The following is a 143,380-nucleotide window of genomic DNA, read 5'->3' on the forward strand; positions in this document are numbered from 1 at the left end:
CAGACTTCAGACAAATCAGAATTGTAAAGACAGACGGTCCATACTGTTATTTGCAAGTAATCAGATCGATTTGTGTATCCAGACTAGGGCTGTCAAAATTGCTCAAAAATGATGTTCGAATATTCCTTCTAAAAATAACTCATAGGTTCGAACCATTCAGATTTTTTTTTTTTTCGCATTATGTCCACAAGAAGGCAAACTAATACAAGGAAACATACTTGTATATGTATTAATACAAGGAAACATAACCACATAACTACTTGTAGGTATTTTTATTTCAACATAAACGGCTTTGAAAACATTTACATACCTACACATTAAAACACATAAAACAGTTATCTATAACATTACGTTATAAATGACTCTCGCTCGCCACCCCCCCCCCCCCCCCCCCGACCCGTCACGCCAGGGCCACAACGCCCGCGGAAGCGCTGCGAATAGCCTCGGAGCGCCAAGAAGTGAAGCCAGTTTCCTTTCGGCGCCCATAATAACTGATTGTGTCATCCACACCGTGGCTGGCTTGCGCCCTGCAGCGATCGTTTCGGCGTCTGGTCTATTTTCTGTGTGAGCCGCGAGTGAATGTGTCAAGCAGTGCGTTCAGTGCAGCGGCCCAGGCCTACGCCCACTCACAAAGAGGACAGCTGCAGTGGTGTTTTTTTTTCTCCACGATCGAATATCAATTTTCACATTCGAAGGTCCTTTTTTTTTTTCTTTTTTTTTTTTTTTTCAAATTCGAATTTAGAATATTCGTTGACAGCCCTAATCCAGACATCACAAACCCATCTGACATCATTTTGCCCTCCAAACAATTTATTTTGGCGCTTGTCCATGGATTGCTAATCCTCATGTTGTCCTCTTTAGCGCTCTGCAAGTAGCAGCAGGAATCTGCTCAGCACTTCCAATTTGACGTTGTTGTTGTGTGTCAGAGCAGCCGTACTGAGACACATCTGTAGAATATAGTTTGGAATCGCATTTCAGACCACCTCAAATTATGGTTTGGGTTGTTTGTTTTGCTGTCCAGGTTTCCTAGAATCATTATGCATGCAATCTGAATATGCCAAAAAAGCAATTTGGACTGGCAGTCTGAACAAGGCCTTTTTCTTTCTCCTCAAACACACACACCTTGGAAATTGGTGCAGCGCCGCTCGTTTCTGTCCTCAGCCCATGTCTTGTGCTGACAAAGTCCCCAACAGGTCCAGATATTAAGCATGCTAAACATCAAGGGAGCGTCTGCGATGCATGAGTGGGCGTTTGAACAGTTCACACACAGCTCTTGCGCACTCAACAAACACCGATTTGTCTCTGAACTGAGGCTTTACCTGGGGAGCTTCAAAAACTTTCGGTGAGCGGAAAATCTTGGCTGAAGTTGTGTAGTGTGAACTAGACATGAGTAAGGTTTATAACCCACTTCACAATACTGTCGTTCTGGTGGGTTTTCAGTCTAATCAATGTGTGCCGGGCCGTGCAAAACCATATTAACTGGGAGGTTGAGAGCGTTTGGTGGTTCTGCAGTGGAGGGGTCCCCCTCCCCTTCCCCCTCCTGCCTGTGGTTTGGGAAGGCTGCCTGTGTTCCCCCTGGCCGGCTGACAGAACTCCCCTTGGTCAAACTGTACCTTGTCTTCTTATTCCACCTGCCAATAGAATCGCTTTCAGTCAACGATCCCCCGGATGTTCTGGACAGGCAGAAATGCCTAACTGCCTTGGCGTCTCTCCGCCACGCTAAGTGGTTCCAGGTTTGGATCTTGTCTTTATTTGTCTCTAAAACAGAAGTAGCTTTGAGTTTGGTTTTATGCTGTTTGTTCTTTTGTCTTTTATTTGGGCGTTCCATGTGTTTTTTTTCTTTATTTACTCTTTTGAAGTGAACTTCCTGTAGTAATACTTGATGATCTGGATGTTTGTTTCTTAGGAAACCTTTGTCATTACACTGTTGTAGAGTTGCTTTGCTCACTTAACAGGTTCTACTGCAGTGCCATTTAAAAAAAAAAAAAAAAAAAGAAGTTCAATGCTGCTTTTTAGTCCCTGAGTTCTTTAGTCTCCCTCACAGCTTCTTAACTCAATTATCAGAACAAATCTGGGACTAATACACCATCTATCCAGGTGCAATATTTCTATAACGTCAGTGTCGATGTGAGTGAGTTGTTGTTATTTTCACATTTATTCAAGCTACTCGTAGAGCACTGCTGCCCCATTCTGTAGCTCTGAAGAGAAGATGTTTTCTGTAGTGAACCATGTTGATAATAACTCATTATAGTACTGTGGTGTGTGTCATCTTTGGCTTTCACACTTTAACAATCAGTAATCCATCTCTGCAGCTTTTGTAGAGTATGTGGCCTCAATTTTTCCTGCTCTCTGGCTGGTTTCTGTCACTTTGTGTGCCACAAAATCAACAGGAATATTGCACCTCGAGTAGTTTTTTTTCTTTTGACTGTCACTGACTTAACCATCACCCCTTTCAATGACACGTAAGCACACCCTTTTGTAAACAGTCCACTTGGTTCTCACATTAAAGCTGATGTTAAGTTTGAGGTGGCTTTATTCACACTTCCTGAACCTAATTCATAAGCATGTTTTTCAACACAATCGGAAATGTCTCATGTCTGATAACGACACCATCAATCACGTTGGCTATTGACCTACAGCCAGGACTGTGAATGATCACGAGTAGGCTCTTCAAACATTAATCTAATATCCAATATTTTCCATAACGACAAAGCTAAGCTGTTCTAGTCTGTGTGGCTTCATTTTTATTTTATTTATTTGGACGTTTATGTTGCTCTAATCCTCACACAGTCTTCCTGTATGACTAAGGCTGCTTGTGCTCCTCGTGCCCCTCCCTCCCCCCTCCCTGATTGTGTCCCCAGGCCAGAGCTAACGGGCTGCGCTCCTGCGTCATTGTCATCCGGACCCTGAGGGACCTCTGCGCTCGCGTCCCCACATGGGCCCCGCTTCGTGGCTGGGTGAGTGAAAGCCTCCTCTTGACAGCGAAATCATTTTGAAGCTCTGGGGACTGTTAAATATGTAGGAGGTAATTTTCTTAAGACTGATTGTGTCTCAAATGGGATACTTCTTTAATTGCTATATTGAGCGCATGGGTGTGTTTAAACCGAGAAGAATGGGAAGACACAATGTACTCTGAGTACCTGGATGGTGCATAACAGTCATAAAGTTGAGTGTGGACACAGATGTTGGACACTTCTCATCGTCAGTGGCCACAATGTTGCCTTCAAGTGGAAGGCGCGGGTCCACAAACACATTTCAAACCTGATAAAATACCACCGAAGCATAATAATTCTGTAATAATTTAGTACCACAATCAATAATGCAAATGCTAATCTTAGCTTCCGTGCTAGTGAACAGCGACATATTTTATCATCAGGCATTGACGTCACATGTAATGTGGTATAAGGTGTGCGATCTATGGGCGTAAGTTATGTGTGGTGTTTATACACGTCAGTTGTCGTCTTCACTGTAGAACATTTTAGTATTAGATTAGTGATCAGATGCTTGACAAGCTGTAAATATTTGCACAATGTGTTGGTTTTCGTTAACTAGTTGGATCAGCTGGTGACAGAGCCAGCCAGTGTCAGCCACAGACACTGGCTGGCTAACAAGCAGATATAGAGTGCCAGTTGTTAGTCAACCTTCTCACCATGCTGACATTTCACTGGGGCATGCGGTATATGAAGGTATTTGTGTAAAAACGCCATTCCTGATGTGTTTGAGCGGTGAGTTCGCTATGTTTTACAAGTCCTCTTAGCTTTTTTTAGTCTAATAAAGTCACAAAATGTTAAGAAAGGTAATTATTCTTACTTCTCTAAAAAGAAAAATACAACTATAAACCCTCTGAATTTAAGTTCCTCTCTTTAACCAAACAAAGACAAGCTCAATTGCCTTGTTAACTCATACTAAAACACACTTCAAACTCAACAGAAACAAAACCCAAATCACCAAAACCACCCTGGTTAGTCTTACCGCTACTCTACCAATCACCAACTCGGGTTTGGTCAAAAATGAACTCTCAATTCACCTGGCTCTAAGGCTGTTTTTCCCCACTTTCCATTGCTGCTGTTGCTGGCTGTTAACAGTCCTGTAACATTATCCCCATCGCTCACAGTTACCATCTGTATCTGCTTAGTGTCCTGTTCCACCAGTAAAGACTGACTCCTGGTGGTGTATGCTGTGCGCTACAATACAAGCATCTCAATACAGCATCTCTGAAAGAAATGGGAGGTGTTGAAAACCGTACCATTGGGATTCCTAATACCCTGGCATAATGTAATATCTTAATACCCTACAAGCCTGGTACAAAGTGTACTACATGCAAATATACTAACAGAAGTAACTGATTTGAAACACAGCATGAATCTGCTGCTCAAAACCCCGAAACTCTTCACATTGTACAGTTTAAATTTCCTTTGATAGAGCTTTGCCTGCCTGGACACAAAAAGACACCACCATCCCAGTTGTTAAATTGCAGAGATCCTATCTAACGCAGTGACCTAAAATCTCTTCGTGTTAGTGGCCGAGCTTAAAAATAGCATCCTGACACAAAGACTCTCTCCCTCTCTCTCCTGCTTCGCAGCCACTGGAGCTGATCTGTGAGAAAGCCATTGGCACAGGGAACCGGCCCATGGGGGCAGGAGAAGCTCTGCGGAGAGTTTTGGAGTGTTTGGCTTCAGGAATCCTCATGGCTGGTATGCACTGAGGGATCTCTTCCCCAAATCGTATCTAATTGAGTTTTAATTGCACTTATCCATTTTCAGCCATGTCCTTTCCTTGCATTGTAGATGGTGCTGGAATCTCCGATCCTTGTGAGAAGGAGGCCACAGATGCCATCGGTCACTTGGACTTACAGCAGAGAGAAGACATTACAGCGAGTGCACAAGTGAGTGAGATACAATCGTATATGTGCATATTCACAGTTAAGTAAATGTTTTATTCACACGTTGTCTCTTGTATCATCAGCATGCCTTAAGGCTGTCGGCTTTCGGACAGCTTCACAAAGTGCTTGGGATGGATCCCCTTCCCTCAAAGATGCCCAAGAAACCACGTAGTGAGACACCTATTGATTACACAGGTAAACCATTCAGGCACTGAAGAGACTGTGGGTTATTATTTTTAGACTCGTGATGCAGATGCAATATGGTTCCTTATATGTTCTTATAATGTAATTTTGTGTGTGTCTGTGATGCAGTGCAAATCCCACCCAGTACGGCGTATGCCCCACCAATGAAAAGGCCCATTGAGGAAGAGGAGGGAATTGATGACAAGAGTCCAAATAAGAAGAAGAAAAAGCTGCAGAAGAAATGTAAGTGCTGTTATAGCTCCCGAATTTGTTGAGACTTATTGAAAACACAGGTTATAAACCATTCCTACATTAAGATGAACCTTTTAATGGCCTTGTTGGTAAAGAAAAAGATGTGATTAGGGATGTCAGGTTTGGTTAGTCTTGCTTTCGATAGCCTGACAAGTTAACTGGTAACTCACCAGTTCATTTTAAGAAAATGCTAAATGATATCAAGAGAGGGAGCTAGTTAGCAGCTAACCACTCCACTGGTAATGCTGTCCTAGTAGTGGGATGGCATTGCTGTGGAAACATGATGGTCTTCGTGTAGTCTCCCCTCAGGTCGCCCCTGTGAATGACAGGCTTCATTTTGAGCCGCAAAACCCCTTTAGCATTGTTAACTATGTTAGCACCACAAGCTGTGCTGACACTGCTCCCATAGCTAACATAGCTAACAGTGAAGTTAACAATGCAAAAGGGAGTTTGTGGCTAAAAATTGAGGCGCTTACTCACCAGGATGACCCGGGGGATACCTGAGGGCAGAGTGGAGTGCAGTGTTTCTGCAGTGACGCTGTTGCGTCGGGATGGCATTACCAGCGGTAATTGCCGAAAGAGTGGCACCGCTAGGTAGCTCCCACCAGACCTGGGTGGTGCACGGTGCAGTTAACCAAAGAGAAGCAAAATTAAACAAAAGATCGACATGCGCAATTGGTCAAAAATATTGCTAGCAGTTAACCATTGACATCTGTAGTTGTGATATTAAAGGATGTGACAATAAAACCTAACCTAAAATAAAAATACAACAATGATTGTACATTGAATAACTTTTGTTTTTGGACAAAAGTATTTCGAAAATGTCAGCCCTTGGAATTTGTAACTTTTATAATTTTCTGATTAGACTTAACTATTAATCACCTGATTGAAGAAAAATAATCCATAGATTAGATCTGTTTCTGACTGTATGTTGTTCTGTTAAACAGCTCCAGAAGAGAAGGCTGAGCCCCCCCAGGCTATGAACGCTCTGATGAGGCTCAATCAGCTGAAGCCGGGTCTCCAGTACAAACTGGTATCTCAGACCGGCCCAGTTCATGTTCCAGTTTTCACCATGGCTGTAGAAGTGGACGGCAAGTCTTTTGAGGCTTCTGGTCCATCCAAACGCACTGCCAAGCTGCACGTAGCTGTAAAGGTGAGCACAGCACTCATACATAAATGATACGTTTTGATATCACCTCACACTTCACTGCTTTCCCCTTTTTTTATTTGGAAATTGTTTCATTTTTTTAACCACAATGATTCTGTGGGCAATTGCAGGTCCTCCAGGACTTGGGCCTGCCCACAGGAGTGGAACTAAAGACTGCTGAGCCGGTGAAATCAGAGGAGGCGGTCGTAGCTGCCGCTGTGGAAGAATTGAGGCCAGTCGTTACACCCATAGAAACTACCACTACTGCCACAGGAACAGCCAATGCAGACGCCACTGACGCTGCAGAGGTACAGATCTCCTCTGTGTGTGCTCAAGTGACGACTCTGTGCATGACGTTTGGCCTTTTGGGGGCTTTGCACTAATTTTACTAACCACCATCTCTCTTAACTGTCAGACTGCTCGCCAACAGGGACCAATCCTGACTAAACATGGCAAGAACCCCGTAATGGAGCTGAACGAGAAGCGCCGCGGCCTGAAGTACGAGCTCATCTCAGAGACCGGCGGCAGCCACGACAAACGCTTTGTCATGGAGGTGGAGATCGACGGTCAGAAGTTTCAGGGGACAGGATCCAATAAGAAGGTGGCCAAGGCTTACGCTGCCCTGGCTGCATTGGAGCGGCTCTTCCCTGAGGGCTCTATGGCCGAAGCTGCTAAGAAGAAAAAGGGACCACCCATGGTAAGCGCCCAGTAAAACTGAATAAGATCTCTTAATCCAGGCTCAAATCAAAGTTAGGCTGAGTTCGAAATAATTTAGTGTGATCATGTTGAAAAGGTGAGGAGAGGAAAAAGGAACATGCAGTAAATAAAATGTTTGTTTCCTTTTCAGCACGCTCCAGGCTTCGGCATGATGGGAGCCTCCGGAGGTGGAGAAACTGCTTCACCCAGGGGCAGAGGGCGAGGAGGACGAGGTCGTGGAAGAGGCCGAGGCTTCAATAATGGAGGAGGCTACGGCCAAGGAGGTAAAAACACACTTTTACTTTTAAACAGATGTACTTTATATGTACTGGTAACAAATTAGCATACATTGCTAAGATGATTTACAGGGCGTCACATCAGCATATTAAACACGTCTCCTTCTAACAGGTGGTTTCGGCTCATATGGTTACGGGAACAATGCTAACTCTGGATACAGTGAGTATTCATTTCACTCATTATGATCTTGATCTGACTGAATATCTACTTGTTGTGTGGGCTGCAGTTAGGATTTAATTTAGTAGGGGTGGAAATCTTTTGGCACCAAAAAAAAAAAAAAAAAGTCTAAACATGATTTATTTTTCTCACTGTGACTATGTGACTACTTTTAAAACACAATGTATTTGAAATGATCCACAGATATCTGAACAGATGAATTTACTTGCATTCAGTGTGGCTCTTGTACAGGTCTTTTTTCCCGTCAACTTCATAGTCAAAAGGGTCCCATACTCTAGTTTTTAAACCAGAGATTGTCAGTCATATATTGTATCCATCCGCGTTTACTTACACTAACCCACTGTGGGATATTTATGCTGGCATAGTGTCCAGTATTTGCATACTTTAATAACTCACCAGAAATGGTGTCATTCACGTAAGAAGGGTTTTGGACATAATGAAAACCTCACATAGACTAATGTTTTAGCATACTAAATAATATTAAGTAATATATATATATATATATATATATATATATATATACTGTGTGCCATAGTATTCAGTGGTGTCTTAATTACACTGATATACAATCTGAAACATAACCAGCAATTAAGGTAAATGGTCCACAGACTTTTTATTTTAAAAAGTTAACTGCATTGATTAATTTGAAAGCAAGTCCAGTTCAGACCAATGATTTGCTACAAGACGAAACCGTTTTGGAAAGTTGCAGAAACTGGCTGTCTGAGCTCGACTCAAGCCGGCTGATGGTGTCACCTGCTTCTACAGCCAGTCAGCTTTTAGTTAAGTCCACTGGTCAAGTCGAAATGACCGCAGACGATGTGTTCACTTGCCGCTGCAGGTGCCCCTCCATTTCTGTCCTTGCAGTGTGTCTGTGTCGGATATTGAGTCGCTACAGCTGCTCGCTGTATGCGCTTATGCCCCGCCCACACACACACTCTCATTGACTGATTAATGGCCGCTGGTTATTTCTATTATTGTAGCACATTTATTATGAATACAGTCCATCTGATGCTGATTTTGTTGCTGTTTCAGCACTACTACAAATGCTGCTGTAGCCAGTATCTCACTATCACTATCCTCATTCATATTTAAAGAAGCTACAAATTATATTCAGCCACAAAATAAACTTGAAAAGCTGCAAATCAGAACAGAAGCACAAAGAGTTGTTGCATAGAGATGATACACCGTCTCCTCTAGTTGCATTGGTGTGAACCAGCAGCTTTTTAGAACGATGCAGAACAGCGCGTTGCAAGAAGTTGTTTCAACTCGTCTCGTCACAAACCTTTGGTCTGAACTGGGCTTTACAGTCAACTGCCTGTATGAGAATAAAAAATAAGGGGAGGCAGAGTGCAAATTAAAACATCTGCAGTCATGTTTGGAAGTTCCACCTGTGCTATGTTCACCCTGCAAAAACCTCAGAATTTAGAGAGAGGTACACTGAATGATACAAAAGGACACACAGGCAAGAAAAAAACAAAAAGCAACAAGTTACCACCCACGCCATCATCAGCTACCACCACACATAGATTCTAATTCTGTGCAGAGGTGTTTTAAGCTGTGTAATGTTGCAGTGTGTGTTGTTCAGCCAGTCTAATTTTTTAATGTAACAACATACTTAATTTTTACCTCATAAATGTAACTATAAAGATATAAAATTAAAGCATGGTTGCAACCGCTGCCATTATTTAAGAGAAATTACTAGATAGGCTAACTCTAGTGTGTCCGTGCTGTAGTCCGTTGGGGTGCTGCGCTGCCCTTATGGTTGAGTTCCAGATCTTTCATTCTATTGAACTGAGTTTTTTACTGACATTTAGAAAATCATTATGCAACCAACAGTTTGTGAATTGATGCCGAATCATCCACATCCACATTGACATGCATCTAATCCTTGAAGATGTGAGGTCAGACGCTGAGTGCTGCTCTTTTGACTTTTCTGCGCCAGCAATCAAAAGCACGGCGGCAGGTTGTGTCGGAGGTTGCTAAGCAACGCTCTGGCAGCTCTGCACTAACATGATCAACTTCATCTTTGTATTTATCACACGCTGATATCTACAGAAGAAGGGAAAGATATCTGCTGGCTGTGATTGGTTGGTCCTCGTCACATGACATGCGATGCGCGCCGCTGCGTTCCAAGAGTTGAACTCTGTGTAATTCTGCGCGCAGCCGTTGCGTCCTAAAATATGGGCGCTCGAGAATGTGTGCACGCCGCAACAGCATCGCTCAAGCGTTGGAGAAAAATTTAAGTGTACAAAGAACGCGGCGTGGTTACAGCCCCTTAGGCTGCAGTTAGGCTTTATCTACCATGTAAGAGGTAGATGTTGTGGTGTCAGGGCAGGATGGTGCATCTGGTTAGGACTGTAGAACACCTTCTACCATACTTTATATCTGCCTAACAAGGGAAAGTAGTCGTTACAGAAAATGGTTTCACTCCAGAGCAAACGGCAGTCAAGACCACACAATGATAAAACATGTTGGGATGTTCCCACTTCAATGATTTTACATTTCTCTGCTTTAAGCCACAGGTTTGAATCTGTTTTTGACAAGTTCCCCTCTTATGAGAACCCTTTCTTCCCTCTGGCAGCCTGTTCTGAGGACTGACCTACCTGAGCGTGACAGGAGCAGAGAAATCTAAAAAAAAAAAAAAATAGAGTTTGAAGGCAATCTGACCAAATGACTTACTCAGCTGCCTCTTTAAAGGCAGAAAAACCCAAATAAATAAATCTAATTTTGATATTTTTTTTCCCTTCTCTGCCCTGTCTCACTCCTTTAGGTGACTTTGTCTCAGACTGCTATGGCTACCACGAGTTTGCGACATAGATCTTCCCCAGTCTTAGAAAAACAAAAACAGTCCCGTAGAGAGGATAAAAAATGGACAAAATTCTCAGTAGTGTTCCAGCAGCATCATGAACTCCCTTCACCACCAAGTCCGCAACCCTGGGAATAAAGCAACAACAACCCCTCAGCCCTGTCTTGCCAGTCCACTTTGTCATGTCCTGACACCTCGGGAAGACGATCTGCCACTGCATGCATGTAGCCATAAATCACCTTCTGTGGATGTACCCGAACGCCTGGACCTCCCGAAACAGCAGGGCCGATTTATTGATTGCCTCCTTGTGTCGGACCGTGGATGGGACTTTTGTTTCTGTTCACTGGGATTAAGTGATGGCCTGTGTGAGCTGGACAACATACTGCCTTTTGGATTATGTGAAGACAGCGACAGCCTGGTCTCTTCTCTCTCTCTGTCTTCATACTGTTTACTTAGATGAGAATACTAAGAAAATCTTAACATGGATTGTTTTTATTCTAATGCTTTCTGTCTCTCCCGATCATGTTTGAATTGTTTTTTATTTCTGTTTAGCTTTTGAAAAAAATGCCCACGTTGTTTCTGTAGATTTTGCTGTTTCTCTGTCATATCAGCAACACTGTTTAAGTCATGGCTACACTGAATGCATGATGGTCTTAATTTGGCAGTGTGTGGTAGTTGCAGTTTCCCATCCGTAGCAACATGAGGCATTTACGAACTAAGGTCGTTGGCACTAAGTTTGCAAACACAGACTGTTGCTGAAATAGGAAAGCTGATGAGTATTTGGGATGGGAAGACTTCTTGCTCCAGCTGTTTTTATATGTTTTTGTTTTTTAAATAAATGTGACGTCACCATTCATCACTGTGTTCCTCCAGGGTCTGAATTAATGTCTGAGTGCATGACAAGAGCCTTTGTGCAGCATATGATGTTAAAAGACCAGTGTGTAAGATTTAGGGGGATTTAGTGGCATCTAGTGGTGAAGGTTGCAGATTACAACCAGCAGGAGGTTTTTACTGTGAGCTGAATTATCCACAGAGGTCTCCTCCTCTTCGAAAGAAACAGACCAAGTGATGAAAACTGGTAAAAACACTGAATAAAACAGTTTCACACTATAAATCAGTGTTTCTTCAATGATGTTTGGCTCATCACAGATGGCCTGCTTGCCCAGCACCTGCTAATGTGTGCTTACCTTTTTTCACTTATAACTCAAGATTCAAACGTTCAGGAGGTTTTTACTGGGAGCCAAATCATCCGTAGAGGTCTCTTAATCCCTAAAACAAACTGAACCAGTGATTTAAACTGGGAAAAACACTGAGTAAAGCTTTTTCATGTTACAAATCAGTGTTTCTCAAACACCTGCTCGTCTGTTTCACCTTTTTCTCTGATAACTCAAGATCCAGACGTTCAGGAAGTTGTTACTGGAAGCCGAATTATCCATAGAGGTCTCAGGTGCTTTCACGCCTGCCCTGTTTGGTTCAGTTCAATCAAACTCAAGTTTGTTTGCCCCCTCAGTGCGGTTCGTTTGGGCAGGTGTGAACACAGCAATCACACTCAGGTGTGCACCAAAACAACCAGACTGAGACCTTCTTGAAGAGGTGGTCTCGGTCCAGTTACAAACGAACTCTGGTGCGGTGCGTTTGTGGTGAGAACGTGTTCCGACCTGGATGTGAACCAACTGCAGTCACATGACACATTGTTTGGCTCTGCTTGTAAATGCTGCCGTGAGAACATGAACCAACTCTAGGCAATTATACAACTTTGTAACAAAATAAGTCCGTGATTCAGACCAAAGCAAGACAACTCTAGGTCTGAGAGCACTCTAAATCCCTAAAACAAGCAGAACCAGTGATTTACACCAGTAAAAACATGTTTCCGACACTCTTGTCGCTGACAGACTAATTTCAATGGCCGATGCAAAAACATGCTTGGCCCTACCTGGAGCCAGTGTTTTGTCCACTCTGAGCTACAGTTCAAACATGGCAATGCAACATGGCGATCTCCATAGATGAGGACCTGCTCCCTATGTAGATATAAACAGCTCATTCTAAAGTAACGAAAACACAACAGTTCTTATTTTGAGGTGATTACACACTAAAGAAAACATACTTATTATTTTATATTCCATTTCTGCCAGTATATCCCACTAAATCCTACACTGGTCCTTTAAGATCTATCAGGTTCTATCTATTTTAAGATTGTGCCTTGCTGTTGTTCCCCAGATTACTACAACAATGGTGGCACAAACGGAGGAGCCGGGGCGTCCAGCAGCCCGTCAGGTGGCCCTCCAGCCAGCACAGCTCCAGGATCAGCTCAGGGCTCCTATGGTTCATACTACCAGAATGACGGAGCCTACACTGCCACTGCTGCCGCCAAAAACCCCAAAAAGAAACCCCCCATGCACAAGGGAGGGAAGGCACCTTTTCCAGGTCCCCCTGGGGCCAACAGTGGATCTGCAGGAGGGTACCAGTCCAGCAGCCCCCCAGGACAGGGCTCCTATAACCAGTACAGCCAGGGCTACGGGCAGGGGAAGAAGAATTTCAACCAGAACCAGGGGGGGACGGGAGGATACTCGTACAGCACTGCCTATCCAAGCCAAGTGACGGGGGGTGCTGGAGGCAGCCAAGACTACAGTTATGAAGGTGAGGAAACTGTTTTGATACAGAATTTGATTTTACATCTTGTGCAGCAACTTTGGCGGCATATTACATGTTAAGATGAAATCCTTTTCACCTTGTAATAGGAGCTGGTATGTTATAAAAAAACTTCTCTGTTCAGGTCTCTGTTCACCACCTGAAGAAAAGACTGTCTTTGTAAAAACATGGTTTCACTGAGGTTTCTTCCAGTGATTTAAACCTGAAGGGCAGAAATCTTATTGTTTATGTGCTGTTGTTTTTCTTTTCTTCCTCCTTTGTGGAAACCCCGTGAGATGATACATCTTTGACACATCAAATTTTCACCAGTGATTGGAAGCTATGACGAAATGCTGCTCAACAAATATGAGCCCAGTCAGCCTGATGGGGGTGCTATAATTAAGGCCCCAATATACAATTTTGGAAAAGCAATGCCCCTCACACAAGCCCTATTTAGATAGGAACTGTGCAAATTTGCAGAAAAGCCCAATTAGTCTTTTTCCAGCATTGGCAGTATAAACGCAAAATCAGGGGCTGCGGCAAAATGCCGCCTACCTACTTTTGTTTATACAGAATGTGCCTTTTTCGGGGCAATGGGGGGCGTGAGCAAGTAACAAAATGTGTAGCTCAGCATGTGACATGGGAGGGAAGCCGCGGCTGGTCAGTCCTTCAGCAAAACTCTCGTAAGTCGGCCCGTTCTTCACCGTTCCTGTCATCTGACAGCTAATGGCCTCTTCGTTTGCGAGGGCAAGGAGGGCGTGCAATTCCTTGTCTCCACAGTTGCTCATCTTTACAGTGTCTGTCAGGTTTGTGTTTCCTTTTTGCCACTAGCTGCTCGCTAATTCCTGCTATCAGCTGTTTGCGGAAGGCCGCCTCGTCTGTTTAAACTAAAAGCGTTCCGCCAATATGACTACCCTACGAGGTGGAAAATTGGGCAGTGTAAAAGGGGCTACAGTAAGACACTGCAGTCCACCTCAATGTGCTCTACAGCCTCGAAGACCATTTAAGTCCTCCTGACTAGATTTTCCAACATTTTGAATTTCTTGAAAAGCACATTTTTGACACCTCCTCCTGAACAGTAGCTCTGATCTGTACCAGACTTTCTTTCAATAATTATTGGAGCAGTCTTGTCAAAAGTTATCAAAATCTTGTTGATATCTCATTGTAAAGAAATTGATCAGTGAACTTCGAAAGGATGTTGCTCAGCACATAAATAAACCTAACTCCATAACCGTTGGGTCAAGTATCACCAAACGTGCAGGGTGTATCCACGCAAGTGCCTGAAACATACCCTGAAAGTGTCATTAAAATCAACCACTAGGGGGCACTATAAATGCATTTGGGCATAACACCAATCAAATTATAAATCACACATTGTCTGTCCAATCATTAGAAAACTTGCAGGATATGTTTCATAACAATGTTGAATCACATGTGTAGATGGATTTGAAACATTCAATAGGGGGCGCCATTAGTTCTGAACAATTGCACTTGCCTTACACATAATTTGGCTATAAATCAGTGACAGTTTGTCCAAACATCACCAAACTCAGTGGAAATATTCAATTAAGCCATTGAAGCATGTCCCCAAAATGTTTCTGCAGTTGACTTATAGGGGGCGACAGTGTGCCAAAGAAGAGCGTGGCCTTGCACAGTTTTGCCCGATCGTTGTAAAACCTGTTTCTTGATGCGGCTGTCACACACTGTCAGAGGTCTTTATCCTTCACAGCTTTCAGCTTTTGTCAGTCCATGCTGACTTGAACCCTGGAATCACCACTTGCAGCTATATTTTTTATTTTAATGTTTCAGATGCGATGTGGCTGCAACCACCATGACCAAAAAAACACACAAAAAATACTTGTTCAGTTTCTTCTACTAGCGAGGAAATGTTCTTGATCTAACAAGATCCTTTTCAAGTGCTGGGAAACTGGAGCGTGGGCTCTTTTCTTCTGCAATGATGAGCCAAGTCATATTCACTAACATGAGTGCCTGGCTGAACTGTCTACCACAACAAATAACAGAGAAGCTCAGATTACAACACACACACACAGAGGGAGGGTGACTTTACGCTCTGCTCAGGATGCTATTACTCCACTATGTCTTTACATGACAATTGTTGTTTGCTGCTGAATTACTGCACTGGATGTAGGAAAGAAAACTTCAAAGCTTTATACAATGAAATAAGACCTAAGTTTGTTTCTCTAACTGTCAAACACTTTCCCCACAGGTTTCAACAGTCAGTCCAATTACAACTCACAGGGCGGAGGAGGCAACACCCAGGGCTTCGGCTCCAACCACTCTCAGTACCACAACCCAGTGGGCTACGGCAGGGGCGACGGCAGCATGAATTACCAGTACAGATAGACTCTATCTCTGCGTCTGTGAATCGTCGGCACCAAGCACCCTGCGTCAGTGTCTCGAGCCTTCTCCAAAGAAAGTGATTGACGGCTTGCCTGTGCTCTCTGCCTTTTCCATGTTTGCTTCTTATGTGCTTTTGGGTTTATATGTAGCACATGTGGGCACAAACTGAGTTGTCTGGACTTTGTAAGAGTCAGAGCTGAGTTGCGGCTGAATTTAGTGGTCTGTGTCAGTGGTCTGGTCAGTGCTTAGTCTTGTGTTTTTAGGTTATTTTAATTTTTATTTTTTATCTATGCTACCAGTCCTCATCCTCATCACTAAATATGAAGGCTGATTCTACAGATTACTCACTCACTAGCTCTGACTTGGTTTCCTTTCTTATAAAGAGTTGTGTGGCGACAGCCTTGTTTTTTTTTCTCTCATGTGAAACTAGTAAAATCTTGTAGTTTTAAACTGCAAAGGTTGTTGTATGTTCTTTTGTTTGTTTTTTGTAATAACTGAATAGACCTGAATAGCTTGTTCTTTTCAGCATTGCTTGTAATTTCGGCTTATTTTGTAATTTACATAATGTGATGTAGTTATTTTAATAAATGGTTTTGGAGATTACTGGAAAATATACTTTCATGTTAAATCCACATTTCTGCTCAATGTAGCTTTTTTTCATTGGGTGGGATTTGTTCCTGTTAATGTGTAACAAAGTGTGTTTGTATTAATAAATGATTTTTATTTTGAACAGACGTCTTTATTAGAAATTTGACTTTAAGTATCGGGTATTTGTACTATCGACACTGTTTATATAAAGTGAGAAATACGTGATTAAGGGTTCACCAGCGAGAGATTTTTCACAACCTGGCAACCCCAAACTTGTTCTTATTAAAGGGTAACTTTTGTGTTTTCCAACTTGGGCCCTATTTTCCCATGTCTTTGTGTCCAGGTGACTTATTGGAACACTTCCTGAAACGTCTGCTAAAAGTATGCGTTTTGCCACTGACAGGCTCAGATTGTTATTATGAGTCTCTGACAACATAATAGAAAGGATTCTTTCACAGGTCGACTTGTTGGTTAAAGAGTAAGATCTTTTTTGTCTAATCAGAAACAGCCCTGATGTCGCTGTTGCCAAACCCACCAGACTTCATTTGAATAAACAGTAATTTTGTCACTGTAAAACACACTTCATTCAGAGTCGACGGAAGCAAAATTAAACTCACAGAACCTGTCTTGGTTCGTCTCTCCACTGTTGCATCAATTGCCAACTCTGGTTTGGTTCAAATTAACTTTCAATTCACCCAGTTATGCATACAAATATGCTGGTTCTATACACGCTAAAATTATTGTTAATTTAAATGGAGTCTGGTGGGTTTGGTGATGGAGATTTTGCATCTGTTTCTGGTTAAACAAAAAGGATCTTACTCTTAAATCAAAAGGTTTGTCGGTGAAGGGATTCTTTCCATTAGTTATCAGACATTTACCTTCAACAATCTGAGCATGTCAGTGGCAAAAACAGCACCTTTAATGGACATCAATTGGTGGTGCTCATTTGCCCCAAATATTGACATTGCAGTAATTTTTGCTGCTGTTGGCTGCAGTGCTCTCACTCAGTACTTGACCTTTTTCAAAATGTATTATTCTCATGAGTCACTTAGACACAAAAAGATAGAAAATAGGGGCCAGGTTGGAGAATACTGAGGTTACCCTTTAATAACTGATCTATAAAGCTCGGGCAAAGGATTTTTAACCATGAATAAAGACATAGGCTGCAACTTGTATAGATAAGTGATAATGGGTACCTTAATGGGGTAACTTAAAATACAGATTGTAATTATGGTAAAACTAAAAATATATATATTCTTTACCCCTAAGAAAGATGAATTACAAAAATGTTTTTTCTGGATTTCAGGGGCTTTGAATAACTGTGATGTAGTACAGTGAAATTTAATTACATTTCATATAAATACTTGGCACAAAATATAATTTTCACAGCATCTGGATTTATGCAGGTATGGAAGAATTAAGTCAGTGTACTGTTTGACCTTCATTAACACCATTTGCATTTATGATTAAACCATTTTGTTATTTTGTTATTAGAAATATACACCTATGTTTTGTACATACAGCTAAAAACTCAAATTACTAAATTATTATATTCTAAAATAAATACAACAAACAAAATACAACAAATACGCATTTCCAAAATAAAATGAAAATGAAACTAAACTCTAAAAAAATGACTCATGAGATTAGTGGATAAAGCTTAAATAAATAAGTTTTTCAGCATTAAAAAAAAAAAGTAACGTTTGTTTCATTAACTTGTTTTAGTCAAGTGACAACTTATTGTAAAAAGTTGGTAAAAATGAAAAACATTTTTGAGTAGGATCAAATTAAAAAAAAAAAATTAGAATATCTTAATAAAACCATTCAACCACTAAATATTAGGACAACTTTCGGATACTTTTTAAGTTGTTTAACTTAATTAAACTTTTTGAGGTCAAGCAAATCATGTAGGTTGTACTATAATAATTCAGTTGGAGCTACTTAAAAAGATGCATGCAAATTGTTTACTTAGTTTTTTTTAAGTTCAACCTTTGAATTATTTTTTTAGTGCACAAAACAAGTTTACTACAGTATTTACGGTACTCCACGTTCTCATCTTTGATGCCCCGCTACTCTAATACATTCGGCCTACGGGGACCGCAACGTCACATCCGGCCTCTTTCGGGCTTCGCAGGGCACCAGCATGGCGGATACCGGTGTGGTGGAGACGCTTCTGCGGCGGATTGAGAAGGTGGACGACGGCGTCGACAGCCTGGAGGTGGCGAACAGCCTCGGGTTGGACCACCAGGTCATCGTCGGAGCCGTGAAGAGTCTGCAGGCTCTCGGAGACGTGAGTTTCCCGGGCTGAGAGGCGGCGGAAGTCCGACTGTCACCGTCAACAGTGTTCATTGAGTGTGACTGATGCAATAACGACAGTTTTAAAGAGACGAGAGATGTCAGTCAAACCTGTTGGGACAGACGAGACAGGTTTAGTAGACTGAGTAACAAAGTACAGCACGATTCATTTACCCAGTTAGAGTGAATATTAACTCTGTTAAATGAGCTGACAGTAGTGATGGAGTGAAGCGAAGTACATTTACTCTGTGCTGTATTTAAGGACAAGTTTGAGGTGGTTGTACTTTCTGCTTATGCCACTTTCTGCATCTACTCCGCAACATTTCTGACACATATATTTACTTGATACTCAACAGCATTTATCTGACAGCTTTAGTTACTAGTTACGGCTCAAATTAAATGAACAGTGTGTAAGATTGAGGGGGAATTAGTGGCAGCAAGAGGTGAGGATTGCCGATGAAACTTCTCCTGGTTAGAACTCCTTCTGTGTTCAGGAGGTTTTTACTAGTAGCCGAATTATCCGCAGAGGTCTCTTCCTCTCCATAACAAACACGACAGGTGATACAAACCAGTAAAAACACTAAATAAAGCAGATTAACGTTATAAATCAGTGTTTCTTCAATGATGTTTGGCTCATCACAGATCGCCTGTTAGCCCAGCACCTGCTAATATGTGCTCACCTTTTCTCACCCTTTCTTTGGTAACTTAAGATTCAGATGTTCAGGAGGTTTTGACAGGGAGCCAAATAATCCACAGAGGTCTCTTCCTCTCCAAAATAAATAGAGCTGTTGATTTAAACCAGTAAAACATTGAGTAAAGCAGTTTCATATTACAAATCTGTGTTTCTCAAATGCTGTTTGGCACATTGGGAGACAGGTTGCCAGCCGAGCACCTGCTAATCTGTGCTCACCTTTTTTCTCTAATAACTCCAACTCTAAGATCCAAACGTTCAGGAGGTGTTAACTGGGAGCCGAATTATCTGTAGAGGTCTCTTAATCCCTAAAACAAACAGACCCAGTGATTTAAACCAGTAAAAACACATAATAAAGCTTTTTCATGTTACAAATCAATGTTTCTTCAATGCTGTTTGGCATGTCAGAGGGGGGGCCGTTAGCCTAGCACCTATGGGAATTGCAAAGATGGCGATATGTAGTGATGTTTTCACCTGGCGTCAATGGTATTGGATCATTGAACATTGCGTTGATATATCAGTTCATACTGATGTACTGTTACACTCCTTATTATACTACACACTTTCATTTAAGTAACATTTTAAATGTGGTACATTTCCATTTACATGTTTTCTCTCCGCTGTCCGTCCAGTTGATCTCAGCCGAGCTGCGCTCCTCTAAGCACTGGGAGCTGACGGATGAGGGCAGAGAGATAGCCGAGCAGGGCAGCCATGAAGCCCGGGTCTTCAGCTCCATCCCGCTGGAGGGTCTGGCACAGAGTGACCTCATGGTGAGTGATACAGGAGGTTGTGACGCATCACCTGCTGGGCTGACACTGGTGGAAACATTCAGCCTGGTTTGATCAGGTGTGAACACAAAAAGGAAGAGTAGCTGCTCTTAAAAGAACTCCCAAGTATTTATTTAAACAGGCCTCATGTGAAGTGCATATGTTTGGATTTTGTGTTTCACTGAGAGTTCATCTCGGTCTGTAGGACATTAAACAGACTTCTTTCCACTATTTTTACAGGCAAAACAATAAATGAAATGCAAGAATTGTCGAATTAATCAATAATGAAAATTGATATCCAGATTTGCTGGATAAATCTGTGGTCTGTTGCCTTTTAGTGGCGGAGGGATGTAACACAAGCTGTCCACATTTATATGTTTGCTGCATTCTGTTACATTAAAACAAGTGCTCGTTCTTCTCTCCAAATTGGAAGAATATTAATTTGAAACCCAGATTTTTCTCCCCTTTTTTTTTTAAAGATATAACGCAGCATAACTCATAGTTAAAGTAATTAATTTTATGCTACTTATCCTTTATTCATTGTCACTTTCTCCCTCCCGAGTTTGTTAGAAAATACAAGTCTAGCACGGAGTTATGATACTGGATAAGAAATAATGAAGTCAGAGTGGAAACATTTGTTTACAGCCACAAGTTTTATCTTTTAACCTCCTCCACTCTGCGAGCACTACAGTGTCCTTGGCTGACATTGCTGTCTGTCAGAGGCTGTAGCAGACTGAGCTTTAAAGCTGGAGTTAAGATACTGATTAATTTGGGTCCAAAGTTGGGCTAAATTTAGGCAAAGGTAAAACTAGCATTGCCACATTCACAGGGGTCCCTCAACCTCTCACTTCAAGATATCTGAATGACAATGGGTTCTGTGGGTAACCACAAGTCTCAGCTTAACAGACATGCCCACTTTGTGCCATGTGGTTTTTCTCATGCTGTACAAACGTGTTATTTTGGCCTATTGTACATATATATTTCTGCATATTGGGTCCTTAAACAGTCTTGAAATTGCACAAATTGGGTCTGACTGGAAAGCTGAGACTCTTGTGGATTCATTGAGGTCAGATTAATCATGTGTGATGATATTAGTCCCTATAGCATTCATGTCCTCCTAGGGAGACCTTGTATTTTTTTAAACTTGACCTCACTGTATAAAATGACCTATTGTGACCTGAAGGATAATCGCAGTCTCATGAAACTTTACAACCACAAACAAGAGACCTCGGGCATTCTGTGGATGGTTGGCTTTCATAGGCATATCGAAAATAAGGGAGTTTTTTAGAAGCCTCCAGAATCCAGTAGCTGAAAAATGCAGTTCTTACAGAAATCTCCAAATGTCATAATGGTTTTGACGTCAAATCACAGCATTGATTTTGCTACGGTGTTCCGCAAGGTCTTGGTTTCTTATTTGGCACCAAATATGTATAAAGAATGGTAAAATTATGAGACATAATTAAGCATGGAAATGGACAACATTTACTTCTATCTTCGTGATCTAAAACCAGATACACTCTCTTTATTCTGAATCAGCACCTAACCAAAACACAATGTGTATGACATAGCTGTGATTGGAAAAACCTAACGCACATTGCTGAGCTGCATCTTAAATTAATCTTAAATTATTCTTCACCACTTTTGTGTGGCATATACTGTTAACCTGCTGTGTCCCCCTAAACATCCACTGTCCCTCCTAAAAAAGACAAAAATGGGTTCATGGTGAGGAGGAGGGGAGCGGAAGAGGTTTATATCCGGTTTTTAAAATATGAGTGGTTAATAAGAATCTATATCTCTCCTTACAAGGTGCCTTTAATGTCCTTTCACATGTGATTCTAAATGTTTAATGTGTTTATCTCCGTGCAGAAACTGTCCTTCGGGAAGATCGGCTTCAGCAAGGCCATGTCCAACAAGTGGATCAGATTGGACAAAGCATACGAGGGCGGCCCGAGGATATTCAGGACTGTACGTGTTAAGTCAGCTCTGTTATCTTTACTGGTCTTTATCAGTCTGAATGAGGTGTGTGTGACAGTGTGGTTGTGTCGGTCCCCAGGTGGAGAGCATAGAGGACCAGGTCAGAGAGAAGCTGCTGCTGGTGCAGAAAGGAAACACCTCTGAGCTGGAGGAGAAAGAGAAGAATGAGCTGAAGAAGAGGAAGCTGCTGTCTGAAGTGTGAGTGGTTGTCATGTACCTGCGTCTACCAATAGGTGGCAGCAGAAGGTTTGGTGTGGTTTCCTTCAGTCAGCATGAGGTTGGGGTCAAATCTGAAACTGAACTGGAGGAGTGATTGTAATTGTTCCGATATGTCCTGCTCCTGTTGCCAGCGTTCGTTATCAAACTCCTCATGAGACCAGAGTTTGGCAGAAATACGGGATCGGTTCTTGGCGTCTGTGAGAGCTGATGGTGGCCAACATTTCATCAGACGGTGGCAGACGGCGTTTTGTTAATGGGATTAAGACTGGAATATTTCCATTTTCATATAATCAACTCAAACACATAAATTGTCCTAGTAGACATTGTTCCTGTGCAAGATGTAATTTGATTTTAGTAACGTCCAGGTCTGATAAGCCTGGGGAAAAAGGAGCATGGAGAACGCACAAGGATGAATGCACTTTGGGTTTTGGTGTTAACCTACTAAAATAAACTCTGGATTGATACCAGGCTGCATTTCCTTCCAAAATCCTCTTACTCAGAAATCTCTCATAAACTGGCAGCCAGAGTGCAGATGTACCGAGCTGATATAACCGAGCATATTTCTCCTGGGGGAAGATTTGATCAGGAAATAGTGACCACTGAGAATGAAAAACAAGAAACCAAATATGCCACAGAAATACACACATACACACATGGCCTTTATTCACATTCATGTGAGGAGTTACAGAAAAACTGTCAGGAGCAGATTTATTATGTAAAGAACTGTGTCATGCATTAAATTCAGCACCACAAATCTAATTTGATTCTGCAACAAAAAAGGAAAAGTGGCTCTGCTCTCTTGTTTTTTTGTTTTTGGTTTAAAATGAAAAACAAGAACTGGTTTGTTTTGCTTTTAAATTACAAATGAATTATGAATTATCCAGTGATACCCGGACCATCACCTCTAACATGAAGCCACCGTCAATGTCAAGTGATTTTTCTTTCTGTGTTCAGGACGGTGAAGTCGTACTGGATCACTAAGGGCAGCTCCTTCAGCACCACCATCACCAAACAGGAGACGGAGCTCACTCCTGAGATGATCGCCAAGTGAGTACAGCTGCTTCTTAATTAGTCTCATTTGTGTCCCGTCTGCCCTCCTCCGTGCGTTTGTGTGTGACGGTGTGCAGGGCGTCAGACAGAGGACACAGAGAAAACTCCGCCCATTAAAAGGGGACACGTCCAAAGATGTGGACTTTGTCCTAAAGGCAGGGCGGGACAAAATAACCGTGATTAATAAAAACATGACTTAGTGAAAGCAAATGTTTGATTTAGACTGACATGTCGGCCACATAAGGACGAGATATGTGAGTCCTGGAAGATGTTAAGTGTGTCAGAAATTCTGTCGTTGAAATTCAAGGTTCTTAATGGTCTTGTTAAAGATGACCTTCCTCTGTTTTGTGATGCTTTTCTCATTAGAAGTTAAACCAGCTATGCAAACACACAGGTGCTTTTGATTTCTCATTTTACATTTATAATTGTCATCTAAACATATGTTAGCGAAAGTTTTAGGCGATCTGTAGCAGCCACTGTCTCTGTGAGAATTAAAAAACAAGGATAAATACCTCATGCTCATAATACAGCTGAGCATGAGGTATTAAAATGAAAAGGTTCCCATGAACTCATATCACAGAGCGGATTTAGCTAAAAGCAGCAGATGTTCCTTCTTCCCAAATACCTCAAACGTTTGTTCTTGTGTTCATCCTAGATCTGATGCTCTGAATCATCTCCGCTGCAGATTAAAAATGCTCAAATGATTTGGAACAAATAAAATGTATCGTGGAAATCCTGCTGACTGTAAAGAAGCAGGGGTGCTGTAGTTTGCCTGTTTAACTCCTCCTGTAACAACTCTTGTTTTCACCTGCTTGTGTTTCAGTGGCAGCTGGAAAGAGAAGAAGTTCAAGCCCTATAACTTTGAGGCGATGGGCGTGGCGCCGGACTGTGGCCACCTTCACCCACTGCTGAAGGTGCGGACACAGTTCAGGCAGATCTTCCTGGAGATGGGGTGAGTGGATGTAAATGTCAGAGTAAAAAAAAATACACACTTGTGTTGATTTTGCTCGCTACTTTTTTTTTTATTTCGTCTCAGTCCTGAGTCAAATGTCCCTGTTCGTTTTAATCAGCCTCCTCCTGCTTTTCAGTTAGGTGCACCCAAAATTTTTCACCACACCTTTTGGCACTGCAGTAATATTAACACACACACATTAAAAAGAAGAGCCCACACAAACTGAACTGTCTGCCTCCTGTAGCTTCACAGAGATGCCAACCAACAACTTCATCGAGAGCTCCTTCTGGAACTTCGACTCCCTGTTCCAGCCGCAGCAGCACCCGGCCAGAGACGCACATGACACCTTCTTCCTGTCTGGTGAGGCCGTGTGTGTTTCGTACATTCCTCTCTCTGCATCTCGTCATATCCAAGTCACTTATGATCTTTACTCCAAATGTTTTTTATTCTCAGACCCAGCTCTCGCCCATGAGTTCCCACAGGACTATCTGGAGAGAGTGAAGAAGGTCCACTCAGAGGGAGGCTACGGCTCCCAAGGGTGAGACAGAATCACACGTTAAATTAATCTGCTCTGAATGAAGCCTGTGACGATGTGATCTAACATCCTGCCGTCGCCCAGGTACAAATATGACTGGAAGATAGAGGAGGCTCGGAAGAACATCCTCCGCACTCACACTACAGCCGTCAGCGCACGCATGTTGTATAAACTCGCACAACAGGTGAGTCCCACATGCAGAGCACACACTGGAGGAGGAGGTCTGGAGGAGGCATACAACCACGAGGCAGTAATTCTAGTTTTGTAAAATTAATTTAGAATTTAATTCTCAGTGGCATTAAAAAACTTTCTTGAATCTCAGTTGCCTTTAGCTGTATGAACCCTGTTTTACCTCTTTTAGGAAACCAGCACTTGTTTCCTAAATGCATCTTAAGGCTTACCCTGTAAACACACAGCTGTCTTTTTGGATTCACCTTTGGATGAACTACAGCGCGGGCTGCGAGCCAGGACACTTGGCTGACCTCACTAATGCTCTTGTGACTGAAAGGGAGTAAATCCCTGCAGCCGGTTTCCAAACTCTTGTTAAAGTCCTTCCTAGAAGAGCGGAGGCGTCACAGCAGCGGATACTTTTGGACTGAGACGTTGACCAGTAACGTGGGTCTAATGTTCAGGCGTCTACGTACTTTTGACCATATAGGGTATGTGCTAGTGATAGGCGGTTCGACCCACAGCCCACTTGCAGGTCAGGCGGTTCTGGTAAGCTTGTTAGAAAATATCACAGGTTTCGGGCAGGCGGGTCTTAAAGCGATAAAGCAGCATTCTGAGTAAGTTATTAATAACTTTCAGAGACACTGTCCAACAACCCAAATTCCACCTTCTCTTCCCCCTGTCTTCGTCTCTCTGACACAACATGCAGTGTTATCATCAGCTCTGCTGTGCTCAGGCTCTGTTATTCGTCTTTTGACCAGAAAAAACTGTTGAAGTCCGACATAGTGAAATCTCTCCAGTCATAATGTCTTGTAAAAATGTTTCCCTCTGCAAATATGTAGGCCTAACACCATGTCCTGACAGCAAGCGCCTCTCTGTCCACACTGAATCAGTCCTGTAACATCATGGAAACAAACTACTGTAAATGGACCTGCAGTTGTGTAGCACTTTTTTAGTCTTTCAACCACTCAAAGCACGTTTACACTACGAGTCACATTCACACAGCGGTGGCCGAGGCTACCATACAAGGTGCCACCTGCTACTCAGTAACAATTCACACGCACAAACACACCGAAGGAACAGCCATCGGGAGCAATTTGGGGTTCAGTATCTTGCCCAGAGGAGCTTGGGATCACATTGCGCTCTACCTCGGAGCCACAGCTGCCCCAAAAGAAACTCGGACCCAGAATCAGGTCGTCTGCAAGTGATTTAGCACCAGGTTCTCCACAAACATGCTGTGCGAGATAGAAGAGTGGCGACTATCGTCCAGCCGCACCCCAGCTCTCTCACAAATGGCTCTTGTCACTGACCGAGGCCAGTTCTCCAGGGCCAGTCAAAGATCCATGGCGCTATGGTATTGTTAGGTCTAGGTGGGATTCTGACTTAGAGGCGTTCAGTCATAATCCCACAGATGGTAGCTTCGCACCATTGGCTCCTCAGCCAAGCACATACACCAAATGTCTGAAGCTGTGGTTCCTCTCGTACTGAGCAGGATTACTATTTCACCTACACATCATCAGTAGGGTTAAACTAACCTGTCTCACAGCGGTCACTGTACCTATCAGCTGTTCATTCAAGATCACACTTAAGCTGTAACCATTTACAAAATGGGTGTGCACTTGCTGTCTTCGTACATACTTCGTACTTTTTCAACAGAAGACACGTCTTATATTGTGATATTTACTGGAAATGACACAGCAAGTAGGAACCAGAAACTCTCAGCAGTGGGTTGCGGGTTTACAAGTTGGGTTCAAGTCATTGATTAATGCATATGTTCATGGGTCTGGAGGGGTGGACTGGTGCGGGCCTTTAAAACCCCTGACCTGTGCATCACTACAATATACCGTACATGTGTTGTTTATGAATAAAGTTCTCCTCTTTCCATCTCATCACCCTCATGTCAACCCATCCAGGAGAAGTTCACCCCCGTCAAGTATTTCTCCATCGACCGGGTGTTCAGGAACGAGACGTTGGACGCCACCCATCTGGCCGAGTTCCACCAGATAGAGGGGGTGGTAGCCGACTACGGCCTCACACTGGGAGACCTGATGGGAGTCCTGCATCAGTTCTTCACTAAACTAGGTCAGCAGGGCTCCAAGACACTGAAGAAGTCAGCTGAGGGGTTTTATGAGGGCAGTTCAGATGTTTCTGAGGAGTTGTTATGCTTTTAGATGTTTGTGTAAAACAAGCAAATACACACAGTCATAACACATCAGTTAGTGGTTGCATTTATTTTAAACAGGCAGCTACTCTGAGGCTGCGAGCTAGACTGTTTTACCAAAGCCATGAAATACAGGTGGTGATAATATTTTCGGTTGTGTCTGCCTTCACACAAACTTCCCTTTATTGTGTCTTTTTCTAGGAATCACCAAACTACGCTTCAAGCCTGCCTACAACCCGTACACAGAGCCCAGCATGGAAGTGTTCAGCTACCACGAAGGTACAGTACAGACCCTCGAGATGGTCTAATAAATAGTTGGGTGAGATGCCCAAATGTTTTTTTTCTAAAACAGTTAAAGGCTCTCTGCTCTACAAAGGCAAAAATCAGTGACACTATATGAGATTAAACATGAGCTCAGATCTGAATCTTTTTTACATCTGTATCAGGTGAAAGATAGCTGTGAGATAGATTAGATTAGATTAGATTAGATTAGATTAGATTAGATTAGATTAGAAAGCTTGAGGAAACTCACTGGCCACCATGAGCAACTCACCGATACACACCAAGATACACTCACTGGCCACTTTATTAGGTACACCTTGCTAGTGCCATGTTGGACCCCTTTTGTTTCCAGAACTGCCTTAATTCTTGGTGTCATAGATTCAACAAGGTGCTGGAAACATTCCTCAGAGATTTTGGTCCATATTGACATGATGACATCACATAGTTGCTGCAGATTTGTCGGCTGCATATCCATGATGATAATCTCCCGTTCCAGCACATCCCAAAGGTGCTCTATTGGACTGAGATCTGGTGACTGTGGAGGCCATTGGATACAGTGAACTCATTGTCATGTTCAAGAAACCAGTTTGAGATGATGTGAGCTTTGTGACATGGTGCGTTATCCTGCTGGAAGTAGCCATCAGAAGATGGGTACACTGTGGTCATAAAGGGATGGACACGCTCAGCAACAATACTCAGGTAGGCTGTGGTGTTTAAACCATGCTCAGTTGGTACTAAGAACATCTCCCCCACACCATTACACCACCAGCAGCAGCCTGAAGCGTTGATACAAGGCAGGATGGATCCATGACGCTAAATTCTGACCCTACCATCTGAATGTGGCAGCAGAAATCCAGACTCATCAGACCAGGCAACGTTTTTCCAATCTTCTATTGTCCAGTTTTGGTGAGCCTGTGTGAACTGTAGCCTCAGTTTCCTGTTGTTAGCTGACAGGAGCGGCACCTGGTGTGGTCTTCTGCTGCTGTAGCCCATCTGCTTCAAGGTTGGACAAGGTGTTGTTGCTTCAGAGATGGTCTTCTGCAGACCTTGGTTGTAACCAGTGGTTATTTGACTTCCTGTTGCCTTTCTATCATCTTGAACCAGTCTGGCCATTCTCCTCTGACCTCTGGCATCAACAAGACATTTTGGCTCACTGGATATTTTCTCTTTTGGGACCATCCTCTGTAAACCCTAGAGATGGTTGTGCTGAAAATCCCAGTTTCTGGCACCAACAACCATGCCAAGTTCAAAGTCACTTAAATCACCTTTCTTCCCCATTCTGATGCTCAGTTTGAACTTCAGCAGGTCGTCTTCATCATGTCTACATGCCTAGCTGCTGCCATGTGATTGGCTGATTAGCTGTTTGCGTTAACAAGCAGTTGAACAGGTGAACCTAATAAGCGGCTGGTGAGTGTATAATCAACAGATGAGACCTAATCTGAAAGTGTTCATTAAAAATCTGACAGCTGCTGGAACAGAAGACCCTCTGAGTGGTTCAGAAGAACACTGAGGCATCCTGAGTCGCTGACTGAATGCAGACATTTTCAGTTTGGCCCTTGTTGCTTTGCTACAGTGACCTCAAGTGACCTCTGGAGTTAGGCCGATCACTGAGCCAGCCTTTCTGATTATCTTATTGATCCTGTTTTTATCATCTGCAGTGATGCTGCCTTGACTGAGCCTTCTTGAACACAACATCACTGTTCTGTTTCCAGAGCGTTAGCTACAGCTGAATGTCCTCAATCTGTCATATGTAAATGAAAAATATCGACCTGATGAAGGGGCAGCTAGGAAATCCCACCTTGTTATTCTTCAACTAAATCAGGCAGCAGCTAAATCCAGTCACGATGGAGGAAACCTCAGCTAACCTCCTGCTGATGGAGACTAGCTAAGCAGATCACGAGATCACAGAAGCTGCCGTCTCGGCTTTTGACACTGATTAAATTCATGTCATGTGAGGTTATGCTACCTGTAACTCACATATGTAAAGCTGGAGTGCAGGACGTTTACATATAAATAAGTATCCGTTACATTCATACCCTGTCAAACAAGTTCACACAGCAAAATCGATTCTGATTCGAATGGCACAATGGCAAAAGGAGGCACATTTGTCAGCTTCTTGCTCCAGTATACTGTGTGCCAAATAAGGGTGGGCCATATGGCCAAGCAAAGAACCCCAGACATCCCTCTCCCCAGCAACGCTTTCCAGCTCCTCTTGGAGGACCCCAAGGCGTTCCCAGGCCAGACAAGATGTATAATCCCTCCAGTGTGTTCTGGTTCTGCCCCAGGCCTCCTTCCAGTGAGACCTGCCCAGAACACCTCTAACAGGAGGCGCCCAGGAGGATCCTGATCAGATGCCCGAACCACCTCAACTGACCCCTTTAAACAAGGAGCAGTGTCTCCACTCAGAGCTCCCTCCACATGTCCGAGCTCCTTACCCTATCTCTAAAGCTGAGCCCACCCAGACACCCCACAGAGGAAACTCACTTTGGCCACTTGTATCTGCAACCTCATTCTTACGGTCACTACCCAGAGCTCATGACCATAGGTGAGAGTTGGGACGTAGATGGACCAGTAAATCAAAAGCTTTGTCTTCCAGCTCAGCTCCTTCTTCACTATGACAGTCCAGCACAGCAAGTGCGTCACTGCAGATGCTGTGCCAAACTGCAGATCCATCTCACGCTCCATTCTACCCTCACTCGTGAACAAGATCCCGAGATACTTAAACTCCCTCGCTTGGGGCAGTAACTCTCTCCCAACCTGGAGGAGGCAGTCCACTGGTTTCCGCCAGAGAACCATGGCCTCAGATTCAGAGGCACTGACTCTCATCCCAACCACTTCACACTCGGCTGCAAACCACCTCAGTGCCTGCTGGAGGTCATCGTGTAATAAAGCCAACAGAACCACATCATCTGCAAAAAGCAGAGATGCAATTCTGAGGTCCCCAAACCGGACTCCTTCCTCCCCCCAGCAATGCCTTGAGATCCTGTCTATGAATATCACAAACAGGATCGGTGACAAGGGACAACCCTGGTGGAGTAGTATGCAGAGTATGTGGACACAGCTTTCATTTTGGTCATACAGGGATCGGATGGCTTGTATCAGCAAACCCCAGTACCCCACAATCCTGCAGTACTCCCATAAGACTCCCTGGGGGACGCTAATTTTTTTTCCTACTATGGCGAAGGCATGGCTCACCCTACTCTCCCTCTGATTGGCTAGTAGTCATTGCCTTTTTTGGCTGGATTGGTTAGGTTTAGGCATGAGGAATGAGATTGGTTAGGGTTAGTGTAAGAATGTCAGGGAAAGTCAATCAGAGGCAGAGTAAGGCAGAGTCGGGCGGGTCTTGCCTTCGCCATCCTAGGGGGGAAAAAACATGCCTGGGGGACAGGGTCGTAAGCCATCTCCAAGTCCACAAAACACATATAGACTGGATGGGCAAACTCCAATGACCTCTCCAGCAGTCCCACAAGGGTTTAAGAGCTGGTTTACTGTTCCATGGCCAGGATGAAGCCGCATTGCTCCTCCTGAACGTCTTCAACAAAGTAGATCAAATGCACAAAGGAGTTGAAAGAATACATTTGTCCATCAATCCAATTCTGTGAAGATCACCTAAAGGCTGTACGTGCATTTTGAGGATGTTTCTAGGTTCTATGATTTATTTTGGTATCTTTTTATCTGCAGGCCTGAAAACTTTTAATCATCAGCATCTCTCTGCCATTCTGCTATTTTTTGGTGTGTTTTTTCCACCAGCTGTATAATATAATTTGTTTCTGTCCACACTACAGGACTACAGAAGTGGGTTGAAGTGGGAAACTCGGGGGTGTTCAGACCAGAGATGCTGCTGCCGATGGGGCTCCCTGAGGACGTGTCCGTAATCGCCTGGGGACTTTCTCTGGAGAGGTGAGCGCACAACACTCACTGTGAAACCACAAGCTGCGTTCAGGGGCTCAGTAGTTTGGCAGGTTCAGAAGTGACCTGCATTTTGAAAAACAGGAGCACATCTGTGCAAACTTCCCCTTGTTATTAATCTCTTTTCATTCAAGGATTAAAGGTGTGATCTAGTCTGCAGACATCAGCAGTGCTCTCGCTGTGCAGCTGCTGAGCTCACATCTTTCTGACCTACATCTTACATGTTAAAGTTTCTTGTCTGAAGAGGATTAATCCTGTTTATGACTGATTTCAGTTTACTAGTTACATTATTCATTTGAATTATTATATTAGAATTATGTTCGCAGTTACATATAAAAGAGATGGTAATTTTGGAGCTTCCCAAGATTATGGTTGGTAATAATTTAGCGCCGGCAGCCTGTTTATTACTGATGAGATTAACAGGGTTAAAGCTTCACACATCCGTGGGGGAAAAAGCGTATATTGAAGATTGATCTCTGATTTAATGAATCAATAGCAGGTCATTCAAATGAAGATTGATTTGAATCAGATGAATCGATTAGTTTAACCTAATGCCTTTTATCTGGTGTTTCTAGAGTTGTGTTTATTTGCAGACACATAAGGAACTGCTAATATGTGATATTTCTTAAGGGGAGTCTGGTGTAATATTTTCCACCAGGAGCAGGATGGGAAAAAAATCTCAAAAGAAATGTAGTTGTAGCTGTAAGAAGAGGCCCTGCAAGATCCCCAGTCTTTGTTAAATCTTATAGTCCGTGACTTAAAACTCACATTGTGTCAAGATGTGAGGGTGTCAGACTTCAGTCTTTTAAAGTATTTTTAGAATAGTCTCAAACTAAACCTCACCATGAGGGTCTTTGATTGTCACGCTGCTGCTTTTTATGGAGAGTACTTTGTGTTTAAATCTGGTCATATCTGAGTTTTAACTGAGGACAACTGTCATGGTTAATAACTTCAGAGCGAGTGAGTTGTGAAAGGCTCATAATCCACAGAGAGTAATCCTCCTCTCCCACCAAAGACCTGGAATAGACACAGCACAAACCCTTCAGTCTCTCACTGAGCCTTCTCCTCTGACCCGCAGGCCCACCATGATTAAGTACGGCATCAACAACATCAGAGAGCTGGTGGGACACAAGGTGAATCTACAGATGGTCTACGACAGCCCCGTATGTCGACTTGAGTCCTGAGGTCCCTCCAACATTTTTATGAATGGACCCATCTTGCCTTCCCCTGGGATACCTCTTTTCTACGTCTCACTCTAGTTATTCTCTCCAGTCCGAGCTCGGCCAGTAAAACCAGTTGGTCTGAAGCAGCAGACAGATTTTCTTCTTCAGAGGGCCGTAACACACAGGAGGACGTCATACTCCGCTGCTGAACAAAACATCAGCACGAGTCTCAACTTTGTTACATACTAAGAACAGATTTCTTCTTTACATCACCCTGCCCCAGTTACTACAGCAGATGACCCACCTGTACAGGGAAAATACGACTTTTGGATTGTGACAAATGTTCAATAAAAAGTTTTTTCCAAATATCATCACTCTGTGACTCCTGTGTTTGTTGATAGATAGGTTTTTTGAAATGGGGTTGTTTGACGTACTTATCCAGAGTCAGTTCATCAGCTCTATCCAGTCACCAGAAAAAATGCTGGTATTGTACCTTTCTGCAAACCACAGATATGTTACAGTTGTACGTTTCATATGTATCATGTTAACATTTCTAAAGTGACATAGTGCACGAGCTGACTTTGTCATCAGGAGGTGGAGAGTTTGTAAAAATGTGCCGCCTAGACATCAAATTAAAACACGTTTTAACGTTCCATCAACTAAAATGTGCATCGTATGTCGACGACCTGGTGCTTTTTCCTCTAAATTTTGTTGGACTAAAGTAGCGGTGGCCTCGAGGTTTCTCCAGCAAGGCTAGCTATGGTTTCTATATTGTAAAAAGAAAGTCTTGGAGGATTTAATGGTGTGTGGACAGATTAATTTGCTTTCACCACCAACGCTGCAGAGTTAGGTGAAATCTGGGGAATCAGCACCGCTACAACTAAAAGTGATGATTTAATTATAGGTTTCCTGCTGCTAGTTGAGAAACATTTTCACGATCTGACAACAGCAAACTGTAGAAACGAGAGAGAGGAAGCATAATCAGTAGGGGAACAGGAAGATTTTTGAATGTGACTAATTTTACAAAGTGATTACTGGACATTTTATATCTAGTTGTAGGTTTGTTGTGTCTGTGAGGGAAACGAAGCTGTGGCTCCGTTTGTAAATCCTGGGACGTGGGATTACAGCTGACCTTCTTTAACGACCTCCTGTCCTTAAATGTTTACAGTTGTATATCTGGCACTGTGTTAACATGTTAATGCTGTTTTATAGACATTTTAAAGATGTGTGAACAAATCTAGGAGTGGAAACATGTTGAAATACTTATTTCTTTACTTACATCTAATCCCCTGTAATCCTTCATCATGTTATCACTTTTTTTTTATTTACAATTTTATTTTATAGAACGTTTAATACAGTTGATGTCTTATGAAGTTTTCTTCATTTCACTGCTTTAGACTCCAGTTCAGAGACAGTTCAGTGATCATATTAACAAAGTAAGCTCTTGCTGCAAGAACTGACCACATGATATTAGCTGGACATGGTTCAGTCTGCAGAGGAACAGAACATCCCAGAATCATTTCACTTCTGACCAAAGAAGGTTTGGATAAAGAAAAATCTCCTGTTTTGCATTTTAAATGTGTTTTTAGGCCGATCAGCAGCATTAAAATTTAGTTCAGTATTTTTTAAAATAGTGATGCACTGATTTATCGGCCAAACATCAGTATCATTTGAAATTCACCCTGTTAACTGCTGCGATTAGTCTATCAGCAAATAAGATGATATTCACCAATGGTAGTGGCAGATGTGTTTCTGTTGTGTCACAATACTGTTCAGGCTAAAAAGCAGGGACCAGTTGCACAAAACACCCAAAGCTTTCTCCTTAAGTAGGGCACTTTAGCTGAGGGACTTAAACAGTTGCACAGAATCCCTTTAAGGTTTCCTTCATTAGGGAAAAACTCACAGAAAACTCTTCTCTGGCTGTGTTAGTTTTTTTAATTTATCACCATATCACCATGTTGCAGTTAAGACAGAGTCAGAGGTACCTTAAGGTTTTGTTTTTTTACCTTGCTTTAGTTGATAAGGTCTTTTGTGTAATGGTCTAGGGATTCCTTAAGTGTAAGGATAAACAAATACTTAGGTGAACAGGAAACCTTAGGGAGAAGACTTACGAGTGTTTTGTGCAACCGATTTTACTTTGAGGAAACCTCAACCAGGACCTGGAGCAAAATCTTAACTTAAGGTGTTTTGTGCAAGCGGCCCCTTGAGACTAATGCTGTCCTGTCGTCCCGGAGACAACAGAAAACATGTTTGGGATGAACAGAGATATTCTCTGGGAACTTACAATCAACACGACAGGGAACACACTCTATCATTGTCCTGATAATGCTACATCATAAACAACAAAGCCACATTGACACCAGCAGGAGAGCGGCTAATTAACGTTAGCTGTTAGCAGCCAGTGGCTAAAACTAACCGCTAACAAAGGTTGCATTAAGTTTCATTATTTTTATAATGTGAAATCTGTTTTCTACAACTTATAAAACGGAAAAAAATGATGTATTCAATAAAGTTGAATTGATAAAAAAAAATTCTACTTAGAAATATCCATGCATTATAAATGTCAGTACACATGAAATTACTCAGAAAAATGCAATTTAAAATATGAGACACTAAAGTATTCATGTGCGAAATGTGATTCAAATGTGATCTTGTAAAATGTAGGTTTTGGTTAGAAACTCAAATAAACAGCTGTTTAAATAAAAAAATTATGTTTGTTTTCACAGCAATTTAAAATAGAAATTAGAGAGGGAATTATGGCATTTTATATATGGTGAAAAGGCTTTTGAAACTTTTATAATGTTTATTATGTAAAAGGTTATATAAAAGGTTGTTTTCAAAATTTGTGTGATTGAATTTGTCATTCATAAATAGTGTAATAAAAGACTGCATAACTTTAAAACAGGTATTTTTTTATCCTCAAGATTTCTTTGTTTCCATGGAACAAAAGGGGGAATAAATAACAACATAAGAGTCAGCGGCTATCAGCCAAATTATTAATTTAAATATCAGTATCAGCCCAGAATTTCAGAATCGTTGCATCCCTCTATTAAAACAGGCCAAACCAAAGCTGCAAAATAAGCTGTGACTTCACACTTTCTTCACCTTTTATTCAATACAAGTTGACATCTAAGAATAGGAGCGGCTGTGAGCTGGTATTACAGGAGAAATTAGCTCAGTCTCCCAGCATACTGTATGCTTCTTATGCAATAATATGTGCTGGTCCAGTCTCTGTACCACACAGGGGAATCCATGAGAGCGTGCGACACCTGCACCAAAGGCTGCAGGATTAAGTCGAGTTGTGTACATGTTGAATTGCTGGAACTCCGTTAAGTCTCCCTCTTAAGCTAATCCCTTGGTGTCTTGAAATAACGTTTTGCCGAAGTGTGTGAGGCAGCCAGCTGGGTGGTTTACAGGCTGGAGGCAGCTTTGTTGACTACAGATAATGTAGTAGCCTCCAGCAACAGTCTGACCCCTGGTGCCTTCCTGCAGGGCGTAAGGGACACTTCAAGAGCAAGAACAACAGTGTGACAAAAGAATACCAGTGAGTTTCACAAATAAGACACACTTAATACTCCAGTTCGATCATAAGTCCATCACGCTTCACATGAAGTTCACTCCCACACTGTCTTACAGTCACGTTGTGAGCTTTATTAAACTGAATCTTATATGTCTAACAGCTTCTCTATGAAGCTCAGGCACACAGAGACAATATCCAGTGACCTCCAGTACTCCTTTATGTCCTTGGGTCAGCCTTCTGTTTTCTGTTGATATGATGTGTGAAGGACACAACACTCTACAGTCACGTTCAGAGAAATGTAAGCAGGAAGGACACAGTGTAGTCAACACCAGACGGAGTTTCTGGGGTTCAAAAACTCGTCAGTCATCAAGGCTGTTCATGATCATGGTCCTTGTCAATGTCACAGTTCAACCTCCCTGACGGGACCCGGGCTGTTGGAAAAGGCCAGAGAGCTGTGACTCGTCGGGCTGTGTAAGTGTGGGAAGAAAGAGGGGATGTAGGGGATGGCGGCCAGCAGCCTCGGGCTGATCTGAGGGCTCTCGTCGTATGTCAGAGGGATGACCACGTCGTCCTGGTCCCACACATGGAAGGCATTGTGGGCGAATGGATGCACTGAGGGAGGATGGCTGGCAGCCATGGTCTGGTTGTTGTCCTTGTTGTCTTCGTCACCAATCGGACCCAACAAACAATCTGAACAACGGAGACAAGGATTATAGATATGATATGACATCAATGGCCTCTTAAATACTTCCCAAACTGGGGTACATGCACCCCAGGCAGTGTTGGAATGTAACTAAGTACCATACAGAAGCACAGTTTTAGGGTACTTGTGTTTTACTTGATTATTTCCATTTTATGCTTTCCATGTTATGCTACCTTATACTTATTGTGGATGTTTTTTTATGGCAGCAAATAAGAGACATAACCTACCATACCTAACACCACTGAATGCATAGCACTGAAATATTTTACTTTAAAAACCATGTATAATGTTTTAATTTATTTATTCTAAAGTCACCTCTTTAGAATTTTTTTTTCAGTTTCAAAAGCTGAATTTATTTTTTCAATGTTCACAAATTTAGGTCCAAAAATAAATTTTTCTGAATTTATACATTTTTTTTTTTTTTAACAAATATTCAGGTTGCTCAAATTTAATTGGTGAAATTCATCTAAAAATTCAAGTTAAAAGTTTGCGTTTCAGTTTTCGAGCCACTTTCTTGGATCACAATTCACTGACTGTCATGCTCTGATAGGCCAGAAGTCGTTTCAGTTGCATTCAGGCTTTGTTGCCTAGCCTGTCTTTGATAGCCTGGATGTTGCTATTTGAAATTTTTCAACTTAACTTTTTAGATCTGAATTTGGCCAATTGAATTTGGGCAACCTGAATCTAATTTAATTTAATTTATTTTTTGAATTAACATTAGCAACAACCAATTAGCAAGCAAGCAGAGAGGTGTAAACAGTTAGCTTTGAGTACAAAATAAATGGTGGAATAACATTAGCTAGAATTAAACAGCTGATATAGTTAACTAAAACTAAAGAAAAGCAGTTAATATTAATAATGTTAGTAGTAAGTTATAAGGCTAGATAAATGGTAAAATAACATTAACTTAAGTTACTGGGTGAACAATGATAACATTGACTAGTTTGTTAAATTGATAAACAGTTAAAATAGTTATCTTAAGATAATGAATAAATAGTTAAGATAGTTAGGTAAAAATATTAAAATATAAAATAAATGGAGTGACTTTAGCTGAAATATTTATCTAAAAAGCAAAGAAAAAGTTAACGTAAGTATAAAACAGCCTGCATGGTGAAAAAACAGCTAAAATGTATAAGTGAACAATGCTAAATAGTTAGCTAAGGGTAAATCAAATGGATAAACCATTTATATAGTTAGCTAGAAATGATAAATAAATGGTTGAAAAAGATAGGCCTATTAAATTAAACAGTTGAAATAGCTGGCTAAAGTGTAGAACACATGGTTAAAAAACAGCTAAAATTAATAGGTAACAATGCTAATGTTAGCTAACGATAAGTGACATGGAAAACAGTTGAAATACTTAGCTAAGATATTAAATAAATGGTGGAATAACAACTAAAATTAGTGGGTGAACAATGGTAAATAGTTAGCTAACGTTAAATCAGAATCAGAAATAATTTGTTGATCCCCAATGGGAAACTGTGATTCAAAGTAAGAATAAGAGTATGACGTAGAAGTATGTAAATAGGGATGCACGTTAATACCGGCACGTCATTGGTATCGGCCGATATCGGCTTTAAAATGAATCAGAATCGGCCAACATGTCTTTTCTTGTTTTGCACAATGAATGAATGTTACATACATTGAAAAGTATTGTATTGCATGTCTCCATCTGCTGGTGGGCCGTCACGATATGAGTATTCATGCATAATATAATCATATTCCACAGAGAATATTAAAAGTAGATACATCAATATTTGTATCAGTTATCAGTCAGATGAGTTGTTACATATTGGCATATTGGATATCGGCCAAAAATCCAATATCGTGCATCCATATATGTAAATACACAGTAGCCTAATAAAATAAGATAAAAACAAATGAATAAAAACAAAAAAGTGCATTATGCTAGAATGTATAACACTATTGCATAGCTGAATATCTGCACCAATTACTGCATGTTAGAAGGTATGCATGGTAGGGGTTCAGATTAGACCTTATCTAAGTTAAGTTTTAAGTTTAAGTTTTAAGTTTAAGTTTAAGTTCTAATGTATTATTACTATTATTATTATTATTATTATTATTATTATTATTATTATCATTGAAGAGACTTTGTTCTTAGTATTTTTTAATTTATTGTTATTGTAGAAATTTTGTTATTAGTATTATAACACTTATTTCTACTACTACTATTATTATTATTATTATTATTATCATCATCATTATATTATTATTATTATTACCCTCATAATAAATTATAATTATAATCCATACATTTCACTCTACATGTTAAATAGTAGATTGACTCAGATCAAACTGTTATTACTCTTTAATTTTTATATTATCAGAAGGCAGTACCTGCTATGTCGATGGCCAGGTCCTTGATGAGATGTCCAACAATAGCATAGGCAACTCCAACAACCACCAGCGCAGCCATGAGCAGGTACACCACCCCCTTTGGCAGGGGGATGAGGTCCTTGGGTGGGGGCTTGTACTGACTGTACAGAGGCTCGTCTATGGACATTGAATACGGGTAAGCATGTGCTTCATTAGTGGAGTTCAGCTCGGTTAAATTAAAGCCATTCATGATGAGAGATGAATTATTCCAACTGAGAGTGACTTCTGTTTCCTCCTCAGTCAGAGCAGGACAGAGACATGACAGCAGTGGTCCTCACATGAAGCCAGAAATAAACACTGCAGAGAAAACAGGAGACACAGGTGTGAGGAGACAAAGTGAGAAACAACATTTAATACTTTGTATTTCATGTCTCACCTTGTTTTGAAGCTCCAGACTCATCCAAGTGTTCAGGTGAGTGATTCCTCCTGGTTAAATGAAGTCCAGCAGAGCTGATCCTGTCCTTCTGCGAGGTGTCCGCCTCCCTCTCTGTCCTTGGTGCTGAAATGAAGCGCGCCCTCTGCCAGCAGGTGTAAACTCTAAGTCCCGCCCACTTGGAGCGTGTGTCCACAGACACGAGCTTATGCGCCGCAGCCGTCGTGTCCCTAATTCCCAGAAGTTACCGAGAGCTCGCCTCGTAGGAAATGAATCAAGGCGTTTCCGATGCGCACAGGGTCAATAGTGCTGATCCAAAAAGTTTCCTTGATGTAAAGGCTGCTGACTGACTATAGGTGGAAATTAAAAAACAAGACACACACCTGGTCTTAAAGGTGCAGAGGTTAAAAACAGATCTTTGACCCACTTAATAGAAAAGCGATTGATCAACAGCTGAAGGTCCTGTAGTTTAAAGGTGCCTTACAGTTTTCAAATGTTTCTCACCAAAGCACGTTGTCAAAATTTTAAGAACCCCACAAGAACTAGGAGTGATCATAGTTTATAGCAGTGGTTCCCAACTGGTCCCATTACAGGGTCCAAATTTTCCTCAGTCATTAGTTCAAGGTCCACACAGTTTAACCCTCTGAAACCTTGAGCACCATCACGTTCCTTGTGCTGCTTTCAGACACCTTTTGCATGTATTTAAACCTTTGAACCCTCAGCTAACTGGGGCGATGTCTTTCAAAAATATGGGGAAAGGCACTGAGCATCTTGGTAAGAAATGTCCCAAAAATAAATAAATAAATAAATAAATAAATAAATAAATAAAAGAAAACAATAATGATAGAGTAGATTTAGAAATTGTTTTTAGAAAATTAGTTTAAAAAATACTATGGAAAAAAAGAAAATAGCTTGGGAAAACTTACAACATATACAATTATGGTACAGAATTATTATACGTAGTTTACCAATTTCACTGTGACTCAAAAGACAGTGTGTGTTTCAGACTGTATAAAATAATGGATGAAGCCACTATGACGTCACCAACTGATTTGTGGACTCCCATTTTGAAGCCTCGAGCCTCTAAGGTGTCAGATATTCAGTTTTTATGCTAAGTTCATTTTGTTTTAATCCTGATTTCCACTAGCGAAACTTAACATTAGCATTATCACAGTTAACCATAACGAAGCTAACCAAGCTAGTAGCTAGCATTAGGGTTCTCGGGTTCTCTCCACCCTCTTGTCCACATGTGGTCACTTCTGGCTCCACGAATCCAAGATGGTGACAGCCAAAATGCCAAACTGGAGTTTATTATTTTAAACAGTCTATCAGACTGACTCGCTTTTGGAGCCAGCCTCGAGTGGCCATTCATGGAACTGCAGTTTTGGGAAACAGGCCGGTCGTCAGTATTCAGTTAAATTCAGAATATAATCAGTCAGTTGTAATGAAGCCTTTAAGAAATGACACCATTCAAGTGTATTAAAGTCATCCAAATCCCAGTTAATGATCCAAAGTCCATGACACGGCGACAGACATGTATCATCTTAGTGCAGTAGGAGGAGCAGGAACAGGAACAGCTTCCACCATATCCAGGATCAAGACAAGTATGTCAAGATCATCAGTGCCCTCAATTTAAATTGAGCATGTGCCTTAATCCATCCCACAAAAGTTGCACCACTCATATCCACAAATCCCAAATCATAATCTTGTATTTTGGTGAAGTCAGAGGATTAGTGTGTTTGTCCCCTTTGCTTTAAAACATCGTCAAGTGAGAGCGTAAAGTCCAATCATGAGAACGACCTGAGCCTTTAACTCTCTGAGGTTATAATCCAGATGATTATTGGAGATGGAAAACATCCTTATTATCTGAGTATTAGAGTTCCCCAGCTGCTGCTAATGTGTGGATGAGAGACCAGGAGTCAGCCGCCCTCTTTCCCTCCACATTTCAATTCATGTCACATCACAGGGGAGCCATCATGTCAGCCTCCATCATCCCCGACAGATGACACAGAGCACACAGTCTGTTCAGGGCACAGTTAGTCACACTTCTACACAGGCATGAAAGATGAAAGGCCATTGGTCCACGAAAAAAAAAATGGTAAAGCAATTTCCTTATGTAAGCACCATGTAGAACACGCGTGGCCGTCGTGTACGACCAGGGATTTGCCGGTTCTTTAATTCCCTTCACTTCAAAGTGGCTGAGGCGAACATGCAATGAAGCTGCAGAGGATGGAGGTCTTTATCTGTCCCGCAGCACTGCCCATCGCACAACCCTCATGTCCCTGTGGATTTAGAGCGCAAGAGAGGGAAACAAAAATATGCTCGGCAATAAAAACATTAAGTGTTCATTGAGGTAGTAACCTAATAACTAGAATCAATGTTGGCACTGTGCCAACAACAGATACAAACATTTGCACATTATTATGTAGTGGATATTTTAAAACTTTATGTTCCAACAACGCTGAGGTGGCACAATCCCAGCAGGAAATGCAACAGTGACTTGGTAAAAAAACAACCACTTTTCATGGCAAGGTCACGTCAAGACATGTGGCTATGTCTCAGTAAAATACAGCCACTTTTTGTGGCACTGTCCCAGCAGGAAAGGCAGCATTATCTTGGGAAGAAACAACTGTTTTCGTAGCTCTATCGCGGCAGAAAATGCAGGGACGTCTTGGTAAAAAAGAATTGCTTTTCATGCCATCATCCCAGCGGGAAATGTGGCGATGTCGCAGTACAAAACAACCACTATTGTGGTACTATCCCATCAGGAAATGCAGCATTATCTTGGGAAGAAACAACTGTTTTTGTGGCACTATGCTGGCAGAAAATGCAACGATGTCTCGGTAAAAAAGAACCATGTTTTGTGGCACTACCCAGGCATGAAACGCAGTAATGTCTCTGTGAATGAACAACCGCTTTTCGTGGCACTATCCCAAAAAGAAGCGCAGCATTATCTTGGAAAGCAACAACTGTTTTTTGTGGCACTATTACGACAGAAACTGCAGCAACGTCTTGGTAAAAAAGAATTTGCTTTTCGTGGCACTATCCCAGCAGGAAACACAGCATTATCTTGGGAAGAAACAACTGTTTTTGTGGCACTATCCTGGCAAAAAATGAAGCGACGTCTTGGTAAAAAAGAACCACGTTTTGTGGCACTACCCAGGCATCAAACACAGTAATGTCTCTGTAAATAAACCACAACTTTTTGTGGCACTATCCCAGCAGGACACACAGCATTATCTTGGGAAGAAACAACTGTTTTCGTGGCACTATGCTGGCAGAAAACACAGCGGTGTCTCAGTAAAAAAAACAACCGCTTATGTGGCACTATCCTGGCAAAAAATGAAGCGACATCTTGGTAAAAAAGAACCACGTTTTGTGGCATTACCCAGGCATCAAACACAATAATGTCTCTGTAAATAAACAACCTCTTTGTGTGGTACTGTCGCATCAGGAAGTGCAGCATTATCTTGGGAAGAAACAACTGTTTTTCATGGCACTATCCTGGCAGAAAATGCAGCAATGTTTCAGTGAAAAACACCTACTTTTTGTGGCACTATCATCAGTGGAAACATGGTGATGGATTGCTAAAAACCACCCACATTTGGGGGCTAAAAAGCCACTGAAAATGCAGTGACGTCTTGGTAAAAAAGGACCTCGTTTTGTGGCACTACCCTGAAGAAACAACTGTTTTTCTTGGCACTGTACTGGCAGGAAACACAGCAATGTCTCAGTAAAAAACAACCACTTTTGTGGCACTATGCTCCCAGAAAACGCAGCGATGTTTTGGTAAAAAAGAACTGCGAATTTTTTGGCACTATCCCGGCAGGATATGCAGCATTATCTTGAGAAGAAACAACTGTTTTTCTTGGCACTGTACTGGCAGGAAACACAGTGATGTCTCAGTAAATGACACCTAGTTTTTGTGGCACTTTCCCATCAGGAAATGTAGCGATGTCTCTGTAACAAACAACTGCTTTTTCGTGGCACTATCACTGGTGGAAACACAGTGACGGATCGCTTAAAAACATTTACATCTAGGGGCAAAAAAGCCACTGAAAATGCAGTGATGACTCACTAACAACAGCCACCTTTCAGGGCTCTGTCCTTGCCAGAAATACAGCCGTTTTCCTCTGTTTCTCTGGTCATGTGGCACCAATTTCAAAAGTATTTGTGTCTGTCTTCTGCATAGAGTTTTATAAGAAAGGAGCATCTATCCAGCTGTAAAATACTTACCTAAAAAGTGGCTTATTTGCACTCAAGTGATTTTCTCTGTAACTTTAGCTGAATTTTCTTTTGAAATCACAGAACACAGTCTTTTTCTAGTTATCAAACAAGACCAGTGACCCCTAGTCTAAAAGATGAAGAACGTTAATCTGATTGGTTTTAATAATGATGTAACCCCAGTCTGCATTTCTTCTCCCTTATCAACATGCACGTCTTTATCAGCTGCCATGTTTTGGTTGTGTGAGGGTTTTATGTTAATCCTCCACTCACTCTGTCCCAGTTTGGCCTCTGCTGTTCATATTAACGCATGCTATTATTATGAGTGAAATGGAGACGATGGGAGTCGAGGCTTTAGTTATGAAAATAGCATTCAAGCTGATATTAGTCACTGAAGCATTCTGTTATGTAAGATGAAAACAAAAGGGAGGCAGGAGCATGAATGGTAAATGACACGATGAGCATGCAGAAAAGTCAGATGTGTGTGAGTCAAACAGGAGATAAAAGATTCACAATGTAAATTAATAACTCAATATATTTGTAAAGATGTCTGCAGAATGTGCACTGTGGACAAACTGTCAAACTGTCCTCCTTGGCCAGAGCACAGGAGTTACTACACTTTACTTTGACGTTACGTAACTCTGCACCTGTGCTGCTAAGGGCGGCCATCAGGGGTCACACATGTCAAAGTGTCCTCTGCTGGGACGCTCAGGTTCATAGCATCCTGTCATTCACATGAGTCCTGAGGGGAGGAAACACCACAGCACACTGGCTTCAAACATCAACTCCAGGCTAAGTTTTGTAAGTTTAAATCTGTTTCTGTCGACAGTGTTTGCTTCAAAAAATTTGGTGGCACGTCTTGGTAAAAACACCCACATTTTGTGGCACTACCCTGCCTGGAAACGCAGAGTAATCTTGGGAAGAAACGATCATTCTTCGTGGCACTAATGCCTGCTTTTCATGGCACTATCCCGGCAGCAAATGCAGCGATGTCTCTGTTACAAATACCTGCTGTTTCATGGCACTATCACTGGTGGAAACACAGTGACGGATTGCAAAAAAGCACCCACATTTGGGTGTTTGGAAAGCAACAGTCCACACCAAACCCACAGTATCCTCTACCATTTATGTGTATCAATACATTAAAACACAAAGTGCATGTTTGAATAAGAATTGACCCCTTTAAAGGGACAGTGAATCCCAAAATCAAAATAAGTATTATTCCTCTTACCGGTAGTGCTGTTTAAAAGTCTAGATAGTTTGGTGTGAGCTGCAAAATGTTGGAGATACCGCATCGCCTCCCTTGATCATAATGGCACTAGATGGCACTTGGCTTGTGGTGCTGTGTCTCACCTTATTAAACTTACACATCATTCCTCTGCAGACGTTTGAAATACTTAAATAATCTTTATTCATTACAGCTCTGATCAACATCCTTGACCTCAAGCAAACCATGCAACGTTATGACACCTTAGTGACAGAGCCAGAAAAGTGCAAGACAGCAGTAACTGATGTTGTCACTGATGTTACATTTTACACCAATTATACAGAGGGAACGTTTGTGTCATTTGATCAAATTATAAACAAAAAAGCTGCACATGCAGGTCCAAAGAAGTGGCGGACATTAATGCTTTGTTGTTTTATAATTACAGTATCGACGTTGCAAACATTAGTAACCAGCAGTGAATCTGGATCTCGACCTCCTTTAGAAGTGTCGATACTTCAGCCTATACACTCTGTCTATACAGATGGGAAACAGGGAGCTGAGAGACGTCTCTGCTGTAGTGTTGTGATGGTAGAAAAATAGCCCTTCTTAAGTTGAAAAATCAACTTCTGAATTACTTACACTAATTACACATTCACACTTAAAATGTGTATCTTCTCTGAAAACAAAGAACTCAATTATATATTCTATTAGCCTGAGTGACAACGAACATCGTCACTACATGGATAAGGATTCATCATAATGATCTCAGAGCTGCCGCAGAGTTGACATGTGAGTGACACTTCATGAGCAGCAGGTTCCTGTTGTCGGGTCTATTTGTCCACAGTGAAGGACTGCAGTCCTGTGATGGCTCTGCCCAGGATCAGGGCGTGGATGTCATGGGTACCTGGAGGAGGAGACGACCCAGATCGTACAGCATGAACAGGTGAAGCTTGTGAAGGTGGGACACAGACAAATACACACTATTAACATGGAGCACAGACCTTCGTATGTGTTGACAGCCTCCAGGTTCATGACGTGGCGGATGATGTGGTACTCGTCCGCGATGCCGTTTCCTCCCAGCATGTCTCTGGCCTGCCGGGCGATGTCGAGGGCTTTACCGCAGCTGTTCCTCTTCAGCATGGAGATCATCTCTGGGGCCGCTCTGTTGGGAAAACACAGTGATTGTTTGGCTTTAGTTTTAGCCGTGGCTTCGGGATGCCATCGACGACCAGACTGAAATATCTTACATGGAATGTTCGCCATCTTTCTAGTGGCTGTCCAAGCAGTGTTGACAATAAATGTACTCGGTTGACGCGTTAAATTCCTCAGCATGAGCGAGGAATTTGACCGAGAAAGCTGAGTTTGCAGCTGTGAAATCTGTTCTACCTGCATACAGCGCTGTTTTTTGACCTGACACTGACGTAGTAGGAGACAAGAAAGAACTACAGGCTGGGCTTCTCCTCCAGGTAGCCAGGGGGCGTGCTCTACATGCAGCTCAAATACAGAACTTCCTTCCTCTTCTTCTCTCTGTATTGCAAACTAGTTACACTTCCAACAGTGGCTGACTTGAGTATTTAGGCAGGGTACTTATTTGAGACACAATATGCAGATGAGAAAATGCAGCAGAGAGAAGCTGGCTCTGTGGCTAGAGGATATGGCCAGCTGGACCCTCCAGAACCTGAGCTGCCGAGAGCGAACACCTGCTGGCGATGCCTTTGATCAAACTGCCCTCTGATGTCAACAGAAACTGAATCTTTCTGCTGCAATGGTTGTCAGCGTGGACACTTTTTGTTGGAAGCTGTCACTGACGCGTCCCAAGAGAGCGCATGTGTGTGTGTGTGTGTGTGTGTGTGTGTGTGTGTGTGTTACCATACATGGAAGTTTTACTGCTGACTCAGGCAGAGATGTGCTGGAGACTTTTTTTCTGGATCCCAGAGATAAACTGGGAAAGACAACCAAGACCAGCAGGGCCGAGAGCGCCAGTGACCACTGGGTGAGTATTTATGCCACCTAGTGCTAATGTGAGCTATTTTGTTGAGTTGCCTTTTGTTGAGCAAAATGCTTTGAGTAAAGAAAGTTGGGCTTTTATTGTGAAAGGTAAAAGCACAAACAACCTCCATCAACAATATAAATAACTAGAGCACTCGGAGAGCGCAGACCTCCGCCAAGCAGCTCGGATTTCCTGCCATTTTATTATTTTATCCACTTCGCTTCAACCGATCACCACCAAAATGTAATCATCTGTTCCTTGTCCCATTATCAACCTTTCCTGAAAATTTCATCAAAATCCATTCAGAACTTTTAGAGTTATTTTGCAGACAAACAGACCAACGCCGGCGAAAGCATAACCTCCTTGGCGGAGGTAATAATGTGTGTTGCTGTCTTGGTTCACACTGGCTCAGACTACGGCGTCTCTGTGCTTCAATTTTGTTACCTGTATTACAGTTGGGCGATAAGGCACTAAAATAATATCATGATATTTCAGGGTATTTTTTGCAATAAAGATATTCTTCATGATACGACAAATTTAAAAAAAACATACTATTATTAATTAAAGAAAACAGAATTGCAACAAATAAGTGATATAATTTTACGGTTTGCCTTCAAATATTCAGTAAAAAGAGTTTGTGAACAACAACAGTAACTCAGAGTGAGATTCAGATTCTGTTACAATATTAATAGTTCAACTAAATAAAATCTACCACAAATTTCACATTTAAACAGCTCCCAAATACAAAAAATGTCCCCTGGGATCTATATATATAAATCAACAGGTGATTTCCTTCTTTTAGTAAAATCCTAAACGACTGAGTTGTATTTTTCCACCTGGACCTTTATGCTCTGCCATTTCTCCTCTAATCATCATGTGCAATCAGAGGTCAGAGTGACTGTGTGGTTTGATGGACGGCCTCCTAAAGAAACTCCAGCGCCAACAAATCATCCCATCCCTTCTAATACACTTCACTCAGAGGATCAAGTCGTCTCTACCTTTTAGCATCGATTAGTCTTCCCAGCTGCAGACAGGACTGGAGGCCGATGGTGATCTCTGTCAGCATGTCGGCCATTTTCTTCTGCATCAGCTGATTCCTTGCCAGCGGCACGCCAAACTGGATTCTGGTGTGGGAAACAACAGCACTGTGTTATACTCATGTTCATCATTAATATATCATAAACATAAGCTGACCTCAAAGTTGTTCTCACGTACAGCACTAGAGTAAATGACTGACCTGTCGAGTGTGTACTGTCGAGCTGCGTGGAAACAGAACTCTGCAGCACCCAGAGCGCCCCATGCGATACCGTAACGAGCGTTGTTCAGGCAGCCAAAAGGACCCTGGAAGTGCCAGAGGGAGGGTGATGGGAAATTACTTTAAGTATCTTCCACAAACACATTACTACATTTAGAACGTTCGTGGTTTCACTACACTCACCCCGAGGCCGGAGACTTTAGGCAGCAGGTTCTCTTCAGGAACCTCCACCTCGTCCATGATGATCATGCCGGTGGCGGAGGCTCTCAGGGAGAACTTTCCCTCAATCTTAGGTGTTGAGAAGCCCTTCATGCCACGCTCCAAGATGAAGCCGCGGACCTTTCCGTCGTCACATTTGGCCCAGACTACAGCGATATCTGCCACCGGAGAGTTGGTGATCCTGAAGGTGGAAGAAAGGGGATGCGTGACCATACTCATGTATTTTGGGACTGCCCAAAAATACAGATGTTATGGAATTACGTTGAAGGAGAAATGGAGAGAATCCTGGAGTTGGACATTCCCTTGGACCTGTTGTTATTTTTATTGGATGTACTGCCTGATCACCAGTTTACCACAATCAGAATCAGAGATACTTTATTGATCCCCGGGGGGAAATTGTTGGAGTACAGGTGTTCCTTACAAGAGTTGAAAGATGTATCATATAGTGTAAAAAAAATATAAATAGTAACCTACAAAATATACACAGATAAAGTGGCAAAAATAGATAACAGAATATATACAGTAAAGGTAAAAAAATATCATACAGACTTGTATGTTGTATGACGGTAGGGTTATTAGGTTACAAACGAGTGTTATGTACGGCATGTTTTGCTGATGACTGCAAGAAAAACAATCACTATTAATTGGATGAAGCTCAACCCTCCCATGACTGTTCAATGGTTGCAAAAAGTCAAACAAGTTTACATGATGGAGCGCATGACAGCTCAGCTACAACTAAAACTCCACATTTTCAAAGGGAGATAGGCACAACTTTTTTTAAATTAATCAATTTTATTTCTGTATTTTTAATTTAATTTATTTAAGTTTTGTTTTCTTTTGTTTTATATTTTATTTTACTTTACATCATTTTATTTTTTGTTTTATTTTATGTTTTACATTTTATTTAGTTTTAATGTTTTTTATTATATTTTGTTATTTTTTATGTTTTATATTTTATTTCATTTCATTTTATTGTTTTATTTCATTTAATTTTGTTTTTATTTTATCTTTTTTATATTATTTTATTTTACTTTATGTTTTAAATTTTATTTTGTTTTGTTTTACTTTATTTTATTCTATTCTGTTTTATGTACTTATTTCATTACTTAGAGGTTTTATTCTTTGTGGATTCATGCGTATATATGTGTATGTACACGTATGGATGCATATGTGTAATGTGTATGTTAGTATTCATGTGAGTAATGTTTCTGCATATGTATGAATGCATAGGTACATGTACGGATGGATGTGTATAATTATGTCCCTGGAGGCTGCACACATGGGTAGCTATGTGTCTTCTAATGCTGTATGATCAATCTTCATCCACATGTGCATTTATGTCAGGTAAAACCAACTCTCGAGCCATTTTGGTTCTGTAATGTTAATTTTCTGTTCATTGCTGGCAATGGCAATAAAGTTAAAAAAAGAGAGACGTTAAATTGATGCAATGGTACGCCTAATATTTAATTATCTGTAATATAGTCTGAACTGTAACTTTGCAGTATGATGCAGTATGATGATGGGCACTTTACTGTAATCTGTCCACAGTACTCTGAACATTTCTTTTATATTTCTTCTAATATTACTTTTGTCTTGGACCTGCATCGATTCATTACGTGACCCCAGTAAACCGGAGAAAAAGGCAAAGTCACTGAGTTTCATACAGTATTGTAACTGTGAAGAGCTCCACCATGTGGAAAACTCATGAAACACAGAGCCTTGTGCAAACAACAAAAGCCTTTATCTTGAAAGTAGAAATACTCAAAAATTTAAAACATTAGATGAAGGAAAAAAAACAACAAAAAATAAGGTCATGAAAATAAAACATGTGCCAGTGGTTGTTGTGTGCCATGCAGCATACAGAGAGTTAATTCAGAATGACTAAATGTACCTGACAGTGACATCACATACTTTATGCAGCTGTATGATCGTTTTTTATCCTCCAGTGAGATGCAGTTTCTGGAGGTACAGATCAGTGAACATCTCTTATTATTTTATATATGTATAAATCACTACTCACCAGGTCTTTGAGCCGGTGAGAGTGTAGGTGCGACTGGATTGATTGTACTTGGCTCTGGTTTCCATGCTGCCTGGGTCACTGCCGTGGTTCGGCTCCGTCAAGCCAAAGCAGCCCAGAATCTCTCCACTAGCTGCGAGGGGGAATAAACCCAGAGCTCATAATCATCACTGTGAATGATTTAATTTTCACCCATCTACTGCTGATTGATGAACTGACTATTGGTGGTGTTTTCTCCTCTTACCCAGCTTGGGGAGGTACTTCTCTTTCTGCTCTTCTGTACCGTAGGCATTAATGGGGTGCATGACCAGTGACGACTGCACACTCATGACTGAGCGATAGCCGCTGTCCACTTTCTCCACCTCTCTGGCGATCAAACCGTAGGCCACATAGCTCGTCCCAGCACAGCCATAACCTGTATAGCAAACACAGGAGGAGGGGTTACTGTCAGTGCTATTAAAAATACAACATAAAGCATCAAATGAACTAAAGTTAGGGAATAAAGTGAGATTTAATGAGCTAAGACCGTTTCATAGACACACTTAGATTTCTCAAAAACAAACAACACACACAGGTGCAGTGTGCCTATGGCCAAAGTCTATTTCAGACAGTCAGACAGTCACGCCAGGTTTATTTATAGAGCACGTCTGAAAACAACAAAGTGCTTTACAAAGATATATCAAACACAGGAATGAGAGTCAATTATGTGACAGAAATGTGGCTGTTTAACAATAGAAGTGTGGTGAAACTTAGATGCTACAATAAACATTCAGTTTAACTCATTAAAAAGATTAAGGGTATATACTTTATGTGAGATTGCCTCTATCACATGCAGTGAGTAATGAAAAGTGTTCCTGTGAGACTCACCTTTAATGGTCGGGCCCAGGACTCCCATCTCTCCCATCTCTGACACAATCTCTCTGTGGAACACTGAAAAAAAATGACACAACCAACTGTAAGGTGAGGAAAAGGAATTAAAAGTAACATTGTGTGTGTTACGTTCCCCAGCCGCCTGTGTATTTATTAGGCTATGTGTATGTGTTTATGTCTATGTATGAATTTGATCATCATGTTTAGTGGAGAGTCAGACCTCTCTTTCTGTCCGGAGATCGTGTGTGTATTGTGTTAACAGGTGTGCAGGTGATTCGCTGGACGATCGTGACGTTGCTCCGACTGGATTGGCTGAGCAAGGGGCTCGGCCTTCAGTGTCAACGGACAGCTACTGGATAACAAGCGTGACATCACCGCTGCCGGATTGGTGGAGCAAGGGGCTCAGCCTTCATAACGCCGGCCACACGGAAGCCACGGCCCCACTCTCGTACATGGCAGCAGCACATTGTATCGTTCTCGTTTTGTGATTGAAGTACTTTGTTGTGTGATCCACGTGTGATTATTTAGCTTGCTTGCTAAATAATTCATTCTTTTGTTAAGACCAGCGCCTTAGGGCCAACTGAGTCTTTTGTGTATATTGTAAATAGTCATTGTCACATATTATTGTTTGCACGGAGCATAGGGGTGAGCTGCTATTTTTGTTATACCTGTTTTCTCCTGTTTTTCGTTAGCCTAGGGAGTTAGGCCTAGTATTGTATTTTTGTTTCTTTTGTTTTGTTAGGGATTAGTTATTTCGCCGGTCGGTAGACAGGTTGCTTTTTGTTTGTTGTTTTGGCCTGGGCTCACCCTGACGTCTTATGCTCCATTTTGTGTGCGAGATTGTACAGTGTGTTTTTGGAGTGTGTAGCAATAAATTGCTCACCGGTACATTTACTCCCGTGTTTCTGTGTGTCCTTATGTTACGCACCCACACCCCTAGACCGGGGCGTAACAGTGTGTTACAGTTAAAAGTGGCCTGAGTCAGTTAAAAACAGCAAAACAACAAAACGCAGGCAGCTACAGAGACAATGCAGAGTAGCGGACTGAAGTGGAGTGAAATGGGATATAGGATTTGAATCAGTAGCTGCAGGTCTGTCCATCCATCAGATAATGTGTGTTTTAAGTGTGTAATTGAGGTTATTGCTCTGAAGTTGTGTGGGATCTCGTTCCAGATCTTAGTGTGTGACAAAATGATCTCTGACCATAATTGTTTTTGTCGAAACTGATCTAGTGACGTGTTGCTGTTTTGTGTCTCTCACCTTCATTTCTGTTCGCCATAACGATGCGAGGCATGAGTTTCTCTTGGCAGTAGGTCCGGAAGGAGTCTCTGATCATGATCTCCTCCTCCGTCAGCTGGCCCTCCAGGTCCAGGGCATCACGCCAGTTGAACTGGACTTTAGCTGTGAGACATTTTGTAGATGAACATGTACTAATGAGAGCATCAAATTCAAGACATCATCTCATACACAGATTTAAGAAACAAGGAGCGATTAACACCTACGTGCTTTAGATTTCTGCTCACTCTTCTCTGCATCTGTGGAAAATTGAAACCAGAAAAATCATTATTATAATGTAAGAAATGATAAAACACTCATTTCCCAGAAAATCTAAAATAGTCAAGGAAAATAAAAGTGTCATTTTGTATAATTAGAGCACATTTAATACTGTCTAGGGTCCATTTAGTTACACTTCCTTAATCTGTATTAAATAATGATTCACAATGTTTAAACTCTTTTTTAAATTACAGACTGTACTGGGTCAAATAAATCATTGTTACCATGGGTCTCCCTGTGAGTGTCAAATGATTTCTCAAGTCGGAAACAAAGAAACAAAAATTGTAATCTACCAGGTTAATTTCACCATCTTCATTCACGTTTACAGTATGTTGTGAACACCACACAGAGACGCTGCTGACTCTACTGTAATGTTGTGTGTTGCAGCTAAACGCTCTGACCCTGTGCAGGTGACACTGAAACAATCTTGTTGGAAAGACACAGCTGTGGGTGGTGACCATCTCTTTAAAACAATCTCACATCTCTGTGGCTGACATGTTGTCATACAGTACTAACCCAATCTGGCAGCTGCTGCAGTTCCCTGTGCTCTGGAAGCTGAGATGATGGCACATCTGTGAGGATTGACCAAGAGACGGCACACAGCGTTTCTCAATGCCATGATGAAGATCAGCCTGTGATGTAAACATTTATACATTTAATTCACATGCATTAATCTGACAGCTTAAACTAACTAACTTCTTTTTGTCACACTGTTGGAAGTAGACGTCACATGACTTCTCCTGAGGCAGGGAGAATACAACAAACACTTGTGCCTTGAAAGGAACCGCCTCCCTCAGGTGCAATCACTTCCACTTAATGAGGGGTTATATAGGTCATCTTTCTCCCTTTGGCCTCTCTTTTGGTTCAGAGCTATGATGTCTGTGAGTCAATGTCCTCCTTTGATACTTTGATTTTACTTTATTGTCACACTGTTTGTTGAGCTGGCTTGTAGAGTTGTTCCAAAATCAGCATCAGAAATGCCTCCGATACTGACTAAAATGCTGGATCAGGTATCGGCGGGTACATGAGTCCATGCACCGATCTGATACCATGTAATTTATCTAACTTTTAATTAGTTTAAAACTGGATAAAGCAGCAGTTTTCCCAAAAATCAGTTCCTCTTCCCCGTCTCAAACAGTAGTCTACATAGCAAGTTGCACTGTGCAGCCACCGGCGACTGTTATAAAGCAGCAGAATTGATTTCCAGTAAACAGTGTTATGTTAACTATTAGCAAAGTGTCAGCAACTTGACAATTTCTACGGTATTCGGTATTTGTTCGTTTTACAAAGGGTTTGATTTGAGCCACGTCATGAAACAATGACAGCATGTTTACAAACCCATACAGGTTAATAGTAAGAATAACTTTATTCATCCCCAAAGGGAAATTCAATTATCTGTCAGCTCATCTATTATATGTCAAAGAATTATAAAGCCTGATGGCTGTTGGTATATAGGATCTTCTGTATCTCTCTGTCCTGCATCGAAGAGAAAGAAGCCGTCCACCAGTTTTTTTTGGTCCATCAAGGTGTTGTGGAGTGGATGATCTGGGTTGTTCATGATGGCCTCGAACATCTTCAGTGTGCATCTCTCCACCACCTCCTCCAGTGTGTCCAACCTGACTCCAATCACAGAGCCAGCTCTTTTGACTAGGTTGTCCAGCCGCCTTGCATCTTTGTGTCCGATGCTTCCTCCCCAGCAGACTGCAGCATAAAACAACACACTTGCCACCACAGACTGATAAAACATCTGCAGCATCTTACTACAGATGTCGAGAGATCTGAGCTTCCTCAAGAAAAAGAGGCGGCTCTGCCCCTTTTTGTAGAGAGCGTCTGTGTTTAGGGACCAGTCCAACTTATTATCCAGGTGTACACCTAGATACTTACAGCTTGGCACCACCTCGATGTCCACCCCACAGGTATTCACTGGCTGAAGAGGGGGCTTGGACCTGCGGAAATCTATGATCATTTCTTTGGTCTTTGAGGTGTTCAGGAGGAGACAGTTCTTGTGACTCCAGTCACTGAAGGCTTTTATCAGGTCCCTAGGTCAGGACTCCTGCCCATTCCTGCCCATTCCTGGTACACGCCACAATAGCAGTGTTGTCCGAGTATTTCTGGATGTGGCAGGACTCAGAGTTGTATTTGAAGTCCGCTGTGTACAGTGTGAACAGGAATGGGGCCAGGACAGTCCCTTGTGGAGCCCCCGTGCTGCTCATTAATGTCGCAGAAACACAGTTGCCCAACCTGACATACTGTGGCCTTCCTGTCAGATAATCTGTGATCCAAGAGATAAAGGAAGGATCCACTGCCATCTCTGTGAGCTGTTATTTATTTAACGCAGTGGTATTGGATCTAGGGTTGCAACGGTATGAGATTTTCATGGTAAGATAACGGCCTCAGAAAATGTCAGTTTGACTGTATTACAGTATTACAGAAATTATATTATCAGCCAGAATGCCCCTAAAGGAATGAAAATGGAAGGGTTATTTTTGGTTGAACAACTTTTTATCACTATAATGGAAACTTGAAACCATTTTGTTGATGAAGTATAATTAAAAGTCTTTGAAAATGACTTAAGGAAAGATTCTTCATCTAGTTGTGTATTTTTTTTTCCTATATCATAGATAGCAAATGTACAAGGTATGATAACTGCCAGCTTTTTATTTCATGGTATCCCTTAAAACTGGTATATTGCTGCAATCTTAATTGGATCTGTGCTCATTATCAACTGATGCGGGTGTTCAGGTACAGGTAACAGGAAGGAAAAAATGGTGTCAGAACACCTAATGTTTTAGTTTATTAATGAGTGTCTCTCTTCCCAGAGTTAAAACCACACACACACACAGAGGCAACCAAAGAATAAGAAATCTGCCTGTGCAAATAAAACTGCACTGCACAAATGGAACGTGGTGAATGCTTCTCCTTCCTTGGTCATATTAACTACGTCCAGAGTTTCCCCACACACATTAACAGATCTTATCAAATGAATATAAAGTCCAGGATGTGGGGGGGTGGTAGAAACTTGTAATGGCTTATAAAACAACCACACAATTAGGACATAGAAAAAGAAAAACGCAGGCTAAATATTTAAAACGTTATAGTTTAGTTGAATAGTTGCAATATTTGTTTTCATTTTTCCAAATCATAATTTTGGGGGTATTTGTCAGGGGAACATTTAAGAGTCCAGAATAACGTTAGGTATAGCACATGCTTTGTAAAGGCAGCTGACCCTCAGTCATGTAGACATCCCAGTCTCAGTCTCACCTCATGTTTGTTACTTTGACAAATCTGACCACATTGTGAAGACTTTGACATTTCCTGCTTATTTTAGGTAGTTTTGTAAGTAACATTACACAATATCAGTTTTGTTTACTGATACAAATGAGTTGTGGATGAGACATATTAGCTGCTGCAGCTAACTGTCAGTAATTAATATGTAATAAAGGTTTAATTCGTCAACCTGTCCACTGTCATATCTCATGAAGCAACCTGTCACAGAGCCAAGCTAACCTAGCTCAGCTAACCTGTGTGGCCTCAAGTGACACTGATGCTACAAGCTAACAGGGCTGGCTTAGATATCTAGCTGCTAATTTTGATGCTAACGCTATAATATCTGAATGACCACGGTAACAATGCGCCGTATGAGCGTTGTGTGTCGAGAATAGCAGTAAAAACAATGTCGGCAGCTGTTTTAGAAGCGTTTACCTGTGTTAAATGTGACAACAACCCTTATTCTGTCTTCCCTCTTCTGTCTTTCCGGTTGATGGCGCAGCCAGAGACACGGAGCGACGTCAAAACACAGCCTGACGTCATCACGCAAAGCACGCAGAGCTGGAGTACTGTGTCGTCACAATCGAACCATGTGCTATTGAATAAACAGTGCGCTGCTCTTCTTGTGGGAAATTAGCCATTATATCCATGTAAAGACACTTTATATAAAATCTGACACCATTATTTGTAGCTGTTCATCATGATTAAAGATGGCAGCCTGCAGAGGACACTTCAGCAACTTCACATGATTCTGATTGGCTCATGAGCAGAGGCGTGTGTGTTGGGGGAGTGGCTGTATTCATGTTTCAGTTCCCAAAATTAAAGCACCCCAGGTCTAAGGAAGAATGACAGTGGCTGTTAATTTCCCATTTGGTCAAGCAGACACAATAAGAACTTCAGCTGTTCCACAGAAATTCCCTTCTGCTGGGTGACTTGACCTACACATTTTTCTCGCCATCAAAGCTGCTCGTGGGAAAAGTTGTCTGAGAATTTTTAAAGTTTCAGTGCAGCAGGTCAATAAAAAATTTCAATGCAATCATTTGCCCCAATCAGAAGGGAGCAGTATTGAATTAAATAATCATCAGTTTTTTAAAACGTATTTATTATTTTGGACAAACATTTTTTTACCCCAGCACAGTTTTTTAAGCAGTAGTTGTTTTTTCTTTTATAGATAAAATTGAATTTTCATTCACTCATTAATTCAGCCTTTATATAAATACCAAGAAATCAATAAGGGCATGGCCTCATTTTATTATGTTGAGAGTACAATTTAAACAGTGTAAGAAAGAAGAGAAAAAAAAACGAAATTTTGAGAATTATTCTCATAGATTTATGATTTTAATCTCTTTAATGTGGCCCTAATCCTCCTCCATAATAATGAACACACAAAAATAAGAATAATAATGATGAGAAACAGAAAACGTGGAGTATTTTATTGTCAGATTTCAAAATTTATCTGTGGATACAAGTAGTAATGAGTGTTGTGAAATGTTCCAAGTGTGCGCAGGGACCCCAAATTTAGTGTTTGCATGCAAGAGTCAAGGCATTAGCCAATCAATTGAATGAGTCATGATGACTATAGGACACATTTAATGGAAGGAAGTGATATGATGACAAGTTCAAATGAAAGCTTAGGTAAGCAGAAAACGCACACACCCTCCGCCGGCAGCTGGCTTTTCTGTGTCTCATGCCCCTCCCAGCAGACGACCATAGTCATATGCACACGCTTCATAGAGTCATGCAGTGTTTCCCTTACATGGATTTATTTAGTCTTATTTAATTGTAGCAGCTCACTCAGCCCTTCCTTGCCCTGCTCAAGAATTAGCTGCTAGCCACCCAACAGTCCCTCCGCCTCACTCCCCGCCGCTGTGGACTGCCAACGTGCTCTCATCCCATCACTGGATATCGCCACTTTGTCAGTAGACTTTCACGTCTAAATATGACATGCTCAGTACTCTCCTGGGTCTGTTGTTGATGGTGAGGGATGGTGTGTCAATTCACGCTCATTACATGCATTGTTTAGTTATATTTTCAAAATACACTTCTGTTTTTACAGGAAATGCACAGTTTCTGCTCTTCATGTGTACTTTTATTTTTTTTTAAATACTCTTACGATGTGGGAAGAACACTTCGTTTTTATGTTGATGTCCTTGTGCAACAAGAACATGCTGTTAGGTTCAATTAGGTAATAAAAAACATCATGGTTTGGCTCAACATTCACGTGGGAAGCAAACTGCGAGCTCCCAGGTGAAAGTCTGGGGTTCCATCCAACTCAATCGCCACCCACCCTATGGGGACTTTCCAGCTCTTTCTATTACACTGCTGCTGGTGGCGTTACAAACTGGCGCTACCTGGAGGTGTATCATACTGCCTTGAAAGGTGCCTTTTTGCAACAGTGTCTGACACCAAAATCACTGTCAAAGCGATGAGTTGGGAATGAGAACGGGCTGAAACTGCCTGGGTGACGGACCTTTGATCAGCAGCTGTAGTGGCTCGAATTCATCCAGCACAAATCTGCCAGTGCTGGGTAATAAAGCGGGCCAGAGCCATCCAGTTCCTGGAGCTGGGGTTTGTGCTGGCTGGATTCATGTTGCTGCGGCTGCTGACTGAGGGTCCATCTCCGGAGGTGTTGCCTGCTCTCCTCCCATCGAGTTGGTCTGCAGTGGCGGGGAGTGAGGCGAAGGACACACTATATTCGAGGCTCCAGCTAACGTTAGCGACATAAACATGAACTTGAAGCTATAGCTGTGAGCCTTTGGCTATGATAAGCAGAAGGCTAAACTATTAGCAACATTTTTCCTCCAACTCCAAAACACTTTTATTGACACATCTTAATTATTGTCAGTCTCTCTTTTAGACTCTTTTTTGATAAGTCCGTCCTCCTTTTCTGGGTGTATGCAGTGTAGGGTGTTGTTGTCAATGCTGGAATAGCAACTTTCTCCGCAGCATTCTCCACCATTGAGTCAGGCATTCATCATCTGAAGGGACCATAGATTTTAACAATAACTACATGCCAGATGTCAAGATGGCGCCTTTTCACTCCAATGGAGTTGCTCACCTGGGGCATACACTAAAGAAGTGTTCTACCTTCTGGGTTTACTTCTGTACAGTAGTGTATTTCCTGCTGTCCCCGCCCATGAGTTCAGCTCATAACCTTTACATTGTGATGGCATCAGGGATTTTTTTAACTGCTTGTCTCAGCTCCAGGAAAGTTTAAGGAAATATAGAATAGAATGAGTCGTAATTGACCTGGTTTGCAGTTCAACATGTCCTGTCAACAGTTTTACAGATGTGTCTTTTACACTGGCGGCCTATGGGGAAAATTGGGAAATGTTTGCTGCAATAACATAAGTGACCACTGGGAAAAAATTTGCTGCAAGGCTGAGTGTCTTTCCTGGGGGACTGGAAGGGATGCATCTGTATTTGTAGAGCAGCCAAAAGGAATGCCATCTCTTTGAGGTGCCGAAGTCTGATTTTCTCTAAGTCCACTTGAAATGGAACATACTCAGGGTTTATAATGGGATTTTTGCCCAGTAATGCCAAAAACTGCCTACCCCAGCTTTAAGGGCTTTATAAATATCTCATACAACATGATACATTGCACTGCCCAACAGTAGGGTATGTTTAGTAGTTAAAATTAGCTCCATCTGTACCAGCTACAACATGTCAAAACAATCAAAGCAGAAATATCTTGACTATTTGTCTAAAGCCTAAAAAACACTGGATCCTACATTTATAATAATGCAACCCAACCGTGGATTTTCATTACTGCCTGGCAAATGCCCAAGTCTTTCAAACTTCACAAGACCAGTTTGTAAACCCAATGATGTCATCAAGGTTGTTTTTTCAGACGGTGGGAAGCTCCCTTCAGAGCCACAGAAGACATCATGCATCTGTTTTCACAGGTTTAACAATACCGTGTGTGAGGAAACTGAATCTGATGTGTTATATTTACAGCACCCATCACTGACACCTTTACCGAAAGGTTGGCTCTCCACATTTGGCTGTGAAGCGGTTTTCCTTGGTGTGCATGATGCTTCTTTGTTTGCTTAGTGATTGTTTTTAATGTCTTTGTTCATGCTCAGCATCACTGAAAATAAAGGTCTTCCTCAACTGATTTCACGAGTCTGAATGAACATTTAGGTCTATTGGTTTTACTCTTTTTATTATTTTTTTTTAATCATTATTTTTTTCTTGTTTTCATTTGGCCTTGCTATGTCTGTTGTTATGTGGCCTTCAGAGTATCCCGCTTTTGTGTTGTCTCTCAAGGCATTTTGGAAATCCTGTTTTGAAGGGTGCTATAAATAAAGTTATTATAGTTATTATTATTCTTGCCCCTTACATGCCTCACAGCAGGAGGGTTCGAAGCCATTTGCGGAGCTTGCATGTTCTCCCTGTGTCAGCGTGGGTTTCCTCCAGGTACTCCAGCTTCCTCCCACAGTCCAAAGACGTGCAGGTTAATTGGTGACTCTAAATTGTCTGTAGGTGTGAGTGTGAGTGTGAATGGTTGTCTGTCTCTATGTGTCAGCTCTGTGATGGTCTGGTGACCTGTCCAGGGTGTACCCCGCCTCTCACCCAATGTCAGCTGGGATAGGCTCCAGCCCCCCCGTGACCCCCAACAGGATGAGCGATTATGAAAAATGAATGAACAAATGAATGAATGAATGCTGTTACCCTCTTTTCTTGATTGTTGGTGTTACCCACCTCTTCCGGGTTGTGGGTAATAAGTGGGCTACAACATTTGTTTTCTCTTCTTCTTTTAATTTTTACCAACACGGCATAACACATCCCATCCTAGGGGGGAAGAGCAGCTTCTCTTCACTGTTAAGCACGAAACACTAACTCTCTCTCTCTCTCTCATCCATACCTGTCCCCACAAAACAAGGGCAGGTAGGAATCGATTAGCCCATAACCAAGGAAACACAGTAACTTAAGTAATAAAAATAACCCAAAAATATAATGTGTACAGTAATTATGGTTACAATGCTACTATAATACAGCACAGTCCATGAACTAGGCCTACATTAGTATATAAACCTCTAAAAGGGGCCATTCTGCATATTGAATGATATTAGTCAGTATTATTACATTTTAAACACATGGTTTTTACCTGTGAAGGAGTATTTGTACATTATTATGCGGTGATTCTTATCATTACTTACCTCTGCAGCTGTCTAGCAGCTGTCGTGACTTTTCATTTGTATTTATTTGTCATTATTTTTTCTTGTTTTTGTGTGGCGTTACTATTTCTGTTGTTATGTGGCCTTTGGAGTATCCTGCTTTTGTGTTGTCTGTCGAGGCATTTTGGAGACCCTGTTTTAAAAGGTTGTGTAGATAAAATTATCATTGTTATTATATTGGAGGATTGCCCCTGTAATGCTACGATAATACAGCACAGTCCATGAACTAGGCCTACATTAATATATAAACCTCTAAAAGGGGCCATTCTGCATATTGAATGATATTATTCAGTACTGTTAAATCTTTAACACGTGGTTTTTACCTGTGAAGGAGTTTTTGTGCATTATTATGCAGGAATTCTTCTTATTACTCATTTTCTTGAGAAATTTTGGATCATCCACCTCTGCAGCCGCCTAGCAGCTGTCGTGACTCACCGAGTGCAGAGTCATACCAGGCTATGTTAAGCTGAATTATGGATGAATAGATTGCTTTTATAATTAATGTTGTCTTGGATTTCACCAGGCCAATAAAAACATATGCAATTGATCTGCCGCACTCCTGGCTGATGAGGACACCTTTTTGCTGTGAATGAGTAATGATGGACAAACACACGTGATCCAGACCTCGTTATATTTTATGAAATAGTAAGATTAATTGTATTTTGGTGCAGTGTGGCGGTTTATCAGACAGTTATAGCAGCTCATTGGACCGTTATGTCTCTATCAGTAACGGTACTATAAATGAATCCAGTCCAGGAGCACAAATCCCGCCTTCGCCTTCAGTGATTGGCTCAGCGTATTGTCAATCACGCCATCCCGCGTTCTCATTGGCTAGCACTCTCCTTAAGGAATCTCCCTTTAAACGTTAGCAGGACGGTCAAGATTTTGGAGCGGATTTCTTCTCAAGTGTTCAAACTGAGTGAAGCGCCACACGGTAACCTGTGTCAAAGCTGGGAATATGCTGTAGTTAGCCGTCGCCTTTAAGCACCTTTGACCCAGAAGAAACTCTCCGTGATCATGGAGCTGGAGGAGAAACCGAAATATGGTAATTATTTAAAGTCCAGCACGGGCACGCTTCACTTGATTTTGTCCTGGGATAGCCGCCACTCAGCGACTTGGACGTTAGCTTACTTACCTCTGTAAACAAGGTTAGCTTGTTTTGTTTTGGCGCTAATTGTGAACTGTGAATACTTCTTGAAATTGTTTCAGTATTTTAGACGTGTTTTTATGCTGCTTGCTCTACTTTGGTGCTGCACTTTCTCTCTTAAACTGAACCCAAATATTAGCATGCACTTACAATGGTGAGTTCACTGTGTTCTCACACACACAGCATGGATACAAAGCTTATTTTGTCTGTCATGTTTTTAAAATTCAGCTTGTATGTAAGTAAGCTGGTGGCACAGAGTGTCTCGTATATTGTCAGGCTGTACAATGTCCCAGTTTATCCTCTGCTTGTCCAGTTGCTGCCACATTCCTCAGACTGGTATGGCAGGCAACAGGACACCCAGCTATGTATAGAGCTTATTAGAAAATACCTCAAACATGTCAAGAGGGTCTGTGTTTGTCAACTGGGTGCTATCAGCCTCTCTTGGTGGTGTCACATTTAAAAATAAGATGCACAGTTAATTAAAAAGCTGCACAAAACATCTGTATTGTTCAAAATAGTATCTCTGTAGTTGCTGTGTGGTTGCAGCTATGCCCCCCTTACCCCAAATATCTTCTGGTTGTGTGCAGCTCTTTGCTTCTGACAAGGGAAGTGCATTTTACAGAGAGAAATCAAAGCAATCACAGCATGTTTATGGAGCATGTTTACGCCCCAGTGGCCCAGTTTTGGGCCAATAACCCCGTCTTTATATAAATTAATTAAATGGACTCTTAATGTTTATCTGCAGCAACATGTTGCAGGATGTTAACAAAGTAGGAACGAAAACAATGGGAGGCACTTCTTCTGTCTGCTGGCTTTCATTATGTGGCTTTAACATAGCGTTTTCCTTCTCCTCCTCTCTGCACACACCCTTTTCCACTCTGCCTGCCACATGATGGCTAATTGACTCACATTACCAACCCTTCAGGGAAGGCAGACCTGCTGTACTTTCTGTGCTTGTTTGTAAAAACCAAACTACTTTGGAGTTTGTGAGGGATTTGGACAGTTTGAGAAGAAGAGAGAGAAACGTATTGTATTCATACAAATGGAAGAAGATGGCTGTGACGTGGCCGCATATCCACTTAAGAAATTACTGTGGTTTTGAGATAACAGCCTCTGTAAACCTTTAGTGCAACACAAACATTAATATTTATCAGTGCATCAACTTGAGACTGAAGGAAAAAGACATTATGCTACAGAACACACTGTGGGAGGATCCACTGTAGTTTTACGTTGGGAGTAATTTCAGGCTGAGATATAACAAGAAACCTCAATGACAGGATCCAGAGTCGCCATGCCCTGGTCCAGATTAGGGGTAATTATAAGCCATATTTAGGAGAGTAGTTTGAAACCCGATGCTGAGCTTCTCTGGCCTCTCTTTCATCTTCAAGCAGTTTTTTAAGGCTTATTTGAGCTACATTTGCAGATTTAGTCCTATTTCAGTTTTCAGTTCAGTTCTCTTCGTGCTGCAGCTTCCCCTCCAAACAAACAGCCACAAACATCTCCGTCATTGCAGCCACCCGCTTCCACTTAAATGTGCTTCATCATACCCTAACAACCCAAACCGGATCATGTGACTCTGCCAACTTGCAGTCTGAAATACAAAGGCATGTTCAGAGCAGTGTGAGACTGCTTATTAAGGTCTGGGAAAATGAGTTGGGGAGAGGAAGAGATACGAATGCAGAGTAATTTGGACGTGGAGCCTGGACCACCCCATTGAGCTATCCTCTGTATTTATCAGCTGCGTTACTCAGTTTCTTCTTCCAGTCAGTGGCTGTGTTTGTTGATCTTGGCTGATATTGCTCATTCTCCTTATTGATGAGGAATGGTCCTCTTTGTTAATAGGAAAGCATTTTTCCCCCCACGGTTTTATTTATGGAAATTGTTCCCAATTCCAAAAAAGCTGGGACTTTGTGTAAAAACGTAAATAAAAACAGAATGCAATGATTTGCAAATCCTTGTTGACCTATATTCAATGAATAAAGACAAGGTGTTTATATTTATAAAAATCAATAAAGTTTGAACATTAAAGTTATTCTGAATTTAATGCCTGCAACATGTTTCAAAAAAGTTGGGACAGGGACATGCTTACATCTGTCTTACATTAGGGTTGCTTTTAACAATACTCAGTAAGTGTTTGGAAATTGAGGACATTAATTGTTGAAGTTTTGAAATTAAAATTATTCCCCATCCTTGCTCAACAGTCTGGGGTCTCCATTGCCATATTTTGTGCCACATAATGCACCACACATTTACAATGGGAGACACAGTCCAGTACCTGCACTCTTAAACTACGAAGCCACACTGTTGTAACACATGTAGAGTGTATCTTGGCATTGTCTTGCTTAAATAAGCAGGGACATCCCTGTAAAAGACGTCGTCTGGATGGCACCATATGTTGCTCCAGAACCTGTATGTACCTTTCAGCATTCATGGTTACCCATGATGCCATGGGCACTAACACACCTCCATACCATCACAGATGCTGGCTTTGAACTCTGAGCTGGTAACAGTCTGGATGGACCTTTTCCTCTTTAGCCCAGAGGACACGACGTCCATGATGGACTCATCACACCACAGCACACTTTACCACTTTGTGTCACTCATTGCATTCTGTTTCTATTTACATTTTACTTAACTTTTTATGAAATCAGGGTTGTATTTTCCTCAAATGTTCCTTGCATTGTCTCTTTCATATAGTCTGGACTGTGCATTTGTTTCTAAGGAATGAGGTCATATAAAGGAAATGTGTAGTTTTGAAAATGTCTTTGTCTTTTCTTCCTGTTTGCCACTTGCGTCAGTAACTAGCGTTTCTAATTCTGTCTAATTCACCTACAGCCTACATGAATGAACTGGACCTTGGTTTCACTTTCTGTGTCTGGGTTACAGAAATAGCCACACCGGCAGTAATAACCAATAAGGAGTTGACGTTATGAGTTCAGTAGAAATGAGAGCAGATGTTTCACCCAGACACTGTCGTGAGTCAGTTGGGTCTCAAGATATGACACATGTTAAAGGTAGCTGGAAGATTATGTAGGAGAGAGGGTTTGAGATCAAGTAGATAAAATCCTCCGCCATACTCCGGCTGTCGTGTGAAAATATGGCAGGAACATATGTCTACTTTTTTAGAAGCAAAGGAACACTTTGTTGCTTGCCTTCCAGATACAACATATATATTTTAGACCTGCATGTAATTGTGGTGTTGCTGCTTTTTTTAACACCGAAAATAGATCTGAACTTCGACTTAAACACTCCACGCCCTCGCACTGTAATGAAAGACATGTGAGAGACAGGCAGGGAGGGCAGCAGCTGTAACCTTTAGATGGTATTATTAAAGTCTGCCAACTTTACTGCGCGGCTGTGATATCGCAGTTGTCTCAGTTATAGCCCTCGGACATTAAAAACTTTTGGCTTTTTTTTTTTTACTTACTTTCTTACTTTGGCCATTCAGCTGACTTTTACTTCTTTTAGTTCTCAGGAGCTAAAAACAAAAATGTGTTGTGCTGTTGTTGCATAACACAAGCAAAATATTGGTTGGCAAAAGTCTCTACACCAGTCATAATGCTTCACACCCTTGCCAGTTTGTGATGACCACAAATACTAAACAGCAGACATGTTGACCCGTCACACACAGGCGTGATGAGTAACATTATGATTTGCTGCAGTGCAGTAATTGCTGGGAGGTTTCATTGTTTAAGTTGTGGGTTTCAAATGTGTTTTTCCTGCTTTGATGAGTCAGAATGTCTGCTGTGAAATAAGTCACCTTAAAGCAACTTGTTACTGGTGTACCCAGTGTTGTGGCCATTTGACAAAAATTATAATTAATTTTCTGTGTCTGTCTGTGTGTTCAGCCCCAACAAAACTTTTATTTACTTAAATTGTGGTGCGTTGAACATCCTGTTGCGTAATCACACTGCCTGTCAGTACAGCGGGGTCTAAAAGAGGTAATTGGCATGGGAAACATACGCTTACATTAAGATAAGATAAGATAAGATAAGATAATCCTTTATTCGACCCACAACAAGGAAATTTGCAACATTACAGCAACAAATGGATAGTGCAGACAGAAAGTAGAAATCAGCAGAAAAAAATGAAGTACAAAGCAATATATATATACATATATATATATATATATATATATATATATATATATATATATATATATATATATATATATATACACACACACACATAAGTACATGAAATAAGTAAACTGTGCAAAAACAAAGAGCCGTACAAAAAGCAAACAGTATAAAAACACAAAGTAATATAATAAGTTAGCATCAAAAAGAAGCGGAGTACAATAGAGATGTTTCCTTTATGGAACAGCTTAAAGTCATATTCACCGGAGTGAAATGTAAACGATAGCCTATAATCTTTCAGCAGAATAAGATGTAAGATGTAAAAAAACACTAAGTGATTTCCAAATATTGAAAGTAGTCAAAGGCCTACTAAATATAGAGTGAATATTTTTGTTAATTACTTGGAAAAGAAACTGTGATGCCAGACTGGTTCTGTGACTGGAGGGGAAAGTAATTAATGACTGATGAGGTCTGTCTGAATGAAATGTTGCATTAATGATAAGGGGATTCATTGGGTTGACCTCTAGCTCACCTGGTATAGTGGGCACCCCATATAAGCTTAGTCCTCTGCAGCAGCACAGACTCACTTCAACCTCTTTTCCTGTAGCTGTCCCATCAACAAAGGCAAAAATCATCCCAAAAAAAATCTTGAAAAAAAAAAAAAACCCCGAACAGTCTGTGGATTATTTTTCTTAATGAAATATAATCTTTCGTTTTTATTCCCAGTTTTTATCACACAGGTGTCACAGATGTAAAATCAGCCACACTGTCAGCATCACTTTGGGGATAAAAATAAACTTTGCACAATTAAAATGCAGCTGAAATCATCATTCTGTTTAGTGTCTTAAACGATCTCTCAGTTCATCAGAAGCTCTGTTTTAAACCAGAGGAAATAGAGCCCTTGAACAATAAAATGATTGTACTCACCTTTAAAAACACACCTTTTATTGTATTTTATATTTTGTCCATGTCTGGATCCTTTTTCCCCCCAGTGATCTGATTGGTCAGTAGGTGTCGGGGTGTTGATGGGTTGTGGTTCGATCCTGTGAAGTTAACCTGCTCTGGAGTTACCACGGTGATTTATTCTGGTAAAAAGTGAGCCAACTTTGTAGTACTGAAAACCCAGGTCCCCCTGAAGTTACCTCGCTGATCCCTAAATCCTGCTGCGTGGTACAGGCCTTAGATACTATTTTTGCTTAAACACAACCGCGACCATTTCACAACATAAACCACGTGCTTCAGCTGTGCGTCATATAGATATGCTAAAGGGTACCCTGTGTGTCACTCCCAGACGTTGTAGGGCAGGACAAAACTTCTGTCTGTGTTGATTGATAATGAGGTTGGTAAAGACCTACTAGAATTTGGTTCATATACACATGTTGCTGCTGATTCGGTTAAACCTTTGACGCACCCACCAAACCAGAGAAAACGTTCCTTGAAGCCTGTTGTGCACTGATTCGTGTAAATATGTCGTTCAACTCAGAAACCGTAGCAAAACAGATTGGACGTGCCAGGTGTCACTCCTAACATTACAATGATGGATTATTCAAGTGTCCCAGTACAACAGAGTGACAGTGAGCCAGCATGAACAACACCAGGACCCCGAAACTGAAGCAGCGAAATGGAATTCAGCCATCATTAACTTTATTATTTACACTCGTGCTTCTCCTACAGTGACATGTCAAAACATCCTCCATGATAAAGGCCTACCAGACTGGTGGATGTGAACGGCGGTGGCAGTAAAATAAAGCACAGCAACTCAGGAATGTCACGACGCTTGAGACCATGTCCAAAGTAACCACTGCTTCTGAGGAAAAAAACACAAGGTGAAACAATGCAAGACGTCAAGTCTGGTTTCAGTTTGAGGTCGTGGATACAAGCAGCTTAAATGAGTTTCTCCGTGGGGTGGCTGGGCTCAGCCTTAGAGATAGGGTAAGGAGTTCGGACATCCAAAGGGAGCTCAGAGTAGAGCCGCTGCTCCTTTGTGTCGATAGGGGTCAGTTGAGGTGGTTCGGGCATCTGATCAGGATCCTCCTGGGTGCCTCCCATTGGATATGTTCCGGGCATGTCCCACTGGTAGGAGGCCCCGGGGCTGACCCAGAACATGCTGGAGGGATTACATATCTCATCTGGCCTGGGAACACCTTGGGGTCCTCCAGGAGGAGCTGGAAAGTATTGCTTGGGAGAGGGATGTTTGGGGTGCCTTGCTTGGCCTGCTGCCCCCGTGACCCAGCCTTGGATAAGCGGATGAAAATGGTATTGCTATTTACTTAGGTACAAGGTCTGAGTGCTCCTTCCACCTCTGATTATTATGATACTTATAATCAAAACACACAAAAGCACAGAACGAATGCAGGCAGTTTCTCTGTAAGTGGTGCCCTTGTAAGGATTTGAGAAACAGTATGGCAATTCACAATTAAATCACAGCTCTTACACATGTAGCAAATGCCATTTATATTTTTTAATGATTTTAGTGAATGCTTAAGGGTTGTCTGGTTGCAAAGCGGTGATGTTTTTGAATTAGATTAGATCCCTTTGAGAGCTTTTACCAGATTAAAACAGTTGCTCACTGCCACCAAAGACAACATACCAATAATTAATTTAGCCTGCTTAAAAACCAGAACTGTGTGTTTTTCTTCGCCATACGTCACTCACTGCACTGTCCCACATGTCAAACCAGCTGTCAGTCAGTTCAAGGATTAATTACACATGGATGTTAAACCTGTAGTTGAACACTGAAAGGACTACAGATGCAAGTAAGAACTGTGTCTTGTGTCATCTTCCAAGAAATCAAATTCCCCAGAAACTCCTGTTTCAGAGTCGCTTGTTGAGAAAGTTTTTTTGTTATGGAAATCACAGCAGAGCCAGGGCTCCTCATGGGAAACCCCATGCGCAGTAATGTTGGCCATAAAACAAGAACAGAGTGGATGGAAACTCTGAGCTGAAATGAAAGTTTCTGTCAGCATCTGTTAAAAACATTTGCGCCATTTAGTCCTTCTGTGGACTCTTTGTTAGAGTTATGAATTAATCTGACGGACTCTGATTGCCTTTGGCTGTTGAACACAGAACAGAGAGTCGTCCAAAAAATGTCTTGTGCGTGAAAGCAGTAAGACGGAAAGCAGGGAAAAAAAGGATCTGAACAGATTTATCTGATGTAGTCTCAGTGTAATACTGCCATGTCCCCACAAGATGGTAGCAAACACTCTGAGAGGAGGGGATCAGAGTGAGCTGCTCCACATGGTAGTTTAATGGTTATTATTTAACATACAAGTTAACAGATTTTTTTTTAGATTAAAGGATAACTTTGGTATTTCTCTAGCTTGGTTAGACCATCCTGTTTCGTCCTCTCTATCAGTCTAGACTAGGTGTTACCCCAAACACTTCCAGTGGGCGGGAGTACTCGCCTTGACAGACGAACTCTTTCAGCCAATCAGTGTGACAAAACACTGGGAATAATCTTCTCCATCGCCAGCATAGCCAGTTGATCAATCAAGCTCTTGTGCAACAGAATCGAAAGCCTTTATCCTCATTGTACAAAGTAGGCTGGTGGATTGCACTGGTTATTTCATATGTTTTGATTTTTTAGCCTGATGGCCCATGGGTGAAAACTGTTTCTAGTCTAATTGTGCATGACTTTAAGCTCTTGTATCGCCTACCAGAGAGCATATATAATCTATTAGTGATGTGCCAGCATACATTACTGGGGAAGCAAAAATAATTTGATGAAAACAGATATTTATTCTACCTTAGGCTGCTCATTATTTCTCATGAACTTCTAATCAGGGCTGCCCCCGACAAAGAATTTTCCTAGTCGACCAATAGTCGTCATTTAGGGCCATTAGTCGACTAGTCGCCCGCATGTTTACGATATTAATTTAATATTTAAATGATATATTTTGGAACATTGCAACACAATGGTTTGAGTTGAAGGTGTGAGAAAGAATAGTATCAGTAACATTGTTAACACTGTGCTACATTACAGAGAAATACAAAACCGTACTAATGAACCTTCATTAATATAGGCCTATATTTTATCTACAAGTGCACGTCACACACTGAGCGAGCCGCCTGTTAATGACGCTGTGGGCTAATGGGCATGTAGCTACTTCCATGTTTCAGATGATACGTCATGTTTGTAGTCGACCAATGAAGATGAGTTTACATATCACCTTGGGTTTGTCCTTCACCTTCTCAAAATGATCCCACACTTTGGATTTCCTGCCCGACATGTTATTAACTAGCCTGTGGAATAACCGCAGGTACCAGCCCTGGAAATTAACCTGACTCCTGTCCTGTTCCTTTCAAATTAAATTCCCACATGATCCAGTCATATAGGCTTTGATGTTTTTTTCTGCGACTAAGCGACCAATGAAATCTACTCTTGATCTCGACTATTAGGGGGCAAGCCTTCTAAAATGACTGTTAATTTAAGAGGAATCTGGTGTGTTTGGCAATGGGGATTCAGGGCTGTTTCTGGCTAAACAAGAAGGATCTTACTCTTTAACGAATAGGTCTATCTCTGTAGGGATCCTTTCCAAATCTTGTCAGACATTTAGAAATCAATCTGAGCCTGTCAGCGGCAAAAACAAGCACTTATAGTGGACATAAATTGATGGTGCTTGATTGCCTGCAGGTGTTACATTGCAGCAGGTTTCACCACTTCTGACTCAATCCTGGACCAGTTTCAAAAACTGTTGCTCCACTTGCTCACTTAGACACAAATACACGGGGAAGTACTGAATCTGACCTTTAATGTCATGTTTTGTCAGTTTACTGCAGGTGATGACATCAGCTGCCTGTAATATCCAGCACACCTGAATGTAATCATGCCTCCTCCACCTCCTCCTCTGCAGCCACACAAAACACCACTGGAGGCACTGATGCAGGCGGAGTTTGTCCTTGTTGTCTGTAAACACGTTTTTGATAAGTTGACTGTAGTTTTCCTCCTCATATACAACTACAGTCCCCATCCTACTTTCACTCGGCCACGCCTCTTCCCTATCAGCCTTCCTGTTGATAAGTTAATTTGCATGTTTGGTTTGGCTTCTCTGAGACAGACACAAAGTTAAAAAGACAGAAATAGGTCTTTGGGAGGTGGGAGGAGGAAGAGGGAGATGCACAGGTGGGGCGCAGATTGGGAAGAGGCATTTGTTTCAGGATAAACACAGGAGGGAAATCTGAGGTGAGGTGGAGCGTTTGTTGCTGCTCAGGCTCTCAGCTATTCAGGGACAGGTTGGACTGGTTTCACCCTCCACAATAGCTGTGTTTCCCCCGCTCTCGCTCATTTAAACCAGCAGAGAGGGAGGAAGAAGTGAACCAGATAGACTGGCGAGTAGCGTGAAAGATTTCTCTGTACATTTCAGCGTTTGGCCCAAAGAGGAATTTCAACATGCCTGAGGAAAGGGAAGGAGAAGGAGAGGGAGAATTTTATGGAAAGCATGGTAACTGCTCCTTTTGCTTTATTTGTTGGTTCAGTTTTTTTTACTCTGTTTAAGAAAAGTCAAATGTTTGTCCAGAGGATTATTGGTTAATCTTCAAGTGTTGCTGTTCTTACTGTCTACAAATTAATCTGCAACGTGACGTGCGTGAATTGTGCTGAGTGAAACTGGAGCGGCAGTATCAGCATGTCAACGTTGTGTGGAAGGAATGGGTGTGTTTGTGTTTGTGTGAACGCTGCTGGCTGCTCTGTTGATTATACAGGTGTGTGTGAGAGCACAGGGAGCTCTTTTATCAGCGTTTTCTCTTGTACAAATATCACATATCAATGTTGTGTGTAGTTAATCTTTAAAGGGGAACACCACCTGAATTAAGAATTACAGTGTGTTATATCCATGGCTAGGGAAACATGAGCTACTCTGTCAAAGCCAGAAACCAGAGAAGTTTGTGTCAGACTTGTGATGTCATAGAGTATAAAGTCAGGCCTGATTTTGTGGACACAGAGAAAATTTGCTTTCTTTTTTTACATCCAAATGAGCTTCATTTTGTTGTAGTGTTCTTAGTTCTGAGGCAGGAAATGTACCCATATACTCTGAACATCTACCGTAGTGTCATCTAGACCAGTGGTTTCCAACTGGTCCAGCTGCGGGGTCCAGATTTCTCCTTCGTCATCAGGTCAAGGTCCAAACAATTTAATATATTTAGCATTATACTTGTGTTTGGCCACAGCCCCAAGCTAGTTTGCCATCTCTGTTCAGTATCTGTATGTTAGTCACTCAGTCTAAGACAGAAAATGGCCCTTTAGAATTAAAACTCTGTGCTGGAAATTCGCTATACTGAGAGTCACTTGTGGTCCATTCAGAATTGATCCGTGACCCACCAGTTGGGAACCACTGATCTATGACATCCTCTCCAGTTCATTGTCTTTGGAGCAGCTCCAGAGTTTATACTTGATGACATCACAAATTTAAGTTTTAGCGCTCTAGTTTTTGAATTTGGGAGATTATTGTTCATGATTATCAATTATTTTTGGACTTTTCTACATTTTTTTCAACGTGTAAATTTGAAAATGGGCCTTTAAAACAGCAGTAGTCTGTCACAAGTTCTTCAGCTACATATTAAAGGATAACTTTGGTATTTTTCAACCTGGGCCCTATTTCCCCATGTGTATGTGTGCGTATGATTCATAGGTACAACTCGTTCTAAAATTGGTTCAGTATTGAGGGAGGCGGATGCAGCCGGCAGCCACGAAACGAGCTAAAACGGTAACGGGGACAAATGCATCCTGTATAAGTTTGCGCATTAAAAGTGCTTTTTTTTGCCACTGACTGGTTCAGATCGCCGAGTTGTACCTATGAATCATACGCACACATACAGATGGGGAAATAGGGCCCAGGTTGAAAAATACCGAAGTTATCCTTTAATGTAAACAAGGCCTCCCTTCTCTTGAATCTGTAATAGATTCATTTATCTGTTTATATTAATCAGTGACAATGCTCAGGTATTGCATTTCATTGCAAACCAGCTAAGGGAGCGGCCTGTGGCTCAGGAGGTAGTGGGTTGTCCACTTGTCGGAAGATTGGCAGTTTGGTCCCTGGCTCCTCCAGTCCTCTTGTCAAAGTATCTTTGAGCAAGATACTGAACCCTAAATTGCTCCCGATGGCTGTTCCACCAGTGTGTGAATGCGTGTGAATGGTTAATGGAATTGCAGGTGGCACCATGTATAGTAACCTCAGCCACCAATGTGTGACTGTATAAATGTTACTGGTAGTGTATAAAGCGCTGTGAGAGGTTGGAAGACAAAAAAAGAGCTTCACAAGTGCAGGTCCGTTTACCATTTAAGGGGAAACACTACAGGTGAACACATTTTTTTTTTTTTTATGTGCCGGTCGATTTTGAAATTTTACTTCCATAACATGATTTTTTTAGGACCTGTGTAACAAAAACGTCCAAAATAGGTGTGTATTTTTGTTCAGATTTTTGTTCTGGAAATGTATGCAAAAATGTGCACATTTAATCAGATAATGCCTCATTTGCATATTTATACATAAAATTGAAGGAACTTGTAATACAAAAAAAATGTCTAAATATAAGTAACTGCCTGAGGGAGTTATATGTTTATTTGATGTCTTATTTATTGTCTGAAAATGTGTGGAATTTAACAATTTAATAGCACTTACGTACTCCAAACTTTCAAGTTTTATTCCTGTGTATATTCTGAAGGTTTTACTGAGTGGTTTGTTCATTTATCATTATTAGCTTGATTTATAGAACATTTTATGCCTATAAACATGGCAAAAATGTATTTATTTATTTCATGGCTGTTGATTTCTGGCGTTATATAAAGAGATACAACAAATGCCCACAGTAAAAACCTTTGACTTCAATATGTCAATGACATGAAACAATCTTAAACCTGACTATCTAATGTTCAGATTTCTGTTCTGGAAAGATATAAAATTGGTCAAAAAAAATAAAAATCTTAAAACTATCTATTTTGTCTCATTTACTGTCTTAAAACTTTTATAGAACAGATTATTCCTAAAAAAAAAAAAAAAGGGCAAAAATGTATTTATTTCATTTATTTATTTATTTAATTCATGTTACAATAATTTTGAACCTGACTTTTATCTAATATTCAGATTTGTATTCTGGAAATATATGCAAGAGAAAATCTGGAAAAAATTGTAAAATAGTGCACATTTAATTACACAATGCATCATTTGCCTATTTAAACATAAAAATTTTAGAAAATTTGTTATACAAAAAGTAATTGTCCTGCTACAGGTAATCAACTGGGGAAGTTTCATGGTGTGTTTTTTTTTACCCTATTCAACTATAGTGTCTTATTTGATGTATAGAAATGTATGCAATTTTGCAATACATATCTTTTAAAAGCCATTTTCTCAACAACAACAACAAAAAACAAATTCTCATACTCATACTTTTCAGTTTTATCCTATGTATATTCTGAAGGTTTAAAAATATCTAAAATCCCCTCTGTATAAACCTTTGACTCTAACACGTAAACAAAAATAATTTGGACCTGGCTTTATCCAGCATTTTTGCAAATCAGTGCATAATAAATAAATAATGCATCATTTGCATATCTAAACATTACATTTCACAAAAAACAATTGATGTAACATAAAAAATAAACTGGGGAAGTTTCATGTTTATTTATTAAAAGTTTAACCCTGTTCACCTGTAGTGTCTCCTCTTTACCTCAGCTGAGAGTGATTCTGCTAACATCACACCGTGTGTATGAAATGCAACACCCATGCTCTTTCTAACAGGAAGCTGTGACTTCTCTTAGAGCTCGTCTGCTAAATGCTTGCTGCAGCATTTTCCTGCAGACAACATGCATAATTAATACAGAAAGACGCCACAGAGAATATCATACTCCATGTCTAGACTCTGAGCTATCAACGTCCGGTGCTACACATGTACATACATGCTGTAGTAGTGTGGAACTGATGTTAGTGCTTTGTCTTAAGGGTCTTAGGGACAGTTGACCCCAAAATGAAAAATGCACATTTTTCCTCTTATCTGTAATGCTATTTATCAGTCTAGATTGTTTTGGTGTGAGCTGCTGCAGAGTATAGAGGCGTCTCTACAGCGGCTGATATCTCCAACACTCTGCAGCAGCTCACACCAAAACAATCCAGACTGACTAATAGCACTACAGGTAGGAGGAAAAAATATGTATTTTTGATTCGGGGTGAACTTTTTCTTTAAGAAGGCAGCCATGATGTCAAAAATATTATTGTCTTTTAATATAAAACCATGGTGGAGTGGTGAGTGTGACCTTTAATAGGTGCCTTTATGTGCTCTTCAGTAAAAGTGTGGCACATTGCTTTCTTATTTTTGTCTTGGAGTGCACTGACCTGCTAAGTGAAGCTAATCGTCCCTGATGAATTTAATTTAGAGCCACGAGATGAATTTCCGTAGATAATAGATGCTCTGTCTCCTGTTTCAAGACGTGCTGACCTCAGATAACCTGCAGCAAACTCAACTTTATGCTTGAGCCAGGAATAATTATAAGAACCCACAGAACATCAGCTGATCACTCAGAATCTTAAGTGACATCAAGGCAGACCTGACAGTGAAATGTTTTTAACTTCATGCATTTTAAGAAGTCCTGTTGGAGGAAGTCTTGGAAACAAAACACTTACTCTGAGTTCTGTTCTGGTTTGAAGGAGTGACGCCTGTTTTTGGCTTTACATTTTATAGGAACGTGTTTAACAATTCTTGGTTTTGGCATCAATCAAGTATCAACATGATTGCCTTGTCAAAGTGGATGTTCGGCTATAAATGACTTAGGCCCCCTCTAGTGGTTTAGCTAGTCATGTTGGCTCCATCTTTCTCACAAGTTTGCATCTGCTTAGTCACCAGGGAGGAATTTGTCGAGTTGCCAGGCGTGTCTGCCTGGAGGGAAGAAGTCATCTGATAGAAGAATGGGAGGAAGAGCGGGGCGTATTGTTTTTTAACCTTAAAAAAACTCAGTCTGGGTGCAAGGTGCACCTCTGTTTTTAACATTATGTTGCATGTAGACCTCTTACCACTGCTTTTGTTTTTCTGCAGGGGAGCCGAGGAAGTATGACCCAGAGTTCAAGGGCCCGACCCAGAACAGGTGAGACAGATGTGGTTTTACTTTTCTCTCTGCGGTAAGTCACTACAGAGTTTCTTTTTTAACTCTTAAACCTTTGTGTTCTCCTCTGTAGGGGCTGCACAGACATTGTGTGCTGCATCCTCTTCATCATCGCCATACTGGCTTATATTGCAGTGGGAATACTCGGTAAGGAAACAGTTCTGCAGTTTGGTTTATCTTTAACAGGATAGTTCGGATCTTTTGACGGGGGGTTGTATGAGGGTACTTATTCATAGTCAGTGTATTGGATAGAGGAGAGGCAGGGAGAAGCAGGCTGGAGTGCGACACTGAAGCTGAGACGCTGCTGTGGATGGGTGCAGCTGCAAAAAATATTTCGACCACCAAAAAAGTCACTTAAATGAACATAAGTGTAAGTGTACACAGTATTTAGAATATTTCTCTGCTTTACCTTGCCGTCAGGCGGCCCTCTCCAACAGGGAAGTGAAGCTGTTTTATTGCTCTCCTCAAGCCAGACTCCATTTGAAAAACAGCAATTATAACATCCCTTTCCACAGGAGCTGCTGATCAACCGCTGCCTCAATCAGTTAGTTTGTTTGTGTCATTGTGTGGCTTTGTTGAATCCAAACTAACCCTTCTAAACACCAAAGTCACACAATAACACGAACAAACTAACTGATCAAGGCAGAGGTAGACCAGCAGCTCTGTCATCAGTGAGCCAAAGTTACTGTTTTGTTCAATGGAGTCTGGTGGCTTTTACAAGAGCTTAGATGGGGAACTGAAGCTGTAAACAGCTTCCTGTTGGAGCGGGCTATCAGATGATAAGATAAAGCAGTTAAATACTTTCAATGTAGGTAGGTTTAGGTAGCTAAAAAACATTTTGCAGCTCCCCCCGTCCACATTAGTACATTACTTAGCCTCTGTACTGGACTCCAGCCTGCTCCTCCAAACCATACTAACTATGGATAAGTACCCAGTTTAACTCCACATTAAAAAATCCAAACTATCCCATTTAAAAACACAATGTAAAAGAGAAAAAAAACCTAATGGAACCTTAACCATGTATGTTTGTGCTTCCAGCCTGGTCTCAGGGTGACCCCAGGAAGGCAATCTATCCTACAGACAGTGAAGGCCAGTTCTGCGGGCAGGTTGGCACCCCACTTGAGTGAGTAGTACACATTATAATTGTCCCCACAGGCTGCAGACCAGTGTGAGCTTCATTGCAGCAAATGTCCATCAAGATGAAAGCAAACATACACACATCATGCTCTAGTCACCAAATGTCTTCGGCTCTGTTGCCTACGTCAGGGTAGATACCATCAGGGAAGGTACAAAAATTAAAAAAAAACATTGTACTTTTTCTCAAAACCCCTTTTTTTCCCCATCATATCATTACTCTTATTTGACACAAACAGTGCATGGACATCTGGAAGGAGCTCGGAGTAGAGCCGCTGCTCCTTCGCGTTGAAAAGGGTCAGTTGAGGTGGTTCAGGCATCTGGTTAGGATGCCTCCTAGGCGCCTCCTGTTAGAGGTGTTCCAGACACGTCCCACTGGTAGGAGGCCCCGGGGCAGACCCAGAGCAGGAGGAACAGGAGGGATTACATATTTTGTGTGGCCTGGGAACGCCTTGTGGTCCCCCAGGAGGAGCCAGAAAGCGTAGCTGGGGAGAGGGACATCTGGGGTGCTTTGCCTGGCCACTGTCCCTGCAGCCCGGCCCCTGTCTGTCATATCTTATTATTCATGGATAACCCTAACCAATTAAACACTCACTCACTCACTCTGCGGCTTTCCTTTACACGTCCATCCATTAACTTAATGTCAAATTGTTCCACAGAAATTCCTGTTCTTTGAAAACGAATATAATCCAGACAACTCTTAAAACCCTCCCAGGCTTAAAGCTTTGGCTGGTAACTTTTGTAAAGATTTTATTTTGTCGTATTTGCTGAAACTGTCACTGTATCCTGACAGCAGTGCATGAGACACAATGTGAAAAATGAATCCTGTGCTTGTAGCCCTTCTAATGGCATTTGCTAAATCCACCGCAGCTGAAAAAAAAACAACCAATAAGAGCTGAGGAGTCTGTAACGCAGCTGTCAGTCACTCTGTCAAACTGTCAAACTAGGCAGTGCTGATGTAATAAGAATGAAGATTCTGTTACTGCATTGCCTATTTCTGTTTTCAGAAACATATTTTAGGGTACTGTTTAGCTGTAAAATGAGAATTTGCTCTGGCTGATGGACAGTGCTTTGTTTTGGTTCAGCTGTTTTCAACATGGTGGTCGGGTCACAAACTTTATGATTATACAGCTAAACAGTACAGTAACATATATTCTGAAAACATTTGAGGTGAGGAATGGGCAATGCAGCAACTAAATCCTGATTCATATTTGATCAGTGCTGCCTAATTTGAGGGTTTGACCACAGTGATTGACACGATTGACAGCTGCGTTAGCGTTTGGTGAGTTTAGCAAATGCCAAATGAAGCAGTATGAGGAAGAGGAGGGACATAATTTTTTTTCACAGATTTTCTGTTTCATTAAGTGCTGTGGGAATACAGTGACAGTTTCTGCAAATATGACACCAAGTTATTTTTATACGTTACCAACTTTAACACCTCGTATGTGAGGTGGCAGATGTGAACAAATAAAGAGTGAAACAATCAAGTTGTCTTTTGTCTTATTTAATAAAGTGATAGAACAGAATAATAAGAGTTATAACAGAGTCAGCTTAAGGACAGAGCTCTGACACCTGGAGTGTCCTCCGTAGATCTGACTAATAAGAACAGATTCAGTCACATAATATAATATAATTAAAACTTAGAGGAGCATAGTGTTGTCACGATACCAAAATCTTTGTTTCGGTACCAATACCAATATGAATTTCGATACTTTTCGATACTCTTCGGTACTTTTCCTAAGGAAAAGTCCTTTTGGATACAAACCTTTAGAACAATAAATAGTTGGGGTGTAACGGTACCAAAAAAATCATGGTTCGGTAAGTACCTCGGTACGGACGTCACGGTTTGGTAACTCAAATGTTCCACCAAGTTTGTGTTGTCTTGTGTTGTCTCCCTTTGCGAGGCAGACTTTCTCTTGTCTTTTTTCACATGCGCCAGCTGCGGATGTTGATACAGGTGTTGTCATACACACCACTTGTGCAATCTGTGCTCCAATAGGAACAAGAAAGGCGTTTGTGTGCATAAATGAGTAAAATAAATTAACTAAATTAATGAATTGAATCAATTTCAAAGTACCGGTATTTTCCAAATGCAGTATAGTACCGTTTGGAATACTCTAGTACCGCGGTACTATTTTAGTACCGGTATACCGTGCAACACTAGAGGAGCAGGAGCAAAAGGGAGGCAAAGGGAGACCTCCAGTTTACTGATAACTGTCATGGGAACGGCTACAAAGCAAGTTTCTCACACACAAATGAAACTCTCCAAGGGCACGGTTCACTTCAGGTACAACAAAGCCTTACACACAGAAAAGAAGCTGTATAGCTGTACAAACTTTGTTCCTACAGCATGCCGCTTTTCTGTAGCGTTTACTTCCTCTGACCATTTTGTACGTGTGTGTTTTAAACAGAAACAAGCGACTGCTGTTCTACTTCAACATCATGAAGTGTGCCAGCCCCATGGTGCTGCTGGAGTTCCAGTGCCCGACCACACAGGTGTGACCTCCACTCTTCTCTCATCATGCCACTGACATGCATTACCATGATTGTCTGCTGTTGTCCATTTATGTTGAAGAAAACAGATATTTATTCTACCTGAAGCTGCTCATTATTTCTAATTAAGCTGACGGGTTTGTACATTATGCTCCTTCTAATTAGGGCTGCCCCTGACTAAGAATTTTCCTACTTCACCAATAGTCGTCACTTAGGGCCATTAGTCGACTAGTCGCCTGCATGTTTACGATATTAATTTAATATTTAAATGACATATTTTGGGCGGGGCAACACAATGGTTTGAGTTGAAGGTGTGAGAAAGAATAGTATCAGTAACATTGTTAACACTGTGCTACATTACAGAGAAATACAAAACCGTACTAATGAACCTTCATTAATATAGGCCTATATTTTATCTACAAGTGCACGTCACACACTGAGCGAGCCGCCTGTTAATGACGCTGTGGGCTAATGGGCATGTAGCTACTTCCATGTTTCAGATGATACGTCATGTTTGTAGTCGACCAATGAAGATGAGTTTACATATCACCTTGGGTTCGTCCTTCACCTTCTCAAAATGATCCCACACTTTGGATTTCCTGCCCGACATGTTATTAACTAGCCTGTGGAATAACCGCAGGTACAAGCCCTGGAAATTAACCTGACTCCTGTCTGACTGCTGAGCGTGGGCACTTCCTGTGTCTGTCCTTTCAAATTAAATTCCCACATTGTCCAGTCATATAGGCTCCTAATAGTTTCACTTCTTTTTTTTCTGTGACTAGGCGACAAATCTTGTGGACTAATGACCTTTCTGGTCGACTAACGAAAGAAAAGAAAAAAAGATTTATTATATAGTGTTGATTTGGGATAGCTATCATTTGCTCCTTTCATCGCCATAGTCTGAAAAATTGTTTGTCTTGGCATTTTTTTTTACCCAGAATCATAGCCAGTGAATGCCTTTCCTGCACCTGATGTAATTGTCTCCTCCTGTAAATGTTGCTCTCTCCTCAGATGTGTGTAGAGAAGTGCCCCGAAAAGTTCATGATATTAACCAAAGCCTACACAAACAAAAAAGACTTTGAGTACTACAAGAATTTCTGCAAGAAAGGAGTGACAAATGACATGGTGAGTTTAAAGCCGTGGTGTTGAGAGTTTCCGCTTCCTTGGAGACTTCTGTCCACTCTGTACTGCCTCAATTACTTTATTGTTCAAAGGTTTCCTCACACCCTCTAATCTGTTTTGGATTTTTCAGGGTGTACCAGATATCCTTCAGCAACGTCTCTGTCCTGCCATGTTGACCCCCAGCAAGCCCTGTGAGTTGAATCCATTCATCCAGAAGTTCTGGCATGTTGAAAGGTATTTCATGGATTTTTACAATAACTCATATTTGTGGCATTTCCTCCATTTTCCTTCAGTCACTCGTAGGTGTTTCCCAGCTTTGGGCGAGAAAGGAGGGGTGATAACGGTGGGAAACAGCTCCACATTTGATGATGGAGATGGAAAGATTAGAGATGCCAAGGATCTTCTGGATGGAGTCAAGTGAGTACATCGCAGAATGTTCTGTGACCTGGCCTGTCACAACCTGCCACATCAGATCAGATAAACACTACCTGACAGACAAACACATGGAAATCTTTCTTTTATAGGAATGCCACGGTGGTTATTGAGGCTCGTCAGGTGGTCATGAAAATCTTTGAGGATTACACACAGTCCTGGTACTGGATTCTGCTGTGAGTCACCCGTCTGCATCTGTAAATCTGTAAATCAATTTGTGAATGAAACATGAGCTGGTTTCACTGCTCACTCGCTCACTCTCTGTGCTTACCTTCCCTCCTCACACCATCAACTCTCTCTAGAGGGTTGGTAATTGCTATGCTCACCAGCCTGCTCTTCATCGTCCTCCTGCGCTTCCTGGCAGGGATCATGGTCTGGGTCATGATTGCCTTGGTGATAATCGTCATAGGATATGGTAAGGGCCAAAGCACTTAAGATTTGTGTTTGTCATATTCTCTTCAAAATAGTTCAGCACTTCAGGGTCCTGTTTCAGAAAGCAGGGTTAACAGATTCTGAATGTGGGTTTCAGAAGAGGCCTATCCATGTGAGTACCCCCACAGGAAGTATAAATAAATAAATAAATAAATAAATGATAAATAAATAAATAAATAAATAAATAAATGTGACACTTTCTAATGTCACAATGGAGGGACAACTACGCAGGTTGATTTTAGCGCTGCTCATCGTGGACTATATTGCTGTCATTGTTCATTTTAGTCAAACCATACAGTTTGAAAACGAGGCGCGGCTCCAACTAGAAAACAATGTTTTGATGCATTGGATGTGCTGAATGTGCATATTAAGGCAGTACAGGAGGAGGTGCACATTAATAAGCCTCCAGGACTGTAACATGCTCATGTTTAACCCAAACAATGTGTCATGTGACTGCAGTTGCTTCAGATCCAGGTCGGAACACGTTCCTGGAACTGCACCAGAGTTCGTTTGTAACCCGACAGAGACCACCTCTTCAAGAAGGTCTCGGTCTGGTTGTTTTGGTGCGCACCCGAGTGTGATTGCTGTGTTCACACCTGCCCAAACGAACCGCACATAGGGGGCAAACCGACTAGAGTTCGATTGAACTGAACCAAACAGGGCAGGTGTGAAAGCACCCCTAAGCCTAGTTCACATTATACGATTTTCACCCTGATTTTGCGTCACGGAGACTATCGGAGACTATACCTGGTGATGTGTGTTTCTGTCAGCGGGAGTCTCGCCAACTGTGTTATGACCTGTGTATGCACCCCCGCCGACAGAGCCCCAGATAATGTGGTGACGTCACCAAACTTGGAGACGACACAAGGCATGGGTGTTCTTTATTATCCTGGGTCCAAACACAAGCGCTCCCCGTGATCCTGTGGACGCCACCATTGTTGTTGTTGCTTCAGTGTTGTCAGATCTTGGGAGAGAAACAAGCAACCAGGGCTATGGAAATAAACCCAAAAGAAGCGACTCTCATGCATTTAAATAACTTGACGGATATATATAGAGGAAGGTGATGTTTAGAGAGCAAGCCCAAATAAGCAACTCCACTTTAGAAACAAGCCCAAAGTCGCGGCTAATAAGCAGACCTGGCAAGTGGCAACCCTGCAGCTTGTCCTCCTCACATTTCTTTCATCCTCCTGCGTGCTGACATGGGACGTATCCCCCCTCTCATTGGCTGATGCTCTTTGTCAGTCATGTCAGACTTCTCCAGTTTTCTAGCATGCCAGATATCCAGTCCCAGTCCCAGACGAGGGGGCGACTTGCTCATAGGCTTGTTCACACATGAGGATTCGTCGTGGCAGACTATCTGCTGACTCACCTCCGACCCAAGGTGGCTCTCAAGATCCTCTACGACGTCAAAATAACAGTGAAAATTATGTAATGTGAACTAGGCTTTAGTCTGCTCTGGGGCCACTTTGCTTTGGGAGACTCTACCAAGAGCTATTTGCACTTGATAACACAGCTCCCAAGATCACAGGGACACGCAAACACCTCCCGTGTAACGTTAAACTTGTGTATCGTAGCTAATTTCTATGGTCTATCTGCAGCAAAGAGAGGTAGACGTATCCTAACCTCTCCCACATTTTCACTTGGGTGCTCATCTCAGACCCTATTCTTACATTACTTTTTTCCCCCAAGTACTTGATAATAGATTAAAGCGAGTATTTGAATGAAGAAATTACTTAAAACGCCCATCCGTACTCCCGCCACACACAGTTACAGTGAAATTATCAGAGTCTTCAGAGAGCTGGTGGTAACTGAGGCACATTCATAAGGTGTGTCGCACCCAGCACTGACCCAAATACCGTTTCTGTCTGTCAAGTTTGAATTCTTTGCCTGAAGTTTTGAGTAATGCCTCTGCAGCTCGTCGGTCAGGACCTGCAGCTCACAGTCTAAAACATTTCAGTGGTCTGTTTCTCTCTGTCATTGCTCTGCCTGCTGTGCTCTTGCAGCAGAGGCAACATTTATACTTGGTCACGTGTATAACAACAGTGGGACACAAAAAAAGGACCAATTGCACTCAGCTTAAAACTTTATGGGCGTGTTTGTGTCGTAATATAATCTGCCCAATATATTTTGTGACATGGACCTTCAGATGGGACAGGTAGCAGTTGCAGGTCATGCGCAATTCATGCTTTGTGAATTCCCCTGCGAGTATGTCCACTCTGATGGTGTGTGGACCTTGAACTAATGACTAAGGAGAAAATCTGCACCCCTTAGAACATGGGATGGATCATCAACTATCCTACTGGCTAACCTTAATGTAGCCTGTTTGTAAGTAGAGTGCAAGGTACCTGCTGCTAGCTCACCTAGCACCACTGAGCTAGCTAACGTTACAGCTCAGCTGAGGAGAATGTTATTAATGTCTATATTTCACGCTGTCACGAGCACCAGCTTCTTGTCCATGATGATGCACGCTTCCTTCTGCGTAGTGATACGGTTGGTGGGTGTAGTTTGGTAGAACGAAAATAGTTCCTACATGAAACTGCTCACAATAAGGTCTGTAGATTATCTTGAGTAACCGCAGAGAGAGTGGAGTCAGAGTTTTCACTGGACCTGCTTTCTGGAAAAGACCCGTGTATTCTTTCAGGCCCTTTACATTATTTTAAAAGTGTTTCCTTTTTCATATAAAACTCCAGTTACTTACTATTGACATTTTTAAAGAGTCATGTTTGTGCTGTGTGTGTTTGTTATTTGCTGTTTAGGTATCTTCCACTGCTACATGGAGTACGCTGCTCTGAAAGGAGAGGCAGGCTCTGATGTGACTCTACAGGAACTGGGCTTCCAGACTGACTTCACCGTTTACCTGCAGATCAGACAGACCTGGCTGGCCTTCAGTCAGTATACAACACATAATCCATGTGATTTATTCTGACCAGGGTGTCTGCAGGATTCTTAAAAAAATCTTAAAATGTCTTATTAAATTAATTGCCAAAAACATTTTTATCAAATACGTTTTGACAAAATTAGTCAAGCTCTTCTGCATAAAAGCCATTTCTGTTGTTACAAATCTTTAAACCTGCCATTGAACCTATTACTGTCTAAATTTACGCTCAATGGTCACTTTATTAGGTACACCATGCCAGTACTGCGTTGGACTGCCTTAATTCTTGGTGTCATAGATTCAACAAGGTGCTGGAAACATTCCTCAGAGATTTTGGTCCATATTGACATGATGACATCACACAGTTGCTGCAGATTTGTCGGCTACACATCCATGATGAGAATCTCCCGTTCCACCACATCCCAAAGGTGCTCTGTTGGACTGAGATCTGGTGACTGTGGAGGCCATTGGAGTACAGTGAACTCATTGTCATGTTTGAGATGATTTGAGCTTTGTGACATGGTGCGTTATCCTGCTGGAAGTAGCCATCAGAAGATGGGTACACTGTGGTCATAAAGGGATGGACACGGTCAGCAACAATACTCAGGTAGGCTGTGGTGTTTAAACCATGCTCAGTTGGTACTAAGAAAATCTCCCCCACACCATTACACCACCAGCAGCAGCCTGAACCGTTGATACAAGGCAGGATGGATCCATGATGCCAAATTCTGACCCTACCATCTGAATGTGGCAGCAGAAATCCAGACTCATCAGACCAGGCAACGTTTTTCCAATCTTCTATTGTCCAGTTTTGGTGAGAAAACCCGTGTGAACTGTAGCCTCAGTTTCCTGTTGTTAGCTGACAGGAGTGGCACCTGGTGTGGTCTTCTGCTGCTGTAGCCCATCTGCTTCAAGGTTGGACAAGGTGTTGTTGCTTCAGAGATGGTCTTCTGCAGACCTTGGTTGTAACCAGTGGTTATTTGACTTCCTGTTGCCTTTCTATCATCTTGAACCAGTCTGGCCATTCTCCTCTGACCTCTGGCATCAACAAGACATTTTGGCTCACTGGATATTTTCTCTTTTTGGGACCATCCTCTGTAAACCCTAGAGATGGTTGTGTGTGAAAATCCCAGTTTCTGGCACCAACAACCATGCCACGTTCAAAGTAACTTAAATCACCTTTCTTCCCCATTCTGTTGCTCAGTTTGAACTGCAGCAGGTCGTCTTCACCATGTCTACATGCCTAAATGTATTGAGTTGCTGCCGTGTGATTGGCCGATTAGCTGTTTGTGTTAGTGAGCAGATAGTCTCGCTGACTCTCACTTTAAGATTGGAGAAAAAAAACGCCCCGGTTTTTTTTTTATTTCTTTCAACCAATCACAATCGTTCTGGGCGGTGCCACAGCAACGGTGCGCTTGCAAAACTATTGCCAGGGGGGAAACAGGTTTTGGTGTAACACACCCACAAAAATATCACCTACAGGACGCGAACCATGGCAGAAAAATGGCTACATCCCCGCAAGATCAAACACTGCAAAAGATAGTAAAGGACGTGTTGAAAACTGCTACACAACCGGAGGTGGTAGGGCGGGACTTCAGCGGGTGGCTCGTTCCGCCCAATGAGAGGCTGATCTATGCAGCAAACTTCCACCCACTCAGACTAGCGAGCAGATGAACAGGTGTACCTAATAAAATGGCAGGTGAGTGTGTACTTGCACTTACCTGTTGGCAAAATGTAGATTAGCCTGAATAACAATATTCCTGCATAAAACCTTCCTAAGGACATTTATACTACTTAACCTTTATGTTTACTTGAAATGACTGAAAAGGGAAAAAGGTGATTTGTCCAAAAATAAGTCTTAAATTTGGTTTAAGAGCTGTAAAAGCATTATATTATATTATAGAGTCTGATACCTGTAGACACCCTGTCTGACATGTTGCTGTAAAATGGGGACAACCATATGACCTCTCCCTCTGCCACTCCTCTCCTGTAGTGATTATCCTGGCCATTTTGGAGGTCATCATCATCCTTGTGCTCATCTTCCTCAGGAAGAGGCTCCTCATTGCCATCGCTCTCATCAAAGAAGCCAGCAGGTCAGACTTCACATTAGAGCTGTAGGGAAGGAGGGGTGGAAAAACAGATCAATGACAGTTAAGATGCTAAACTGTTCTGATATAGAATTCATTTGACTAATAATTAATGATTAATGGCACTTTGACGACTGTTGTGATGTTGTGTTGTTGTTAACAGAGCCATCGGACACGTGATGTCTTCCCTTTTTTACCCACTGTTCACGTTCTTGCTCCTGGCCATGGTCATCGCCTACTGGGCAGTTACTGCTGTGTATCCTTCCAACTTACTGTCAGTCAGTGTCATCAGGCTCGTTTGAGATGAACTGCGCCTCACCAGGCGGAGGCAGCAGGGGGCGGGGGCAAAAAGCTGCCGTCAAGTCGGACAGTTTCCAGCAAAGATGCTTTATTTCCAGCAGCCTTTAAAGAATATACAGGAAGTCAAAGACATATTTATGTCCTGTCAGATCTTGTGAGGTTATCATTGCCCATGTGTGCATGATGTCAGAGCATCAGCAGGATCAAGTAGGACACATCTAACAGGCAGAATGTATGTAATGTCATATTAGTGGGGTGTTTAATGATACTGGGATTTGTAGTCCTTTAAAGTCCTCATGACCATCCTTGACTGAACTGATCAGCTTCTTGTCTACCTCTAATGAACCCGTCTACAAGATTTTCAATGAGACAGTGTGCGACCACTCGAGAAAAACCTGTGACCCCGCGGTGAGTTTTCACTTTATTTGTTATAATTGCTTTTGCTACTCCTTTAGGAGTACTGAGCAAGTGTTTAAAGAACTTGTTGCTCCCCTTAAATCTTGTTCTGCTTCTGCCATGATGTTTTCTTCTTATTCAAAATGTTACCACAATCACACTGCACCTGCGCAAGTCTGTGTCCTATCACAGCATGACCCATCAAGGAAAAGTAAAAGAGGAAAGAATACGGAAAATAAAGGGATAAAATAAATACAGAAAAAATAAAGGATATATACAGAAAAATAGAGTAAGTTATATGCAAAAAATAACTACACATTTTTAAAATATTTAGATTAAATATATATGTAAATAAATAAGTAAATAGCAATATAAAAATAAATTAAAATGCTTACAATTACTCTTTTATATTTGTCATTTGTGTTTATATTTCCAGATATAATTTTATTTTTATTTATTCTTAATATTTTCATATTTTTTACTAATTATAATTATTATACTTTCTTAATTTTATTTGTATTTACTTTCCACATTTTGTATTTACTTATCTGTTATTTAATATTTCCTAATTTCCACATGTTTTTATTTACTTACTTATTCTTTATTTATTTTTCTTTACTTTCCACATGTTTTTATTTACTTATTATTTTATTTATTTTCTTTCCTTTCAACATTTTTGTTTACTTATTTATTTTATTTTTCTTTATTTATTCTTTTATTTCGTTGTATATTTCTTTTTTAATTTACTTATTTATTCTGTTGTTAATTTCCAGCTTTTCATTTATTAATTCTTTTATGTATTTCTCTTATTTCCACCTTTTTATTGAATTTATTAGTTTGTTTATTTTTATCTTTATATTTTCAAAAAAAAAATTTTTTTACAGATTTATTACTTCTTATGGCACTCCTTTGACTCTGTACTTTTTAATCTTACTACAGTTTTTAGACAACTTTGTTGTTCTTTAGTTATCCTTACACTGACGTTTGAACCCCTATTTTTCGTTTACATTTTTTTCACTTTTGATTCTACTTTTTGGACATTTTAACAGACTCTATTGATCCAACACGATGCTCGAATTGACTGAATATTTATGGTTCCATCCCGTTCAATAGAAATTTTGTGGATGTTTTAAATGTGTATAAAATGTCTCTTTATAATCTGTGTCTTTGTTCAGAACTTCTCGACCAGTCTGGAGAAAAAGCAGTGCCCTGAATCCGAGTGCCTTTTTGCCTTCTACGGCGGAGAGACTGTTTACCACAAATACCTGATCGGCCTACAGTTCTACAATGTCTTCCTCTTCTTCTGGTGTGCCAACTTTGTCACGGCGCTGGGACAGATGACCCTGGCCGGGGCCTTTTCCTCGTACTACTGGGCCTTTGTTAAACCGGATGACATGCCTGCCTTCCCCGTGTTTTCTGCCCTGGGCAGATCTCTCAGGTGTGTTGAGGAAGTCTTCATACTAACATCCGACACATAACAGAGGCTGTTTGTGTATCTTGCTTGAACGTCACTTGTATCTTGTTTCAGGTATCATACAGGGACTCTGGCGTTTGGCTCTCTGATCCTCTCAATCATTCAGATCATCAGGGTTTTGCTGGAGTATCTGGACCACAAGCTGAAAGGTCTGTTTCTGTTTCTGTTGTTGACCAGCATTTATTTCTGATTGTTAAATTCATAATATGCACAGTCAGTTATGAATCTATACTCAAGTAACTACCTTCTAATGCAGAGGTTCTCAAACTTTTTAGAATAATTCATCCCCATGGAAATATTTTTCAACTGAGTACCACCTGACCAGCACAAATATTTTTGGTAGAAAGACGCAGTGAACAAATATAAACTTGATTGTGTTTGTTGCAGCAGTTAACACTTCAGGCAGTAAATGATTGCATTTGAAAACAGGAATATTGAATATATAATGTGGTTTGTCGAACCTGAGGTGCAACAGTTTGATTTGTTGTCAGCTATTAAATTAATCGACAACTACTTTGTTAATCGATTCATCAGTTTGAGTCATTTTTTTAAGAAAAATTCTTTGATTCCAGCTTCTAAAATGTGAATATATTCTGGTTTCTTTACTCCCCTGTGACAGTAAACTGAAAAACTTTGTGTTGTGGACAAAACAAGACATTCATGGAGGTTGTCTAAAGCTTTTGGGAACATTGATCGACATTTTTCACCATTTTCTGCCATTTTATAGACCAAACAACTAATCAATTAATTAAGAATATAATCAACAGATTATCATCAATGAAAATAAGTCTGAGGTGCTGCTTTATATCAAATTTACATTTTTTTTATTGAAAATTTTAGGAATTATGCATGACTGATATTTTTTTCAATTAGATAGGAGTACCCTTCCCCCAATTTGAAAAACACTATCCTAATGCATGTACCTGGGAGTCTCCAGTGTTGGTTAATATTCACCCATCTGTCGATCACCATGTCGTTCACAGGAGCCCAAAATAAGTGTACCAAGTTCCTGTTGTGTTGTCTGAAGTGCTGCTTCTGGTGTCTGGAGAAGTTCATCAAGTTCCTTAACAGAAACGCCTACATCATGGTGTGTGGTTTATTCCTTTATTTCACTGTGCTGTACCCTTCATTAAAATAGAAAGTCGTTATTATTGGTGATGTTTAAATATTTGAATGTAATGAGTAAATTTGGCCTCTAGGTGGCGATTTATGGCAAAAACTTTTGCACGTCTGCCAGAGATGCCTTCTTACTCCTCATGAGGAACATGGTCAGGTGAGTGGGGTTTGGGATTGAACAGTTTTGCACAAATATATATGTGTTTTTTTTTTCCTGATTAATTTGATTTGATCGGCGGTCTCTGTTTTACAAAGGTTAAATGATTCTCTTTGATCCCTCAGGGTGGCTGTCTTGGACAAAGTGACAGATTTCCTTTTGTTTTTGGGCAAACTGCTCATTGTTGGGCTCGTAGGTGAGTCTGTTTATTTCAGCCTTATTCTTCATACACTTTTTAAAAAAAAAAAAAAAATACAGTATTTTAGAATAGAGAGGCATTTTCCTGAAGAAAATGCACGTAATATAGTGCAAACATTGATGCTTATCGGCATGATTTTTGGATTTCTCCTCAAATGAAATCAAGTTCATCTGAATGTATCAGTGGGGTTATTGATGCAATTGAGCTTCATCATTAGACGTTTATACATCACACTTAACTCAGTTGAATGAACTTAGGTCCGTTTGTGCACTTAGTTCAGTTTGTTTGGGCTGGTGTAAAAGCTGTCAATCAACCCTTGGTGCAGACCAAACAGTCGAACCGAGACCACTCGAAAAGGTGGGTCTCTGTCCGCTTCCAAACGGACTCTGGTGAGGTTCGTTTGTTGTGTGAACGCAAACAAACAGTCCCAGGATTTTATGATGGCAGACATGTGACTTCATCATCATTTCAACAGCTAAACCAATAACTAATCCATCTGCTGATCGTTAAATCTGTCCGTGATGTCGTAATTGATCCCATAACCTATTTATGCGAATGCAAACATGTAACCATGGTAACACAAATGCACATCTGTGAGGGTATTTCCCCTGATTAAAAAACAGTTTAAAAGTGCGTGACAGCGACCCCACAGAATGTGAGTTTTCATGCTCTTTCTACCGCAGGAGTCTTTGCCTTCTTCTTCTTCTCTGGGCGAGTGAAGGCCTTTGAGAACACAGCTCCGCATCTCCACTACTACTGGGTACCCATCCTGGTGAGTGAACTGGTGCTTTCTTCCCCCAGGAACAACTGATCCATGATGTTGCTTTATGTACGTGATGAATGAAACATGCACTTACAGTTCTTGTTGTCATCACCAGACTGTGGTGATTGGCTCCTACCTCATCGCCCATGGATTCTTCAGTGTGTACGCCATGTGTGTGGACACGCTTTTCCTCTGTTTCTGTAAGTAGCACCTCCTCAGTCATTATTGCCTTCAATGTATTATTACTTCTAGAGTGTCCAGTGTCAGATGGACTCCACGTGAAATAAACCAACATTGCAGATCTGTTGCATTAAAGAAAATACATAAAATGTTTTCAGCTGAATGAGAACTTTCCTCACTTCTTCTAGTCTCACATTGCTTTTGGTGTTGGGCTGTCACTAATTCTAAATTGCATGAATATGATGTGCCACTTTACAACTGTCACCATCATTTCAATATAACAGTCTGTGGCTTACAGTGTGTTAATCTGAAGTTTGCTTCTGCTTGGTGTTGGACTGTTAACTTTAGCCCCGTTTCCACCAATCAGTTTGGTATGGTTCAGTTTAGTTCGGTGCGCTTTTTTTTCCATTTCCACTGTGAGAAGTTGTGGATGGTACCAATGGAACCGTTCTGTACCGTCCCCATGTTTGGTCCCCCCTCTGTTGGGGTACCTAGCACACAGATGTGGTACTAAAAGGTGGAGCTGTGAATACTGCAGTCTGTTCATTGACTTGACCCCATACTTCATTCTACTTAACTTAGACCTTTTGTGCCATCTAGTGGTGGAAAGACCTCAATACACTAATCCATGTAAAAACAAGATGGCAGCCATCTCTGCCACGTCAGTCTGCAGCCGATCCCGACACAAAAGTGGACAACGTCCAAAACCTGATCACGTATTATGGTTTAAACTTTTTAATTTATGATTTATAATGTTTGTTGTTTGATATGGCAACAAATTTAACCAATTTTAGCAACAGTAAGAAGCTAAGACACTCTTAATTAGGAAGTACAGGTTCGAGGACATTGGGACTTAATTATTAATGATGATGGTTATTTTTTAAAACTTATTGGGTCCTACTGATCCCATGGCTAGGAAAATTAAAAATGCATACCAAATAAAAGTTCAGGTCGCAGGAAGTTATGTGAACTGCATATATTCTAATCCTGACTTGGAGAAAAAAAGCATTGTAGATCGTCGTTCCTGTAGCTACGGCAACACTAAACCCCTGAGCTTGCCTGAGAAGGACTAAATGCACAAACCTGCTATTTTTAAATATCCCATGGAGAGAGACTCCCACTGCAGCCTGTTTTACTTTGTTCTGAAAATGTCAGCGTCCAACCCCGTTCTGTGGACGATAAGGGAGGTGCAGACTGATACAGTGAGTGCTGGATGGAGCAGTGAGTGACAACAACCCCGCCCACATTTAAGAGTATAGTTTGCGATGGAAACGCTAGGGTCTAGGTACCATGTCTGAAGGGTTACTCTTGGTTCCAAAGGTACCATACCGAAAGTGTTTGGTGGAAACGGGGCTTTTCAAAAATCTGAAATGCCTTTGGGTGCCTTTGCTTGCTTGCTATTTGACTTTCTTTCTCTTTTTGTCTCCTTCTTCCCACAATTCACCACCTCCCCTTTCCCTTCCTTACTGGCCCTATAACACCCTTTTATTTTAACCTTGATTTCAAAACTAATTTTCTGTTCCATCCATTAACACGTACAAAACACACACACACACACCATTCACACACTAAGGTGAAGACCTGGAGCGCAATGATGGTTCAGCCGCAAGGCCTTATTACATGTCCTCAACTCTTCATGAGATTCTGTGGAAGAACGCTGCCGAGGATCCGCCTCCGAATTCTGCTCCGCAACAGGACAGCGAAGACATCCAGTTGAAACAACAGCAGGCTCAGGATCAGGACGAGGACGCAGCTTAGAGAAGAGGAGTTTTGTGGGCAGAGACACTGTAGTTAGATTTACAGGCATAACGACACTCATGTAACACTTTTTTAACTGTTCTAGTTAAAGCCTGTTTTGAATTATGAGAGTAAGGAGCTGGGGCAAGTTGCACAAAGCACCTTGAATTTGCTCCTTAAGTATGACACTTAAGGCTGACATGAAATACTTCGCCAATAACTGAGTGGAAAGATCCTGTTGCATAAAACCACAGAGCAATCATTCATTGTAAAGGGGCTGAAGAGCGCAGCTTTGGGAAAGTTTAATGATGCAAACCCAGATGGTCACAATCATAAATTGACATCTGGGAAAACTTAGTGTAAAATCAGCTGCTCATCATGAAGCGTGTCCATCGTCCCGTGGAATACTCTCCTCGGATTGCCTTAATTTTTCCCATTTATCTCCATAAAATCAACCATGTTGCGGTTAAGATGGAGTCAGAGGTACTTAATGTTTGTTGTCCTTACCTTGGTCACTAAGGTTCTTTGTGCAACCGTTTAACAGGCAATGCCTTAAGTATAAACATAAACATTTTAAGGAAGCCTCTTTTCCTTAAGGCTAGATAAATCTATCTATCTATAAGACCAAGATAAGGAGAACTTAAAACTTTAAGTAAATATTTTAAGGAAGCCTTAAGGGAAAGACTAATCGATGTTTTTTGCAACTGAATTTTTTTTTCTCAAGGAAATCTTAACTCGGACTTAAAGGAAAATCTTAACCTAAGGTGCTTTGTACAACCGGCCCCTGAAACTTTGTTGTTGCCCGTTGGGAATTCTTCTTTGCACTTAACCCACTCATCTCACAGAGGCCGACTGTTGCAGAACACCAGGCCTTAAAGTGGAGATTCAGTGTTTCCTTTATTCACACCTGAGTGGTGCATATTTCTTTTTACCTTATCTGTCCTTAAAGTGGAAACAAACAACTTTTTAACTCGTGTTTCTAAGTGGTATTATAATTGGCGCCGCTGATGAAGAGACCTACAGATCACTTTTCGTTTTCCTCAGGTCCTAGAAGTTACCACAGTTTACACAGGTACTTTAATTGTTCCAACGTCCGCCATTTCTGCTACTGGGGGTCGTAACCTGAAGGGCCACCCCCTGGAAAAAAAACACTCCAAGTGAAGAATCTCAGTTGACACAATTTGTGTTTGCATTCTGTCGTACTGTTACTTGTTTTATTTTTATTTTTTATTGAATGCCACTAGTTAAAAAATGCCTGCTGCGCCTTTTTATTGTTGCCAGGCAACCACCCTGTCACCTCCTACCCTAACCCTTCTGTGTAATCAATCCACCATTTATTTGTTTTAATTATTTCACAGTAATCAGTGTGTAGTTGCTGACATGTTGAGGCAGAGGGTACTGTCTGTAGCTCTGGTTGAGGGTGAGAGGCTGTCAGCAGATAAACAGAGATCTGTGTGGGTACATGAGACCCTAAAAAAGAGGCTGGGTCATGGGGAGTACCACCAGTTGGTCCAAGAGCTTCTCCTCCTTGATGGACGTTTCCAGGCATATTTTAGGGTGACTCAGAGGCACAACTTTGACAACCAGCTGTCTATCATCAGGCCGTATAGCTCTGGGTATCCAGCAACCACTACCACCAGTTTCTCCTCCATTGTTCACCAACTGTAATCTTGTTGTCGTGGCCACCACAGAAGGCCCGCCTCTCAAATCATCAGATTGAGCGATGGGGAAAAAAGCTAGATGACATGGGGCACTTATTATGCTCTGAATTGTTTTTTCAACTTGAAGAGTTCAGAGCGCTCCGCCAGAAACATGAGGCGCATAGTTTTTCTTTCCTCACTTTATAACAAGGTGGTTGAAATGTCTGCTATGTCTTAATGTTACTCTTGAACATGTTGGAAAATCTGTCTGAAATCTTTACTCCGTTTGAGCCTTTCAATCGCCCCTCCCACTACACTGCCACTGGCCAATATAAACTTGAAGCCGTTCATGTGCCTAATTTACAGCGTTAACGTCGGGTCTGTTTGCACATTTTGACTTAAAATTGTTTACAGATTATGCAATCAGAACCACATGATCATCGGTGTTACTTCTTTAGTATGCTGCACTATTGATGCACTTTAATTTGTGTTCACGCCAAACAGGTTTTTATCTGTGTAAATGAATACTGCTGATTTTCTTGAAGCTTTGTAGTCTCTTAGGTTGAAGTTTCTGTAAAAGCAAAGTAGTTTTGAATTAAGTTCTCTGTACTTGGCAGTAAACTTGGGTAAATAAACAGTTTTTGAGGCGACAAGTCTTGAGCTAAGTAATTTAAAGGGATAGTTTGGGGTTTTTTATAGTGGGGTTGTATGAGTTTCTCATACATATTCAGTGTTTTACCTGCAGTAGATGGCGGTCGGCATGCCCCCAGTTTGGAGAAGCAGGCTTGAGTGCTGACAGGAAGGCTAAGTAATGTACTGCTGCACACAGCAAATTTTACCCACCAAAATAAATCAATATCACTGTGAGTGTCCAGCACATTTAGAGTATTTTTGCTTTTTTCTTGCTGTCAGACGGTGATTTTCCAAAGGGAAACTGGCCCTGATAAATCACTCTCTTTAAAGCCAGACTCCATTTAGAAAAGCAATGATTTAACATCTCTGAACACAGGAGCTGCTGGTCTACCGCTGCCTTGGTTAGTTAATTTGTTTGTGTTACTGTATGACTTTGGTGTTTAGGGGTGAGTTCAGACTCACCAAAGTCACACAATAACAGAAACTAGCCAACTGATCAAGGCAGCGGTAGACCAGCAGCTCCTGTATTCAGTGATGTTAAATCACTATTTTCCTCAATGGAGTCTGGCTATAAAGAAAGCGATTTAACTGGGTAGGTTTCTCATCGGAAATTGGAGTCTTATCAGCAAGAAAAAAAGCAAAAATACTTTAAATATAGCGTACACTTGATGTGATATGGATTCATTTCGGTGGCTGGAACACGCTTTGTTGCTGCCCCCTCAACAGCAGTACATTGCTTAGCTTCTGAGGCGGTACTCCAGTACTTCTCCAAACCTACCACTAACTATGGAAAAGTGCCTCACACAATCCCACTTCAAAAGATCCTTTACATGGATGCATGTTGTCGGTGATTGTCTGAACGATTGAAATGTTTTTTTCTTCTCAGCTAAAAACAAAACCAAATTAACTTCATCCTTCAGATTTACTAGTTATGAATATTAATTGTGAAGCTTGGCCCTCATTTACGTGTCTCTGAAGCTCTCTTGACCTTAATACCGTTTTATTGACTCTTTGCAGTGGAGGATCTTGAGAGGAACGACGGCAGCGCAGAGAGGCCCTACCTGATGCCTGAGAGCCTCCGCAAAGTCCTGAATAAGAAGAACAAGACCGAGCCGGCTCAGTAGAGCACCTCCTCTAACTGTAGAAGCCTCAGTGAGGCGAGACTGTGGGCAAAACTGGACTGTGGGTTTGTTCTGTGGACTTGGAACAAGAATCTAACACCATCAGTCACCAAGAGCCTACAGGTGACAATCAGTGATGTCATCCGTTGTATTTTTATTATTACCAAATGTGTCATTCCCACATGTCTGGTATTTAATATAGAGCTTTGTGGATTTTAAAACTTCTATTATGAACGCAGATAACATCCAAACATGTTTTTAATATGTTGTAAATTTTTTATCTAAAATTTGAGCATGTTTTGTTTTTAATATTTGTGCCTTAAATGAAGGTAAGCTTAAATGTAATCTTCTAAAGTTGTTTATTATGTCGCTGCGCTTTTATCGTGTTATCTTATGTTTGAATAAATATTTAACCTTGTTACCAAAGCCATTACAGTGCCACTTGACCATAGTGGAGGTCATTTGCATCTACAGTTAGACTCCTGAATAAAGTGTCTGCTGCTGTGGTGCAGCTTCTATCAGTGAGAAATATAAATAACAAAAGCAAAATTTATATTATTCATGATGTAAAGGGTTATACTTTGGTGCTTATTTCATATTTGTGGATTGAATTGCAAATGTTTTTGAAATAAAGCATAGTTTTATATAAAATTGTGTGAGACCTTTTTTCGTCAATTGGCTTTAAAAATCCTTTAAGAAAAAGCAGCACTATGAAAATACTCTACTACAAGTCCTCCCCAGCCTGTCCAACCTCCTCTCCTGGGGCCTGGCAGGATTCCTGCAGCACATATCAAACTGTTGCCCGAAAGCCCTTGGAGTAGGGGCACCATAGGGGGGTGTCGCCCAGGGCGCCATTTAGGCTATATCCGCCACTGGCTTTTGAGCCACAACAAGGTATGACATACTATACTGTGACTTTTTTTTTTTTGACATTTTTATGGACAACAATACTCTTACAGTTTTTTTGTACATCCTGTATTATGTCTTTTTTCCTGAAAAGAAAAACAACATACTATACTGTGACCTATTTTTCAAAAAGAAAAATTGAGATACTATACTATGACATTTTCTTGTGAAAAAAAATCAACATACTATACTATGACTTTTTTTTCTGAAAAAATTGACATATTATACTATGACATTTTTTTGTGAAAAAAAAAATCAAAATACTACACTGTCTTTTTTTCTGAAAAAAAAGACATACTATACTATGACATTTTCTGTGAAAAAAACTCAACATACTATACTATGACTTTTTTCTGAAAAATATAAAGCTATAATATACTACTATGACATTTTCTTGTGAAAAAAATCAACATATTATACTATGACTTTTTTTCTGAAAAAATTGACATACTATACTATGACTTTTTTTCTGAAAAAAATGAAGACATACTATACTATGACATTTTTTGTGAAAAAAAACTCAACATACTATACTATGACTTTTTTTCTGAAAAAATTGCCTATGACATTTTTTCTGAAAAAAAACTCAACATACTATACTATGACTTTTTTTCTGAAAAAATTGCCTATGACATTTTTTGTGAAAAAAAACTCAACATACTATACTATGTCTTTTTTTCTGAAAAAAATGACATACTATACTATGACTTTTTTTCTGAAAAAAATGAAGACATACTATACTATGACATTTTTTGTGAAAAAAAACTCAACATACTATACTATGACTTTTTTTCTGAAAAAATTGCCTATGACATTTTTTGTGAAAAAAACTCAACATACTATACTATGACATTTTTTGTGAAAAAATTAACATACCATACTATGATATTTTTTGTGAAAAAAATCGACATACTATACTATGACTTTTTTTCTGAAAAAAATTGACATACTATACTATGACTTTTTTGTGTGAAAAAAATCGACATACTATATACTATGACTTTTTTGTGTGAAAAAATCGGCACACTATACTATGACTTTTTTTTCTGAAAAAGATCGACATACTATACTATGACTTTTTTGTGTGAAAAAATCGGCACACTATACTATGACTTTTTTTCTGAAAAAAATGACATACTATACTATGACTTTTTTTCTGAAAAAAATTGACATACTATACTATGACTTTTTTGTGTGAAAAAAAAATCGACATACTATACTATGACTTTTTTGTGTGAAAAAATCGAAACACTATACTATGACTTTTTTTCTGAAAAAAATCGACATACTATACTATCACTTTTTTTCTGGAAAAAAAATCGACATACTATACTATCACTTTTTTTCAGAAAAAAATCGACATACTATACTATGACTTTTCTTCTGAAAAAAATCGACATACTATACTATGACATTTTTTCTGGAAAAAAATCGACATACTATACTATGACTTTTTTTCTGGAAAAAATTGACATACTATACTATGACTTTTTTTCTGAAAAAATCGACATACTATACTATGACTTTTTTTCTGGAAAAAATCAAGATACTATACTATGACTTTTTTTCTGAAAAAAATCGACAGACTATACTATGACTTTTTTGTGTGAAAAAATCGACACACTATACTATGACTTTTTTTTCTGGAAAAATAAAAATCGACATACTATACTATGACTTTTTTCTGAAAAAAATTGACATACTATACTATGACTTTTTTGTGTGAAAAAAATCGACATACTATACTATGACTTTTTTTCTGAAAAAAATTGACATACTATACTATGACTTTTTTGTGTGAAAAAAATCGACATACTATACTATGACTTTTTTGTGTGAAAAAATTGACACACTATGACTTTTTTTTCTGAAAAAAATCGACATACTATACTATGACTTTTTTTCTGAAAAACATCAACATACTATACTATGACTTTTTTTCTGGGAAAAAAAATCGACATACTATACTATGACTTTTTTCTGAAAAAAAGTGACATACTATACTATGACTTTTTTTTTCTGAAAAAAATCGACAGACTATACTATGACTTTTTTGTGTGAAAAAATCGACACACTATACTATGACTTTTTTTTCTGAAAAATAAAATCGACATACTATACTATGACTTTTTTTCTGAAAAAAATCGACATACTATACTATGACTTTTTTTTCTGGAAAAAAAAAATCGACATACTATACTATGACTTTTTTTCTGGAAAAAAAATTGACATACTATACTATGACTTTTTTTCTGAAAAAAGTGACATACTATACTATGACATTTTTTGTGAACAAATTGACAGACTATCCTATGACTTTTTGTCTGAAAAAATTGACATACTATACTATGACTTTTTTTGTGGAATAAAATCAACACACTAAACTATGACTTTTTTTGTGAAAAAAATCGACATACTATACTATGACTTTTTTGTGTGAAAAAATCGACATATTGTACTATGACTTTTTTCTGAAAAAATCGACATACTATACTATGACTTTTTTTCCTGAAAAAATTAACATACTATGCTGTGATGTGTTTTTCAAAAGAAATCGTCATAATATATACACTATGACTTTTTTCGTAAAAAGTCAACATACTATACTGTGATGTGTTTTTCCGAAAAAAATAAAAAAAATAACATGCTATGCTGTGTTTTTTCTGGAAAAAAATCGACATATTATACTGTGACTATTTTTTTTTTCTGAAAAAAAACAGACATACTATACTATGACTTTTTTTCTGAAAAAATCGACAAAAATCGAATCGTCATTCCTGATTTCTTACTTTTTTGCATGTTTTTCACACTTAAATGTTTCAGATCATCACACAAATTTAAACATTAGTCAAAGATAACACAAGTAAACACAAAATGCAGTTTTTAAATGAAGGGTTTTATTAATGAGGAAGAAAAAAATCCAAAGCTACATGGCCCTGTGTGAAAAAGTGTTTGCCCCCCAGCTCCTGTTAAAACATAACTGTGGTTGATCACACCTGAGTTCAATTTCTGTAGCCACACCCAGGCCTGATTACTGCACACCTGTTCCCAATCTAGAAATCACTTAAATAGGACCTACCTGACAAAGTGAAGTAGACCAAAAGATCCTCAAAAGCTACAGACATCATGCCGAGATCCAAAGAAATTCAGGAACAAATGAGGAAAAAAGTAATTGAAATCTATCAGTCTGGAAAAGGTTATAAAGCCATTTCTAAAGCTTTGGGACTCCAGCGAACCACAGTGAGAGCCATTATCCACAAATGGCGAAAACACGGAACAGTGGTGAACTTTCCCAGGAGTGGCCGGCTGACCAAAATTACCCCAAAAGCGCAGCGACGACTCATCCAAGAGGTGACAAAAAACCCCACAACAACATCTAAAGAACTGCAGGCATCACTCGCCTCAGTTAAGGTCAGTGTTCATGACTCCACCATAAGAAAGAGACTGGGCAAAAATGGCCTGCATGGCAGAGTTCCAAGACGAAAACCACTGCTAAGCAAAAAGAACATTAAGGCTCATCTCATTTTTGCCAGAAAACATGCTGATGATCCCCAAGACTTTTGGGAAAATATTCTGTGGACTGACGAGACAAAAGTTGAACTTTTTGGAAGGTCTGTGTCCCATTACATCTGGCGTAAAAGTAACACCGCATTTCAGAAAAAGAACATCATACCAACAGTAAAATATGGTGGTGGCAGTGTGATGGTCTGGGGCTGTTTTGCTGCTTCAGGACCTGGAAGACTTGCTGTGATAAATGGAAGCATGAATTCTCCTGTCTACCAAAAAATCCTGAAGGAGAATGTCCGGCCATCTGTTCGTGACCTCAAGCTGAAGCGAACTTGGGTTCTACAGCAGGACAATGATCCAAAACACACCAGCAAGTCCACCTCTGAATGGCTGAAGAAAAACAAAATGAAGACTTTGGAGTGGCCTAGTCAAAGTCCTGACCTGAATCCTATTGAGATGCTGTGGCATGACCTTAAAAAGGTGGTTCATGCTTGAAAACCCTCCAATGTGGCTGAATTACAGCAATTCTGCAAAGATGAGTGGGCTAAAATTCCTCCACAGCGTTATAAAAGCCTCATTGCAAGTTATCGCAAACGCTTGATTGCAGTAGTTGCTCCTCAGGGTGGCCCAACCAGTTATTAGGTTTAGGGGGCAAATACTTTTCACACAGGGCCATGTAGCTTTGGATTTTTTTCTTCCTCATTAATAAAACCCTTCATTTAAAAACTGCATTTTGTGTTTACTTGTGTTATCTTTGACTAATGTTTAAATTTGTGTGATGATCTGAAACATTTAAGTGTGGAAAACATGCAAAAAAGTAAGAAATCAGGAAGGGGGCAAACACTTTTTCACACCACTGTATACTATCACCTTTTTTTCCTTAAAAAATTGACATACTATACCATGACCGTTTTTTTTCCTTAAAAATATCAACATACTATACTGACTTTTTTCCTGACAAATCAACATACTCTTTATTTTTTTTTTTTTTTTTGACACACTGACAATGACACTTTTTTCAGTGAAATACTTCATGACATCTATATTATTACATTCCAGGGATCAGTTCAGGAAGGACCAAAAGCCAGAGCAGGAGGCAGGTTTAAGGTTTAACAAAAAGTGAGGTTTAATAAAGCTGATACAAAACATCCAGAACCAGCAGATAACTCAATGTTCCAATGAGAGAAGATCCAAAACTCAACTGAGAACCAACTGGGATTATGACTTCAGGTAAAAAAATCCAAACAGAATACAAGTTACCAGGGAGGAAACAGAAAAGGGAACCATACCAAAAACACAGGGATGAGCATAGGATGGAACGCATAGGAACTGACAAGGATCAAAGGGAAACACACAGGTGTATATATACAGAGAAAACTTATCACAAGAATGAGACGCAGCTGGAGTAGATGCACACAGGCAAAAGGAGGAAAATGGGGATTGGCTAACAACAAAGGTGTGGATGGGAACACTAGGGTGCAAACAAGACTAAGACACAACAGGTGTGAAGAGAAGGTAAGTAAGATTTTTTTTGTGACATACTATATTATGACATTTTTAGTTTGATTTTTATGACATACCATACTACGACACTTTTAAAATCATACTTTACCATGACAGAATTTTTTATGGCATACTGTACTAAGACATTTTTATTAAACTCTTATGATACTATGACTTTTTTTGATGAAAATTTTATGGCATTCTAAACAATGTTTTTTTTGACATACTATACTATGACATTTTTATTAAACTTTTATGACATGCTATACTATGACATTTTTTGACAATTAAATTTTTATGGCATTTTATACTATGACATTTTTTAATGAATTTTTTAATGACATATTAAACTATGAAATTTCACAAACCATACTATCACATTTAAAGTAAAATTTTTCTCACATACTATACTATGACTATTTCTACACACCATACTATTACATTTTAATAAAACTTTTATGACATGCAATACTATGACATTTTTTGATGGAAATGCTATGACATACTATACTTTGACATTTTGATGAAATATTTATGACATAATATAATATGACATTTTCAAGTTATTGTTTTATGATGTACTATACTATCACATTTTTGTGATTTTGTAATGGAATACTATACTATGACATTTTTTCATATACTATGATATTTTTAATGACATTTTTTGATGATTTATGTCATATTATACTAATATTATACTAAACTATACTATTTTTTTATGATTTTCTATGACATACTATACAATAACATTTTTATGACATGTTTTAGTATGACATTTCTTAAATTATTTTTTATGAAGAACTACACTATGACATTTGTAGTGACATTTTTATGACATACTATAGTATGACATTTTTTCATATACTGTACTATTAGATTTTTAATGACATTTTTCTGATTATTTTTTATGACATACCATACTATGACATTTTAGTTAAATTTCTATGACATACTATATTATGACCTTTTTATGACATTTTCATGGAATATTACACTGACATTTTTAATTAAATTTTTGATGATTTTTTTATGACATATATTCAAATATTTCTATGAAATTTTTATGACATACTATAGTATGACAAATTTTAAATAATTTTTATGACATACTATACTATGACATTTTTATGACATATTTTAGTATGACATTTCTTAAATTATTTTTTATGAAGAACTACACTATGACATTTGTAGTGACATTTTTATGACATACTATAGTATGACATTTTTTCATATACTGTACTATTAGATTTTTAATGACATTTTTCTGATTATTTTTTATGACATACCATACTATGACATTTTAGTTAAATTTCTATGACATACTATATTATGACCTTTTTATGACACTTTCATGGAATATTACACTGACATTTTTAATTAAATTTTTGATGATTTTTTATGACATATATTCAAATATTTCTATGAAATTTTTATGACATACTATAGTATGACAAATTTTAAATAATTTTTATGACATACTATACTATGACATTTTTATGACATATTTTAGTATGACATTTCTTAAATTATTTTTTATGAAGAACTACACTATGACATTTGTAGTGACATTTTTATGACATACTATAGTATGACATTTTTTCATATACTGTACTATTAGATTTTTAATGACATTTTTCTGATTATTTTTTATGACATACCATACTATGACATTTTAGTTAAATTTCTATGACATACTATATTATGACCTTTTTATGACACTTTCATGGAATATTACACTGACATTTTTAATTAAATTTTTGATGATTTTTTTATGACATATATTCAAATATTTCTATGAAATTTTTATGACATACTATAGTATGACAAATTTTAAATAATTTTTATGACATACTATACTATGACATTTTTAATGAAGTATTTATACTATACTAAGACATTTTTTGAATATTTAATAACATGGTATAATGATATTTTTTAAATTCTTTTTTATGACATGATTTGCTATGGCATTCTTATGACATACTATCCTGTAAAATTTTAATGACATGCTATACTATAATTTTTTTAAAACATTTTTTGGCATGATATGCTGTGATTTTTTAAATTAATTTTTATGGCATACTATACTTTGGCTTTTGTACTGATATTTTTATTCCATACTATAGTACGACCTATTTTATGAAGTTCTTTGGCGATTAGACTTCATCATGGTGTGCATATGTCCAGGGTAGAGATGCCACTGTAGTTCATGGATATTCCCCCGACGATGTCTAGACACTGGTGGTGGAGGTGAAGAGGGGGATGGCTGAAGTATGATGATGATGGGATGCAGAGCAGGACTTGGCAGTGGATGTGCTGAAGACTGGAGGTGAAATGGGTTGCAGGAGGGTCGCGCCCCTTTGTCCTGAAATGACAACAGCAGAGAGGAGCACGGATTCAAAACTGACAGCAATGATATAAATAGTCTTGAGGAGACTGTGGCAAAATCTGGTTGGATTAATTCAAAGTGACACCATTAGTCAGCTGATAGTGTGGAAGCTGGAGTGACACAATGAGATTGCATTCTTACATTTTACAGGCTCCTTAGGAGTGGAGGCAGTGGGCAATGCAGTGGGGCTCGTTTCCCTTCCACACCAGTCGCAGCTTCCTGGGGTGTTCAGGGTCATCAGAGTGCAAGTGCTGGATGCAAACCTGGAGAGGAAAAGAATAAGTATAGTGGAGATATGGCTATATAACAATAATAACAATAATAATAATAATAATAATAATAATGATTTATTAAAAACATTTATTAACAGTCATTTTTAAAAAAAAATTATTTAAGTAACTTGGGTAAATTCTTTGAGCTATAGTTACAAAAATGTTGGTTTTATTTTTTATTTTCATTTATTTATTTCTATTTATTCATTTATTTAGTTAATGAAATAAATGGTTAATGTTAAAATTACTTGACTCACTTAGATGGAAATCTTATACATAATTGAAATATGTAAATGACAAAATAGACAAATAATTTTTCTGCGTGTATCCTTCAAGTAGATATCAACTTTTATTGTAGGCTCCTAGAAGTGATCATTAGGTGGATATGATCTTTACTGAATAAACATAACCAGAGGTGTAAGGTAGTTACAACGGGCCCCAGTGCACGTTATCATGATTGGCCCTTGTGCCCACTCGTTTCTAATTATGACTTGTTGCAATGTTTACAACATGAGGCATAGTGCACTTTACTTTTAATTTAGATCTTTGTTTCTGTTTATTTCTTTATTTCTTAAAATCTAATTTTAATCCTAATTTTATCGTTGTTTTGTGTGAAGGGAAGCTGACAATTAAGGATTTCATTGTACAGTGTAAACCACTGAGTTTTTATTTTGCATATGACAATAAATTTCTTGAATCTTGAATATAGTTACGTGCCTAAACTAGCGCCCTTTTTTTCTTATCCTCCCTTGCCCTGCTTGCACTGTCCATATTTAAGCCCCTGAACATGACAGATGACAGCAGTGAATTCATTTTTCTCATGACTCACTTTTCAGTCATACTGTCCAGCACTTATTTCTTCTCTACAATGCAATGCCAACTTTTGGCCACCAGATGTCACTGTATTTACAGTCAAACTAACCCTGCAGGGACCATGTGCAGTGTTGGAGAGTAATAAACTCGGGGAAAGCTTATTGAGTGGGCCTGCCAGACACAGGCCCAGGCTCCTAAAATGTCATTCGTATTTGCAGTGATTCAAGGTTCAGTTTAGGAGTCAACGTTACAATCCGTTGATGCACATACTTAAGACAATGAGTGGGAGTGATTGTGCTGTCTGAGGGTCTGAGTGGAGACCAAGGGGGTTAGACGGATAGAAAAGTTGGAAAGGGAATAGGTAGATAAAAAAGTAAGTAGGAGCATAGGGAGGGCAGAGCCAAGGAGAGACTGAACTCTCTCCCACCTGACCAGGTCCCTCATTTTGATGAAGGAAGAGAGGGGAGAAGAGAGAAGAAAGTAAAGGGAGAAAAACCTCCCTAACTTTAATTGAGGTGGAGTTTAACTAATCGATTGTTGTTGCACATACTTGCAATTGTGAGTGATAGTTGGAGCCATGCTGGGGGAGGAAGTGGAGGTTTAGGGAGGGTAAAAGCTTCATTGGTGTCATCAGGTGGATACCCTCCTTCACTAGTTCTTCAACGATAGGCCAACAACACCTCCAGAGGACTCATTACCAAGACCTGGCATCTCAGGTTCGTCCCCCTCGGCTTTTACTTCCTCGAACCCTGCTGTTGTTAGTGGTATTAACTCCGGAAACAACTACCAATTCTGAGAAATAAAAGGAAAGGACTGATTTTTTATTTTACCATTACTTCTCTACTGTTACTGTTCTCATCCCAACTTGTCACATATCGTTGCTCGGTCACTGCCATCCATGCCTTCATATTACACGCTAGGTATCTCCCTGTGTTTGTTGTTGACGTTCCAGGACAGTGGATGAAGTCATGCCATGCAACACAAGAACGTGGTTAGGTGTAGAAAAAAACATTGTGGTTTGGCTCTACATTCATACAGGAAGCGATCACTTCCGCCTTCACCTGCAAAATATTACTCAAATCAGGAAGCGATTCAAAATGACGACAAAGTGACACAAAAAGATGCAAGGTAACTGAAAAGAGACACACAATGACCTTTAAGGACTCATTTACGATCATCAATGGATAAGGATATGGAGACAGAGACAGGTGGAGCCTTAAGTCTGCACTCTGCGTTCATTTTGCTTGTATTTGTCCACCTTTTCTGAAAGCTTACGGATACGAACGAAACAGAACAGTGCCACCGGAAATTGTGGAGACAGTGTAGCGTAGTTCAAGTGCAATACAACCATAATATATATAATAATATATAGTACTATGAAGTTTAAAGCATTCTCTGTCCACATGTCAGGATGTCTACAACGCTGCCTCCGTTTAAAGGTTCAGTATTACAATGTCCTCCACTGCTGCCTCGTTTGTTGTTGTGTTAAACTTTTGACTCTGCCCTTTTGTGGCATGTCTTGGCTGTATCTATGCCATCATAAAGGACGCATTTAAGTATGAGGGCAGTGACGTTTACAATGTTTGAAACAGACGTATCTGTTTTCGTTCGTAAAGGGGGAATAAATGAGCCTTAAGAAAAAACAAAATTACTAGAAAGAGATGGAAGACTACCACAAGGAGACACAAAAAGATGCATAACGACTACAACAAAACTCAAAACAACAAAAAACGAGCCCAAACCACCTCTGAATCTGTGTGTCGTGCTCCTTTGTAGGAACGATGGTGGTGCCCTTTGCATATCCGTGCCCATGGACCTGCTGTCTTATAATCCACCCGTGGCTGAGAGAGGCCTTCACAGTGTCTGAAACACCTGAGTGTGAGCAGTAGTTACTTTATAAATACAAAAGTAAGTCATAACCAAGCACTCCAAAAACAACATCTGCCTTTTTGCAGCATAAATCACAGAGCTCCAGTCGTCCAAACACACCACGGATAGTTAGCAAACTTTATTAAAGAAACCAAATATGAGTCCACTCTGCAGCTTCAACCAGTACACTGTGATTAATGACAAACCGTATAAACAATCTGATGAATGCACTCTGTAGTCAGAAGTATCTTTTGCAGGAAAATAGGCGACACTTCCTTGTTCCGTGCGAGAAGTCAAACAGGTTTGACACAACATTCAAGGAAATGACTCGCCCATGATTAGAAAGGATTTAGCCTCGTTACAGCTATTAATAAAAGTCAAATATAACAACCAGTGGAAAGGTCATCCACTTTTAAAGCTTGCAACCGCCCTCTGGATAGAATCAAAAGCAGAAGCAGTGATTAAAGGTGGTGGCCTGTAGGTGGTTTAAATGATGTTTGCTATGTTGCCACTGACCTCAGATCAAGGAAGATGCAATCACAGCTTATTAAGTCGACATATTCAATGAGAGATAACACATAAGAGAGATTTTCATCAGAGAACCTGAAACTTTTACTGTAAACCACCACACCCGCTCTCTATTACTGACAAATCCACCCCCAACAGAAAGTACCTGAACTTCTCTTGGACCTCACAAAAAATATCTGTGAATGTTAATCCCAAACATTAACATGTCTGCTGTACATACAGGCCTATAACACGAGGAAATAAACCACAGAAAAAGCCAAACTTTCTGCAGCACTGTTGTTGGAAATGCAAACCACAGGTCAATGTCCAAGAGGAGACTTTTAAACCCAAAGCAGAAAGAGTTGATTAATTCTATGCAACTAAACTAACATGTAAGTAAATCTTAGGAAGAAAATCACCAGTTATTCCAAAATGTCCATTTGGTCATTTTACTGTCATCCCTTCACAGTAAAATGTCACTGCTCTTACCTCATGAAATAAAATTTTGGACAATCACAGAACATGTGCTAACACTCACTACACTCATGAAGTGATGTGTAATTTCAGCCTCATGTATACAAAACAATATATGGAACCCCAGATGTTTATATATGCTTTTAAAAAATATTAATAAAAATGACATCATGAAATAAAAGACAAATAAATAAATTGTGTAAATTATAAAAATGAAAGAACAACCTTGTAAAATAATTTAAGAAATCATTAAAAATTAATAATTATTGTTCCATTTATATATTGTTTAAAAATGTCTTAATGTGTTTATAAGTGTCATAATTATTCATTTGTTTAACTAACAACACATCGCTGCTCCATAATGATAATCCCAACAGTGAATTATACATATTTTAAATAGAGAAAGTAAAATGCATCAGAATCATCACAGAAAGTTAGATTAGTTCACACAATATGACGCACAATACTTAAATCATCACGACAGACAGAAATCTTTCACCTGTTTCATCAGTGCTTTATTGTTTTTAGACAAAAAAACAAATTATTATATATATACATATAGTAGATATGAAGTGCAAATGCTATTTTACATATAAATTGTCAAAGTCCTCTCATTTCAATAATATTTACACGGTGAGGAGTGTAAGCAGTGCAGTAATGACGACAGTAAATCGGTGCAAAGTCAATACATGATTTTCTTTTTAAAGATTTTCATTATTGACTTCTAACCTGCTGCTGTGATATTTACCTGGTCATTTTAATCCGTTCAAAAGTCCGATACTCCGTTATGATACAAGTCACTCTTTTGTGATGGTAGGATAATCTACATCTGGAAGGCTGTGGTGAGACGGAGGTCGCTGATTCATTGGTCGTGGGTAAACATATGTTCCCACGTGTCCCCAGGTGCCCATCTGTGAGTCCAGCCAGCTGCTGGAGGTGTAGGTCTGACTCATCTCCCCTGTATCCTCTTCATCACTGGATGCTGCCTCAATGTCCTCCTCTGAGCTGTTCTTCCCAGTGCTGTCTCCCCTCACGCGAGACATCTCGTCTTCCTTATTCCTCGTGTGACAGAAACTGCAGACCCTCAGCCTCTTGGTGGGGTGAATATGGTCTATCACCGCTCGCTCCTTGGAGCATGAGTTGCAGACCAAAAAGCCGCATTTTCGGCAGTGGTGCCGACGCTTGGTGGCGGTGAACTTGTTGAAGCAGCGCATGCATTTGAAGGCCACCGGGTCTGGGATCCAGGCAACGGCAAAGGTGGAGCGTGGTTGGCTGCTGCCGGCCTGCAGCAGGTTTGACCGGCATTCTTCAATGTGGTCTATCCAGGCCCGCTTCTCCTCAAATGAAGGGGCGGACACATAGAAGGACTTGCGGGGTGTACGGATGAGCCATTGGTTCTTCATTCCATCTCTGTCCTCTACGTCCTCCAGCTGGATACCCTCTGAAAACACATTGACAATGGCATATTGATAACAGTGCAGAGATGCTATGGTATTGTTAGCACACTTGTCCATTAGCCTACTACTCTCAAATTCTCTGCTTTGCTTTTTCCTATTGTCAAACAAATGAAATGCAGTTAAATCAACAACTCATCATGTTCCGACTTGCACCTTTTGTTATACAATGATAAAGATAACTTTGGTTTTATAGCCTGAGGTTTTGAGATATCAGCCATTGAAACCACTGCAGCTGAATGGAGGTGAATGGATTTTCATTTTGAGATGTTCAAAGCATTAAGTTTGTTCAACTGAGGAACCACAGGTTGAGGTGTTCTGCTGTTTGACTGGGAGTCCCCCAGGAGTCAGTATTGGGTCCACTTTTATTCATCATCTATCTCGTTCCCCTGGGCACAATCCTTTGTCACCATGGTGTTTATTTCCACCGCTACACAGATGACACACAGTTCTACATCTCCACTAAACCCTCCACTTCCTCCCACTTCTCTCACCGTCTGCTTTGAGGACATCCTGAGTTGGATGAGCAGGAACTTTTTGAAGCTTAACGGCAGCAGACCTGAGGTGCTGCTCATTGGCTCCAAAAAACATCCTATCCAAAATCCAAAACACCCAAGTCCCACTTATCATCCTTCACAACTTCCCTGTACCCACACCTAGAGCATCAGTGTCATTCTGGACAGCACTCTTTCATTTGAACCCCACATAAAAAACATAACCTGGACTGCTTTCTTCCACCTCCGCAACATTTCTAGACTTAACCCATCACTGTCCCAGTCCAGCCCCGATGCTTGGTCCACGCATTTGTTACATCCTCTATTGACTATTGTAATGCAGTACTCTCTGGCCAAAACTCATTAACAGGCTTCAGATCATTCAGAACTCTGCTGCCCGGATCATCACCTGCACCAAATCATTCGACCACATCACCCCCATTCTCATCTAACTACACTGGCTCCCTGTTCAGTACCAGACTGGCTACAAAAACCTGCTCACTTTCGAAGGCCCTCCACAACCTAGCCCCCACTTATCTCTCTGAAGTTCTTCAGGAGTACACCCCTTCCCACTCCCTGCGCTCTTCCTCTGCTGGTTCCCTGAACATTCTCACCTCACGCCTCAGTACCATGGGTGCCAGAGCTTTCAGCTGCACTGCCCCCAGGCTCTGGAACTTCCTACCTCCAGACATCCGACAGTCTGACAGCATAACATCCTCCAAATCCCATCTCAGAACCCATATGTTCAAACTGGTTTATGCACTTTTACAATGACTGTCAAACTGTCAAAAGTAACCTGCATTTCCAGAAAAATGTCTTGTTTCTTCAGGCTTATCAGCAGAAAGAACTATTTGCTCCGTAGTAGTTTCAGTGGTATGATTTTTTTGTTGCTTTGTGTAGCACAAATATATAAATACCATTTACCTCCATTCTATTGCCGTGAACTTCTGCACGCAAATGCAAAGGCAACACCAAAGCACTAACAAAAACTTGGTCACTATAGATTGGAGCGATGAAAACAAATGCTAGTTTGAACATTTCCTGTCTGACTGGATCAAGAGTTCTGCTGAGCTGCAGCAGAAGCAGGTAAATTACTCACCTAAAGGAATGACCTTCTGATTTTTGTGCCAGCGGCCGTTCAGGATAATGCTGCCGTACACCAGAATGTCGTTGAAGAGGAAGAAAGACTTCGGCTGGGGCTTCCGACGACCCTGTTTCATCAGATGGCCCTGTCCCATCAGAACCCGACCCGGTTTGGATAGGCTCCCCCCTGCTGGGCCAAATGAGTTCTCCACAGCCTGGATACGCTGTCGGTTCTCCCTCTCAAAAGTTAACAGGTCCATAATGGTGACCTAGTATCTGTCTTAGCCCTCGGTTTACATATGTACAAGGCGTCAACAGCAGGCTGAGTTTTATAAAGGCTTGTTGGCACAATGGGACTTCCCAAGTTTAGACTGAAGACAAACAGGTTATACAGGAAATAAAAGAGACGGAGAGGTGTGGGGCTGCATGCTGAAGCACTCTTAGAATTACATTCAATTAGCATATATGTTTTTAAAGGTAAAATGTTTCTCTGCAAATTCAGAGCAAATAACAGATGAAAAGCAATTAGTGCATTTACTTAAAATAATACTTCACCCACAAAATGATCATTTGTAAATCAATCAGTTGTGCCGTGTGATCTTGAATTCATGAAGAAAACTTTGTTTTTCTCACATGCGTCCATGGACAAAGGCGAACATATTGATTTATTGACTGATTGGGGTCCACATTTAACAACAACAAAACTATATGAAATCATCCGTTTACAAACTCCCACGCAGCTCTTGCAGTATAATTCAAGTCTCATTTATCCGTATGCTCAGTACTTCACAAACACATACATTTTCACTAAAACCTTACTATTTAAAACTGAACTTAAGGTGAAATTTATCTGAGCTCTCTTCAAAGCCAAACGCTAATAATAGAGCATAGCAGTATTTCAGGCAGGACACGATGTCAAGCTCGGCTCACATCCCAGCTACATCAGCTCATCTCAAACATCCCAGTCAACTGATGGATCAGCTGCTTGATGGAGGGGAGCCAGCTGTTAGATCACATGATTCCTTTCTACGCAACCAATTGGTGAATATCATTCAGGGTGCCCTATTTAAACTGCTCTTGCCTGCCTACTGTTGCTGCTTCCTCTGCAAGATGCTCTGTAACCTGCCTCCACCCCAGCTCCTCCTTTTAATGTTGTGTCTGACTTATCAATGTCATTTTTGTTTGTCATTGCTGCTGCTCTGTTCTCTTCCCGGGAATCTTTGCTGCTGCTCTCCCTGCTTTAGACTTTCCATGTAGGTGCATGGAAGGGCAGGGAGGTTTGCTGTCTCTGCATCAGGCTGTCCTCATTTGCACATGGAAGGGCAGAGAGGTGTGCTCTCTCCACCTTAGGCTTCCTGCGTAGGTCAGAGGAAAGGCAGAGAGGCCACAGAACAGAGTCATAATGCCAATAAGAGGTGGGAACAAGTCATTGTAAGTCTCAAGTTTTTGCACTTAAGTCCCAAGTCAGGACAGGAAAGTCTCGGGTCCCAAATCCTCAACTTTTGAGTTTGGAAACACCTCATCATGTGGTCTTTCATAAACGTAATGCCAACATTGACTTTACAAAAATTGTAAATGCTTTTTATATTTTGCATTTATTTGTGAAAACAAGTCTGTAAAAGGTTACTTAGCATGTTAAGCTAACGTCAGTTAAACATTAGCTGGCTGCTCAGTGTTAATATTAGCTGTGTGTCGTCATCTGTAATTTTCGTCCTGTACGTTTTGCAATCTGCATTTTTGGTGTGTAGCCTATTTGGTACATGACCTATATCTTTGGGCTTGGGGGAAGGTATCAAGTACTTTCAAGTAGGGCTGTCAACGAATATTCTAAATTCGAATTTAAATTCGAATTTGAAAAAAAAATGGACCTTCGAATGTGAAAATTGATATTCGATTGTGGAGAAAAAAAACACACCACCGCAGCTGTCCTCTTTGCGAGTGGGAGATGGGAGCGGACACGGAGCTGCGCGGCGGTGTGGATGACACAATCGGTTAACATGGGCGCCGAAAGGAAACTGGCTTCGCTTCTCGGTGCTTCGAGGCTATTCGCAGCACTTCTGCGGGCGGTGTGGCCTGACGGGTCAGAGAGGGGGGGCGAGTGAGAGGTCTGCGGTCGTTTATAACATAATGTTATAGATAATTGTTTTATGTGTTTTAATGTGTAGGTATGTAAATGTTTTTAAAGACGTTTATGTTGAAATAAAAATACCTATAAGTAGTTATGTTTCCTTATATTAATACATACAGAAGTATATTTCCTTGTATTAGTTTGCCCTCTTGTGGACATAATGCGAAAAAAAAAATTTGAATGGTTCGAACCTATGAGTTATTTTAGAACGAATATTCGAACGTCATTTTTGAGCAATTTTGACAGCCCTACTTTCAAGTCAAAAGGCTCAAGTTTAAGTGATGTCATAAGTCATTGGTGTTAAAGTCCAAGTCAAGTTGAAGTGTTTTTTGATTTTCTCAAGTCGAGTCTGAAGTCATCGAATTTGTGACTGGAGTCTGACACGAGTCCAAGTCATGTGACTCGAGTCCACAACTAATTGGCACTGATTATATGTAAATTACAACCCAATCATCAGTAAAATGTTGGTATTGTACGTTTCTGCAAACCACTGAACATTTCTACATTATTTTTAGCAGATACGTTGCAACTTTACATTAAATTAAGTTAATTTGTCAACTTAGGTTTGGGAGCAGGGCCACACCGCAACCACACCTCTAATTACTTGCCAGGCCCACTTATACCTGGTCAATCCATCCTGCTCTGTCTGTCTCAGGTTTCTCGACACACACTCCCTTTCCCTTCATCCATCATCCTCCCTACCTCATCCCTACCAACATCCTCTCCTCTTGTTCAATGTGGTGCATACCTCCCATGTCTCATTCTAGGCATCGTCTGGGAACTGTAATCAGCTCAGTTGGAAAAACGCCTAAGACAAACCCATACACTTAGTCTCCCTCTGCCTGAACTCCAGTACATCCTCCCAGATCAAGATAACAGAAGATATAGTATAGTACATATCATATAGTACATCAGTAGGTGCCAGTATCAGTGTCACTGTGGTTTTGCAGGAATGAAGAGAAACAAAAAGAATGTCAAAGATACTGAGAGTGTTATAGAGGACAACACAGTAGTTTCATCTGTCATAGAGGGACAGACTTGTCTGACAACATACTCGAGCGCTGTGCACATCAAGGCCAAGACGCTGCAGCCCTGATAACTGCAACAAAACAGACACACACTTCACAAGATGCAGTGTCAGGCAAGAAAAAACAACCCTGAGTCTCCACAAAATGTGCTGCAGAGGCTTTTATGCCCTCATTGTCAATTTTTCCATGGTATCGAAAACCATAGAAAGTGTTGCATTTCAATATTTTCAAGTTATTGTACTGAAGTTAGAAATCTCTGTATAATGACACCCCTACTGGTTTATATGTGAAGCCATGAAGACCCTCATGTGAGATTACAAGTACAGCTAGAGAGCTAGAGAAAGCGCATTTACTCTGAATTAAAGATGTATTTATCAACTCTAAAACTGATCAGAAACAGTGGGTTTTGCTGTGTTTAGGTCAGAGAAAATATGATTCTTATAAATCTGTTTGGAAAAATGGTTTGAAAAGATCCTGTCCAAACCAAAAGTAAAAGATCACAAACAGCTGAATCGTACATTACATCACTTTTATGCAGACGCCAAAGAAGTAACACAGCTGAGAACTGGTATTCTTCCACTTCCTTGTGTTGGGACATTCACAAACTCTCAGATGATGTAATCTGTGTGATGTAAAGTGGAACGCGGAACTATGATGGTTTCATTTACACATCATCAAAAACCAGATTGTTCATCAACCCAGAGTCTTTGCTATTCCCTCAAGAAGTCGAACTGAATTGAGTAAATGTTTTCCTGCTGCCATAATACTCAATTCAGAATATTGAAGACCACATTTACTCGACACTATTGGGGATCCTTGATTTGCAATTAGAGCAGCTCAGGCTATTATGGTATGGCTTTACTCAGCTAAACATTCATTCTGTGACTCTACTTCAGCATAGTGTAACAAAAATAGGCTTTGGGGGCGCGAGTGAGCAGGTTATGGAGTAAGACGTCTTTTTTATAGCCCTTGTAGGATCAGCAATATTTTCTGAATGAAACAGCCATTTCTACATGAAGACCTGCTTAAAGGTTCACTGAGGCCACCATAAAGACACTAAAAGCTGGATTACGAGAGGAATGCTGATCTGAATGGCAGAAAAGCTCAAAAAATACAAATGGTAAATGGACCTGCACATGTATAGCGCCTTTCTAGTCTTCCAATCACTCAAGCACATTCACATACAGGGTGCCACCTGCTACTGAGTTTTTAAACACACTCAGACACCGATGGAACAGCCATCAGGAGCAATTTGGGGTTCAATATCCTGCCCAGGACAGGTGGAGGGATGGAACTGCCGATCTTCCGATTAATGGACAACCCACTCTACCTTCTGAACCACAGCCACGGCGTGCAAGAACTACCCAGACTTCAGGTAAATCAGACCAACCCTCGCCGGACACATATGGAAAGTGGACGTTATGTCTTCCAAAGAAATTATGTATGCTTCCTTGGAGACCTTTTTTTTCCCATGTACACTGTTATATGCACTATTCTCAAGCCAGTTGAGATAATAGAATGAAGCAATATCACACAAGAGGGAGTGCTGTCATACTGAATAGCAGCACACTTGTGATTTGGTTGTAGGCACGAGGCTGCAGGCACAGTGCCGAAGACAATCACAGCTGTGCTGATATTCAGTATTGTTTTTATACAGCAGTTCTACAAGCGCCATTTATTACTCAGTGGTGAAGGGCAGAAACAGGTTATGATTTGTGTGTTTATTTAAAGATTTATTTGGCTTCACCAACACACATAGTTCCACAGCTACACTGGGACTGAACTGTCGCCAATCAACATTCAAACAGACAAATATTTTTGTCAGGGATTTATGACTTTTGTTGTGGACAACAAAGGTCTGAAGATTTGATTGCTACGTTTTTTTGAGTTGGTTTTCTTTGTTGTTTGTGCACATGAAGCACTAGGGGTGTGCCATATCATCTCGTTCAATCCAATAACAGTATGATTTTTAATTTCATTTGAAAAATCCATATCGTGATACTTGCGATGTTTCCACTTGTTGACCTATGACCTCATACTGAAGCATAGCTTAAAGTGAAATTATTACCAACTCCGTGGTGGTTCCAAAAAGAGGAGCAGCTTCAGTCGTGTGGAATAAACTGTGGCGTCCTGAATGTTTTATGAACAGCCCCGGTCTTCTCAGACTCTTTTAGTGACTTACCACTCAGAGGGAACTCATTCAGCGGCTCCTCTGGCAGCAGCATAGCGTCTCTACCTCTCCTCTCTCGCTGAGCACACACGGGAGTCAGTGTCGTCAAGTGATTTTGCCATAAACCTTTGGTAATGTAAACCTATGTGAAAAAACTCCATATATGTGAATGTGTGATAGTTGTGGTATCATAACAGCCTGTCACAGGTTACAGAGTGATGATTAGAGGAGAAATGGCAGAGCATAAAAGTCCAGGTGGAAAAAAAACAACTCAATCATTTAGGATTTTACTAAAAGAAGGAAATCACCTGTTGATTTATATATATATATAGATCCAAGGGGACATTTTTTGTATTTGGGAGCTGTTTAAATGTGAAATTTGTGGTAGATTTTATTTTGTTGAACTATTAATATTGTATACAGAATATGAATCTCACTCTGAGTTACTGCTGTTGTTCACAAATCATCTTAAAGGAGCAATAAGCGAAAATTCATCATTTCTAGATTGAAGGAATTAAAAAATTGCTATGTGAAGAACTAGAGGTGTAATTTCATCTGGAGTATAGCATGACCTCACACACCCTCTCTCTGTGTTGATCTCCAGCCCCTTGTTTACAAGCCGGTCTGGCTGCGCATTCATGTACGTTCATGTGAATCGCCACCTCCTTCCTCCTCCTCCTCCTCCTCCTCCTCTCGGAGCCCTTGGCCCTCCCTCCCTATAAAAAGCTACAGCCAGTGAGCAATGGCAGATGGTACCTGTAATAAATGTAATATAATTGCTGAGATGGAGGCGAGGCTCAGTGACTAGAAGAGCTGGTAGAAGCGCTCCATAGCTGTAGGTTACTGCAGTAGCCAGTGGCAGCCGACTAGTGCCAACTCCAGGAGCTAACGCTAACTATTCTCAGTGAGCCCTAACGTTAGCGTGGCAGCCGACTAGTGCTAACTGCTAATGCTCCCGGGTGAATCTGCCTGTAGTGAAACCGGGGCTAACCGGTGCTTCCTCCTCAGGCTCCTCTTCACTCAGCTGCCCGACAGACCCGCTGCTTCTTCCCACTTTAACCTGAATAACAAACCGGAGCTAGCTGGGAGCGGCTAGCGGAGCATTAGCTGCAGCATGACGGAGGGAAGCACAGCCAGTTAGCCTCCGCTAGCTTCGCAGCTAGCCCTGGCTCTCCGTTTGGATCCAACCAGAGCACCGAGCCCTGGTTTGTTATTCAGGTTAATGTGGGAAGAAGCAGCAGTTATATCGGGCAGCTGAGTGAAGTGGAGCCTGCAGAAGAAACACCGGGACCGCCTGGATGTAATAGTCCATGGAGGTGCTGCGGTGCTTGGCTGCACAGATAGGTAACGATGCGAGTGGTGTGGGGGGGGGGGGGGGGGAGCAGAGGTAGAGGGAGGAGTGGCTCATGACACACTTTGTTTTGGTCTACAGGCAGTGCACAACAGCAAACCTAGCGGTGAAACGATTTCACTTTTTGCCCCTTTAATATTTAGTGAATGTTTGAAGGTAAACTGTAAAACTACATCACTTATTTTGTTGCAATTCTGTTTTCTTAAATGAAAAATTATTATTTTTTCACTAATTTGCTATATCATCAGGAATAATGTTTTTGGAAAAATACCCTTAAATATTGTGATATCATTTTAGGGCCATATCACCCACCCCTGAAGCACTCTAGATAACATTGCATTATATGAATTATGGTGTCTTGTGAGCCCATACTTGTGTACATGAGACAATAAAAAAGCTCAAAGAGGCAAAGTCTGCATATTTGGATTTTCCTGAAGACAAACTAACACTCTTTTTGTCTAGTACTTTTCGATGTCGTACTCCTGTTCAACAGTGACATCTAGTGGCCACAACTTGTCAAAGCCATTAGTCAGAGAATATCTAGAGTCACACACACAGCATAGTTTTATATATCTTTATTTACTTTCATCACTCTACTCTACAGGTTAACAGAGACAATTCTGCCGGTCTATGCAGGAGGGAAAAATAAATTCCCAATGCACTCCCAACACATCTCACTTTTTAATTCAACTTTGACATAATGGAAAAGTTTCCTCAGACTTTTTTTGGCGTCACTGTAAAGACAATCAGTTGTTGTGGTTTGGCCTCTAATAGGGGATTGGTCCATAGTAGGCGGTATAGGCGGCAACGATCCCCTGCGTGTCCATCATCTCGTCACAAGCCGCGTTGAGCTCACACACCTCTCTCAGGCTGAGCGGAGAGACAGAGAGGGGAACGATTACAGAGAGGCAACACAGGAGATGCTGTTTGTGCAGATTTATGTCATCTATCTGTATAATCAGCCATCAACACTGTTAGGACATGCTTAACATCTTAAGTGCATCTACAATGTTCAATCATTCTCAATCAGCTCCGTGTAGCCTTTGGTTCCTGGGAAAGTGTGTTCGCGACAGGAAGTCAGTCTGCGTTAAAATGCATCAACAAGTTTTCAGCAGTGACGTAAATTAAGACGAGACAGTTGCACCCGAGGGAAGCAGCTTCACCCCCTGAGAGAGCCAGCGAAGTTTGGTGAGTTATTAATGATCAGAAAGATAAATAAATGGACTTGTATGGCACCTTTCTAGGCTTCTGACTACTCAAAGCGCTTTTACACTACTTGTCATATTCACAATTCACACATATTTATACACAGTGGCCGAGGCGATCGACAAGATGCCACCTGCTACTTGTTTTCACAATCACACGCACTTAATTTGGGGTCCAGTTTCTTGCCCAAGGTTTCTTCAATATGCAAACTGGAGGATCGAACCATTGATCTAATCGGTGGACAACTCACTCTACTGTCTGAGCCATAGCCACCCAAAGATAAGAAATGATCTTGGCTGAAGAGAGGTCAACCAGAACTCGATATACAATGTTTACAGGAGGTGAGCAGTTTCTCTTGGATGCACTTCTCAAGCTCACCTTTGATTTATGTACCATGATCGGAGCATTAAAGAATTGTGACAATACTGTAAGAGATTTCTGTCTCGTTCCTGTTTTGTCACGACATGTGAAAGTAGAGGAGTGAAATACCTCTCCAGCTGGGCCAGGGACAACTCTCCAGGAGCTCTCTTCTGCCTCACCACTGAGGCAGCCGCGTCCCTCTCCACAAACATACCTGCACATCATACACATTGAACATCTTTTTTTTTTTAAATACACAAGATATCCATTAAACAACCAAAATCTAATGTGTGTGGAAGATTCAACTTACAAAATGACGTATATCTTATGAAATAAAATCGAATAAAATAAATGAATTTTAAATTAAATAAAAAACGGGGGCGACAGAAGTTCAGTCCGACTTGCTTTGGGGACCAAAAGATCGCTGGTTCAAGTCCCGACTCAGACCAAATGTGGATTGTGGACTGGTAGTTGGGACGGTATCAGTTGCCTCCCGGGCACTGCTGAGACACCCCTGAGCAAGGCACCAAACCCCCGACTACCCAAGGTGCCTGTCCATGGGCAGACCCCTCTCCCTGATATCTTCCCATTTAATGTATAAATCCTGTTTGTACGTGTGTGTGTGTATGTGTATGTGTGTGTGTGTGTGTGTGTGTGTGTGTGTGTGTGTGTGTCTGACAACAGAGTACAAAAATTAAAAAATTAATTTTCAGGGCCGTGCAAAGGCCTTCGATGGGGCAGGTGCTCAAAGTTACAAAGGGGCACCTGAAACAACATTCAAATGTAGCATGTAACCTTTCAACAAACCGCATCATACTATTGTCATTTACAGTTTTTATTTATTGATTTACTGTATATATAATTTTTCTGTCGTTAAGGTGACGTTCCTAGATAAACCTGTATGGGTTTCTACCTCACTTGCACTCGTATTTTAGCACTGAAAGCGCTGCAAGGACCTTTTGTAATGCAAGGAATTATTATTATCATTATTTAGGATTTGTGTTTTTAATTCTTGGATGTTTAAATGCTCAAAAAACTCAGCACACACATCAGACGTGGGGAAAATTCTAATCTGATATGGGTTTCTATTTACTTTTGCAAATAAAAAATAAAAACACAGTATTTCTCTCTGAGTCAAACTGACTCAAATATGTTAAATATTCATGTAACATCGCTGATACAGTCAAAAACAATATTTCTGAATCATGATCTTACCATCCTGAGCAGGGTTTTCAGCAGGCTGGGCACCAGTGGAGGCATCTGTCAAACATGATGGGAAAAATATGAATAATAATATAATTTATTTTATTATTTTCACAACAGGAAGTGTTTCTCAAGTGATTAATTAAGCCAGTAAAAAAGCACATCAGTTGGCCATATATTTGAAAAAAGTAGCAGCCTTAAATTATATTTGCAGAGCAACCTATACTTGAAATAATGGAAAAATTTGCTATAGTAAAGAGCTTTTCTGACATGTACTGTCGTGCAGTATATTACCTGAGGTCAGGCAGATGACAGCCAGGGAGCAGAGAACCAGGACGGTCAAAGTCTTCATCTTTCAGCTTCTTTCTTCAGCGTCAGCAGAATCAGGCAGCAAGTGGGGCCGGAGAGTTCAACAGCTTCAACTTAAATACACTCTGGTTTTATAGATGGGGCCCTCACTGTGGTATGTGATTGGTTAGGGGATCATATGTCACACACCCACAGGGATGCAGAGATACACACCTCCATAAAAATCATTATGCAAAAATACATTTTATGTGTTTGTTTGCGTAAATGGACACAGAAGTAGGAACACTGAGGAGGAATATCAGCTTCCAAAAGGTGGGTTATTGTCATAGGTGTAGATTATGAGGGGAAGGGGGACGCAAGGGAGACATCCCCCCGCAATATTTAGAACATGTGCCTCAAAATTAAAGACATTTACCACATAAAAATGATGCACAAAAGCCACAAATTGGTGCATAAAAATCACCAGGATGCAGGAAAGAGTTTGCTCCTGGCGGCAGACCCCAAACCTATCGTTTCATGTGTGCCCACCCCAATATTGAAATAAAACCTGCGCTCTTAGTATTTGTTTTACAGCACAGGTGATGAGAAAACAAATGTGGGTAACTCACAGCCGCAAATATCCTCTGCTGGATGTGTTTGTCAATGAAAAATATTTCACACCTTGTTTAGGTCATTTTCACCGCTGCTGAGAAACCAGCTTGTCCTTGTGAGCAGTTTCTTCTGCTACATCTTCAAATAGAAGCTTTTTTTGTACAAGGATGAAAGAAAAGTAGTTAAAGACATGAAGACAAAATGTTTAAACATTGAGATGCAGAATGATGCGACATCAAAAACAAATCACAGACTACTTTCTGTCAGGGATAAAATGTTAGGAATGCAGTGCCAGCTGGCAGCCTGGAGAGGTCAGAGTTTCACAGCACACCCACTCACTGTGTACATGTAGGTCACTAAGTGCACACACAGCAGAGAGAGGCATGTAACACAAAGTAAAACGGAGAAAACCGCCGCCACGCATCATGTGACATGATTTAAATCCGAGGGCCCTTTCTTTTATTGCAAACCGCGGTGATTTCCTACAGAAAGAAAGCAACATTTAGAAACAAAGCCAACGTGTTTGAAGACTTGGAGGAGGGTAATTTAAAATGTGGAAAGATATTTTTAACAAAAACAAGTGGGTGGTTTTCCAATAAAGTGGCAGAAAGCTTCATTCATCAAGTGGAACATGTTAATTAAAACACAGCTCGCCTCTAGATGGATGTTTTTGTTTCTTTCACCATTTTTAAAACATCTGAATTTTTTTTTTATTTTAATGGTTATTTAGACAGGATGTTGGGGAAAGATGCTGATGCTGAATATTATTCCATCCATCCATTTTCATCTGCTTATCTGGGCCAGGTCGCGGGGGCAGCAGGCCAAGCAAAACACCCCAGATGTCCCTCTCCCCCACAATCCTTTCCAGCTCATCCTGGAGGACCCCAAGGCGTTCCAAGGCCAGACGAGATATGCAGTCCCTCCAGCTTTGTCTGGGTCTGCCCCGGGGCACCTTAACATGGTGGAGAGGTTTGCATGTGCCTGTGAACCTGGGAGCTGTGTTGTCCAGGTAGGCTGCCCCAAGGCAAAGTGGTCCCAGTGGAGGGGCCAGACTAAGAGCTATTCAAGAAGATCTTGATAAAATGGTATATTCGCCCCGCTACGTTTATCTCCTCCACTTGCAATCAGCTTTGCTGCCTGTTGCACCAGACTGACCTCTGGTGGTGTGCAATGTGCATGACATGCAAAACATCATCAATACAGCCTCTCCAGTATGAAGTTAATAGAAAGAGGAGTACTGAAAATGATAACATCTAGATATTTAGATACCCTTATATACCATAATACCATGATACCGCCCTAGCACTAAAGCCCAGCTCAGACCGAAGACCTGCGGTGAGACAAAAGTTTTAGAGCGTTGCAGAGAAAAGTTGCAGCGGTGTGAACTGGCCAGTCTGAGTTCGACTCAAGCCGGCTAACAGTGTCACCTGCAACTCAGCTGGTCAAATCACCAGTGGCTGGTTTTAGAACATAAAGCATATCACTGGTTCTTCAGCCAATCAGCTTGTAGTGAAGTCCGCTGGTCAAGTCAAAATGACCGCAGACAGCATGTTTGCTTGCTGCAGCAGGTGCGTCGTCCCCACCAAGCCCTCTGTTTCCGTCCTCACGGTGTGCTGGTGTCGGACAGTGGGTCGCTACCTGCTGCTGCTCACTGTGTGTGCTTATGTCCCCACACACACACACATTCCCATTGACTCACTAATTGGCACTGGTTACATATCATTGTGGCATACTGATTATTAATACGGTTGATCTGATGCTCGTTTTATGTTGTTCGCCATTTCATCACTACTACGAATGCAGCTTTAGCCATCATCTCATTATCACTATCCTCATTCATATACTAAGAAACTACAAATTATATTCATCCACAAAACAAGCCTGAAAAGCTGCAAATCAGAGCAGAAGTACAGAGAGCTGTTGCATAGAGATGATACACCATCTCATCTAGTTGCATTAATGTGAACTGGCGGGTTTTTAGAACGTTGCAGAACGGCGCGTTGCAAGTAGTTGCATGTTTCAGCTTGTCTCGTCGCAAATCTTTGGTCTGAACTGGGCTTTAGTAAGATCCTTTTTGTTAAAACACAAAAAGCCATGAAATCGCCATCACCAATTCCACCAGACTCCATTTAAATTAAACGTGTTTAGAGTCAGCACATTCTAGGTCTGACTGGGTGAATTAAGAGTTTATTTCAACCAAACCAGAGTATGCCATTGTTGTAACAGTGCAGAGACGAACCAAGACTGTTTTTGTGAGTTTTAATTTGCGTCTGTCAACTCTGAATGAAGTGCTTTTTACAATAATAAAATTACTGTTTATTTAAATGGAGTCTGGTGGGTTTGGTGATGCTGTATCTAGTTAAACACAAAGGATGTTACTCTTTATTGAAAAGGTCAATCTCTGTAGGGTACTTTCTGTAATGTTGTCAAACACTTGCAAGAACAATCTACAGACAACCACAAAAACAAGCACATTTAGTGGACACAATTAACGGAGCACAAATGCCCTGAGTGGTTGCATTGCCGTCTGTTTTGCTGTCGGCTGCAGACCTCTTGCTCAATACTGTACCGATTTTAAAAAATGCTGTTCCCATTAGTCACTCAGACACAAAAACATGGGGAAACAGGGTCCAGGTTGAAAAATACCAGAGTTTCCCTTTAATTTATGATACGAAAATGCCCTCTCAGACATTTTTCTTTGCTGCTCCTCTCGTCTCTTTTCCTGACTAGATATTTAGATTCTGGACTGGTCCTGACAGTATCATATGGGGTGTAATTTGACTGTCTGGGTCAATGTCGGTGCCTTGGCTCATTTCAGGGGCAGACTTGAAGGATTCAACCTCAGGACAACTTTAATTGTGCACATATGTGGCCTTGTGGGAACATGAAAAAACAAACATCTAGCATGACTGTCTCTTCAGGCCTGTGCCATGCTGACATCTCCTGCATGCTGACCTGTCTTTGTTTGCGTGACTGTCTGCAGCAGTGAGGATGCACAGATGTGTGGTGTGTTGCCCAGATTTCTCCAGAGATTACAAGAAAACAGATCTTCACAACACATATTGAAATCAGCAGTGATTTGTGTCCTTGTTTAACCCATAAACAAGCAAGTGGTGGAAACAGACTAAATATTAACTCCAGTAGGCCTACTGTACCTCAGCACAGTGGCACCCTCATAAAGTTTTCATGGGGTGGCCAGATTGGGACACTGAAAATCTTGGGTTGACACACCAAAACCAGAAGCTATAACTGAATTTCAGGAATATAAAGACTAAAGCTAGCTTAAAACTACATCAAAATTAGTGTTACATGGGTACTTGACCGATTTTCAACCACCTTTGTATCATAACAATATGGAAAGTGTGTAAATGAATCCATCTTACCATCACCTTCTTCTTGATCATCTTTCAGTTAAAATCCAGATTTTTCCTGGCGCTGGAACTGTTGCTTGATTATTAGTTGCTTGAGCCACACATTGTACTTCCGTATTTTCATATGCCCGCCAACACGGACACAAAGAGTATAGAGACGGATCAAGAGAGAAACTCGCCCCACTTTCTTAAACTCAAACCCAATCAAACGGTAAAACTAAGCAGTGCTGATCAAATATAAACCAACATTCTGTTACTGTATTACCTATTAATTGCCTAAACTGTCTTTAGAAACATATTTAAGTGCGCTGTTTGGCTATGACACGTCAATTTGTGAACCGGAAGTGCGCGCCATACTGTTTCCTGTATTGTAAAAACGAAGGCTGACAATTCTGAGATGAAACGGTACAACTAAGTATTGCTGATCAAATATAAACCACATTTTGTTACTGTATTGCCTATTTCTTGCCTAAAATGTCTTTAGAAACATATTTTAGTGCGCTGTTAGGCTCTAATACGAAAAATTGTGAACCGGAAGTTGGCGCCATACTATTTCCTGTATTGTAAAAACGAAGACTGAAAATACAGAGATAAATAATCGAACTAAGCAGCGCCAATCAAATATAAACCAATATTCTGTTACTACATTGTCTATTTCTCACCTAAACAGTCTTCAGAAACACATTTTAGTGCGCTTTTTGGTTATAATACAAATTTGTAAACAGGAAGTCTATGCCATCCTGTCGTGTAAAAACAAAGGCTAAAATTACTGAGATGAAACGGTAAAACTGCAGCGCTGTTCAAATATGAACCAATATTCTGTTACTGTATTATCTATTTCTTGCCTAAACTGTCTTCAGAAACATATTTTAGTGCGCTTTTTTGTTATGATACAAAAATATGTGAACCGGAAGTGGGTGCCATACTGTTTCCTGTATTGCAAAAACGAAAGCTGAAAATACTGAGATGAAACAGTAAGACTAAGCCGTGTTGATCAAATATGAACCAAGATATTGTTATTGTGTTGCCTATTTCTTGCCTAAACATTCTTGAGAAACATATTTTAATATGCTGTTTGGCTATGATACGAAAATTTGTGAACCAGAATGTAAAAGCTGAAAATACTGAGATGGAGCAGCACTAATCAAATATGAACCAAAATTCTGTTACTGCGTTGCATATTTCTCCCCTCAAATGTTTTTAGACATCTATCTTTGCCTACCGTTTAACTCTAATGCCGCCATATTGTCTCCTGTATCTACACGAACAAGCTTGCATCACAAGTCATGGCACGTCAGCCACCAGCGGGAGTGTTTATTGTTTTCACAGACATATTATGGAATTACACAGAACAATGCTACATGAATAAAACTACAATATATTAACTGCAGCTGCTGAAAAATTTGACTTCTTGGCCTGTGTCATTTCTGAACATGTCAGCAAACATGTCACAGCTCATGAACTCTGAGCTTCCACAAAATTTCCGCTAACGAGGTCGTAAATACCACATGAGGGGGCGTTCAGATGGACTCTTCTCATGATTACAGTAAACATGACCCCATTTGAATGCACCATAATACCGTTGCCGTTAACATTTTGAGTTCCACAACAGTCCTGTATTAACGTGTTATCTATCTATATGTGTGTGTGTGTTAGGTGCTTCATTGTTCTTCAAATATGCTGGTTGTCCTTAAAAAAACAGCTTTACTGCGAAGAAGTAAATTGACTGTAAAGAACAAAGCATTTACTAGCTTAAAAATGAGAGTGCCAAAGCCTCGTAAAAACAGTTACGTTGGCCTCCAGTTATTTTCACTGGAGGGGAACAGCAATTGTATCAAGGTGGTCAGAACTCTCTAATTACATTGTCCGGTGTGCTCTGTGTTATTATACATCAATTGTTTCCTTTGTTTGAGGTTTGACTGGCACTCTTTTAATAATCATCTCATTGTGCCCTCTTCTGCAGTGGCACCTGACTGGAGAAAAGCGCCACCTACTGCTTATCTCCAATATTAGCATAACAGAAGTGGATGGGAAAGCCCATGAACTTGCATTTTCTTTTGCTGATTTCCTGACAATTCAGCTAAAATTTGAGCTACATGTGGATGGAAACCCAACTTATTATAAGTTATTATCACTTCCACCAAAGAAACATTTCACTAACCTCACTGAACTCCTCAGATGGTTTCATTTACGTAACTGTTTGTGTCTCAAAGAAGTAAAAATATCCAACACTGTACAAAAAAAGCAAGGCTTAGTAATACATAAAAATGAACAGACATGTTTTCCAGCCTCATTAATCATCTTATAAACCTCTCAGATTTATCTTGTGACCAACTGGAGGGGCCCAGCCCTGAGGTTTTGTATCATTTTACATATAACTCGACCTGCTACAACAGTAAAGTGACGCATCGGTATTATCTTATTTAATAATGTCTATAACATATTTTCTCTAGCTGTCGACAATATATTTGTGTATATGTTTGTTTGATGATTTGATAACATCATTTCTTGGTCTGACCTTCAAAACACATGTAATTTTGAAGTCATGAGGCAGTCACAGAAGTTGGACCAGTATCATTTTAACATCTGCCACTGATTTTAAACACTGACTCCAAACACCAAATGTTCTCACACACCCCTGTGGCCAAGAAATTGCAAAAACAGGATTAAGACAAAACCCAAAAAAGGGAATTTTATTTATTTTCAAAGCAATGGAAATAATCACTGACAGCAGTGCCGGCCTGGATAAATAGGTGGATAACGTAAGAAACGGTTAGTGGATAGTGAGCAGAACGCTTCACTCGTGCATATCACATAAAGCTCCTAAATGCTGTGAAGGTGTGATAATAGTGGATAAAAAGTTATCCTGAGATTACACAAAAGATGGGCCATGAATTTCTACATGTGCGTAATGACAGGTTGTGAGCCGCACTGGATGACTCCGTGTTTATAGAATGTGTTTTCTTCTAGGACTCATTTCACATCCAGAAGAGGCCACAAAAACAACTACATAAATTATATAAAAGTTGTGATATGTGAAACGAAGGAACGCGCGTTCATTCCCAGATGATAATGATAATTCTGCAATTTGACACACTGATACTGTCTGTCTAGTATTGACGGGTCGCAGCTGGTCTCTGGGGTGCGTTTTGGGCGCCAAAGTATCTCTGGTAGGCCTGCTGAAAGCCGTGGCGGTAGGCGTAGAAGCGACAGGGCGAGTAGTCCTCGCAGGTCTCTGCACGCCTCTCGGCTGGAGACTTTATCGTCCTGGACAAGAGAGAAAGGGAATGCAGATATATAAAGACAGACAGAGACAGTTAGAGGAAAGAATGGTGAGAAAAAAGGAAAAGGATTGTAATTAAAAACAGCTTGTGTCTTTGTTTTGTTGCATTTAAATTCTTGCATTCCTGCATTTTGTTTCCGTCTCTGTGTGTTGTAGACGTTTAATAGTCTAATTAAGTTCCGCCTTAATGGTCTATAATGTCTGTGCCTGTCTCTGCTGATTTGTGGTCCTACATATGTGCAACATAAAGGGCTTTGTGCTGTGTGTGTGTGTGTGTCTGTGGTTGTGTCTTCTACCTCATGAAGTTGTAATGGTTGTGGCCGTTCCCTCTGGGTGGGTTGTATACGTTACCCCTCTGTGGCGTGATGAATGAGTTGGCTTGGTTTGGCAGCACAAACAGATCTGGAACCATAAAACTTTACTTCACAAAAATCCTTTTTTAATCAGTTAAGGCATGCCCAACGTGCAACTGATGAATAAATAAGGGTAGGGGTTTGTTAATGAGGGGTAAAATGAGGGTTAAATACATTGTACTGTAAAACAGGCGGTGTCTTATGTGTTAGAACTGCATGCATGTTTTCCCATGAACGAGAGACAACATTTAATCACCTTCAACGGATTCTGTGCTTTCATGAGACTCTACGGGAAAAACATGGAATCGGGTTAAGCAAAAAATGATGATAAATGGGGTCAATTATTTGTTATGAATAGGTAATGACTGCTGATCGATGGAGCGTCGGGGAGGATCTGTACCGTAGCAGATGCAGAACGAGATTGCAGCACAGAGTGCCAGAAACTGAAGAAGGCTCCTCATCCTGGGGCTTGTTTATCTGCCTGTCTGCTGGAAAAAAAAAGAAGAGAAAAGGTGTTTCAGTGAGTCATGTCAACACGGAGGTAAGAGTTAGGAGAAAAATAAGAGAAAGGCAGAGAAAGTGGCTGAAATTTTAAAGCTGTGGGAAAGAACCACAAGCAGGGACGGATGGCTGAAAGTGGCAGTTTCTAAGTCTGTGCCTGAGGTTTTGGGCATATGATGAGTACATATGCATCTATACAGGCTGGCACGTTGCTGCAGGATCTCTGCATGGAACAAACCAAAGTTATATATATTCATAAGAGCACAACAAGAGATCTTTTCAGCGCACTGAAGTTAAGTCAGGGCCAGACCAGGGCCAGCTTTCAGGGCCAGCTGGAACTGAGTTTGTAGGGAACAACCTTAAGAGAATAGCTGTTTAACCGCCAGCTGATGGAGTCCATGCAAACTTATTATGCTTAATGCAGGGAGATAACTGGCAGGCAGGTATTCCACTTGGCTCCGCACCAGGGTTAGTAGAGTTTTGTATTTTTCATTATTTTTTATTGTAAATTTCTGTTTTCAATTAATTTCAGTTTCTTATAGTTTCCAGAGTGGGTTTGCTCGTTCAATTTAGTTTGCATCTTTACTAATGATAGGTTTTAGTTTAGTTTTAGGGGGGTTTATTATAAAAAAGGGGTGTTTGTCAGGGGCAAAACTTAAGAAGTTCAGAGTAGATATTAATACTTTGCGAAGGCAATTAAATCATAGTATTGTAGACATGCCAATCTCAATAAACACATGCACCAGTGCCGTCTCATGTGTCAACAAATCTGACCAAATTTGACCAAAAGACGAAAACTAAAAACCAAAGTCCAATTATATTTTTATATTAGTTACCTAAAATGTTTTTCACACCTAGTTTTAGTTTAGTTTTACTTTACTATTACATACCTGCTCTGCACACGTGCACGCACACACATCTGCATTTAGTCACATGCATAGCTGACCTAAGGTAAGGTGTGTGACACCTGTGCAAACAGCAGTGCCAGATGTGTGTAACACCCCAACATACACATTGTATTCGCATGCCTGCTCTGCAGAAAAGCTTTCATCCCCATCCTCTGTTTGTGGGATTTGGACAGGATTTTGTTTCTGCTACAGCCCTGCTTTTCTCTGTCAATAGCAGCTTTCATTATATGTAAACACACACACACACACACACACACACAACTCACTTAGACATACTCACACACACACACAGCACGCAAAACATCATTCCCTCAGGCATATCTTGGCTTACAGTCGGACCCAGACTCACAGTGGGCACAAAAACACAGCCTCGGGCCCAAAGTTCAAAAAGACTGGCAAAGACATTTAGACGAGTGTGTGTGTGTGTGTGTGTGTGTGTGTGTGTGTGTGTGTCTGGTGCTGACAACTGTGTCTACAGAGTTTTATGCCTGTCTGAGTCGTAGCAGGGGTCCTGTTGGATTCATATCTGTGGGCAGAATGTGCTCACCTCATTGGAAAAAGCCACAGGCATGATGCTGGGCACGCGCAGGACCCACCTGAGGCTACATATTAAATACTCTTTACACAAACACACTAGCACTGTAGGCCTATTGTACTATGAAGATTGCACGTTGCAGTAAAAATTTAAAAACATTACAAAAATGCACCAGATAATAAATAATAAAATGAGCAGTTTTGCAAAGTTTGGCTTGTTTTAAAGATGTTTAAACTACTTCTACTTTTCACCTGCAGTTAGTTTTAAGATTGTTTCAATGTACTTACCAGGAAAGATAATTATGAAGTGGGAAGTCTTGGAAATATCTCTCTGTGTGTTTTTTCTCCCGAGGAATATCCCCTAATTCCTCACAGCAAAGCTTTTATACTCACCTCTCTTCCCCCCACCCCTTCATTTCTACCCACCACCTCCCCTCAGCCCTCGCCCTCTCTCCTCCCTCCTCATACTATCAGCCCTCTTTTCCACCAGTTAATCAGACTGAGGTATTAGCTCACTCTCTCCCTGGCTCCCACGCCCTCACTGAAAAAATTCAGTAGGTGATGGAAAGGGGAGTAGGAGGAAGGGAGAAAAACAAGCAGGAGGTAAACAGAGGGAGAGAGAGGGGTGAGGGAAGGCTGGCACGGGGACATCTAACCTGCTTCGTAGCAGGTATGTGATAATATTCACTGCTGTTTGCCAGCATGGCAGCATGAAAAGACCATCCATTCACACACAACATGGACTGACTCCATATGTCTGACAAACATGTACTGCAATACCCGGGTTGTTTCAGAGAGTAGACATTCACTAATGTTCCACTATTATCCTGATTATGACAATTTTCCAAATTCGATTCAGGTCACCTAAACGGGGACTTCCCATTGTTCCAACAGCCAAAAATTCCAAAGCCATGTTAGTCCAAAAAATGTCCCATTAGACTGAGAGCCCATTTCTGCAGCAGCCTGTTATCCCAAAAACAAAATGCTCATTGCTCTGAAGTCCTGTTTTCCCGAAAATACACACTAGACACCTCAATCACCTGAAAAAATGTTCACATTACACCTTTCCATAAACCACAAATATGTACATTTGTCAGATATGTTGTGGGGAATGTGTGGCTAGGCTTAGGCTCAAAAACTGCTTGGTTATGGTTAAAATACCTACCTTTGGTGGCACAATAGTCGCTGGAAAAGCAGGGGCAGGTTGGTGAAAATACCTGGAATCGGTGGTTCAAATGCCACTGGAAAACACTGCAGGGGTTGGTTAAAAACACCTGAGATTGGTGGCTCAATTGCTCCTGGAAAACACTGCGAAAGGTCAGTAAAAACACCTGAGATCGTTGGCTCAAACACCGATGGAAAACACTGCAGGGGTTGGTAAAAACACCTGAGATTGGTGGCTCAATTGCTGCTGGGAAACTCCATCAAAGAGGTGGTAAAACACCTGAGATTGTTGGCTCAAATGCTCCTGGAAAACACTGCGAAAGGTCAGTAAAAACACCTGAGATTGGTGGCTCAAATGCTGCTGGGAAATGCCATCAAGGGTTGGTAAAAACACCTGATATCGAGGGCTCAAACACCACCGGGAAACGCAGCTAAGGGCTGGTAAAAACACTTAGGATCTGTGACTCAAATGCCACCAGAAAACTTTAACTGCAGGGAGTGTGTATTGGCGAAACAGGACTTTTAAATAATGGGTGTCTGTTTTTGGGATAACGGGTTGTTCCAGATGTGGGCTTTCAGTCCAGTGGGACATTTTCTGGACAAATGGGGCTTGGGAATTTTGGAACAATGGTATGGCACCATGTAAACAGCTTATTACACTTGAAATTTCTAAAATAGTTCTTTTTCAGAACGTAGCATTTTCCGATTAAGACGTGGGATATGCCAACAGGGGTTTTTACCACATGGCCTATGCATGTCTACAGTTAGCTCTGTGTGTTGTCCCCAGGAGGCCCCCAGGCGGTGAGCCGGACTTTAAAGCCAGTTTTTGTATGGGCCAAATAGTGGTACTGTATTCTGGGATCTGTCACAAAATGCCATTGGGCCCCAAAAAACTTCCTCTCATAGACTCACACTGGGAAAGAGATGTCTTTAAATCAGCGGATACATTTTTTTGAGCATCACAACCTCCATGAAATGACTTGTTTCACCATCAGGATTTAATTAATTGGTCATTTGGAAAGTCTAGAAGAGCCACAAGATTAAATCATTTTATCCCCGTTTAAGTTAGCAGAGTGCTAAACAGGAAGTAGTCGGCTCGGCCGGTAGAAGTCTCTAGTGCGCCTACTCTGTGGGCCAAATGATGCGGCCCAGTCAACATTTGTATGTGGGGCCCATGTGGGTGGTAAATGGGCTAAAAAATGAGCTCTATATGGGATTGTCCATGGGTTCCATAATGGCCCCATACCAGTTGCCAACATGGTTGGGTTTAATCAAGTGGGCCCCACGTAGAATATGCTAGGGTTACCTGGGTACAAAGAGGGTATGGGCCCAAAATGTGCATCTCATCTGGGGCCACTTTTGGTTAACCCCATTGGGAATATCCACCCGTCCATTTACTACCCATATGGGCCCCACATACAAATGTTGGCTGGGGGCGGCAGTGACGATGATCTGGCTTGATGATTTGGCTTCATGCGACACTGAGCAGCTCTTATAGGAATGAACAGGGTCCCGCCTCCAACACTGTATCCAGGTCTGGTAATACATCCATGGTAGAGATGCATGCCCAAAAGAAAAGCCCACATTTTGGGTCTCAAGCAGAAACACACTTACTTTTAAACATTATGAAAGACTTGGATATCAGCAGGTGTTTGGATGTAAACAAATATCGCAACACTGGCCTTTTCAAGAAGGTGGTGAAGAAATGAAAGAGGGAGGCACAATCGATTTCTTTAAAAGAATCCCGGCACAAGTAGCTGCCTTTCCACTTTTTCCATATTTTGACATGATAAATGAAATGTTAGGGCATGTTAATTGGAGTAGACACAGCAGCATGTAAACAGGAATGTTTTTGGAATATTCCTTTCATTGGCCATGTTAACAGCTCAGTAGGAATTCTGTCTTTTTTGGAATAACGGCAAAAACCAAAATATTTTGTGCATAAATGTAGTCACTGTTTAAACAGAGATTTGGGGGGAACTATCCCTTTAACATTCATAAATGGAAGCTGTGATCTCATGTAGGCCATGAAATCAGTGTTTGTGAGTATAAAAACATGTCAGTCTGCTGTACTACTGCCGGTATTCCAGATACATAACGGCACCATTTTGGGCACTTTACTTTCAGACATGTTTTAACCCTTTCATGACTCAGCAAGTCTTTATACCTTTAAGTCAGTGTAGGCCCAGCAGTCACATAGAGCAACATCCCTGCAGTGTATATCTGAGCGTTACATAACACCACATTACATTTGGCTCGGCTAAAACAGCTGTGAATAGCTGTGTGAAAGCAGACCCTCGCCAACTGTAAACAAACCAGAATAGGAGGACGGACTGTACCAGGAATCAGTGAGACTCAGACAGACAGATAAACATTAAGGCAGACATAAAGATGGAGATAAACCTCACCGGCAGATAAGAGAGGGGGGGGGGGGGGGGGATTCAGGATTGAGACGGAGCAGAGAGAAAGTACATGTCGTTGCGGTCTTGGATGTTTTTGGCTCTGGGGCTGCAGAGATATTCAGTGATGTGGTCATATTAGGCTGTTAACTCTGGAACCACTGAGCAGCAGTTTGAGTGCAGATATTAAATGTCAAATATCCACAGGCAGATACCGACACAACGGAGGGAAACAAAGACAAATGAGAGGGACTGTTTTACTTTAGAATTTAAAGGGGACCTATCATGCTTTTTCTTATTTTCTGTCATGTCACTGTCAGATGTTCATATTAAACATGGCCAAAGTTTCAAATAATGAGGTAAACATATGTAAAAGTAATCCCTGTGAGCAAAAACCTCAGGCTTCAGACCGCTCTCATTACTGTTTCCAATTGTTTTTCTACTTTGGCTACAAGATGATGTCAGCTCAGGACGGGTTTCTCCTCGATTTCAGAACATAGTCTTGCTGGAACATGTCCAGGTTATATTTAGAAGCCTTTATTAGTGATTATTTTAAAGGGAGAAAGTGCCCTAATACAGTCACTCCCTGGCTGCAAGTCTTCCACTGCATGTAGCTACATGCTAACGTCGGGGAAACAATTATTCATGGCTGCCCATGATGTTAATTCCTCCCCTTCCAGAAAATATTGATGCTGGAACGTATCCAGTTGTGTTTAGTGCTTTTATTGGTGATTTTTCATCGTAAAAAGTGCCACTATTCTTTGTTACAGTCACCTCTGGCTGCAAGTACACTGCTAATGTACATGTAACTGTATGCTAACGTCAGGGAAATATGTAATCTTGGTTGCCACTGTGGTTCATTTCTCCCTGATTTTGGAACAAATTGCTGCTGGAATGTGCAGTTGTGTTTTAAGAAGGTTTTATTAGTGATTATCATGGGAGAAAGTACCCAAAACACAGTCATTCCCTGGCTGCAAGTCTTCTGCTGCATGTAGCTATGTGCTAACGTCAGGGAAACAATCAATCTTGACTGCTGATTTTGTCAATTTCTTCTTGATTTTGGAACATATTCCAGCTGGAACATGACCGGTTGATTTTAAAAGCTTTTAGTGGTGATTTTTTTTATGGTAAAAATTGCCACTATTCTTTGTTACTGTCATTCCTGGCTGCATGTACACTGTTAATGTCAGGGTAACATGTAACATGTAATTGCCAATGTGGTTAATTTCTCCTTGATTTTGGAACAAATTCTTCCTTGAACATGTCCCGTGATTTAAGAAGCTTTTAGTGGTGATATTTCACTGTAGAAAGTTTCTCCATTACAGTCATTTACCCGCTGCAAGTACACCGCTAGCATACATGTAGCAGCATTGCTAACGTCAGGTAAAAATGTAGGCTAATCTTTGGCCCTGTCCAAATACCCGCACTTGCGCCCCTTAATTGCGCGCTCCCACTAAGGGGCGCAAGTGTGTAGGGTGTCCCAATTGTCTTCTGTTGTTATCAAGGGGTGCAAACCTGCGCCCTTAATGCACCCCTTCCAAAAGTGCGCATCAGACCTCACTTCGCTGAAAGATTTTTCCCAGAATCCTCCGTAGTGTCGTGACATTTCGAACCGCCAACCAATGGGAAGCTGCTAGAGAGAGGGTTGATATTTTATAATGGTAATTTTGGGGACTCATTTGTGGTAGTGACGAACTGTACTGGGTTATACTGATTCCTAATATTATATACACCAACTGACTTATGGTGCGTTCCAGGCAACCCGTAACTCATGGTTTCACAACCTGTAACCCGTGAAAGTGCACTGGAACGGCAGTCAAACCCGTAACTTCCCACCCGTGAACCAAATCGATGTACTCCCAGTTCCGACCTCTGACGTCACATAACCCACAAACAAATATGGCAGCCCCTGTGGATGCGGTGATGCTGCATCTGATACACAGTGAGAAATAGACTTTAGGACAATGTAAAATAAATTCGCACGTTGCAATCATAATATGTTAACATAATATGTTCAACGTTAAACAGGAAGTAACTGGCAGTTTGCCGTAACTTTCCTGGAACGCTACAAAGTCGTAACTCGTGACTTGAAGTCGTGACTTACGAGTTCAGAAGCCTGCCTGGAACGCACCATTAACTGACAAATTAGGAACAGCTTTCAATACAGTCCACATCACTTTACAATTTTGATTGTGTCTTTAATTATTATTATTTTATTACCGTATGACTTTATAGTTTATTTTATATCACAATTTACCACAATTTATCCAAGCAAAAAACATTTTGTTAGGAATAACGGTAATCTAGGCTACGTTAACGGTAGAGTCAAAAAAGACGTTACAGGTAATATACATATTATTAACAGGTAAATTCAAGAGTAAAATTTAATTTAATTTACCTGTTGGTTGGGCATCAGCATCAATGCTTGGATCTGATGTAGATGCCACCTTCTCCTGCGGCTCCTAAACCTCCTCATCATTCTTTCTGGATTGTATCTATTTATCATTTGCAGCAGCAGTGCTGCGAACAACGTTATTTCCTCTAATGCCATGTTTTGTCTCCTAGGAGACAGACCAGCTGGACTCAAACAGAAGTGACATGTACACAACTGTCCCAATTCTCCTTTTTAAACAACGTCAGTCCCTTGCGCGCTTACGCCCCTAACTGCACTTCCGGCAAGCACACTTAAGGGAAGACCTCAGGGCGCAAGTGCGGGTATTTGGACAGGGCTTTTGTCGCAATTTTTCCCCGATTTCGGAACACATTCCTGCTAGAACATGTCTGGCTTTGCTTACAAGCTTTTTTTTCTTTGTTTTTTTTCTTTTAAAGATATTTTTTGGGGCTTTTTAGCCTTTAATGTATAGGACAGACAAGCCTGAAGGGGGGGAGAGAGAGAGAGGGAGTGACATGCAGCAGCAACAGCCTTGTACATGGGGCGCCTGCTCTACCACTAAGCCACCAGCGCCCCTGCTTACAAGCTTTTATGATTTTTCATGGCAGAAAGTTCTGCCATTCTCCATTAGGGGTCATTCTCCAGCTGTACTGCTAACGTACATGTAGCTAAATGCTAAAACATATTGGTTGCTGGTTGTGTTTAAAGGCCTTTACGGGTAATTTTCAGACCCAAATGGAATTTGCAGATTTTCTGGCCAGTTCTCAACAGCAATGAAGAATGAAAATCTGCAGAATTTAGTGATTTCTTTTTTTTTTCTTTTTAGTGAACGTTCATTTAATGTATTTATTAATTTTTAATTTTTTATTTTTTTTTAATCTGCAGAAAATTAGCAAAGGTGTCACTGGAATTCTGCTGGTCGCGAATTATGTGTGAAATTGGTTATTTTTAACGAAAGAAAGCGCCACTATACATGATCATTCCCCGGCTGCAATGACGGTGCGGAATTGCTAAGATGCGACCAGGAAAGAAACAGGTGCTAAAATAAAGCATTTCACGCAGAGGTTGAATACAGGTGTTCAGTATAATGAAAATAACTCAGTAACTCAACTAATAGCTCAGTCCCTGGGGTCTTGACATGGGAACCAGAGGGTTGCTGGTTCAAATCCCTGTAACGACTAAGTATGGAGTGTGGACTGGCAGCTGGAGAGGTGCCATCTCACCTTCTGGGTACTGTCAAGGTGCCCTTGAGCAAGGCACCAACCCCCAAAGTGCTACAGGGGTGCCATCCATGGCTGACCCCTGCTCTACCCCTTTGTTGCGTGTGTACAGAGGATTTGGAAAAACAACACTCTTCAACTGCCAATTACCTGGAAAATTGTGTCGACTGACAAATAACCGGTGCAACATTTTAATGTTAATGCTAGTAAAAACCTTAAGATATGAATCTAAAAATGAGCTTAATAGTTCCCCTTTAAAAACTTTAGTTAAGTAGGTTAAATTTGTTCCTATACTTAGAGACAGGGAAGCGGAGAGGCGAATGAGAAAAGGTGGAGTCGGTGATTGCATGGAAAGAAATAGTCAAATAGAGATTTTTCACCCTTCTCCTCCCAATGTTCTCTCTTATTTATGCCCTCTCTACAGTCGTGCTTCTGCTGTTCTCCTCATGTGCATCCCCCTCTCTTTACCTCTGAGCTACTTCAGTACTTTTCCCTTTTCTCACCCCCTCTTAATATCCTGCTCTGACCAGCCACCCCCTCAGCCTTTGCGTGTCTTCGCGGTGCAACAAAATATCTTGAGAAATGTTTTGAATGCACGTCAGAGGGCCAGTATCGGTTGTTTTTTTGGAAGCAGTGGAGAGTGCCAGCGGCCCAGATAAATGATGAATGAAAAACAGAGGAAAGTGGAAAAACAGGATGGGATACGCCCGGCGGAGCTAAGCGTGATAATTATGACTAACAGACCATACCTGCACATCTGGACTTGGACTGAAGTGAGAAGTCATTACAGGAGCAGGAGGTGATAAAAGGCCAATTCAAGTGAGGCAGGTTGGAGGAGGCGACAGACGCAGTGTGACTCTGGAGGGGAAATGGATCAGACTCTATTAAAGTTGAACATCATGATAGCAAGAACCTTTGGAAGAGGAGCAGGATGTGGAAGGAAGACTGAGGAATGGAAGGAAAGAATGAGCATTTGGCGGGAGAATTAATGCGGACGTGAAACAAGTGAAGAAAAGAGCAAGAATTTTCTAACAAGGCCATGACCACAAATGTGTAAACTATCCAAATAATGTCTGCGAAAACACATACTCTAACCTGTCTGGGCAGGTTCGTATTTCCCTCAGTGGTTGAGCAGGTGTAACTGTGGCTGCTCTGTGGCTGCTGGTCAGAACACAGACAAACAATTCAACAACAACTCCCAAATAAAGTTTACTGGCAAGCCCACATGTTTGTCTTGCTATTTTTACGTCTTATTTTCTTAATGGTCATCGCTGTGATTCACCTTTTTAACATTCTATTTGAAAACAGTGGACACATAAAGGAGTAAGTGACTCAAAACAAAAATATCATGTGAGGTAAGCTCGTTCCCTGGCTCTGTCTGTAGGATGAGGGACAGACATTACTCAGGACTGTCCTCCTTCTCTCAGCTTCTGATGACCCTGTCGTCCTGTGGTTGTGAATTTTGCCATATGAACGTCAACATGTCATGGTGCAGATTTATGGGTGTTGCATAACACTGGCATCCTGCAGGACACATGGATCTTCACGTCTGATTTTTTGTTATAGACTTAATCTGACTGATTTGATCTAAATCTGTGGGATTAGCACGTGTACAGGAAGACACAAAGATAAATTGTGCAAAATCTTCTGGTTGTCCCTCCCAGGCTTCATCGCCCATTAACAAAATCCAGGACACACACACACACAGTGTACGTATGTGGTGAGTAAGGATTATGTGCCACCTGTTTTATCAAGCCCAAACTCACTTCTCCACCAGCTCTCAGCTCCACCTCTAAGCCTACATAATCTGTACTGAAATGAAATATGGAGGATAAAAAAAGTCATTAATAAAACACATTAATTTGGCATAGAGTTTGTTTTAGACTTGAGGAAACCCAATGCACAAAAAAGTCAAAAGTAAAGGCATAAAAAAATTAGAAAACAAAGGAAAAGTCTTTTGTTTTCTAACCCATCCACTTTCCCAACCAGTCTTGTAACTGGACCACATTTGGCTTATGCAAATTACTGGTTCAACATTACATGGCATATCAACGAATTTTAGTGCATGACTTTTTTTTAAAGAAAAACACACAAACAGTGCGTGAGAACAGCCTGCTGTACTAAATTGAAACTCTCTGCAAAGAACTGAACAAGCATATTTCCCAAAACTACTTCTTTAAATTTCTATCTTTTCTTTTTATTCATACATCTTTACAACTTGCCCACCAGTCCTAAAATTAACTTAACCTAAAATTATCCAACAAGTCCTCCAACCCATACAACCACATAGGTCGTATGTTCCTATCTCCTAATACGATCCCACAAGAGCATTTTCTAAATGAACGCCACTACCAATGGACGACAGAATAGCACATATATGACAGTTAACGGTCACAGTTATAAACATGTGGTTAACTTAAACACAGGCAGTGGCAGAATTTCAGTCTCTGTATTACTGAGTGCTGCATTTGACACAGTTTACCACAACATATTACCAGACCAACAGGAACATTGGGTGGGACTTTCTGGCACATTACTTAATACTTAAAGCACAGGGACTGCTTTGTGCATATAGGTAATTATACATGTGAGCATACAAAAAATACATGCGAAGTTCTCCAAGGCTCCATTCTGGGACCTCTTCTGTTTAACTATATGCTCCCACTGGCTCAGTTTATGGAAGACAACAAAATAAGTTGCCATAATTATGCAGATGACACACAAATTTACAACAGAGGACTATAGTCCAATAAAAGCTCTGACTGATTGCATTGAACAAATCAATGATTGGATGTGCCACAATTTTCTTGAGGAGGACATACCGTAAAATGACTCAAACTTCACACGGTTCTGAACAGCGGTCTCCTGGGGGGATGTTCTGGAGTAAAGTCCTGTGTTTTGTGACCCAACCACCACCCCAACCTCAAGCCTTAAAGTTCGTAGTCATATACTACACAGTCACATAGTATATGAGCTGACCTAATCATCAGGAGGTGGAAGGGATGGTGGATGGCATGACACCTTTGTAAGATACCTGCCAATTATTGCTGTGTTTCCAGCCAGGATTGTGCCACCAAACACGGGCATTTTAAGCTAACATGTAATCTTTTTCTAAATATGACCGAGTGGCCTTTGTGCCAAAATGTAACCACAGGTTAGCCACAGTGTTTGAAAGATTAAGTTTCAATGTATTTCCCACATAATAACATAAAATTAAACAGATCTGTGGTTTGCAGAAACGTACAATCTCAACATTTATTCTGATGATTGGGTTGTATGTTGGTAAATAAAACTTAATTTTGACCAAGCCTACCGTTAGCCTGGGTCAAAGGGTACAGAAGAGCCTGTCCAAAGATCCAGGGGGCTGTGCAAAGGTCTATGTCTATGACGTGTGGATGAGGAGCCATATTTTGAAAATTTTGTACCCATACTGTGATTCCTACGTTGAATTTTGGTTTTCAGATGGGAAACAGACACTCCTGGATGAAAGTCCCGTGTTAGTTTGACCCATTTACCTTCCCTTTCTGCAGCCCTATGTGTACTCTGTCGCTCTTTGTACTACATCACCTGACTGCCTCCTTTGCTCCACTAGAGGTCACCGCCTAACATTAACCATAAATATGGGTTGTACTTTGGAGGACAGTCTCATATTTTCCTACATTCTTCAAACATAACAGTGCAATGCTAACCACTCAAAGTTTGCAACGCTAATCATGCTAATGATAAAAAACAGCTGCTATCCTGGCGATCATTTAACTAACGTAATTCCTGCTGTTACATGACTGAGTAGAAATATATTTGGATTGCTAATTCCTCCCGCTGAATCAATGTTTAGAGGTGGATTTTGGATCTTGAACCACAAATGATGCATAATATTTATTCACACTCATCATCCAGAGTATCCGTCTCTCCAAACAAATCCTATAACTGTCAAGCTGATTGGTGGTGGGGATAAGTGAGAAGGAGAGCTGGCTGAATGCTTCGTATGTCTCACCTCTTTCCTTCCATCTCCTGTAATCTCTAACTGATGCAGCCAACCTGTTATTACAGAAAGATCACATAAGTACGTATAATTCCAATTAGGAAATAGAGTTTGCCTCAGAACGAGGAAAATGGCATCAGGTTGAGTCCTGTATAATTTGGGGTTTAATCTTCAGTGAGAGGTTTCACAAGATCATTCTGAGTTCGTCTGTAGCCCACACAGGTATAAAACACAAACTTTGATGCATAGTTTTGTCTTTGTATATCTTGAAAATGTTTTCTTTAAACTTTATTTTATGTTCATCTTAAAGTCTTGATATAAACCTGCCATGACCTTGTGATTGGCTTTCGCATGTGAGCTGTTAAATTCTAAACACAGTCTAAATTATTTAAGTACGTCTTCATCGTGTCAATAAGTAGGGTCAATTCAGGAGACGGTGCATGTGTGTGTGAGAGTAAGTGCGTGGGTGTGTGTGTACATGTTTCTCTTGATGCGTAGCTCAATATAATCTGCCTCTATTTCTCATAAGAGCACTATCCAACTTTTTCGTTTTATGTGCTGTTTACCTCGGTGCCCCACTGCTCTTCTGTGGTGCCAACTCTAACAAACTGACCTGCAGGGCATATGACCAGCACCCACCTACTCCTGTCAGGAATCTCACACACACATACACTTTCACACTCGTAAATGCACTGCATCAGATAGCGTTCACAAACAGACAGCACAAACAAGCAATCACTGGCGGTGGGCTCATTTACGAGAGGCAGACGAGTGATATGAGTAATATGAAAGTGCAGCAGATTGCGCCGCTCTTTGTAATCTGCTTTGGAGGAATTCCCTCAAATCAAGATCCCAACAATGATTGTTATGCCTGACCACGAACATGCGAACTGCAGCAATCTGTTCATCTATAAATAAGAATCAGCTCTCTTTACTTCTGTTGCTCAAGCCTTCCTCCTGCATTTTTAGCAAACTCTGTCATTCCCTTTCCCCTCTATCTTTCTTACCATCTTATCAACTTTCCCCTCCTCTCTCCATCACTCCATTTAAAAGAAACAAAACAAAACAGTGCCATTCTCCATTGTTCT

The 143,380-nt window shown here is 40.8% G+C and overlaps 8 protein-coding genes across 16 annotated transcripts in view; 3 read left to right on the forward strand and 5 right to left on the reverse strand.

Annotated features, from left to right (window-relative positions):
* The window catches only part of LOC117267936 (interleukin enhancer-binding factor 3 homolog), a 23,916-nt gene extending 7,757 nt beyond the window's left edge, over nt 1-16,159 (forward strand). For 2 of the 4 annotated variants that reach the window (XM_033644013.1, XM_033644014.1), the window contains exons 6-18: nt 1,642-1,733; nt 2,862-2,957; nt 4,583-4,694; nt 4,788-4,885; nt 4,966-5,077; nt 5,195-5,308; nt 6,265-6,470; nt 6,596-6,772; nt 6,880-7,161; nt 7,312-7,444; nt 7,569-7,616; nt 12,658-13,077; nt 15,296-16,159. In XM_033644013.1, the coding sequence (XP_033499904.1) occupies nt 1,642-1,733; nt 2,862-2,957; nt 4,583-4,694; nt 4,788-4,885; nt 4,966-5,077; nt 5,195-5,308; nt 6,265-6,470; nt 6,596-6,772; nt 6,880-7,161; nt 7,312-7,444; nt 7,569-7,616; nt 12,658-13,077; nt 15,296-15,432 (2,027 nt within the window). In that variant the 3' untranslated portion in view covers nt 15,433-16,159. Of the gene's footprint in view, nt 1-1,641; nt 1,734-2,861; nt 2,958-4,582; nt 4,695-4,787; nt 4,886-4,965; nt 5,078-5,194; nt 5,309-6,264; nt 6,471-6,595; nt 6,773-6,879; nt 7,162-7,311; nt 7,445-7,568; nt 7,617-10,404; nt 11,297-12,657; nt 13,078-15,295 lie in introns of those variants that run through there. The other 2 variants (XM_033644015.1, XM_033644016.2) reach the window with 2 other exon arrangements.
* A 1,958-nt stretch (nt 16,160-18,117) lies between these two features.
* On the forward strand, nt 18,118-32,554 carry farsa (phenylalanyl-tRNA synthetase subunit alpha). The gene is made up of 13 exons (XM_033643759.2): nt 18,118-18,307; nt 19,636-19,773; nt 21,637-21,735; nt 21,824-21,942; nt 22,918-23,010; nt 23,837-23,965; nt 24,210-24,325; nt 24,419-24,503; nt 24,585-24,684; nt 26,582-26,750; nt 27,031-27,108; nt 30,897-31,011; nt 32,099-32,554. The coding sequence occupies exons 1-13, from the start codon at nt 18,161-18,163 to the stop codon at nt 32,202-32,204; spliced, it is 1,494 nt and encodes a 497-aa protein (XP_033499650.1). The 5' UTR covers nt 18,118-18,160; the 3' UTR covers nt 32,205-32,554.
* A 2,597-nt stretch (nt 32,555-35,151) lies between these two features.
* LOC144458609 (uncharacterized) lies at nt 35,152-39,370 on the reverse strand. 2 transcript variants are annotated; one of them, XM_078161374.1, is made up of 3 exons: nt 39,180-39,370; nt 38,765-39,100; nt 35,152-36,393 (listed from the first exon to the last, which is right to left on the reverse strand). In XM_078161374.1, the coding sequence occupies exons 2-3, from the start codon at nt 38,991-38,993 to the stop codon at nt 36,104-36,106; spliced, it is 519 nt and encodes a 172-aa protein (XP_078017500.1). In that variant the 5' UTR covers nt 38,994-39,100; nt 39,180-39,370; the 3' UTR covers nt 35,152-36,103. The 2 variants fall into 2 exon arrangements, with proteins under 2 accessions (XP_078017500.1, XP_078017501.1); XM_078161375.1 differs by having other exon boundaries at nt 38,765-39,370.
* A 5,417-nt stretch (nt 39,371-44,787) lies between these two features.
* LOC117268949 (glutaryl-CoA dehydrogenase, mitochondrial-like) lies at nt 44,788-56,351 on the reverse strand. The gene is made up of 12 exons (XM_033645738.2): nt 56,214-56,351; nt 53,028-53,143; nt 52,460-52,492; nt 52,218-52,358; nt 50,956-51,018; nt 50,333-50,503; nt 50,092-50,221; nt 48,036-48,252; nt 47,835-47,938; nt 47,596-47,721; nt 45,609-45,769; nt 44,788-45,511 (listed from the first exon to the last, which is right to left on the reverse strand). Exons 2-12 carry the CDS (start codon nt 53,128-53,130, stop codon nt 45,438-45,440), a joined length of 1,323 nt encoding a protein of 440 aa, XP_033501629.2. The 5' UTR covers nt 53,131-53,143; nt 56,214-56,351; the 3' UTR covers nt 44,788-45,437.
* A 5,490-nt stretch (nt 56,352-61,841) lies between these two features.
* LOC117268554 (choline transporter-like protein 2) lies at nt 61,842-97,213 on the forward strand. 4 transcript variants are annotated; one of them, XM_078161318.1, is made up of 22 exons: nt 61,842-62,003; nt 76,205-76,253; nt 76,345-76,418; nt 77,310-77,394; nt 79,817-79,901; nt 80,910-81,023; nt 81,151-81,211; nt 81,314-81,437; nt 81,545-81,628; nt 81,755-81,867; nt 84,641-84,772; nt 86,753-86,852; nt 87,010-87,102; nt 87,470-87,554; nt 88,718-88,980; nt 89,071-89,165; nt 90,000-90,103; nt 90,216-90,289; nt 90,415-90,485; nt 91,172-91,260; nt 91,367-91,451; nt 96,459-97,213. In XM_078161318.1, the coding sequence occupies exons 1-22, from the start codon at nt 61,976-61,978 to the stop codon at nt 96,563-96,565; spliced, it is 2,115 nt and encodes a 704-aa protein (XP_078017444.1). In that variant the 5' UTR covers nt 61,842-61,975; the 3' UTR covers nt 96,566-97,213. The 4 variants fall into 4 exon arrangements, with proteins under 4 accessions (XP_078017444.1, XP_033500998.1, XP_033500999.1 ...); XM_033645107.2 differs by lacking the exon at nt 96,459-97,213 and adding an exon at nt 93,005-93,316; XM_033645108.2 differs by lacking the exon at nt 61,842-62,003 and adding an exon at nt 71,432-71,625.
* Nucleotides 97,214-109,301: 12,088 nt separating this feature from the next.
* Nucleotides 109,302-112,150, reverse strand: LOC117268893 (pleckstrin homology domain-containing family F member 2-like). The gene is made up of 2 exons (XM_033645638.2): nt 111,856-112,150; nt 109,302-110,249 (listed from the first exon to the last, which is right to left on the reverse strand). Exons 1-2 carry the CDS (start codon nt 112,097-112,099, stop codon nt 109,606-109,608), a joined length of 888 nt encoding a protein of 295 aa, XP_033501529.2. The 5' UTR covers nt 112,100-112,150; the 3' UTR covers nt 109,302-109,605.
* A 6,926-nt stretch (nt 112,151-119,076) lies between these two features.
* On the reverse strand, nt 119,077-121,712 carry bglap (bone gamma-carboxyglutamate (gla) protein). Its single transcript, XM_033645789.2, has 4 exons — nt 121,580-121,712; nt 121,298-121,342; nt 120,212-120,296; nt 119,077-119,386 (listed from the first exon to the last, which is right to left on the reverse strand). Exons 1-4 carry the CDS (start codon nt 121,635-121,637, stop codon nt 119,284-119,286), a joined length of 291 nt encoding a protein of 96 aa, XP_033501680.1. The 5' UTR covers nt 121,638-121,712; the 3' UTR covers nt 119,077-119,283.
* A 6,510-nt stretch (nt 121,713-128,222) lies between these two features.
* mgp (matrix Gla protein) lies at nt 128,223-131,549 on the reverse strand. 2 transcript variants are annotated; one of them, XM_033644356.2, is made up of 5 exons: nt 131,424-131,549; nt 129,593-129,677; nt 129,449-129,478; nt 129,136-129,241; nt 128,223-128,823 (listed from the first exon to the last, which is right to left on the reverse strand). In XM_033644356.2, exons 2-5 carry the CDS (start codon nt 129,651-129,653, stop codon nt 128,667-128,669), a joined length of 354 nt encoding a protein of 117 aa, XP_033500247.1. In that variant the 5' UTR covers nt 129,654-129,677; nt 131,424-131,549; the 3' UTR covers nt 128,223-128,666. The 2 variants fall into 2 exon arrangements, with proteins under 2 accessions (XP_033500247.1, XP_033500246.1); XM_033644355.2 differs by having other exon boundaries at nt 129,593-129,680; nt 131,424-131,540.
* Nucleotides 131,550-143,380: the final 11,831 nt, after the last annotated feature.

This window comes from Epinephelus lanceolatus, chromosome 18 (assembly GCF_041903045.1).
Source record: "Epinephelus lanceolatus isolate andai-2023 chromosome 18, ASM4190304v1, whole genome shotgun sequence".
Taxonomy (NCBI): domain Eukaryota; kingdom Metazoa; phylum Chordata; class Actinopteri; order Perciformes; family Serranidae; genus Epinephelus; species Epinephelus lanceolatus.

Coding starts and splice junctions, on each gene's coding strand:
- mgp (XM_033644356.2), bottom strand. CDS start 129,653: ATGAGGAGCCTTCTTCAGTTTCTGGCACTCTGTGCTGCAATCTCGTTC. Junction 129,479..129,592: donor CTCGTTCTGCATCTGCTACG/GTACAGATCCTC, acceptor TTTTTCCCGTAG/AGTCTCATGAAAGCACAGAA. Junction 128,824..129,135: donor AACCATTACAACTTCATGAG/GTAGAAGACACA, acceptor TCTCTTGTCCAG/GACGATAAAGTCTCCAGCCG.
- LOC117268893 (XM_033645638.2), bottom strand. CDS start 112,099: ATGGACCTGTTAACTTTTGAGAGGGAGAACCGACAGCGTATCCAGGCT. Junction 110,250..111,855: donor TCAGAAGGTCATTCCTTTAG/GTGAGTAATTTA, acceptor ATGTGTTTTCAG/AGGGTATCCAGCTGGAGGAC.
- LOC117268554 (XM_033645106.2), top strand. CDS start 71,574: ATGCCTGAGGAAAGGGAAGGAGAAGGAGAGGGAGAATTTTATGGAAAG. Junction 90,486..91,171: donor GCTCATTGTTGGGCTCGTAG/GTGAGTCTGTTT, acceptor TTTCTACCGCAG/GAGTCTTTGCCTTCTTCTTC. Junction 91,452..93,004: donor CACGCTTTTCCTCTGTTTCT/GTAAGTAGCACC, acceptor TCACACACTAAG/GTGAAGACCTGGAGCGCAAT.
- bglap (XM_033645789.2), bottom strand. CDS start 121,637: ATGAAGACTTTGACCGTCCTGGTTCTCTGCTCCCTGGCTGTCATCTGC. Junction 121,343..121,579: donor TGTCATCTGCCTGACCTCAG/GTAATATACTGC, acceptor CATGTTTGACAG/ATGCCTCCACTGGTGCCCAG. Junction 119,387..120,211: donor TCCCTGGCCCAGCTGGAGAG/GTATTTCACTCC, acceptor CTCTCCGCTCAG/CCTGAGAGAGGTGTGTGAGC.
- LOC117268949 (XM_033645738.2), bottom strand. CDS start 53,130: ATGGCATTGAGAAACGCTGTGTGCCGTCTCTTGGTCAATCCTCACAGA. Junction 50,222..50,332: donor GAAGTACCTCCCCAAGCTGG/GTAAGAGGAGAA, acceptor TCCCCCTCGCAG/CTAGTGGAGAGATTCTGGGC. Junction 45,512..45,608: donor GGCTGTCAACACATACGAAG/GTCTGTGCTCCA, acceptor CTCCTCCTCCAG/GTACCCATGACATCCACGCC.
- LOC144458609 (XM_078161374.1), bottom strand. CDS start 38,993: ATGAATGGCTTTAATTTAACCGAGCTGAACTCCACTAATGAAGCACAT. Junction 36,394..38,764: donor CCTGGCCATCGACATAGCAG/GTACTGCCTTCT, acceptor TCCGTTGTTCAG/ATTGTTTGTTGGGTCCGATT.
- farsa (XM_033643759.2), top strand. CDS start 18,161: ATGGCGGATACCGGTGTGGTGGAGACGCTTCTGCGGCGGATTGAGAAG. Junction 21,943..22,917: donor AGGAAGCTGCTGTCTGAAGT/GTGAGTGGTTGT, acceptor TTCTGTGTTCAG/GACGGTGAAGTCGTACTGGA. Junction 27,109..30,896: donor AGTGTTCAGCTACCACGAAG/GTACAGTACAGA, acceptor TCCACACTACAG/GACTACAGAAGTGGGTTGAA.